This window comes from Haemaphysalis longicornis, unplaced genomic scaffold (assembly GCF_048455015.1).
Source record: "Haemaphysalis longicornis isolate Haplotype H1 unplaced genomic scaffold, Haemaphysalis longicornis Haplotype H1 scaffold_246, whole genome shotgun sequence".
In the NCBI taxonomy this organism is placed as follows: Eukaryota; Metazoa; Arthropoda; class Arachnida; order Ixodida; family Ixodidae; genus Haemaphysalis; species Haemaphysalis longicornis.
In genome coordinates, this window is record NW_027526312.1 from 1 (window position 1) to 142,125 (window position 142,125).

Here is a 142,125-nt window from a genome sequence, read left to right on the forward strand (position 1 = left end):
CTCAAAGCTGGCGAGCTCGATTCTGTTCCTTCATTCTGAGCCAGAGAGATTCGGTTTGATGCTATAATTCATAGAATTCTTGATTCACAGCTGGACAGGAAGGTCAACGGACGTTGAAACTGCTATTCTTTTTCTTCCAATAAACAAGCCGCTGATAGGAAAGAACAGCTGCATAGAGCCAACAACCGAGAGAGTCAAAATTTCCCACCTCAGAACACCCCTGCCCACACAGCAGCGGTTTCTGTCGCCGACGGGCCGCAGCCGACCGACAGCGTGCACCCACCTGCAGCGGTGTTCCAGTGAGCAGCAGGCGGTGGGGGGCGCTGTAGTGCGTGTTCAGGATCTGGGTGAGCTTGCAGTGGTGGTTCTTCATACGGTGGCCCTCGTCTATGATCATGTACTTCCAGCGGAGCTTGGCCAGCACTGCCTTGTCCTTGATGACGTACTCGTAGGTGGTGATGAGCACGTTGAACTTGCTGCTCCGCAGCTGCTGCGACAGCTGCCGCCGCAGGTTGGGCGAGCCCTTGTAGGCCACCTTGACCACCGAGGGCGCCCACCGGTCGAACTCCAGCATCCAGTTGGACAGCGTCGAGAGCGGCACGATGATCAGGTACGGCCCGTTGATGCGCTTCTTCTCCATCAGGTACGTGATCACCGCGATGGTCTGGATCGTCTTGCCCAGCCCCATCTCGTCCGCCAGGATGCCGTTCAGGTTGTTGTTGTACAGCGACACGAGCCACTCGAGGCCCTTCACCTGGTACTCCTTGAGCGAGCCGTTGACCATGAGCGACGACTGCTCGTGCACCTCCTCGCGGATGGCGTGCGCAATGTTGTAGTAGTTCTGGTAGCCGCCCGCCTTGTACTCGTCGTCCTCGGCCGCCGCCGCCTGGATCACCGTCTTGACGTGGTCGTCGGACGACCCGCCCGCCTTGGACGGCGAGGAGGAGGGCGGTGGCGGCTGCTGCGGCTGGGGCTCCGGCTGCTGCTGCTTCCGCTCCGAACTCTCGTCGCCTTCTTCCTCGGACTCCGTAGAGTCGTCAGTCTCGCCCTCTTCCTCGTCCTCGCTGGCTTCTCTCGGCGCCACCTCGTATCCCGGGTGCGTTTCGAGCCACGTCTCCAGCTGGCTCGCAAGCGGGGCGTCCTTGCCGTCGACGACCTTGCCGGTGGCCGTCTCGATGACGTTGACCCGGAGGTCGCTGTGCTGCGAGCTCTCGTCCACCATTGCGTCGAGGGGGGCGCCTCCCCCGCCCTCCCCTCCTGCTGCTCCCGCTTCTTGCTGCTGTGTGGAGGGGGGCGTGCCCGTCTTTTTCTTCTTCTTCTTCTTCTTTTCGCGGAGCTTGCGGCGCTGCTCGGCCTTGTGCTGGCGCACCATCTCGGTGAGGTTGTGGATGTACTCGTCCGTCTGGGAGAGCAGGAAGGCCAGGCGGCGATCCTTCTTCTGGTCGATGAGCTTGCGGTATCCCTCCTCGTCCTCGGCCATGAGGCGCCGCATGCGCTCCTTCTCGACCCGCTCCTGCTCCTTCTTCTGCTCCCGCTCCGTGTTGGCGTGGTACGTGGCCACCGCCTTGTTCGTCTTGGCCACCTTGGCCTGCACTCCCCGGTGGAACTCCCGGAAGTCCTTGCCGTGCTGGAGCACCGCCGCCAGGTACTCCTAAGCGCCGCAACAGAAGGGAAAAAAGCTTTCATCGGGCATGGACCACCACTATCCTACAGACAAGCCAAGCCAAGCCAAGCCTCGCCTCTTGGCAAGGCTTGCCACTTTTGAGAGACCTCAAACACTGACGACATTCCGCCAATAATGACATAGCCCGGTGTAGAAGCAGCAGGGAGCCCAGCGCACGCACCTGGTGCTTTTGTCGGCGCTTCCTCTCCTGCTCCAGCTTCTGCTGCTTCTCAAGCTTCTCGGTGAGGCGCGCCTCGCGGAGGCTCTGCCGCTTGGTGCGCTTGTACAGCTTGGGGTTCAGCGAGGTCTCCAGCGTCGTGTCCCGCCGCATGCACTGCACCACCTCTGCCCGCAGCTGCAAGGGGGGGGATCTCGAATACCCCTATCTTAGGTTTTCTGACGTTGGATCAACAAAATGTGACCTGGCAATTAAGTGGCTCTGAACCGAGCGGGCTACATGGTTCACAAATTAACTCGTCGCCTCAGACAACCAGTGAAGATGGTGTCTCGATTAGGTGGCTGACACGCTAGGGCTCAATTCTACACAAGCTGCTACACAGACATTGCACTCAAAGGTAAGAAAAACAGTTTTAGTAAATCTTGAAGTTCTCATACACAGACCATTGCAAGCATGGTATAGTGTTCACGTAGAACAAAACCATTTTTAAGGGGTCAGGAAGCAGGCACCATGGCCCAGAAGTTTTAGGGAAGAGGGGCAGACGTTTAAGAGATAGTTGTCTTTAGCCAAATGATGGGGCGGTATTACATACAGCATTGCTATTGGCGGTATTTTACTCAATAAAAATTTAGACGAGCTGCAAGCGATGCACGTGGATAAAGCTATCCTATAATATGAAACACCACATAAGAGGGGTTGCTGAATTCCTCAACAGCCCGCTTTCTTTCATGCAATTACAGAACGACAAGTTCAACGGGCTAGCGTCGTCTCTTAAAACACAGAAAGGTCAGTTTCATATAGGTGTGGCACAGATTACGCAACACGATATAGCAGGGAATGCCGTGCAGTTTGGTGTGTGCACTGCACATCCCCGTTACAGTGCAGTTCACACAAGGACGCAACAGCCCACAGAGGAACCCTGACCTGTCGCTGGAAGTTGAGCAGGCGCAGGGCGCGCAGCTCAATCATGGCCTTGATGCGCAGGTCCTCAGGCAGGTTGGCGGGCAACTTGGAGAGCTCCTCGATGCGGTGTGCGATGCGGCTGGTCAGCCGGTTCTCTTTCTCCTTTAGGATCTCGATGGGGTCGATGCCCTGCGGCTTGGCCACGGGCGTGATGCGGTTCTGCTTCTGCTGCTGCATCTGTTAGCAAAGGGGAAGCAGGCAGCGAAACGTAGGCTGTGAGAAAAGCATGAGATAACAAATGTGGCCAACAGGAGAAAGCCATGGGATAACCAAGCAAACAGCTTATCCGAGCTATCAAAAGTGCTAATGCTGGGGACAGTTCGCTGAGCACCTTGTTTTACACACCAAGGGATGGAACGAATGAAACCTGGGTGAAACTTGGGTGATGAAACAAACAGACAGAGATGCAGCATGAACGTGCAACTTTGTTTTTTGTGCCTCCCAGGCATGAAGTCGGTAAAGCGAAAAATGTGATTTCCCAATAAAACAAAAGAAGCAATGAAACAACTGGTAAAACTACTTAATTTTTTGCTTTAGCCAACAACCGGGAAGATTGCAACGACTGCTAATGATGACGCATACGTGCGGTGAAACTGCACTTAGGGGCAAAGTTTGCACATTGCCTGTACCACGCCGCTACTACTTGGAGACCAGGAAATTGTGACGAGTGACTCAGAGCGTTAGTTTTTTTAGGGAGCTGGTTTCAGCAGGCCACGTCGTGAATGACAGCCGAACAAATGAGCCCCAACTGCTCCCTGCACAATATGACTGGCACTGAACACCTCACAATTGCTTCACAATTCGGGGCACCACTTGGGAGCAGTTTTGGAGCACGATGATGCAGGAAAAGCGGATTGGCGCAGCATGGTGCCCTGCTTCCACCCTGAGTGTTCTATTTCTACTTTGCGTGGCCCAGCAACAAGCGCAGAAGTTGCCTGCTGACAAAACTGTAATTCTTGTTCTTAAAAGACCACTTCAACCTATGCTGTTATCATAAACGTACCACTAATAAATTTTTTTTTAAATCAGACATTTAAAAAGCTTCCTGCAGCTTAAACAATAAGAAAAAAATGTTGCTCCCTTGTCACCAGGAGTCACAAGTACGCACGTTGCAAGCGAGGCCAAGGAAGGAACGCATGCAGCTCCAACAATGGCTCCAATGACGGCATGTGACTGCAGCGGCAGATTTCCCTCTATACTCGGTGACAACTTAAGAACGGCACCGGAAGTTGCCGCTGTGCCTTATCACCGTAGCCGGATGTTTCTCCGCGCGGCGCAAGTAGGGCGTTACTGGGAATATTTTCAACATGGCGTGAGCCGTTCCCGTGATTTTTTGAACTTACCGTAAAAACCCGCGTATAATACGGACCCGCGTATAATACGAGGTGTAATTCAGGGACAGCAAAATCAGAAAAAAAAGTTTTCATCCGCATATAATACGAGGTAAAGAGCACAGAAAACATTTATTTGCACTGCAGTTATCCTTCAGTCATTGTCAGTTTTCACTGGCACTGTCTCCCGACGTCCGTTCAGTCATCGTCAGGTTCACTGCCGCCGTCTTCTGAAGTCGCCTTGTTGGAAATGTCTTCCCACAGAAAGTGGTCCTCAGTGCCATCAAGGGCGTTCGAGATGCCGCATTTCTTAAAAGAGCGACTGACGAGCTCCTCTGGGATGCTGGCCCACGCATCCGCGATCCAGACACAAAGCACTGCTGGAGAAGCCCGCATCAGCCATCCAGTAGCTGTCACTTACGGGTCTCCTGACCTCATCCACTCTTGGTAGCAGGACCTGATGCAGTCTTTGAAAGGCTTGTTGATGCAAACGTCTAGCGGTTGCAGCTGGGATGTCATTCCTACTGGAATGACAATGAGTTCGATGCGGGGTTCGCGCAACAACTTATTCACGGCATCGTCCAGGTGGCAGCGAAAGGCGTCCAACATGAGTGCTGACGGGAACCCCCAACAGTGCTCCAGGCCGCCGACACCACACAGACTTTATCCAGTCAAGCACCAGTTGCTTTCTCCACCCGCGAATGCTGCCTTCGGTGACGCCGAACTGCCGTCCTGCGGCGCAATTACTGATGGTCTCGGCACATAAAATAACTTTTCTTTTTATTGCCGTTGAATACTGCCTTCGTGCACCCGACATCGTGATAGAGTTGCGGGGAACGTGCCGATCCTTCGCGCGGTCAAAACAATCAAAATGGCGCCGGCTGACAGAAGCAGCAGCCAGCTAACGCCACCGCAAGAAGGCCCGCCCTCCGCTGAAACCGAATCCGAAAGTGCAAATTTTCGGCTGAAAACTTTGGGATCCACATATAATACGAGGCAAAAATTTTACATAGTAAAATTTGGAAAAAAAACCTCGTATTATACGCGGGTTTTTACGGTAATATGTTTATAAACGACTCCAGTGACGACAAACAAACTGCGCGAGACAAGGCAGACGATATCACGCATTCATAGCAAACCCCTTTCAAAACGCGCGCGCACTGACGTCACGGGTCCGGCACTTTGGCGGAGTGATACACTACAAGAGGTGGTGCCGTTCTTGAGTTGTAACCGAGTATAGCGTGCAGCACACTCACCTGCATCATAGCCGGCATGGAAGAGGCCGGGCCCGTGCCGGGGCTTCCCCGCGCGCCCTGCTGCTGCGGGGCCTGGCAGCCCGGCCGGGGCCCCTGCTGGGGAGGCACGCCCCCGCCGGGGGGTCCGCCCGCACCCTGCGGGGGCGGCGTGGGGGCCCCTCCCCCCTGCGAGCCCATCATGGGGTGCGGCTGCCCGTGGGGGGCAGCGGGGACGCCGGGCACCACCCCTCCCGAGGCCGGGGCCACGGGCCCGTACTGGGGGCCCATGGACGCTGCCCCGCCCTGGCCGGACGGCCCCCCGTACTGCTGCGGGGGACCCGCCCCCATGGGTGGCGCCGGCTGCGGCGACGGCCTCATCGACGGCGAGGGGGCCCCTGCACCACAGTGGGGGCACACACAGTGAGACAGGAGCGCTACCATATCTTCGCGCGTATAACCCGCAGCTGCACTTTTCGTCGACGAATAAAAAATGTATATCCTCGCCTATTGTCTGCATATTTTACACGTAGCTACTACTCAAGCAACATTACACATTTGTTTATGCAAAAGAACTTACCTAGCAGACTATGTAACTAATAACTTGCCGTATACATTTTTTTTTAGGTTGGTATACTGTTGAGCTGTGTGCAAAATAAGCACTGTCAATGGGATAACAGTGGCTTATCCGCTATTTCTGCTGTAGGGGCATCACGGCCCAACGGGCATTGTGGTGAAGCTGCACCAAAGGAAATCCCTGGCATATAATCCGCACCTCTACTTCACCCCTGAATTTTTTTCATTTTTGGTGCGGGTTATACGCGAGAAAATACGGTACTTTGACCATGCGACGGTGCTCCTGCACAACTGTGGCAATGAGCCCAAGCACGTAGACATTTCGCAGCCATCGCAGACTTGGCTCTCCTGCCCCATACACCCACTCCGCATTTTCAAACCAAAGAAGGCGGCTGCAGGCCTTCACTGCCAGAATGACTGCAGATGTGGATGCGCTGCAACTGAAAGGGTCATCTGCGACTGCATGCAGCATCCTTTTTGATACAGCCAAACCCGGATGTACTGAATTATTGCGTATATCGAACAGTCTGAATGTCCCTTTGGAAATCCCATGCAAAGGTATAGCGCTGCTGTATGCATGCATCGAACTCCCAATCACGAGCATATTCGATACATCAAACCCCGCGCCACAAGTGCGCTTCTCCTGATGGGAAGGAGGCGATATGATGACGACTGCTCTAGAGCGCTGCCACGCTTGGTGAGGAGGCGGTGGCGTCGTGTTGCTTCTATGGCCTTCAACACCTGCGTGCACACTAGGTGGGGGGCAGCCACATGGCAGCGAGAACAAGGAGACTGACTGCGTGCGAGAGGCAATAAAGGAGGAGGGGAAACCAACTGGAGGTGCTTGGTGCCTGTGCTCGAGCTGTTACCAGTGGTGGATCGTGGCTCACACAGGGGGACCAATGCAGCGTGGTGCATGTCTTTGTCCGCGGCACGCGTTTCAGAGTAACGAAGGCGGACATCATTCGGCAGGTACAGGCCGATGAAAAGATATCCGTCGCAGATGTATTCAAAATTCCTCGCAGTATTTTTGACCACGATTCTTCGCATCAAACCTGATGTAAAGGTGAAGGCAGCTCAGTCCAGCCTGGCCATTCCGGAGCGTGTCGTGTGCAAAGTGGCTTCGTTGCGCAGCTCCAGGTGGGAGGTGTTCGGATATTGAAGACAACGGTTCTGAGTGCCTCACGAGTGAATTGAGAGCACTGTCAGCATTCCCATGCGTCAAACCGAATGACACAACAGCACACGAGTTCGTTAAGTGCTGATGATGATGGCGGACATCACCGATGTTGAAGATGCAGACCCTACTAGTGGCCCTGACGACGTTCCGAACCGCCTACTGCAGCCGAGCTTGCGTCAGCGTTTTTTGCCACTGTTGCAGCACAGTGGACAGCGCTGGATTTCCTCATCTGTACTGTGTTGCCCATCTTAAAGACAGTTTGGTGAACTTTATGACGCAGAAAAAGAAGCAAACGAAGCTCCAAGACCCTTCCATGCTAAATAAAGTGCATGCAATGGTCGTTGCTCTGTGGTTCCAATTTCCCATGCTTTGAGGAACAAATTGGTAAGCTGCCCCTTGTCACTATCTCGGAAAGCTTTTAGTGATGTGCAATGGCCTATACACCTATCTTCAGATAGGTGTGTTTTATATTTCGAATTATCGATATATCGATCTATTTTGTGACAACCCTTGGAGTTTGATACGTATGGGTTCAACTGCATTATCTTGCCTCTGCTTTGCAGTGCCTTTTGTTCCCTTATAAATGTTTTCATTATTTTATGCAGTCACACTGATGCCAGTGCCACGGAATTCTTGGAACATCATGCTACCCTTCCCCTTGCACTGCCTGCTCATTTCTCCTAGCAGTTGCCAAGGATACAGCACGTCCCCGTCAATAATGAAAACAATGGCAGCAAGATGGGAAAGAGAAAAAAATTGGGCGAGACTCTTACAACCATTATAACGCAATTTCCGCTCTCTTTGAAGCACCCATGCTATCAACAGAGTTGCTGTGAATGCCCATCTTACTTCCCAATAAGAAGCTTTGCTCAATAAGAAGAAGAAGCTTTGCCCAATAAGAAGAAAAAGCTTTGTAGCAAAGCAACAAAAGATCAATTTGTGCGAAACTTCCATGTCCCATGAGACAAGCTACACCGCATCGTGGCAAAAACCACCAGCAACGGACGTTACACATAGATGCCCCTTCTAAAGGCGAAAACGTAGCCTGACGCTAAACTGCACAGCTCCCTTATAATAACGCCCCTCATGACCAAATATCTGTATCACTAATTTGGCCCCCCACAACAGTGAATTTGTGCTGGGTTCTTCACTAAAGCTTGCACCATGCTCTACATAAAAAAAAAGAGAGCAACTTTAGAACACCATTGACCTTTTCACACATTTCCCACAAACATTGACTTGACACTCCTTTCGAGTGCCTAGAGTATGCCATGTAACTTCATTGCGAGCTCACGAATAAAGCTGGAAAAGATGCAAGGCAACGATGATACGTGTCTAAATTTACTGCCACTTTGTTTTGTACGAGCAACGTGTGGCCACCCTTAAAACTAGGCAAGTGTTGTCTACCAATAAGAAGTACTTAACTGGCTTCCCAGTCACCAGTGTGGCTTTTCGGTCTACCGTACTCAGACCCACTGGAGACTACCCAAGAAGCAGTTCGGCATTCGTTTTTGCCCTGCATCCCTACGGTGTGCAGATTCCCAGACTCACTGCGGACTATCCGAAAGTGCAAATCGAAGAGCGCTAGTGCCTCCTGGAGGCGAGAGGAGCGAGGCTCACCGGGCGGCCTGTGCATGTAGGGCGGCCCCGGCTGTGGGGAGCCCTGCGGGGTGCCCTGCTGGGAGGAGGAGGAGGCCGAGGGGGAGGAGCCCGTGCCCTGGGCGGCCAGGCTGATGTGGTCCGGCACGGGCTGGTTGCGCGCCAGCAGCTTGTACGCCATGATCTGCGCTCGCAGCTGGGTCAGCTGCGGGGGGCTCAGCAGCGAGGGCTTCGACGAGGACGACGAGCCGCCGCCCTCGGACGAGGGGCCACCTCCCGGGGGAGCGGCGCTGCCTGCCCCCGAGCCGTTGGACGGCGGCGGTCCTCCGCCCGGCGGCCCCCCACTGCCGTACCCTGCGGGTAAAGACAAGAAGTCGAGGGTTTTTCGGAGGACGTGGCAAGATTGTAGAACACGACAGCAGGTCACGAACGCATTCACAACACCCTACATCTCGCTTTACTGCCTCCACATTCTCTACTCTTTCTCTATTCTATCCCTCGTGTTCCGCTCCTAACCAACTTTCAAACCAGAGGAGCACAACGAACTCCTGCTCACTCTCACAAGGAGTGGGAGTGCAATCCTACTCTAAGCAACGCCCCCCCCCCCCCCCCCACACACTAACACGATAAGTAGGTTACAGCAGTGACGACGTACTGAACCTCAAAACTGTTAATCTAAAAGTAATCCAGTTCCACGTGTGGGTATCGCAGAAGCGAGAGGGGAAGGTCCCTCTCTTCCTGCCAGCGGCTGAAGTGCCACGGCATCCGATGTTTCCAGGAAGATTGAGTTGTCAAACTGCATGTAGTCAACTCGTAATGCATGGCAAGGAAGTCGATGCGCAGCCCAGTTTATGGTTCGCGGGAAAAAAAAAAAAAAAAAAAAAAAACCCATAAGGTGGATACTGGATAGATCAAGACGCAATGAAATGGATAATCAAATAAACAATTTCAGTGACTCAATTAGAATCAGTCGATCGTCTTCAATCATTAATAACTTCAGCTCACAGCGAAAGTCATAATACTGCTGAACCCCTGCCCCCCAAAATATTTCAGTCTAGCATGCATTCATTGCCCTCTCAAAAAATTCCATCCTGCACTAGCAAAAAAAAAAAAAAAAAAAAAAGGATATAAATTGCAATTCAGACCGGGCAGCCAATGGTTCCAGTTAGGGGCATCCAGCCCCAAGACATCTGCGATAAAACAAAACAGCTTCAAACACAAAAGTGTGCTGTGCGGGGGGGAAAGCAATGGAGAGCGCAGGTCCCTTTTGCAATGAAAAAATTGTTTGGAGTGCAGGCGTTTCCCAGAGAGCTCCTGTGGCAGCCACCGCCACCTATACGTTTTTAAATCAAACTAAGCAGTTATTTGACAGGTTTTATAAAACTTTCTATCATGAAATAAAGAAATAAGACTATTTAGGGCAATATCTAAGGATTAATTTAACAAACAAACTTCTGAAACCAACTGGCAAGCAGTGGCCGCCAGGGGGGCCGCTCCCAACAGGAGTTCCTCAGCAGAAATTTTCATCCCGGATGACACACCTCTCTTCTAGTACACTCTACCCGCCGCAAGCCTTTAAAAAGAAAATATCCTCCGTCAACGCTGGTGGCTCACCTTGCGAGGGTCCGTCAGGTGGTTCCGACCCAGCGGGCGGGTGGTGCGGGTGTGGGCCAGACTGGTGAGGCGGGGGATTGCCCGCAGCTGCTCCCTGCTGCGGAGGGTACGGCTGTTGCTGGTAGGGGCTGGCACCCCCTCCGTAGCTGCCGGGCTGTTGTGGACCCATGCTGTACCCGTGGGGTCCCGACCCTGGAGCAACAAAGTCGGCATTTCAACTCCCCTTTAAAAATTTAAAAAGAAGAATAAGCACAGAACGCGACAACAGGTGGTGGATGAGTCCAAGCATCTACAAGCACACCACGCTCCCCCATCCAATTCCCCACTGACATTGCAAGCGGACACCATGTCTTTCTTGGAGAGGTGAATCAAAATTCCAATCCCCATTCCACTTGGTTACTAATTACCGTCCCTTCCCACTGTTCCCCTCATTAAAGCTAAAATGAATCATCACAGCCTTAAAGGAACAGGTTGTGATCCCAGTCATCATAAAAGAGTGGCTCACGATGAGGGTGTGCTTTATGTACATACGAACAGACAAATTACTGCTTGGTACTGGGCAGACATATTCTGAGGCAAAACACACGCGACAGCAATCGCCACAGAGGCAAAGAATGATTGTGTAACCAACACACGGCAGCAAATGCAGGGCCAGCATTGCAATGTTCACCCTTCCTGTTTGCAGCACAAACAACATAGGGGAGACAATTGTGCTCTGCCTTTAGTCCTTATCAAGCCCTCAGGTCCTATCCAATGAGACAGCAACCACCGGTTGCCAAATCAGCTCTGATAACCACAACTGGATTCAACTTATTCAATTGCAATCACTTACTTATCGCTGCCTTATAATAACCACGACAATGAAAATACTCCGCCAAGCTCCTCGCACTATTTTCATTTGTTGAACACTGGGGGAATATGGTGATGGAAAAATTCCAACGAGCTGTTCTGCATTATAATCGTTTACCGAAAATGAGGCCCTAGCTCCACTTGTAAAAAAATTTCCCACGAAAGAGACAAAATCGGCCACTGAACAGCGCATACACCGCCTTATACACAACCACCCAGGCACCGAGCAAGAATTAATTGACACCTTAGAAAAGAAATTCGCACGTGACCCGTCACAACCTTCTCCTCAATATCCGGTGTACTCGGGCAGCCACAATGCCGCCCTTGACACACCCTTCACCATGCAAGAACTCGAAGCCGAACTGAGTAAACTCATCCGCAACACTACGCCGGGACACGACCACATCCCCAATAAGCTCCTCCGCAATCTGAACGACTTGGCTCTTGAGAATCTCCTCCAATACATCAATGACCACTGGGCCCGTGGCACGCTCCCACCACAGTGGCGCCATGCCGACATCACACTTATTCCAAAACCTCAGAAATCCGTCTCCCTTTCAAACCTACGTCCTATTTCTCTTACCTCGTGCGTCGGTAAGCTCATGGAACATTTGGTTCACACTCGCTTGACTGACTATATAGAAGACAACGCATTACTACCAAATACCATGTACGGCTTTAGACCACATCTGTCCACTCAAGATATTCTACTTCAGCTAAAGGAAGACATCATCCTTCGCATTCCTAAAAATCACAAATACTGCATTCTTGCTTTGGATATCAAAGGAGCATTCGATAACGTCACTCACGACGCCATCCTACAAGGCCTCGCCACGCTCAACCCCGGTTCGAACACCTACAACTACGTTAAGGCGTTTCTAACAGAGCGCACGGCGACAGTGGGACTTGGACACCTACGCTCACCTAAGTTTACCGCTATTCCACGTGGTACCCCACAGGGGTCTGTCATTTCCCCACTCCTTTTCAACATCGCTATCAAAGATCTATCTGCGCAACTCTCTGCCATACCGGACCTGAAGCATGCTTTGTACGCAGATGATTTAACTTTATGGACTACCACAGGATCCATCGGAGACCAGCAAGAAGCCCTTCAAACAGCTGTTGATTATACATGCAGGTACTTACAGGAGCGCGGTCTTACATGCGCACCAGAGAAATCGGACCTCCTTACCCTTCAACAACGCACAAAGGACAGAAGAATCTCCCCAGTACCAGACCCTAAACTCCATATTCAAAACTTCCCCATTCCAACTGTTACCCACTTGCGCATACTGGGACTCACCATCCCAGAGGACGGATCGGGCTCCCATACAATCCTACAACTTCAACGCACCATGACTCATATAACCCAATTAATTCGCCGTATCACGCACAAACGGACCGGACTGAAAGAACCAGACCTCATCCGACTCATTCAAGCCGTGCTTATCAGCCGTGTTACGTACGGTACGCCTTACCTGTCCCTCAAGCCAGCCGAACGGCGAAAGCTAAATATTCTTATCCGACAAACATACAAGACGGCCCTCGGACTTCCTACATGCACATCGAACGCCAAGCTGTTGCAACTGGGCTTACACAACACCTGGGAAGAGCTCTGTGAGGCACAACGCACTTCACAACTCCAACGGCTCCAACTCACTAATGCTGGACGTGCGACCCTAGTGCGCCTTGGATATCCACCGCCTCCGGTCTCCAGATGCAGAGTACGTGTTCCATTGTCTATACGGAAGCACATCCGCGTTACCCCAATTCCTAGAAATATGCATCCTACTTATCACATTGGAAGACGAAGGGCCCACGCCAACTATCTTCAGGCACAATTTCAAAATCAAAAGGAGGTGTTGTACACAGATGCCTCTCCCTACATCACCAAAAACGCCTATGCGATTTCAGTTGTAAATAATACACTTCAGACCGTAGCCACAGCCACTGTCCTCACCACGGACACCGCCATTGCAGAGGAAGCAGCAATAGCCGTGGCAGCCACCACAACACAGAGCGACTACGTTACGATACTGACCGATTCTCAAGAGGCTTGCCGCAACTTTCTGCGAGGCACTCTCTCCCCAGCAACCCTCAGTATTCTCAAAACCAAAACTCACCTACCTGACCTCTGCATTATCTGGGCACCAAGTCATTCAGGCGTAGTCGGCAATGAAGCGGCGCATACCGCGGCTCGAGAAGCAGTACACCGGGCCATTGCGGACAGCCACAACCCTATGCCAACCACCCCCCCCTAACTATACGCCCCAACCCCTGCTAACATACAACGACATCCTCTCTCACTACCGACTATCCCGCCAACAGTTTCCTCCCCCGCATAAGCAACTGACCAAAGAGGAAGGAGTTATACTTCGTCAGCTTCAAACTAACACCTTTCCCCACAACACGCTCTGGCACAAAATATTCCCCACCCAATTCTCCCCTCAGTGCATCTTCTGCCCCACATCAGGAACACTATACCACATAGTGTGGGAATGCCCGAACATCCCAGACCTCCCTCCCAATCCCAACCCTACCCCTTCACAGTGGGCGGCGGCGCTGACCAGCTCCGACCCCTGCTCCCAGCTTCGGCTGGTGAATAGGGCCCGGAAGGCCGGCTACAACTAGGGAGTCCTGGACTGAGGACACCCCTCACTGCTCCGGAGTGACTGCACTCAACGGATGAGACAAATAAAGTTTTTTCCTCCTCCTCCTCCTCCCTCCTCTCTGTAGCACATTTATTGAGAGCAAAAACTGTACAACTTAAAAGACCCAAATTACAAACAAAGCCTTCCTTGTATGCACCTACGAACGGTGTTAATGCATACCAATACGTGGTTAATGAGATATTAAAGGTATACTTTGTACCCCTTCATGATCTATGTCTGTATTGTCTCATCTGGAAGAACCACCGCGGTAGCTCAGTGGATAAGGCGTTGTGCTGCTGAGCACGAAAGTGCGGGTTCGATTCCCAGCCGTGGCGGTCGCCTTTCTGATGAAGGTGAAAAGCAACAATGCCCATGCATTACAGATTTCTGCACACGTTAAAGATCCTCAGGTGGTCAAAAGTAATACGTAGCCCTCCACTATGGCGTGCCTCATCACCTGCGTTGTGTCGGCACGTTAAACCTTACAATCAATTAATCAGTCTCATACAGAAGCGTTCCTTTTTTTGCGATTTCAAGTAACCATTTTGACACAACGTAAGCCAGGTTTCAAGCCCGCGCTGAATGTCCAGAGATTTTATCGGAGCTTTTCGCTTGACCAACTGGTATATCGGGAAATGCATGTTTTTTGACAGGCTGCCATTGGTTCCACTGAGAAAGCTTTCTACGCTTTAATAAACAAATGAGTAAACACTTCCTTACCGGGCCCCATGTGTTGTGGTGGCGGTGGACCCTGTGGGGGCGGTGGCCCGTAGCCGTGGTGCGGTGGGGGTGGCCCCTCGTGGGTGGGTGGGCCGCCCATGGGCCCCGCCCCCTGTGGGGGCACGGGGGGAGGTCCCATGATGGGGCTGGGGGCACCCGACCCACTCCCGCTGCCCCCACCGCCCCCGGGCGGCTTGCCCCCTCGGCTGCCCGGCATGCCCAGCATCTGCGGGTAGCGGGGGTCGTCCGGAGCCAGCCCTTTCTCCGACTCCATGTTGTTGATGGCCTGCCTCGGGACAAAGCACAGAGGGAAACAGCGGCTGACATTGCCGAAGCTTTCCATCACCAGCAAACCACCAAACTGGAAGATTCACAAAGCTTCCTCCTTCGACATTGCCTTCTAAACTGCTTCCAACAGGAGTGCCTGTATTTCGTGACTGTACTCGATGCTTTACTGTCGTGTGTTGTGTAATTTGTGCTGTGAGTGGATGGGGTTGAGTGTAATGGCCCGCTTTTAACGTTACAAGCTTGCACTGACGTCGCTGTAGCTGCCATGTTGGAACCCTGCGTGCACGCTGGAAGGCTGTGACGTTTTCTGCTGTGCCCTTATCTCAAGTAGCGCTGGGGAAGCAGGGAGCAGTGCACCACAAAGGGTGGTGGTGAAGTCGTGCAAGGCTTGTCCAAGCGGCTGTAGCTACTTTTCACAAGCTGAACCTTCTTCGAGGCAGCAAAGTGCTACGTCATTTAATTACACTGCCCCTTCCCCTAGTGTATTCAAGAGACTCGATCATTCCATTATACTATTACAATGGTGGATAACTATTTAGCACTTTTTGCTTGAGGAGGTCTAAGCAGTCCTTCAGAGAAAATTGCTGCACTTGAAGGGTTAACAAAAAATAACTTCCACACTTTTCCTCAAAACGGTCGGTATTCAGGTGCATAAAAAATGGCAGCCTCTTGTTAATATCCCGATTTTGTCAAACAAAGGTTGCCCTTCCCTTACAAGTTCAAGTAGAAAGCAATTTAAGCAGCTAAGCTCGTGAAACAAGCCTTCAAGTACAAGTCTTAATGGTCACCTTCACAGAGGCCCTGCAGTGCTTTTTGAAGAGTTGGGGTCCAACACTTGAGCTGACGGTGTGTGGGTAGAACTTGTCTGCTGCGAGTCCTGTTGTGTCTCTCGTGGAAATAGACGCAAGACGAGCTAACGGAATTGGTTCGCACAAATGAGACAGTCACCGATCATAGAAAGTTCAAAACATGAGCAGGCAAACATGAAACTACATTATGTCCCAGCCTGAACTTGATACAGCCCTCACGCAGTGTGTTGTTAATTTCTGACACCTACTAACCACTGTGACAGTTAGTGCTCAAGTTGTGTCACTGCTATTATGAGGTTGCTCAGTTCGGGGTGTGAGACACTGTTGCCCAGAAAACACCCTCTCTGTAAAGCAGCATTGGGGCCATGCAATTGCAGAAAAATGCACAGGAATTAGTGTCTGTTGTCTAAATTGTATGCAACTGTTCTACCACACTGGTACACACATGAATCACGAATCCACCTTTGTTAATTACCCGCACCCCCACTGATCTTTTTGGGTTCATGTCAGTCCGCTTTCTGTCGTCGCAGCTCCAAGCTGTATGAATACTGGCAGAATGAATGACACAGGACAAGATCCTAATGTTCTGTTGAAAAAGAAAAGCTTGATAGGACGTGTAGCGGTAGCAAAATTCATAACTGAGCAACAAAGGACGTCATTCCAACTCCACTGGATTGCTCTTCAAAGCTGCATTATTTGCAACACACACGAGGCACAGACACAAGTTCAAGGGACATGAACTAGTTGTGTAATCGCTGCGCAAAGCGAAAGATCCTACCTTCCAAGTCTAATTTCCATCCTGTCGATACGTGTTCGCCAATGACAAGAACTGAACACCCAAGCGCCAAGGAGAACGAACACAAGACACGGCATGAACGCTTAGCTGACAGCCCGTAGCAACCGAAAACCGCAATGGCGGCCGCATATCCAATGCGCGAAGGTGCGCTGCTTTCTAGAATCAAACATTCGCTTCCAAACGAGACACTCACCCGCTGTAGCATGTGGATGTTATCGGACGGGTAGCCCTGCTGCATGTGGCTGTCGCTTGGGTGCGGGCCGCCGGGCTGGGGCGGCGGACCCCCTTGAGATTGCGGCCCCGGCGAAGCGGACATCATTTCTTCGCCTGACGCCATAGGCGAAGCCGCCGCTCCGCCTGACGTCGAAGAGCACCGCAGGGGGAGGGGATCGGTTAGACGCAGATCGACACTGCACCACTCTACGTAGAAAACACAAACGCACAAGAACTGCCGCGTCCGCGAACACGGTCAGAAACCACCTGCCTAAATGAGGCTCGTTAGGCGAAACCCAGCGACGCCAGCGGCGCCGCAGACAATGCCTGGGGCTTTTCCACAACTTGCTGCTTCGCCAGCGAAACTGAGACGGCTTCTAGTGCGAAGCTTTCTTCCGAGCTCGCATCACCGAGACGTATGGAACGCGCCACCGATCCCCATTCATAACAAGAGATTTGTATCCAAGCGAACAGTGAACGGTGCGAACGTAGGGTTCCCACTCTCTCTCTCTCTCCACCGTAGGTTATCCGGCTTTGGCACGCGACAAGCACAACATCGCGGGCGTCCTTACCAGAGCTTAGGTTGTCAGCAGGCTCTCAGATTATTCACCGAGAGGCGCGACGGCCATCCGGCGTGCTTAATTCCGCATTACAGCGGTTAAAGGGCTCGACGAACACCGCGTACAAAGGGAAGCCGACAATGGCGTATTCTTGTTGCGAAGTGAGAGGGGTATCGGACAGCACAATAGTGACAATAGCAAACAACTCAATAAAAACCTAAAAACAAAACGCACCAACCTTTTGTTGATAAAATGTGGTACAGAACTTTAATGGGAACTTCAATCGTTTATTCAACAAATATGAAAGCGCACCACAAAACTCACGAGCTCTCCGCACTGCGGATGGCAGCCCTTTCAGTCTATTTGAGTACTATCCATAGCCAATCCATAACGAACGCTCCGAAACGGTCTGCTGCAAGAGCTTTTCGGAGCGAAAGTGGCGCTAATAAACCTTTTTAGAACAAAAGAAATTATTAACAAAGGAGGAGTCTGAGCGGGAGTGATACCTCTGTTCTGTTGCAGCAGGCCGATTGAAAAATGTTCTCATTCAAACTGAGGTGCTGCTTTTTTACGCCTAGAAAATGCCAGCGCCGGTCTGCGTAAACTGCGCAAAGAGGAAAGCAGCTCCTAAAGGAAGAAACGCGGCACCTCGCTAATAATTCTGACGCGACGACTGGAGACGACGTGCAGGGAACATGAGCAGCGAAGTCTCAACTTCGACGAAAACGCTGAAGATTCTGATCGGCTGCACCGGTAGCGTAGCCTCCGTGAAGATACCCGTGCTGGTTCAACAGCTGATGCAGCAACGGTTCGCAGGCTATGTCGCCACGGAGCTAAAGATAGTTGCGACGGACAAGGCACTGCACTTCTTCGACCGCTCCCTCATTCCACGCTCGGTGCCGCTGCTCGTCGACGCGGACGAGTGGATGACTTGGCGAAAGATGTCCGACCCCGTGCTTCACATCGAGCTGCGGCGCTGGGCCGACATCATGGTGATCGCACCGTTGGACGCCAATACCATGGCGAAGATTGCCTGCGGTCTGTGCGACAACCTGCTCACCTGCGTGGTCAGGGCGTGGGATTTGCAGAAGCCGCTGCTGTTCTGCCCAGCCATGAACACCCACATGTGGTGTCACCCCATAACGGCCAAGCATGTTGTGACTCTGAAAGACCTCGGCTACATCGAGGTGCCGTGCGTTGATAAGAAGCTTGCGTGCGGAGACAGGGGCTACGGCGGCATGGCCGAGGTTCCGACCATTGTGAGCTACATCGTCGCTGCCGCACAAGAGGTCAAGAGCTAGCCGCACAGTGATTTGCTGCAATGCTGTTACTTTGTTACTCCTTTTGCAAACTAAAATGGTACACTGAGTGGGAATTCGAATGACGCTGTTGTGAAATTTCTTTACTCCGCCTATCAACGACATTCACAGGGTCCATTTTATGGCCACTGCTATCAGAAACGTATTGCATAACTTCACTCGTAGTACACAAATGACATGTCGTGGAAGCAAGCATCTTCTCTCGACCGCTTGGTCACACGATGATTTACGTGCTTCACGAATCTGAAGAGTCCTTCATCCCTGTAGACCAATGCGAGAGAGTTTCGAGTAGGGGTGAGGGTCAGCACCTATAAAACACAAAGAAGGCACGAAATGAATGACAATCTGTTCAGTCGTCACAAGGGGTCCAGATGCACACAAGCAACGCGCTGTTATTGGTTCACTACTGGTAGCACTGTTATCTCGTAGTGCAAGAACTCTATTTCAAATGCACGTTGTCTTCCCGCTGAGGTGAACCTTCGTGTCCGTCTATGAGTCAGAGCCCTATTCTCGACTCCGTGAATTCTTTGTGAATTTGCCCTGCTTTATGCACGCAAAATGTGAGCAATCGGTGAGGTGTGCAAATATAGCTCTGATGATATGCAGTGTAATTTGACGCACTGCTTACAAAGATCACTACCAAACCATCACACATTCCGGATAAAAGATGCAGAAACACTTGCTATGTATTCTAAAAATTAAGACTGCAGATAGGTCGGGCAAAAAGAAAAAAAAGAAACCTTAAAGTTAAAACGGACCTTTTTCCAGTAGCAATCTGCACATGCACACGCTGCCCGTCCACCATTTTGTCCGGTTGCTCCAGGCAAAATAAACACCTGGTGCATTCTCACCTCGCCGCTTGGAGATGGGCTACTACTTTCTAGGGCTGCACACTTTTATCCATGCCCGCTTTTTCGACTGTTCGTGGTGAGTTTGTACGTTCACACAAAGGAAGGAATAGCTTGAAAAGGAAAGAAAGGCTGCCCACGCAGCGAGTGCATGGCTACCAGTGTGGGAGTCAAAGAGAGAAAGAGAAGGAAAGCGGTACTTCCCCCACTGCAGGTTAGTCTTGGTAATGTGCACCTGCTTCTGTGGCTTTCATGTCAAACGGACAAAAGACGAGAGGGGGGAGAGATTGGGCGAGGAGGATGTTTTGTGCACAAGTTTTCTGACAGCGAGATCTTTCTTGCTCTGACTTTATTTCACCGTGTTGGCCGCTAGGAGGGCCAGTACTGGAAAAATGGTCCACTGGCAAGAACACCACAGGGTGATCAATTAATGTTGATCCCAGAGCGAGTGAAAGGTGTGTTAGGCTAAAGAAGATCACACAGTTTTTTTACCATATCTATCTATTCCTTTCAATTGCTTTTAGTAGCATAGCTGAGCTGTCTGCTTCAATGTTAACTTGCAAGCTTTTTGGCCTGTCACTGCCACCATGCCATCGTCTGCTGCTACGTTACAAGTTTATGGCGTGACCACAGAAAAAGATGGCTGTGACCATCGGTTGTATGACGTGGTAAGGACAGGGAAATGCTACACCTGATAATGGCAGAGCATACTGATGCCGCCGATTCACTCATTTGTCAAGCTCGATCTTGAATTCGATTATGTTGACTCACCAGCTTACTGGGAGGACTGTGGACAAATGCAATGCGTTGGGTTCTTTGTAATAGAGAAACTAGTACGGCCCTCTCGTGTTGCTGTTACGCCAAACAAACAACTGCTATGTTATTGCCAAAAGTAAAAAACAAAATACAAGACATTACATTTATGCTCCGTTATTGCTTACTTCGAAACAGTCAAAATTATTATTTTTTTCTGCTAGAAAACACTTAAAACTGCATGCGGTGTGAAACTACGCCCTTGCAAATTCATGGGGCTTTCACAGGGCCGAAAGTCGGGTGAAATTTTTTGCCCTATTTTACAGCAACGGCACCCGCCGTTCCCAAGCTGTTACGTAAACACGCGTGACATTTACGCAGGCTGAAGTTGCCATTGTATGTATACATTCCTGCCAACTGTTGATATTACGTCATGCCTTCTCAGCCAATCGTGGAGAGGGCGTGGCGTACGAGCCATACTGTTATTGAATAGCAAAAACAGGCCTACGTCGTCAAATCTGTTCAATGCTGGCCAAAAATTGTGCCCCTTCCGTAGCGAGAAAAAAAGCAAACTTTAGAAGTGGTGCCAGTAAACGCCATGAAGCGTCAAAAAGATGAATGCACACATAGCCACTTTGTCAGCTGGAAGCACGCGACCAAAACTGAAAGCCAATCAGACAAAGCTTCCCGCGAATTCACAGGGTTGAGAATAGGGCCCTCAGTTTTGTAAAAGCCTTAGTCATTCCACTGAGCATATGTGGCCACAAAACAAACAGGACAGTAGAAAACACCATTTATGCAGAATCGGAAGGGAAAAGGTTCGGGCGTGTGGGTTCAGAGCTTTGTTGTCTGCTTATTGCTGTTTATTACTGCGCTCATTTTCTGTGTGGCGATGTAGATACTGAGCATATGTGGCCACAAAACAAACAGGACAGTAGAAAACACCATTTATGTAGAATCGGAAGGGAAAAGGTTCGGGCGTGTGGGTTCAGAGCTTTGTTGTCTGCTTATTGCTGTTTATTACTGCGCTCATTTTCTGTGTGGCGATGTAGATATGGTAGGCTTCAAAAGCTAGTCATTAGTTCCAATGGTGGTGTACCCACTGTACGCCGAGTACATCACCTGAGTACACTGGGATGTATACTGGGTACATCACCCGGTACGAGCACACTACCCACAGGGCACATTGCCCAGGCCTAAGTGCGCACATAACCCTTTTGCACTCACTCACGTACCGGTACATTTTCGCATTTCCCCTCTACAGTGTTACTGACGTACCGGTATGTTCACCACTGCGCGTTCGAAAATCCACGCCATAGCGCAAAGTGGGCGCGCCTGGACTATTAGCGCCATCTGTCGAATCTTTCTAGTAGCTCATATTTTCACTCGCTAGCTCTTGGCTAGTGTACATTGAAGAGTACAGAGCGACTGCGTCCACCCTTCGTTGCTGGGGGGCTTGGTCGGTCACTCCGGGCACTGTACTCTGTCGGGATGAGTGACCATGCGGCAGCGTGAGATGACAGGTGCAAAGGTTGTTGTGCCATCCGCAACAGGTTTCTAGGTTTTTTTTTTTTATTATTCTGTTCCCACGTTTGCTACGGCGCGCCAGGTTATCCCAGTGCGCCGTTGCCTCTCCAATAGACCGACACTTGACTCAATCGCGGCTTTCACTCGCTCATTTCTGTGTGTTTTGCGGGTTGCTGAAAGTGCTCCCTCCATGCATGCGGTTACTTTCGGACGGCTGATTGTGCGGGGCCTTCGAGTGCGGACAGGAGCGATGGTTCTTCGATTCCGATTCGAATACGAGCTGAGCTCGGATTCTCCTTCTGAGAGTTTCTCATCCGAGGAAGGGGTGCGAGTTCCACAGTGTCAGATTCTGATGTTGAAACGGTGGGGTCGTCATCCCGGAAGCATGCATGGAAAACTGAAAGTATCTGGAAGAAATGCAACTTCCCACCCACGCTATTTCCTTTCGACGCGTTACGTTCCGGACGCTACCATAGTCAAATAAATCATTATGTTCCTTCCCTCATTATTCGGAAACCAAGCTGACACAGGGGTGCATCATGGCCAGAAACACCTGACAGTGAAAGAATAAAGTGTTGTTGTTCCTCTGTTAATGCTGCATACCCACATACCCAATCAGGGGATTGGCCAGCATCAGTGGTTGGAGAGAAGGAAAAAAAAAAAAAAGGAAGTGGAACTCACTTCCTCCTCAACACCCTTTGCGATGTATGTTGTGAAGCCTCCATATTCATCTTCCCAATCTGAAAGAAAAAAAAAAATAATGTAAAAGGAAAGGCATCACTGAACAGACAGGAAGGTAGCTGCACAATCAAGTACTCTATGCGACTGGTAGCTACAATTTCACCTTTCAAAAGCAACTGTCTGAAACTTGCTGTGTCTTTCCCCTTTAATTCTCACATGTTCCCTGCACAAAATAACTACCGCTGCAAGCTGGCAGAGAGCCAGCTTCATTCAGCACCTGTGTAGGATATCGAGCCCCAGTCTGATCGAGCCCGAGAAACAAAAAGCATGTAAAGCAGCGACCCTCATACGCTGCAAAAATTCAGCATACAAAATTTCCTCTCAAGCGAGACAAAGTTTTTTGCAAGAATGCTGACAAAAGCACTCTCCAATATTACTGTCACTGAATAAATCTTTCGGGCTAGAAGGATAAGCTTTTGCTTTGTATTTTTTGTGGCCCAGAAACTATTGGCGTCACCAAGAAACTTAGCCCAGTGTTTGACGGAATACTATCGGGTCAGGTAAGAGCATGTTTGCAATGGTGAAACAGAGGTCACTGACCAAGTCAAAAAAGCAGTTTGACATTTCGGTACCCCTACGGCTACCTTGTTCATGTAGGGTTGCCACCTGCCCGGTGTTGGACCAGCCCGACCGTTTTTTTTTTTTTTTTTAAACAACAGGCCGATTGCCGGTCCATACTTGAAACCAGCCGTCATTGGCCGGTTTTTTGGCCCTCGTGCCGTCATTATGTCCGTTTTGGCACTTTATAAGCGTCAATTCAACAACTAAGACGACAAATATGTGTCGACAAGCTGCACAAAGACATGCGAGCAGAGAAAATACATGGGCGAGCGCACTGCCTGAGATGGAGGGGGACCTAAGGGAGGAACAAAACAACAAAATGCTGCTGCCGCGGTCAGCAATTGCGATTACTTTGCACTGAAGCACATACAGAGCAATAACCAAGCTCTCAATCCCTTTCAGTACAAATGTTACGTTGATTTCTCTCTAAGAAAATGCTACAATAAATGGCACTGCATGTCCAAAAGATGACGTCTTTTTTTCAACACAAATTAAACATTCTATGTACCATGCCCCTCCCCCCTTCTTCCCGAAGGGCTGTTTTTTTTTTTTTTTTTTGTTTCGGGGAAAGGTGGCAACCCTATGTTCATGGGTGCCTTGTTCACAAGCTTTCATATAATTGAAATGTCAAACTGCATTTTTGATTTGGTCAGTGAGCTCCGGTTCATCGTTGCAAAACACCTCAAAACTTTTAAGAGTGCCTATACTTTACAGGTGGTAGGCACACAATGCTTGATGGCCAAATGCACAGGCCTTACCCTTGCAGTTGAGGTAGAGGACTGCTTCGAGTGCACACTCTTCCGACCGCAGGTCATGGTCGTAAGCCAGCGTGTACGTCCCGTGGCTCCATTTATGGACCGCCTGGGTGCAGCGGGGCCCGTCGGAGCTCTTTGCTGTGGGCCGGTCGGAAGCCTGGCTGCCGCCGGCCTCATCTTCCGAGCTCGAGCCCTCGGCCAGCTCGTGGAGCTTGAGCCCCGTCAGGTTGGACAACACCAGGAACATGGCCTCAGACCCAAACACCCGCAGGCATTCTTCCACTATGGGGGGCATCGGGGTCGGCTGTTCCAGCGTCCACCTGGCCGAGGGAAGCACGCCAGATGCGATAAGAGAGCGATATTCCGTTCCAAGAGAGGTACAGCCGTTGTCAAAATTTTGTCGGCCGCGGCCACCGTGGCCGCAGCAGGTGTGTGGCCAAGCGGGGGCGCTGCGGTTGCCGCTGTCGGCTGGTTGCGCGGCTAAAGAGAGCCAGCGGAACTTCGGGGGCGGTATTCTCGTATTTGTCCATTATGAAAGCATCCATTTAATTCTGACGTACTTTCAGTTGTAGGCGGGCTTTGGGTTGACTTTTACACAACTGTTCTTGTAAACACATTTTAAACGGAGAAATTTATTTTATTACAATTTTTTACTGTGTGTTTATTGCTCCGCCAGCGAAATCGTCTGCTCCTAATAATCTGCTCCGAGAAGCGGCCGCTCATGGCTCCGCCGTGCTTGCATGGTGTCACATCCGGTGTTCACTTTTAGCCACGGCTAGCTCAAAACGAACACTTTCGAAACGGACACAAAACGGACAAAACATGAGAATACCGCCCCTGTTCTTGCTTTCGTGGCTGGCGCAACAAATGCGGTGCGAAGTGCCTGTGCTAAAGCGAAGCGCCTGCTCTGAGAAAGTGGCCGTGCATTGCCCTTACCGTGTCAGCCATACTACGAAAGCAAGAGCAAAAGCTCCCCTCACTCTCTTTGGTAGCACAATAAGCCTACAGCTGCAACCGCATCACCCTTGCTTGGCCGCGCACTTGCTCCGGAAAGGGTAGCCACGACCTACAAAACTTTGACAAAGACTGTACCTTTGGTGAAATGCAGAACGTTAATAAACACGCTCATAAGCAGCGCCTCGCCCCTAAACTGACCAAGAAGATACCAAACGACCCTTCTTTATGAAAAGAATGTGTAGAATTGCACTAAGAGTACATTTTACAGTAAAATGAAACAAAAAAAGATCACGGGTCTTGGGAAAAAAAAAAAATTAACATTGCTGGGGCTCGAACCCAGGCCGTTTAATCTGAAAGCCACGATTCTACCCCTAGGCTACGAAGGCCAAACAGCGGAGTCCTTCTAGCAGTTATTCGAAAGACATGTTCCAGGAGAACCAGTAGACGGTGCTGGTTCACTTGTACCTATCTGAGATAGGAATGTTGCAATAAGAAAATCTGGGTCGAAAGAACGGATGCAGATGATGAAGGCGATGATGATAGTGATTAGAAGGAGAACGAAACAACGCATCTGGTTGGACAGCAACGTGCACGCACCTATGGTTGCGAGGACCACACTGGCTCCAAAGCACTTCAGGGCCCGTCAGTGCCTCCTCCAAGGCTTTGCACTTGTCTGGCTGAAAGTGGCAAGCAGTGAACATTTTATTCCCTAACAGCGCTTCAAAGCATAACTTAAAACGCGCAAAAGCCCTTGAATACAACATCGCGGTTACATTCATGAAACAGGTGCAGAGAATGAAATTCAGGAATGTCTTCTAACGAGGCTGCGAAAATGAAGCCAGGATTCTTCTCCACTGTGTTTATTGCCTATCAAGGCAGATGAGTCTGCAGGGCAATATGTTGAAACACACGTGCGCAAAGGGAGACTACCGTAGATGCTTACAAAAAAAGAAAAAACAACAACACCAAACAAATGTACCGTTGTACTCCTAGAAGCAATTTAATATTTCAACCAGTGACAGAATTGGAGGGGGGTGTTTCCGCTTCCCCTTCCCCTCGGCTGTTCTCTTGGGTGTCAGCACCCGCACCTCGAACGAATGTTTGGAGGAATCAATCTGGAGGTGCCTCTGGTTGAAATTCACCCAACTGAAAAACATGCCTGCTCACTTCTGTGTTGAAATACAAACGTTTCATATCTAACACCCAGGCCAGATGCATACAACCTGCTCTAATTCCACACTTTCGTTAATTTATCCAACTGCCACATTACTTGATTAGAGATTAATTATCACCACCTTTCTAAGTTCTCCCACAAAACATGCAGCTCAAACTACATGGTACCAAGATGAGAACTGTGATGTCCAGGCCAACCAGAAACTAGGGAAGGACCTCCTAGCTTCAGCTGACGATTCCGCAAGTAATGGGAACCTGACCTTTGTCCTTAAGCTAGTTCTAAAGATGATAAAATGGTTAAAAACAAGAACGTCTCTTCTTTTTCATTGACCTGGCCTCTAACGTGTACAAGGTCATTCTGCTGCGACTGCCAGTGCCACAAAGTGACAGAGCACAGGAAGATGGCCCTCGACTCTCTTCTCTACTAGTACGTTCAAGAAGCCGGCATAGAGGACCACACTTAGTCCAAACACTCACCCCTGCCCCCTTTTCCATCTCCCCTCCCCCACCTCCCCTTACAGCAGTGACTAAGTTCAATAAATGCATATCACAACAACACATTCTCCGTGTACGGCCAACATCCAATGCCGGGAGCGGAATTTAACGCACCCTGAGGAAGTCGTCGAGGTGGATCTCCGAATCATCCTGGAACTGACTCTGGATCTGAACGACGATGCTGTCCGCCAGGTAGGTGGGGTTGATCCAGGACCTGAACAGCTGCTCCTGTGGGCGAACCATCATCATCATAATCATCATCATCATCAACAACTGCTGGATAAACACTCCACCTAACTAGTGGAAACTTGAAAATACTAGTGTTGCGTCTGCAGAGCTGTGGATGGCTGCCGATGATTTATTAAAGCTCAAGAGAAAGGAACAGAGGCAGTAGCTCGGGCGTACGCTACGTGGAGACTCAGCACCAAGAAGCATTTGATCAACATAGGAAATTGCTTCTCAGGAACACCGTACTAGCCCACTACGACGAACAGAAGGAGCTTCTTGTCTCATGCGACGCTTCGCCATACGCCAAAGGAGCGGTACTGCCTCAACGTGATGGCCAAAATAGAGAGGCACCAATCATTTTTGCATGTAGAACACTAGGGCCGGCAGAACGAAATTATGCTCAGTTGGACAGAGAAGGCCTTGCTGTAGTGTTTGCAGCTCACAAGTTCCACAAATACATTGCAGGAAGAAAGGTAACTTTCGTCACGGATCATCAACCGCTGCTCCCATACTGGGACCAGGGAAACCAACGGCTTAAAGGGGTCCTGAAATACCTTCCACCGATGCGTAGATGTACATGTAACCAAATAAAGCAATGTATTAGCAATCTCCTCCCGCAAAAATTTTGTTGAAGCGATGAGTATTAGCTGAGAAATCGTAAATCAAAAACCACGCATTATCGTCGCGCCGCGTTTCCTCCTCCTTTCAACTTACTCTCCGCTGTTGACAGCGAGCGAGCCTTCCCTCCCATGATGCTGCGCTCCTCCGCGGTGACGTACTTCTGCTATTGCGCTGCTCACACAGCCGTCTGCTACGGGCAAGCTTTGTTGACACCATGAATCCCGCACTCCGTTCAAGGCTTGAAAAGCGAACGAAAAATCTGGTCCCATGTGTGCGGCGGCCTGGCCTTGCCCTTTCGCGGTGTATACGTTGCTGCAGAACTTTGCTATCGGCGGCACGCGACTTTTTATCGGCGGCGAACTCGCAGCCGCACGGGGAGGATCCTGCGCTCGCTCCCTTGGATGCACAGCGCACTGTTTATCCAAAAAGCGGCGTATCAGATGTGGCACTGCTGGTGCCGGGTCTTATTTTGTGGCGGTGGTAATTCCTGCCGGCGGCATGTGAAGAAGACATTTTAAACCGATACAGAACCCATGCACAAAACGCCAGTTCAGCTTGGGGCGACGCGTGGTGGAGAGCGGCAACGTTGGCAAAACATGCTCTGCCGCGGCTCTGAGCTTTCTAGCGCTGGAGTGAGCACCATTTCTTTGACAATATCAAACATCGGTTGCCCTGGCAACAAGGCACAAACCGCTCTGGAAGTCAGTTACGGTTCGTTATCCCGGTTCAGCTTGGGGCCCCACCTCGCGGCATATGGGCACTGCAGGCATACTACTCACTCCCATTTGGAAGTGCGAGATGCGTTTGGCATTACAGGAGGCGATGGTGTGTGTGTTGTGGACGCCTTTGTTTCGCGAAGATATGCGACGTTGTGCTTCTGCGGGTGGATAGTGCTTCCCATGGTCTGGATTATCTTTCTCAAGCGGCGTACAACTCAACCTCGCATGGGGTATGTGCAGTGTGCGTGGCTAGAAGCCATCTCAGCTTGTGCGCCAGAGTTAAGTGACTTGCTGTTCGTCCCCGCAAACCGCGCGCGAGGTGAGTGCCGAATTTACGAGGGGCAGGAGGAGGCAACCCATCGTCTGTCAATCGCGGTTCGGACTTGCAACGCATGTTGTGACGTTGTGTTCGTTCGAAACGCATCTCTGGATTGTTTGGAAGTTGAATAAAATGTATGCGTCAAACCCGGGCATTCGGCTCAGGGCGTTCTCTGCGATTGCAAGAAAGAAGTTCCACGGGGCTTCAACGCTTTCTTTATGGAACGTACTCAAGTAAGAGAATATCCATGTCGTGTTATGGCCCTGTTGCATTCAATACAAACGGTTAAGCGTTTGTTTACACTTGTTTCGTTTGTCGTAAAATGTCCAAGCACTCCGGCACTCCGCTGGCAGATCAGCCGGCGAGCCGACGCTGAGCAGACGACTCATCTCTTTGCCGGAAGTGCGGGAAAAAGCCGCCCAATAGCAGGATGTCTAGCTCATGACGAACATCTGGGAATTGATGACGTAGACATGTGAAGATGGCGGCGTCCAAAAACACGAAGGGAAGGGTGAGAAAAAAGCGACAAACTTTGCAACAAAAGTGTGAGCTTTCCGCTGCGCGTAAAAGAGTAATACTTGGCACAGATAATGTTGACGACCCAATCTAACGATTGCGCTAGTCAATTTAGTGTGCTCAAAACGCCTTTCAGGGCCCCTTTAAGTCCTCTCACCACGCATGGCCAGAAGGCGCATCAGGTTATCGGCATATGGCTGCGATATTGTGTACAGGCATGGCAAGAACAACCAGAACGCAGACGCGTTGAGCCGACTACCCCTGCCAGAACGCATCGACGAATCATGGCCACCAGGCGACCTGCTGTTGTTCGAAGCGGTGTTGCGACCTCCGTTTACTGCTACAGAGATAGGCCGTCTGATGCAGCAAGGCAACACCTCGTGAAAGCTGTACAAATCAGTGTCAGTGCAGGATGGCACAGTGGAAAAACTCATTAGAGATGAGTTCGTTCCTGACCAACGAAGAGTGGCCGCACTGGCATCTCATCGTGAGTGTCTCGGATCACAAGTGATCATACCAAGCTCGGCACGATCTCAGGTTCTGGCACTTCTGCATGCTGGTCATTGAGGCATGGTAGCCATGAAGGAGTGTGCAGGGAGCTTCGTATGGTGGCCCAGAATTGACAAGATGATTGAAGAAACGCTGAGACAATGCTCTGAATGCCAATCAACGCAGAAGAGCCCACCAAAAGCTCCCATTCCCGCGTAGGACCGTCTCCAGACACCATGGCACGCCCTGCATGTTGACTTCGTGGGAACACTACTTGGGCGCACCTACTTGGTTGTTGTGGACGCGTACACCAAGTGGGTGGAAGTCCGTCACCAAGACAACATCCGCAGTTGTCCCTGACGTACTCCGGAGTATCTTCACTACATTCGGCATTCCACGAAAAGTCGTCTTGAACAACGAAAAAGCCTTTATTTCAAGCAAGATAAAGCAGTTCAATGCATCGAATGGCGTACAGGCTACGACGTCACCAGCATATCACCCTGCAACAAGCGGGCAAGCAGAACGATACATGGCTGAACTGAAGTGAGCACTCTTCATGGATAAACACTGCTCCATACAGTGCCGACTTGCAAGATTCCCGTATCAACAGCACACGACGGTGCACACAGATACAGGAATGACACCTGTGAGCGCGATGTTTGGCCGTGAACTTTTATGTCCCCTCGATCTGTTCAAGTCAGAGAAGGAAACACAGACCTCTGATAACCAGCAGACACTTAAACAATTGCGTCGTTTCGCAGAAGAGGAAAGGGTGCTTATACGGCAGTTCTTGAGAAAGCCACAGTTGCATAGAAGGCAAACTTCTGCGCTGTGTCGGACCCCGATCCTGGCTGGTACAAAGCACCGTTGAAAAGGTTTGTAGCCATCTCAACCACATCAGGAAAGTGAGCCAGAGCAGGACACCAATGGGCTGGAACACAGCAGACGATTTCGCTGACATTACGCGAGAGATGGCGTCAAGTTCTGCTGTTCCGCTGCTTCCGGACTCGCTGCATACTAAGACACTTCCTTCCAACCATCGACCTCGATGTCTCAAGAAAAAACCACCCAACAAGTGCGACCACCTGAGTCTAGGCGGCCTCCAAACCGCTATGGATACTTCATTTCAAGTTGTTTCATCGAAAGGGGGAAAAATTAATATGTCGCCAAAAGACGACAATGATGATGTGCGCGTGAAAAAAGCACTGGCTGTGTGGCACGAGTGCGCCTCACGCGTCGAATGCTGGCCACTGCTCTCTCCGACACCCGAGCCACTGCCCATGTTCCTATCTCTTGAGCTTTAATAAATCATCGGCAGCCATCCACGGCTCTGCAGACGCAACAAATAGAAAGACGGGGCAGAGCGGGAGAATGAAGCTACAAACGCACTCTAGTCCCATTTAGGCTCAAAAACTCCCACCTCCCCTCGCGGGAACCCCTGTGTAGATGCGACGCATAGGCGGAGCGGCGAAGGGACCGCGTTTTAGAGCGCGCATAACGTTGAGGGGACTGCGTAAGCCGGTCCCAGTCGATGACGACGTTGGTGTACTTGTAAAGCGGCGTGAACTCTAGGTGTTTGAGACAAGCGTGGATGTTGCTTCGCCGGAGAACGGCACACCGGTTATATGCGCAGCGCGCCCGAAGGAGAGGAAACCGCGGAAGAGAGAGCACTGCACATGCGCCGGCCCCAGCGCGTCTGCCGCGGCTATGACGCAACATGCCGCGGCTATGACGCAACACAATCCAACACAATCCACTTTAATCCAATCCAAGCCAATCCAATCCAATGCCCCTCGCGAGAGAGTGTTCGCTATCGGAGAGGAGAGGGGGTGAGCGGCGGAGAGCGCAGCTGCCGCGGCGAGGAGAATGGGGGAGGGGTGGACAACGCCGACAACGACGACGACGCCAGAGGGACAAGGCGAGTGAATCAGATGCTCTGCATCTAAAAGGCACAATGGGCATGTTCCAACATTGGAACATTTGTTGATGAACACCCCCAACATCGCTACCCATGCACAACTGCCACAACTAGAAGAGTGGTGGTTGCAGTTCTATGCTGAAGCTGCCTTAGCAAAGCAAGCGTCAAGTAAAAGGAAAAGGCACGTTCTCCCTCCCATCAGCAAATTATGAACAAAATAAGAATTACCCATCACGAGGAGACCTAAGCACATCATAAAAACAAACTTTTCTGTGCAACCATAATGACAGCACCAGTTTTTTCTGGTCAGGGGCTAAGGAAGAGTGCACAAGGATATGTCATGCAACCACACGCCACGGTGGCTCAGTGGCTAAGGCTGCTGAGCACAAGGTTGCGGGTACGATTCCCGGCCGCAGCGGCCGCTTTCCTGATGGAGGCAAAAAGCAACAACGCCCATGTGTACGAGATTTTGGGGCACGAGATCCCCAGAGGGTCAAAATTAATCCGGAGCCCTCCACTACGGCGCACCTCATCGCCTGCATTGCGTCAGCATGTTAAAGGAGCCATGAAGAGAAAATGCAAGTTTGTTTTATTCCAAAGATTTCGTGTTTTATAGTGCCTCCGGCACTTGTGCGGATACAAACGATGCTTTATTCACTGAGAAATTATTTTTTAGGTAAAAATTTTGATTTTCCCGCTAAATCATGTTTTCTTGGTCTGCAATGACATCACGGGAACCGACCGCTCTGCAGCCTAGGATGCCTTTATTCACGCGTCCGCCGTATAGGGTGGAGACACGTATACGCTCTGCCATTTTGGGTCACTCGCTCGCCGCCGAAGCAAGTCATTGTGTCAAAACCGTGCTAAAATTATTGCCGCAACGCTGTTTACTGGCGAAGTTTGGATCATAATATCTGTTTCGCGTTGCTAGGTCTCGTAGGAAACGAAAAGAACAACGAGTTGAGCATGTTGGCCCAATTGCAGCGGCACGGGACCGTTTAAAGGGTGTCTCCACCCTGTACAGCGGTGCTGGTACGTTCCCACGTTTCTTTACGTTACCTGAACCTAGATGGCGCCACCATACCGTGGCAAGCCTTTGGTTTGTTTTTGACCGTATTTACACCTGGTTTGTTTTTGTTCTGGGACAAAATAATCGTTCCCTGAAACAGTGCTCGCTTGACAAATATGGTCACGTAAGACACTGCTGCTTGCGTCAATCGGTCAGTGTCGTCTGAGACAACCCCAAGCCCCGTAGTGCTGTGCAGCTAAACCAAGCATGTTGTGCGCAGTACGAACAGCAGTACGCATCAGTACTTCTATGTTTACATGTGATTTCGTAACTTCCACTGTTTGTCCCATCATTCTTATTGCTTTGTAAAGAATGCGCCCTAAATTTAAGCGCAAATCGCTCGTTCGGCTAGCTTCTAAGCTCTACCTAATTTGCGTCTGCTTGTGCCGGCCTCCCCCAATCGCAGAGCTGGCTCGAATGACATCATAGGTTCTGTTGCGGAAAATGAGCTGGTGGGTCGCATGGCCATTCCCTTTTTTTCTAATTATGTAGCTTATTTGAGCGAAGTTTACGTTAAAAGTGGTGTCAGTATAATTCTAACAAGGCAATCTTTTGAATGAACCAAACTTGTGTTTTCTCTTCATGGCTCCTTTAAACCCTACAATCAATCAATCACTATGTCATGCAGCCTGCCCATCTGTTAGAGATACCATATATTCCTAGATGGCCACTGCCTGCTTACTGTCGAGTTAGCTAGCTTAGCAGGACGCTTGGAAGAAACAGCTCGTGGTTGGCACTTGCCTCGACACTGCAGCAGGGCAGGCGTTCCGGCAGAGGCTCTATATACGGCTCCGGCCGCTTGATGGGTGGCCCATGGAACCACCCGCCCACAGAAAGCCGAACCTTGTCTTCCGACAGCACCTCTGCCACCTGGTGGAAGGACACCGGACTCACCTCGAAGAACGCAAAGCCGTTGCACCTGCATCGGGACAAAGCAAGGGGAAAAAATTTCAAGGGATGACCGCACTGAAACTGGCTATATGACTGGTTGAAACTATTGAATAACCACAAATGACTGAATGAAATTATTTATTATGCTAAGAGGTCTGTCTTGATGTTGTTTAAAAACAAATGAGTAACTTCAAATCATGCACTGGTTTTTAATGGATTGGATTGCACTGGATTTTACTGGATTGCATTGCACTGAATTAGATTTTGGCCCGCAGGCTAAAATAGAAAGATAAGGTGAAAAACAGAACAGGCAAAACGGACCACTGTGCAGGCAAGGCATTCCTAGAAATCCATGGAATGAGAGCAGTGGCTAGGAAAATACCTTTTGCACAACAATACCTTGGCTAACAATGTGTTTCACGACCCATATGCTTTTTCCTCAGCAGGCACTGGCCACAGCAGCACGAATGAGAGGAGAAAAGTGTAAGAAACTGTCCCGTATTCAACATACCTTGGCACTAAAGAATGAATGATGTCTCTCGGCTGACCATTGCTGTCCACGTCAAACAAGTCCAGCGTCCCACCGTCTTCAAGCATCCAACCATGTGTCAAGTACAGGATGAACGCTATCCGTCGCCCTTCCAGTTCGTCGTCGTGACACAGTAGCACGTCTGCAGGTGTGCAAAGTGAGGTGACGAAAAGGAGTAACGTACTAGAACCACCCAGCAAGAACAGTTTTAGGTGAAACTGCCATCGGTGCACTGTGGTTAGAAGGAGATCGTGTGTCGAGTTGACAGATGCAGACGGATCGGCAGAGCCATGTGACACGTGTAATGCAAGCTGTTCAGTCTCTTCGTGAAAACTAGAAAACGAAATGAACCATAAAAGTTTGCAAATGACACCACAAAACTAATGTAAGGGTTCTGCCAGGGATTACCAAAATATGCTTTGAGGAAAGACAAATTCTAAGCAAAAGATAAGGAATAGACAAAAAATGGGGGAAGCAAGTATGCATTTCAGAGCCCTAGTCAAATGTCACCCTTATAATCATTAATGTCCTTTCAACAACATGGCTCATACACACAGTGCATGCAGCAGCTTCTTAATTAGTTCAAACTGCTAAGGGCCATGCATTTCTGTCTCAATAATCAGATATTCATTCAAACAATGCACAGTAAAATTGGATAAGATCGTTTGGATTTAGCTTATTCTTCCCCATATCATTAGCCCTGCAGGCCATATAAGCACTAGGCCATGACATATAGATCAAAGCTATGATGGCTTTAAAGCCAGGCCATTATTCCCACCCAACTGAATTTCGTCAATAGCAGCCGGTTTATTTTTCCGTGCGGGGTATGTTTTGTAACTATCTTGCGGAGTTAAAGTTGAAAGGAACCATGGACGAACCAATCGACCTAGTTTGAGTAAATAGCGCGGCAGCTGATTGATTTGATTTGATTGATTGCAAGGTTAAACGTGCCGATGCAATTCAGGTGATGAGGCACGCCGTAGTGGAGGGTTCCGGATTAATTTTGACCACCTTGGGATCTTTAACGTGCGCTGAAATCTTGTACACAAGGGCGTTTTTGTCTTTCGCCTCCACCAGAAAAGCGGCCGCCGCGGCCAGAAATTGAACCCGCGACCTCATGCTCAGCAGCGCAACGCCTTAGCCACTGAGCCACCGCGGCGGGTGAATAGCACGGCAGCTACAGCATAGAATGTTGCCATCACAATTGAATGCAGCCCTTCGAGGCCATCAAACCAGCATTGTAGGCCCTTTTGGAACCCAAACGCCTTCGTTCTATGACCCCACTCTTTGTTGATCTGATGAGCTTTAGTGACTGTAAAATCCGTCCTTATCCAAAAACTGTCCTGCCACAAGTGGCATAGCCAGAAATATTGTTTGGGGGGTGTTATACCCCGCCAGTTAAAAAAAAAAAAAGATAGTCTGTGCTTAAACAACACCTTATTTTAGTTTTCTGATATCTTAATTTTATTTTTACATTTAAATTTATGGAAGATTTCTGTAAAAAGCATGTGCAGAAAAAAGGCCAATGGAAGGGGGGGATGCACCACTCAGAAACTTTTGGGGGGTGTTCTGACACCGAAACACCACCCCTGGCTACACCCTTGCCTGCCACCCCAAAAAAAGAAAATACGGATCGACTGACGTTCCTACACCATTACTTTTCCTTCGACATAACTTTGCACAACCATAAGCATCAAGTCAGCTTTAGACGCTTTTCTATTTAAATTCTACAGAGGGGATGTGTTGTTTAAAGGCTGTGTCTAGCGTTCCGTCCAGACGGAACGGCAGCTGTCACTAAAGTTCTGTCCAGAGGAAACACAACTCGCGTTGAGAGCAGTCTCTCTTGATTTTTACCCAACCGGCCGAACCGCTACCGCTCACTGACTAGCCAGAATCGCTGATAATTATTAATCATTATTAATAATTACAGATGGTCGGACTAACTCTAGATCTATCCGAGTGGGTCTCTAAGCCGCCACCCGACGCCCGCTTCACAATATTTAAGTGAGAGCAGTCGGTCTTGATTTTTACCTAACCGGCCAAACCGCTTCTGCTCACTGACTAGCCAGAGTCACTGTTAATTATTAATCACTGGTAATAATTACGGATCGGGCATAACTGGCGATGGCCACGTCGGCCTTGGTCCCAGTGAGCGGGAGCGGTTCGGCCGCTTGAGTAAAAAACCAAGACCGACTGCTCTCACCATGAGAATTGTAAAGCGGGCATGAAGTTTTGCTGTTACAAAATGCTAACCACGCGGCTTCACACACACACACACACACACACACACACGCACGCACGCACAAAAAAAAAAAACGCAGTGCGAGAATCGAACCACGGACTACAACGTCCGTAATCAGCGGCAGAACCACTACACCGAATCCCAGAATGAGAAACGGCGGCTAATCGGCTGGTTTTGATTTGGCGTTCCGTCTGGACGGAACGCTAGACACTTTCTTGTCTCAAACAAATAAACAATAAAACAACAATCATCGTAATCTCACAGATTTTGCTTTTTTTTTAGCGAGAGATGGTTAAAGAATCCATGTCCTTTGCTCACCTGTATAAACGTATTTGGAAGAGGTTAGGCTGATCGTGCCGTCCAAAGGTATCCTTGTGACTTCACGAAGCCATGGCACCATCGTCTCCTGGAGACACTTTCTGGGTTTGTTTGCAAACAAGAACTTTTTTAATGCTCACGCAGAGACGAAAAAAAAAGTGACCGTGTCGCAGGAAAACTAATTCGCAAACGGCAGGCGACAACTGAAGCTTACCTGAAACCACTTATATACGGTGAGTCAAACTTGCTCAAATCATCCGACTGTAAAATGAAGGGGCAGTTTTGTTTGGAAAATGGTCTGAGCTAGTAAAAAGTATGCGGCGGCATGAAAGGCTCACCTGTGAAAACTTGTAGAGGTCGTTGTTCTTGGCATTAAATGGGATGCCAAGTAGTTCGTCCCTCAATCCATTGATGGCGCCATCGTCCGCCAACAGGTTCTGAAGAACGCAGACATTGAAGGGTTCTGTGATCATCTCAGCCACAGTGCCTAGCGAATGAAGGAGAGACCACTGCTCAGTATAACGCAATGCAAAACAGTTGGTTTGGTTTAACAATCGATGCACAAACTTTATAGACATTCAAAAATGCTCTTGGTGAAGAAAATTCGCTCAGAATACAAACTCCCTCAACTGTGTAACAGCTAGAGACCATATTCCAGGAAAAGTTCACGGGGTAATCACATGCAGCAACAGCGACACGAAGAAAGTAACTCAATGTGTGCAGTGAACAGGTAGTGTGGGTGACAGTGACAGGTGAAAAAAATCAATACACAGGCAGCCGAAAGTGACAACAGTGACGCGCTGTCGCTCGCGTTTGGCCGGCCAGAAGCAGCCTACAGTGAGTGACAGCGACGGAGGTCCCCATGACAGTGAATAGATTTTTTTGCTCATTGCTGTCGCCCACACTGTTTGCTGTATGCACTGAGTTAAGTTTTTTAAATCGCTCGTTGCTGCATGTGGTTACCCCTTAACTGTCCGTTTCAACCTTAGTGAGTGCTTACTTGCTATACAAGCATAAATTATGGGCCCCAAACCAATTTAACCACACGTTTGCTGTGTCTACACATGCCTGTTTTGGTGCTCTGGCCCAGGTCAGGCATACCCGACCCATCTTCAAATTTTCAGGCGCCAAAAAAATTGCGAACGTCACAAATATATACTCGATTTCTTCCCCGTTGGATTCTATCGTGAGAGCAACATCAGAAGAGAAAAATCTGCATCTTTTAAGTCAAAATAAGTACACGTAAATTGTTCTCGAAGTATTTATCCAAACCTGCTACACTTCCTGAACGAGTAACGATCGACTGCGGTTAAAACAGCTAGACCAGAATGCGCGCCTTTCCTGAGCTTTTATCGCTTCCTTTTCTCCTGCCCTCTCTTTATCCCCCTGAACCCCCCCCCCCCCCGCCTTCCGTGAAGGGTAGCCGTCTGTCTCCTCCCCCTCCTGATTGAGTGAGCTCAACGCCACCTAGAGAGCGTTTCAACCTTCGTTGGTGAGCTTCGGCTTTTGACACGGGAGCAATACTACCGACATCTTTCTGTGCTGTTTATGGATTTCAAGAACAAGCTGACTTGCAGGTGTTCACAGATGCCGTTTAGGCAATCAATGTGTAGAAACATGTAGGAATATCTCGGGATTACAATCGCGGATCACGCCCATTCAAACGCGTGCACATGTCATAGAACTATATATATTGACTTTTTCAGGCGCCGCACAGTCCGGAACAAAACATGGCGAAAAGATGCCTTTGGGTTACCAATGTGCGCGTACTAATACGCTTTTGAACATTGTTTTCGCACGCTTTTTTGTGTGTATGGAAGTGTTTTCAATGGCAATCAGTGGCCCCCGGGGGAACCCATTTTATTCGAACGCTCTAAGCGCAGTTCACAAGGCAGCGCTCACACCCTCAACAAATTTGCTTAGCCTACGATTGAGTTTGGTTCAGCGCAACTTTTACTTACCAATGCGACCGGCTTTTTTCAAGGCAAACGCCGATTTGACGTCACCTTTAGTTGAGCCTGCAAGAATCTCGGGGTTCACTTGCAAGCTGACGGCGTCCTTAAAGCGTTTCGACGTACTTCGGCCGCCACCGCTTCCTTTACTGGAGCGCTTCACGGGAGGAGCCATTGTCGTGCACGTAATACTAAACCCGCATCACCTAACAGAACTGGAAAACTCGCATCACCGCATTCCCCCGAACACGTGTTTACTGTTGCCTCACTGACCACACAGAACTCGGACTAGAAAACCGGAAGCTGTAGTAGTTTCAGTTTCGCAATTGGTGACGTCACTTGCTAGTTTTTTTACATTTGTCTTACCGGGTTTTTTTTACAGTACCTTGGTTAGTTTAAAAAATGAAAAGTGTTTTGAAGCGCCTGAATACTTAGCATCCAGAAGTCAGGTAAATTGTTTTGTTTTTTTCTTCGAACCTGAAACCAAAACTGAAGCAACAGCTTGAGCTATGTTCTTTTATGTTAATTTTATTAATTTATTTCAAAGAGGTATTAATTCCCGTCTTTCTGTGCCATTTAGATTGCGTTTCTTTTTTAACAGCGGGCTTGAGTTCCATTTACACCTGGCGTCGCTCGAAACTCGGCGCAGCCAAGTGGAGAGAAGGAAACTGCTTGGCCATGAAGTGTGGGGGGAAGTGACAGGGAGGCGAGGAGCCGACGAGCACGTGTGGGGAGTGCGTTACGGCCAATGTTCGGGTGGGGGGGCCATGGCAGCCGTCGCTCAAAAATCGGCGCAGCAAGTGGATCCAGGAAATGATAGGCCAAGACGTGTGAGGGGAAGTGGCGAGGAGGCAAGGGGCCGACGAGCAGGTGTAAGGAGTGCGCGTCGTGGCGTCTGCAATGGCTACCTGCTCACGTCGGCATCAAGGGAAATGAGGAGGCTGATCGCCTGGCAAAAGAAGCGCATCATCCATCCACTTCGATGAGTGAAGCAATCAGGCCCCTGGACGTCGCGCGGTACCTTAGCCGAAGGGACCTGCAAGCCATACATCCTGACTCGCGAGTTGCATCCGGCAAGCCACCGCACGTGCTTCTTTCGAGGGGCCTGACCCGAGCTGACCCTGCTCTCCTCCTTCATCTGCGAATCGGCTGTCACCGCTGCGCGGAAAGAAGTCACAGGCTTGGCATCGCCAGTTCACCCGCCTGCCCACACTGTCCTGCAATAGAGACACTCGCACATGCACTGTGTGAGTGTCCACAACATTCGCAGGCTCGATCAGCGCTTAGAGCGTCGTATGCGAAACTGGGACTGCCTTCATGCACCTCAACAAACCTAGCGTCACTAAATAAAGGCTTATTTAGTGACGCTAAACAAACCTGTTGTTCCCGGATTGCCATAAATCAAATCGCGAAAAAGCGTTCCAAGCCCTGCTGGACTTTTTAAGAGACACGGGACTCTCGGACCGGCTATGATGCCGTCAGTACTGTCCATGCTGCGCAGCTTGTGAACCGTTGTCTTATTCTCCTTTTCTACCTTTTTCGGTCCACCCTCTTTCTTTTCTATCCCCCTCCTAGACTCAGTCTTGATTGAGGTGCCCTCAACCCACGAGGCAGTTATCGGCTGAGTCAACTTTCATTTCTCTTCTAATAAAGCAACTCTCTCTCTCTCTCTGACGCAGATTTTCGGGTGGGGAGGCGCGCGTCGGGGATTGACCGACGGCGTGTGCTCGGCAGGGTCTCTGTCCGATCTCGCTCGCGCGATCGCTTTCATGTGGCTGCCTCAGCGAGCAATTGGGACAAGCGATTGCGGATCCCTGTCGCATTGCTCGCAAAAATCGCTCCATGTGGTTACTGCTTAAGAAAAGCCAAGTTAAAGCTAGTGAAGACCACCAGTTTCACCGTTTCTTCAGTCTTCGCATCTGAGTTGTGAAGGTGGCCAAAATGTTTTTAGTGGTTTCACGTAGTGCTTAAAAGATGGCAAGACAGGTGCAAACACAGTGTGTAGCGTTGTGTCCGACGGAATCCAAAACTAAAATTAAAGCTTACGTCCGTGACATATCGTTGATGCCCGTGGCAACAATCGCATCGACCACAAAGCAAGGCCACACACCTGGGAGGCGATACTTGAAATGGCAACAGTGTGCACATTAACCTTGACACAATGGGCGTTACAGGTTGCTTCGGCTATCTGGGCTGAGGCCACCCCTCCCCCCTCCCCCAACCTGAACCTATATGGTATCTCTGTTTTTTTTCTCTCTCTCTCTCTCCTTTCTCTCTCTCCCTGGCTGCATTCCCTCGTGCAGTAAACAGTATGGAAGGAAAAGACCATCAGTGGTGAACCCTTCTCTCCACTTCAGGCAGTCTGAGCTTGACAAGCTTACAGTGAAGAAGTCTTTGTGTGCTAACTTGAATAAACTGCCGGCCACATATTATGGCTGTGCGAACACTACAGTCCGACGGAACATTAACTCAATGTTTTGATTTACGTCACACATAAAATTAGTTACGTCCAATGGAACCCAAAATGAAAATTAAAGGTACGTCTGATGGAACTTTACCCAAATGCTTTCAGTTACGTCCGATGAAACCTGGAAATGAAATTTAAGTTGCGTCCGGCTTATTCCAAAGGTGTACTACATTTGAGTGCCAAGAGTGCTGCATTTCAAAAGTGTATTGGCTATGTTGCATGGCATAACTACCAGCATACACCAAAGGCAGACAAAAAACCTCAGAGTGCTGCCATGCAAATACAAACTGCTTCTTGAATACCCGCAAATTGTGTGAACCTATTAGATACAACAATAAACAGAGTACAAATATCTCCTGTTGCAACCGTACTTCACTCATAACCCCAACATACTGGTTACTTTTGAACGGTTTGTTTCGGTACTTTGTTTCATGATGGTCATGCTTGTGAAGTGTCTGCAGCTTTTAAATTTTAAAAATCACATGTTCAGCTCGTCTGTTAACTATAAAAAAAGCAATGACTCCCCATCCATCGAGTTTCTGAGCCACATTTAAAAACGAGAAGTTTAGGCTGGAAGAAAAATTGCCAGCCGAGTGCCTATTACATTCAGCTACATATTGCAAATGTTACATGGTTGGCTATTCCTTGATCCACAATGCTGTTAATTGTTTGTTCGTTTGCCTGCGCATGTCTTATTTGTGGCCCTAATTAACTGAAAGCCCAATAATTGCCGTTTAGCACCCGACTGTCCGTGCTTTAAAACTACATGTTCTTTAATAGTCGTAGCACTGGTACGTGAACCAAGGTAGCTGCGGCGCTCAATCAAGCGAGAAGAATGGGGACGCGTCAATGGAGAATGGGAGCGACATACAATTGTCCTCCAGGCCACCATTTGCATAAGGTTATCGATACTATTGAGAATTTGCACCCAGAACTCACTGTTAGAGCGAGTCAACGAATAATTTACTATTCATGCAATGGCTGCAATTTTTTGTCCGGTGCTTTGATGTGCTGGAATCCAAACTAGTTCAAAATGATGTCATTAAAAGAAAAGTGAGCATAGCGCTGTGGTGTTAAATGGCAATTGTAGGACTTTCAGTTAATTAGGACCACAAATTAGACATATGCAGGCAAATGAACAACCAATTAACAGCATTGTGGACCAAAGAATAGCCAACCATGTAACATTTTCAATATGTAGCTGAATGCAATAGGTGCTCGGCTGGCAATTTTTTCTTCCAGCCTAAAATAAACAAATGTGGCTCAGAAACTATGGATGGGGAGTCATTACTTTTTTTTTTTTATATAGTTAACTTACCAAGGATTCCATACTCACGAGCCAGGGTGAATAAATTCTTGCAGTTGAACAACGACCGAGGTGATATACATACAATGCTTACAAATTGAGATTGAAGCAAAAAAAAACGCAATTTCTTTGGTGTGTAATAATGAATCCTACACTTACCTGGCCTACTGCCTATCACATCAATCAACCAAGCAGATCGGATTCGCCCATAAAAACATTTAATTAGCACAGATATTTCACAGGGAGAGATGGGACAATTAACGGCATGCTGACCTAAAATGTCTTTAGAGCTACACAGTTCACAGAATATAGTTCTTATAGATAGTAGTCTTGCACATTCGCGGTCGTAGTTGGATTCCTAGTCGTCTCAGTAGTGCCGATGTAGACATGAATCAGGCCATGTGGACATTTGGCATCGAGAGACCAGCCGTCGCCGCCAGAAGCCAGGGGTGCGTTTCGGAACTGCTGTCAGTGCAAAGCCCGAGCGTCTCAGCCCGGTATCCCAGCTGGTCTTTGTTCCATATTCTGGAGCCGTTGATGGTGCGTTGGCGTGGATTGTAGCCTTACTCCAAAGTTGTAGCATGGAACTGATGTCTTGAAGCGCCAGATTCCGCCCAGGGTCTGACAAAGCTGGGCCCCATTCCAGGAGTGTAGCCTTACTACACATCAATGTTCGCATACTTTAAAACTTGCTCCTTCAAAGGGGGGGGGGTTGCTTATCACACCATCACGCAGTTGCCGAATTCAACCGTTACCTAGCCAGCCCTTAAACCGTCAAGATAAAAAGAAGCATGCTTGCAGAATAAAAATGACAACCCTGGCTGTGAATTTAGAAAAGAAAAAAATTAGAATGATGTGGCCTAGGAAGAGGATCGTCAGGCAGGCTGCTGTGCTGAGTGGCAGTCAATGCACACTTTTGTTCTTTTTCACAAACACAATGTGCAAAGGTAGGTTGTGTGGGGGGTGTTCACTCAAGCGGCACAAATTCCAGGGGTCCCCCAATTGGCTTTTCCAAGCTCTCCAAGTACACATAGTCCTCTGGAAAAAGAATAAAAAAAGAATTTTTTTTTGTTGCACAACAAGGACTAGAAGAACTGAAAGTTGGGTGTGTTGGTGTACGTCCATGATTGAAAAAGCACTATTCAAAAATGAAGACAAAGCAAGAGACACAAGACGAAGGGCTCGTCTCTCTTGCTTAATCTTCATTTCTGAATAACATGCGCAATTTTTAATCATCAACAAGGACTACAAAGATACACGGTCTTGCATTCTGCAACAGGCATATGGACTACAGATTCGTTACGAGAACATGATGCAATGAATGGCTTCAATCTAAAAATTTCCAGAACTTACAGGAGTGCTGACACAAAATTACAGTTGAGATAACTATGTAAAAAGCTTCCTTTGCATATAAAGATATCTCCCAGGAAGTCAACACTAACCGTTCCGTATACCATATTTTAAATCAATTTTAATCTGCATGCACAAGGAAGCTCAGAATGGATAACCTGTTGGCATCAGCACCAGCATGACGTGTTCAGTGAATCGCAACCAAGTGCGCATGTCAAGGCTACCCTCGTGTAGCCAAGGTGCTGGCTGTTGTAAGCGCACACTGCTCCACCTTGTGTATCATGTCAGTTTTAGGGATGATGTCACGCTTCTCTTGTGTGTGCGACCACGCCCAGTCCGGCTGCGGTGCGACGAGGGCAGTGACGTCAATAGTGCTGTCCTGCCATGGCGGCCGCCTTGGTGTTTGTTCCTTGGAAGCCAAAACTGACTGAATAAACGAGGCTGTAAATGATTATGTACGCTGCAGTTGACCATCTAATGTGCCATTCTATGATTGCTGGACTGGTAAGCACCCATAGCAGCGGGGAAAAAAAAAAAAAAAAAGTAACATGAAATTTTGTGTCAGTACAGTCGAACCTGGTCATATTGAAGTAGCATTGGGACAGCAACTTCGTTTGTTATAACCGATACTCAATGTTACAGCAGAGGTAAAAATCGGCTATAACAAATAGACAATCTGGCTTGTGCAAAATACTTGGTCCAAAAAGGCATTTTTTAGGCTTCCAACCCACTATAAACAAGGTAACCCTTACTCCTTGTTGCATTTCAAGCTCAATCAACCAGGACATGAGTACGTGAAATTACAACAGAACAGAGTTCACTTGAGAAAACGGGACTGCGTCTGTTTATTTGATGAAGGATGCGATCTTCGTCTGGTGGCTACTCACAGCTCTGAACAGGATGAAATTTTCCACAATGTCCACAAACAAAAGGCCCTTTATACTACTGCAGTTTCGGATGCAGAGGGTTTTTCCAAGTAGCTGCTCAGCCTCCTGGTAAAATAGTTCTTCGTTATATCTGATATCACAGGCGGCCCTCACGGTTTTAGCTTCGTTATAAAAGAATAAGTGTCACTGAAATAAAGCGTGATCAACCAAAGATCGCATTTAGTTTTCTACAGCCGATAATTCGCTATATCAGTGTTCGTTATAACGCGGTTCAACTGTACTCCTTTAAGTCTGTCCGCTTGCTTTGAAAGCGAAAGCCTCTCAATTATCAAAGACTTGTGTACTCCTACATCATGTTTGCATTCCTTTGCTTTTGTTTCGTCGTACCACGCCAATTATTCCGCCAGGCAGACCAGCCACAACGCACACGGCAGCTTCGATCCCCACAGCCACAGCTCTCCTCTGCGCGCACCTGTTCTAGTCCTCTGCCACCGCGTTCACCTGTCAGGAGGCACGCACTTGGCACCTACTCTGGTGACCTGTGTTCACATCTCACATGAACCCAAATGCGATTTTATTAGATGCAAAGCATCTCATCAACCCTCTGTCATCCGGCGTCCGCACCTCTCCTCTCCACAACAGCTGTGATAACGCCGCTCTCTCTCCCCTCCTCTCCACACCACCAGTGCATTAGGGCGCGCTCCTCCTCCTCTCCCCTCTGCACACCAGCTGTCCAATCACGCGCGTGCGCGCTACTCCTCCTCCTCTCCACTCCCTCTGCTCTGCAAATAAACCCGTCCGCGCTCCGCTCAGTTGCTTCTTCGGTACTGCGCTGTCCGATGACTGCAAATGGACGCCAACGATTCCGTCAGCGAACTGGCTGGCACACCAACTAGCGCCAGCTGGCACACTGTCAGAACCGCGAGCACCTCCGAAGACAAGGCTGCACAGAGGAGAGCTCGCGACGCCGCAAAACGTTCCGCACTACTCGATAAATAAAGAAGACATTTAATACGCTACTACACGTGTCTTTAACAACCAATTAACACTACTACTCCACGGCTTTGCATCCCCTCAGGGTTCCCACGTGGGAAGATGGTGTAATTTTTTTTATTAAAGCAAAAGCTTTCTTGGTGTTCTGTCAGAAAACTAATGCTAAACACTAATTTCCCCATTGACCAGTTGGTCAGCTGAAAAGCTCCGATAAGGTCTCTGGACACACAATGTGTGCGTGGAACCGGGCTTCCGTTGTGTTAGAACGGTTACTTGCAAATCGCGAAAAAGGAATGATTCTAGATGAGACAGAGCGCGGATAGATCATGAAAGAGTGCAATTGTATGCCTTTATCTCATAGTTGCCACATATCGGCATACACATTTAGACGTGTTTACTTAGTGCACAAAAAAATGGCTGACAATTGCCATATTTTTGAGATTCTGAGCACCCCCTTTTTTTGCAAGATCGCAATGCCCAAAGTGCTTAGATTCGAAAAGCCTAAATTTGCATTTCGTGCTTCTCTCAACTTTCTTTGGGAAGGTACGATAGATTTTTTTTCTCTTCACAGCGACAGCTATTTCAGTGCCATTTATGTCGATGCTGATGATGGCACTTATTTTTCGCGTTTGAAGACACATCTAAGGCTTTTGACTGAAGTGCTGCGCGTGTTGAGAGGTAGAACAGGCAGTGCGGTGCAAAGTAGTGGCAATGCGGGTGTGAACAGGGGAGAACGAAAGGTTGTTGCATTTGTAGGGAACAGCGAACCCCAGTGGGGTCTGCGATGAAAAAGAGCCAACAGCGCCAGAAGAACGTCTGTGCTTGGCATGGTGCATCCCATTAGTTTGCACCCCCCTCAGGCACATGCAAACCACAGGCCCCGAAACAGGGACATGTCTGTGGTAAACTAAGTGCACGATAAGCATCGAGTAAGACCTATACCATCTGCAAGCTATGAATCCCGTGGAAAATCTTAGAAAGTCGCACTGACCTAACCAATAATGGGTCCTACTCACGGAGCAAAAATAAGACAGGAGGGGAAATGAGGCTTTCTAGCGCGGCCAGATAATGTCACAAGCGATCTTTTTAGGCTAAGCTAGCGGCATCTGCCGCGGGTGAAGAAACTGCAGGACCACCGCGATTGGCATTTCACTGCGCAGTTACAAAATGAATTGCGGCCGCTATCATTTGGTCCATCAGGTGCCGCTACCCTCTCCTTCGCCGCCGCAGCTATGAAGCTTTGCAGTCAGCCTTGGTTTCCGTTGTGAAATTATCTGGTTAGCTCACCCGCGCTTGCTGCAATGGACTGTTTCACCTCCTATATATTCTTGCTCCATGGTCCTACTCATCAAGTGCTACCCTATCTCTTGCACGGGCAAACAATAGTGCGCCGCGCACAAGCGGGGTCACTGGCGCACCCAGCTTTATTGAACAAGATGTTCCCGGCAGAACACGACCCCATCTGCCCGTTCTGCAAAAAAGACGCAAGGGACCCTGCCGCACATACTGGCGGAGTGTACTGAGCTCAAGAATCCCCTATCTTCCCTCCCCCTTCCCCCCCTACCCGAGCGATGGGAGATCTTGATGTCCAGCCCCGACCTGTCGACGCAGCAAGAGCTCGCGTCCAGGGGCCAGGAGCTATTGGACTCATATGGGACTCGTGAATAGGGTTCCACCCCGTACGACGCCTGCGAGCGTCACCTGAAATGGGCCCAGCGAAAGTTGTTTCTCTCTCTCCCCCCCTAGTTACTCATTGTCTGACACTGGATAACGATGTGTCCAGATGAAACATTTCTCATCTGCTTGCAGCCAATATTCTGAACATGCCTTTCAAAAAGGACGTCCTCACTTGTGGAGTTTCATTTATCCACGTTTAACGATTCTGCTTACAGAGCTAACCGAAACAACACTAAACATTGCTGGGCCTTGTTTTATTTCATGCTTCCAGATTTGCAGTAGCCAAAGAGCCCACTGCTTACTAAGCAATGCAAGTAGGAGGAGTGTAATGGATGAATGGTGACTGCTTACACGGCGAGGCCACCGTATTTTCAAAACGGAAGCTTACCCATCATAAGGCAGTCAGCAATGGTCGGGACGATGGGCAGCGCAAATTCTGGAGGCGTGGATGGGGTAGCGGGAGCTGCCTCGTGCTTCTGGTGCCAGGCGACACCACAAACGTCCCTTAGGATGGCCAGGTGCTTGTCGTCGAGCTTGAACTCGTCGGGGATGTCAAAGAGGTTCTCTGAACATGGCGGGGGGGAAATTGAAAGAAACGACAGCCAATGACCTAATGGAACAAGGCCAACTAAGGGGAAAGAGCACCAAAAGGTAAAAAGCAACCGCTCACAATATGGTGTGGAGTAGAAGTACACATAATATCCCTGCCACACTAACGCCCGAATGTCATTTGAACCAAATGTCATTTGACTCAAATGCCAAGTTGTGCTGCTCCACTGGGTTTTGAAATGCCATTCGGCTTTTCATATGGGGCTCTTTAATGCCATTTCTAGCACACTCGCACACAGCAATCCAAGTCAGCATAAACACATACATTACTGGTGTACTTAAAACCAACAAAATATTCTTAATTGTGGGACTTACTCCTTGTTCACTTAAATCATGATATCAAGGTGTAATGCTTCCATACTCTCAGCACAGTGCGAACAAGCGACAAACCAGTGTGGTCAGACAGCACAAAAAAAAACCTCAATTGCGATTCAGAAATAAGCAAAAACCATGTCAAAGCTTACCTTATTGATAATTTGACATCATTTTAATGCTAAAGACTGCCGATAAATTGGATTGTTGCATTATTGTGTAAAAACAGAACTCGACAGCAGTAGCGCCACACAGCACGGTGAGCGATTGTTAAAGGAGTACTGACACGAAATTTTTATGTTACGTTTTTTTCGCTGCTATGCGTGCCTACCAGCCCACTAATCATAGAATGACAGATTAGACGGTCGAGCGCAGCGTAAATATTCATTTACGGCGTCGTTTATTCGTGCCAGTTTCGGTTTCGACTGAAAAACGCCGAGCGGCCGCCATGACAGCATGTATAACATGACGTCACCATTCTTGCCGTATCGCTGCCTCCCTGGAAGCGCGCGCGAGCGGGCGCACGCGCGCGCCCAGACCGGCCGAGGTTTTCGCCGTCCCCACAGGCCCGGGCAGCATGACGTCAGTCCCAAAACCATGACGTGTACACACGCCCGAGCAGCGCGCGCCAACCACAGCCAGCGCGTCGGCTTCGTCACGGGAGCCCCGACGTCGGCAGTTTGGGGCACGTAGCAGATGATGTCACGTCGGCCCGCTCTGGGCTTTCTCGTGCGGGCGAAGATTAAAATGGATTTTAAATATGTTTCGCTGAACGGTTGATGTTGAAACTTGCTGGGAGATATCTCCTGATAAAAAGGAAGCGTTTTACATAGTTATCTCAGCTTTGAAATTTCGTGTCAGTACTCCTTTAAAGCTTTCAAATGCCATCGCAATTGTAGAGGATCACGGCGGATTCTGAATGGCATTCGAAGCACCACATTTGAGTCAAATGACATTTAGTTTAAATGACATTTGGACCCAAGTGTAGCTGGGGTACAAGACTGCTGGTGTGTTATAGGGCGAGGTCATGATTACGTGCGATAGGAAACATGAGCTGTAAAAAGTTGATCTATGCCAAAAGCTTAAAAACACGTTCAAACGGAATCCTGGGATTGTCAGCGAAAAGGAATGGTGGGTTTAGTGAAATACTGTTGGTAAAGTTCAAGAAAATGTTTGCATTGCATGTGTGCAGTGTAATTAGAGCATTAAGTACAGACAGGCCCTCTCCACACCTGCTCACGGGGGTCTTGGAAATCGTGATGACCAATGCAGCAGATGACAAATTGTAGGGACCTCTCATTTGCAATGCAAAAATGCAACGGGAGCAGCGACAGAGTTTATTAGCCGCATTTGCGATGTGGTTCAGGACCTTTTGCAGGCAAGACCTCACGAATGCAGAAGTGGTGAGTTGCAAGAGGGTAGCAGGGTACAAGAATTTTAAGCATGAAAACCCACCCAGACTGCGTCAGAAAGGGGGAAGCACTGAAATACTTTTGCATTTCAACTGCTTTTACAATGGTGAGAAGGAATAATTTTCATGAATTTTGGCCATGCAATGCCTAAAGCTTCAGGATTGCTGAGACAATGTTCATAACATCAACCTCAAATGAACATGAACACCAACATATCAGAAGGGTCAACACGTTCTTGGCTCGAGCAGAATATGCCCATTACAAAGAATGCGCTCACCATCGTCGTCGTGCGGGTGCATTTCCTCTATGTCCGACACGTCGGCAGCATCTTCCTCATCCTGTGAGAACAGAGAAGGTATCACTTGGCATCAATGTGACTGGTTGCGTCATAAGCACGAGGAGAAATGGCAGTTGTCAGCAGAAAAACATCCGGGGTCACAACTTCATTTTTTTTAAACAGGGTGAGCAAGGTGCGCATCGAGAGAAATGATCAACACTTTTAGCCTCTCACGATGGCAGAAAAAAAGAGTGGTTGTACGCACTGGACAGCCAGCAAACCGCACACTCATTTATGAAAGGAATGGAACCAGAGTTGTGTAGACAAAACAGAGCCAGGTACTTACCTAATCTAACTGCCTCAAATTTTACCCTAACCTCAGGTTGCCAAAATGAATGTTTAGAGCAAAAACAGCAATGTCACGAAAACCTTTTTCCTGGCTGCTTCCCAAACGACTGTATCGACATCAAGGGCACTCACGGTCAGCTCCAAGTCAGAGACGGCCGCTTCGGGGGTCAATTCACGCCACTCAGGGGTGCTTATCAGCTCAACCCTGTCCATGCCCGCTCCCGCCAAACCTGAAAACCAGCATAGGAAAAAAGAAAAAAGAAAGGTCTACTTGTGTGGGACAGGTAGTGTGAACAAAGTGTAGTCTCACTACATCCCTTGGTATCCTGTCCCTTTCCCCCCGTCCACAGCTGCTTTAAAGATTCCCTTGCAGCGCTTATGATGAGTACTGGACACCCATGGACAATGTGGCCAAACAGGCAAACAGTTTACGTTGAAGAAGAAAGGTGGCTTGCCTGGGCCGAAATCCTCCGCCCCAGGTGCACTCGGCGGAGACAAACTGTGGCTGGAGCAGTCATCAATGGCGCCCAAGCTGTCTTCCTCCGGAAGCACATACGAGTCCTCTGTTAAGGAGGAAAAAGAAAAGCCACAATTGAGCACACACAGAAGTGAGTGATTGGTGTGGTTGGTTGGTGTGCCTTGATAAGAACAGAGGGAGTTGCGATAAACTGGATGCAACCCACACGCACGTACGCACATCTAACTCACTGCTGCAGTGCTCAAAGGACTAGTGCTCGCTAACAGGCACCCGAGAGGTGCACACCCAGGTTTCACTTCAGTGAGCCGAAGCAGCAAAGGACTTGCTCCATTGAACGAGGCAGCAATTGTTACATTGAGAGAGGCAGGAATTCGTCTACGCACGCGAGATGTGTGCAGAAGGTGGTCCAACATAGTGCCAGTGCCCTTATTGAGTCCTCCCAGGCAAGAGATGGTGCTTACCTGAGCAGTCGAGTGGAAGACGCATGGCTTCGATTGACGTGTGCAGAAGAGCCTTTTCGTCGGGACTCTGCAACAAAGGGAACAGCTTGGAGCACAGCCCTCGCGCAGAAGTGGTGGCCTGGCTACAAAGATGCCGTTGCACGGAGTGTGCAGATAGGGTCATCACACTACATTTGCACACCAAGGATGATTTGTTGTCCGCGTGTGATTAAGAAAGGACAGGAGTTGGCAAATTTTACGCACATGCAGCGGTGCAGGTACAACCAACTAACAGCCACCCGTAATCCCAAATACGAACAGCTGTGTAGCATGTGCTCACAATTGTGACTGAGCAAGGCGGTAGATTCAGGTGCCCCTGTTTCGGCACAATTACGAGTACCGTCACACTCCTTCGGGTGTACTTTTGGTCTCACAAATGTTGAACAAACGTGCGAAATCAAGTACCGCTCAACACGCAGACAGTGCTCTTTCTGCCTATGCAACCTACTTCCAAAGAAAACTGGCAGCAAGATTACATTGCAAGTGTTCACGAAAAATTCGCGTGCCTTTAAGAGGACAGGAAGCTGGAACCTCTGTCACAAAGTATGAAGCCCGGAGTAGACTCTAGCACTGCTGAATGCAGCCCGCTCCCAACCACAGCCCACACAAGAAACTGCTGGGTTCATAAACAATTGGCATGCAACTAATTGACACCCACCTCAGTAACACTGCTCAGAACAGGCACGCCGCATTCTGGTGACGACTTGTGAAGGCAGGTGCTTGCGACAGCATTGTGCGCTGCCACGACTCCTCGCAGCTCCACCCCATCTGGGCACACAAGCAGGCACCGAGAGCGAGGTCAGTGATTCGCTACTGAACAATTAAGGGGGCACATGGCTCTTGAAACAATTTCTTTTAATTTTCAAGTAGTCTTTGTTAAACTTGTCAGTCTGGCTGCTTTTTACCCCACTGATTTCAAATACAGTAATCCCTCGTTATAACGAACTCGCTTTACTCGAAATTTCTTCTGGTCCCAATCCAAATGCATGCATTTTAGACTGCATTACTCGAAGCGCACGAAGAGCTGGACCCGTTTAGAGCGAAGTGTGGTGAGTGGAGGCGTCCCCGGCCGGCGGCGCCCCAGCGGTGAGTCATATGGTCAACATGGTGGGTTAACAAGCTGGTGTTTCCTGGGCAATTTTCTCAAGCCGGTCCCGCTCTATTTGCCACCCGACTTCAGAGAAATGGCCCAAAAGTGTGGTAGGGTGATGGAACTTTGTTCCTAGACATTGGTCAATAGCGTGGACGCGACAGTACGCGACCACTGACACTCGAAGCGCAGAATTAGCAGTGTCGTCGACAGCAGGGCGAGGAAAAACTTGTTTTGCAGACTTCAAAGCTGCACACCTCAAGAAAAAAATTGCCCAGTGATCATGGAAGGCCTCTGGTGCAAAACCGGTCAGTTTTCGTGATTGCGTTGTGTACCCACAATAAGCGGTTAATCGTTTTTTGAGCTCAACAAACACAACCTCTGACTCCAATTACGGCATTTGCGGCACTTTCCAGTGCGAAACTCTGGTAGCGTTCCGTGACGCCCGCACCTGCCCCCTACAAAAGTGGCCACTGTCCTCCCCTCCTGATGCGCTTAACAGTCTGGGAGGAGTTAGGATACCAGTCACTGCTTGGGCCAATTGGAACAGGGGTTCCTCGTGCCCGGCAAAAACGTGAAACAGCTAAAGCTCACTGCCTTTTTTGCACCTGAGTAAAGTTTTGCTTCACTGAATACATTGGGTTTTTATTCTGCGCACTTGTGGCGCAGTTGAATCTCCACTACTAAAGCTTTTCCAGAGTGGTCGCTTATATCGAAATACCGCTTATAACAAAATTTTTCGTGGTCCCCCCTGACTTGGTCCCCCCCCCCAGTAATCCCCCTGACGAGGGATTACTGAATGTCATTACTTTTTCAGCTGGCCAATTAGTTCCCAAGATAATCAGAGATAACTAGTCATTTTTGGAGGAACAACAGACAACAGTGTTAGCCATAAAACTAATCTTTATCAAGTTGAGGGTTTGACTGCATACCATCTGGTCAGGAAACACTTGAAATGGTTTACTGGTCACTGACCAAAGTCAAAATATACAAATGACTATTTTCCAATGCCAAGAACCCTGGTGAATGCAGTAAGAGAATCGGTTTTTTTGGTGCACTGCTTGGAACTAATTTTACAGCTCATTTGTTGTTTGAAATGGGCACTCGAAATGGTTCCTTGCCACTGGTGCCACCAAAGTTTACTAAGTTGTAAAATTAGTTCCAAGTGGCGCATCAAAAAACTTCTCCAGGGTTCGTACGGGCTTCAAAAGCTAAAATTCAAGGGTTTTCAAGGACTTTCAAGGACCAGAAAACACATTTTCAAGGTCCCCATCTTATGTTTTATCTGGGATTATTTATAACTTTTTCAACACAATGCAAAATTGTGTTATTGCCCAATACCCAAGAACATTACTGCACATTCAGGTAGGCGCTATAGGTTCATGAACGCTGTCCCAGCTTTATTTTTTATTTCATAGTTTGTATTTAGAGGTTTTTCTTTTTTCTTGGCGTTTTGCTTAGGCTGTTTGATTTCAAAACTTAGTTAATATTGCCTGCATCTCCTGCTTTGTCAGCAAGAGTACCAGCTGAAATTAACTCAGCAAGTGTTGCTGCAAGGTAGGATGAACTATGCACACGTCCTCCATTTGCACGTAAAAGCAAATGCAGATGGAGCGTATGAGGCACAGCAAACATGCAATGAAAGGCCGTCTACAGACTAGATGGAACATGCAAGATAGAGAACAGAAGCCGGCTTTCACGGGATTGTATCGTGACATGAATTCTATTGAGGAGTGCTGCTCCCAATGTTGCCTCGTAATAATGAGAATCCACAACTCGTAATTTCACGCAATACACTGAAACTTGATTGTTACAATGTTTCTTTACATTTTTAACACGTAAAACTGATAACAAACACTTTAAATTCTTGTGGAAAAAATGGGGCCATTGGTTCTCTCCAGAAAAATCAAGGGTTTTCAAGGACCCTTTAAAAATTCCAGGACTTTCCAGGCCTTGAAATTTACACGTCTAAATTAAAGGGTTTTCAAGGACCTGTGCGAACCCTGCTTCTCTTATTGCATTCACCAGGGTTCGTAGTATTGGAAAATTAAACATTGCAGTTTTATGACTAACACTGTTTCGTCTATTGTTCCTCCAAAAATAACAAATTATCTCTAATTATCTTGGGGACTGATTGGCTGACTCAAAGAATAATGGCCTATTTGAAATCAGTGGTAAAAAGCAGCAAGACTGACAAGTTTCACATAGTTTACTTGAAAATTAGAAGAAGCTGTTTTAAGAGCCCCTATGCATAGCATGCAAAATTCATTGCCTAGTTAGTGGCCTGTATAACTGGTGCCGATTGTGGGTCTTGATAATGCAAGGCCAGCCAAATGCAAACTGAGTTAAAGACTGAACGTGAAATACGAGTAGCGCGAGGTGCAACTAAAATAAATAAAATTAATACAGAATAATTCCATAAAAAACAGTAAGCACAAGTCTCGCTTGTAGCGCAAACGAGAGGCAAGTGCAAGATGAGGGGGATTTCACAAAATGCACGGCTGTCCCTAGCACCTGGAGGAGTTCTACAGCTTGCATGCAGGTTGTGCTGGATTTTAAAAAAATAATACGCCAGTGGGGCTAAGCAAACAGGTGGTAGAACATCAGCAGAAATTCGTACTAAGACATTATCCATTGTCCCATACCGCTGAAATGGAAGTCCCTTCTCAAGGGAAACTGCCTTCCCAGCATGCAACTCACCACTCGACACGGCCCGCTGCAGAGAGGACGCACAGGGCTCGGCCGACTGAAGCTTGCTGCCAAGGACCTGCAGATGGGGATTCACTAAGTGCCCTTCCATTGAACCATTGCTAAAAAAAATTTTACTTAACTGGGAAATTTGCACAGAGCACAAACAGAAGTGCTTGCACACAGGCAGCGTTTGAAAATTTTTCTTTGACACGTGGAAATGCCTCAACTTGAGCTAGTCACCAACTAGAGCAACAAGAGATATGTAGGCTCGTGCAGCACTACATCCCCCGTTCTCCCTTCTGTCTTTGGTGCTGTTTCTTCAGACCATCACAGCACTGGACACCAAAGGTTTTCAGCCCGCTTTGCATCCACACTCACAAAGAGCACTTCTGTCGGAGGTTTTAAATTCAGTATTGTGACCAGGGTGACGTCTACTCATGTATGTACGTTTGTTTCCTGGTGCAAGGGCAACACAGGCCAAAAAGCACCAACACAATGGTTTAGTCATTTCTGGTGCACTATTTTCAGAGAAAAAGTGTTATAGATGTGATGGGTTTTTAAAAACTGGTCAGTGTGGGGGGTTTATACAACCCTTCATTTAAAACACAAACGTGGAAGTTGAACAAACGATCATGAAGGTTCACTCAGAGCTCCCCTCCTCTCCGAGATCATGTGCAGTATCATCTGCGGTTTAAATATCCAATGTCTCAATATCCACTGTAAAGGAGTAGATGCAGGATCTGGCTCCTTTTGCCGTGCGTAAATATGTAAATATAGATGCGTAAATATAGATGCAGGGCCTTTCACTTCGCTGCTTACTGTGCCCACAGGTACGGGGGGGGGACAGTGCATCAGGAGTAGAAAGCAAGCTATCTCCAGCCACGGTGCTCGCCGACACCTCAGCTGCAGTGGAGTCCACAGACTGTGGGGCAACTTTCCAGGCAGCCGAAGTCAGCCTAGCAGAGGGTGGGAGTTGGACCAGGTCAGCATTGCTGCACTGGGTAGCCACCGAAACATGACTCCACCCCACCCCCCAGTGAGCAGCGTCAGCATAGCTTCCTGATAGAAGCATTTAATGTCTTCTTCAATCTTCTAGATAAGACAGGCTTGGGTTCTTTATAAATTCTCATCTTCGAATTTTTTGCAAGAACAGGAACAAACAGGGTGGGGTTCACCACAGTTGCAACACCTGAATTTTGTGGTACTGCACTCGTCTGCCTGGTGGTCATGCTTTGAGCACTTTGCACATGCCTTGCCCTCTACAGTTGTTTCTACTATGCCCACACCTTTAACATTTGAAGCCACGTCGCAGGTTTGGGATGTATGCTTATACCCGACAGTGAAAGAAGCCTGCTTTAACCGATCCTGGGGGTGTACTGCGATCAGATTTCAAGATATATGTTTGGTTTCAATTTCACTTCCATCATGCCACATAGTGATGCATCTAATGGCAGTTACTCCTTGCTCAAGCAAGCCTTTAACAATATCTGCCTCAGTTTCGTTTATAAGCTCAGTTTCCGAGATGGCGCCTTGGCAGCTCGGTGAGGTGTTAGTGATTTATAGGACTTAGTGTTAGTGATTTATAGAAGAGTCTACAGTGGACTGCAACTTGTGGCCTCCTGCCATAAGCAGAGAGGGTTTCGCGCACTCTTCCCAGTCCACACTGATGCCTCTGTACGGTACGGTACTCTGTACGGTACGCAAGCACAGCTCCACTGGCTGTGCTTGCAGTCCACTGGCAGTATTTCAGCATAAATTGCAGTCCACTGGCAGTATTTCAGCATTACATTGCGCTTATCCTCAACTGCAAATCTGTTAATCCATTTTTCAGAGCCCTGGGCCGTGGCACTGCAATTCATAACAAGAGGTTATATTAAAAGAAATGCGAACTCAGCTTCTGACGCATGACGCACCGTCTGGTTGCACTGTCAGTAAACTGCGCACATGCGCAGTTCTTTCAAAGCGTTTGAGAGTGTGGCCTTCATTTATGGGAAATGCTTGATTTTGAAGCGACGCCAATCATTTATTTTGGGGCGCCTCTTCACGCTGCATCGCCACTGAGCAGGATGATCCTCGAAGGGCATCATACTAGTTGCAATCAGCCTGCTGTGCGCTTGGCTCCCGAATGCAGTAGATAACAGGATGCTCAGTGTCGACAGAGCATAAAAAGACCCCGCTAAATAAACGACCGGCGTCGCTTCTTTTAACAGTAGGCCACACTCTCAGACGTTTTGCGAGAACTACGCATGTGCGCAGTTCACTTACGGTGCAGCCAGACGGAGCGGCATGCGTCGGAGGCTGTGTGCTCCGTTGTTCGTATTTCTTTTAAACCCCCTGTACAGTCGGCGTACCATTTGAGCAGGCCCGACTCCAAGCTTGCAGCAGTCAGTCACTGAACGAAGCTCGCACATGGCAACCTGCCCCTCGGAATGGATACTGAAATGGATGGACGTCGTCACTGACCCTGGCGCCAGGAAGCGGAGTGCTGTTCAGGTCCGACAGGGCCTGGCGTCCAACGTGACTGAGCACCGACTTGGGAATCGGATGCGGCATCTCCAGCCCTGCGCAGAAAAAGCATACTACAGGGGTAACTAGCTGCTCGCAGCAAGCTAGGCTATGAGCAGGTCTTTTGTCGACTGATTCACAATCACGTTCGCGTCTCGCACGAGCTGGTGTGGCAGCCCTACTCAATAGACTGGGACTGCATTTTGCGAAAGCTTCCCAAAGTGCGGGCACTGACTCTTAGCAAAACAAAAATTACAAGGTCGGGTCGAACTACAGGACTAGCGTCACTAAATAAAGGCTTATTTAGTGATACAAACCAGAACAATCCTGGTGGCGGGAAGTCACAAACATGGCCTCACCCAAGCAGCACAGGACAAAAGGAAATTACAAGCTTCGTTCGGAATAAAATTGCAACGAACACAGAAATGGTTTGAGACGCAGACTAAAGTTCCTACAGTCCGTAAAAGGCCAGGAGTCGGACGCCTGTCGCACGAAACCAGCGAAAACTTACCGGTGTTTGAAGAGTTGTCCGCGCGCGCCTTCGAGCGCACCGGGTTACCGAGGCTTGCTGTTCGCATCGGGGCATTCATGGCGCAAAGGTAGTGGGCCCTGGTTAGGGGCAGCCTCTGGGACAGCACAGTTCTGCAGGACCACTGACAATGCGTATTACAACGACGACTACGCCTGTCCGGTGGGCGTGAAAGCCGAGGCCACACACGAGCACGCTCCGACAGAATGGACCGAATCCACCGCCGCCACTCCAAGGTAAATATAAATGGTAGCGAAGGCTCGGGCAAAAAGCGGTTCAGAACCTATTGCCAGCGGCATCAGCATGGGGGCTTATGGGAGTGGCGATTGAAGCGCGACTAGGTGAGGAGGGAACAAACACTAGTAACAAAACACCAAGTTTTGTTCAACAATAAAACAACAATTATATTTTACGAACTATATTTATTTCTGAATCACATTTATTTAAGCACAGTGTATAAATAATTTATAAAAATGCCGTTCATTCTCAAAAACCTTTTTTGTAGCGCCCTCTGAAGAATGGCACATGTCATTGCTTTGTGATGCAGTCCTTGTAGTGATCGGAAAGGCGCTCCTAAAGTTCGTCTGCTAGGAAACGCCCCTCGCGTGTTTTGGTGGTGCACATTTGCATTCGTTTTTCCTTGTTAATTTGGTGTGAACTTAATTTTTGCCGTGCGTGGACTTGCGAGGTGCGTTGCATCGTCGGTGAACACGTTTAGTACAATGCCCGGCAGGCACGGTGAACTACGGGACGATGCTGCCAACGGTTGGAGCGGAGCGCTTTCGTCGGTACCTACAGAAACGATGTGCTGTACAAGTTGCAACAGCAACTCCCGTACAGCTGGCGTTTTACTGCACCATTTTCCTCTCATTTCCACAGGTAACGCGAAACTATTGTACTGTTAATATGTGTACGGGGGTTGTGTAAGGGGACGTGGTGGTGCTTCGAAAAAAATGGGTCTAAAGCTTTGTTATGTCACATTTATCTCTTGATTTCACCTCAGGCTGGCTCAGAGCAAGTTGTGTCAATTACTCTAGGACTTCTCGACGTAGTACCACTCGAATTTAAACGAGTCGCTTTAATTGTCTATCTCAGTGTCTTCTCTATTGCATTACAACGCTTGTAGTGCTCGTTGCTTCCCGCACTTGTATGCGCAAACATTATTTCCATCGCAGTACTGTGTTGCGCTGCTGCCAGATCTTTCCGGCTATGTGCTTTTACATACTGCCGTAGCTTTCGTTTGCATTGATCCATTTTTCCTCTTTTTACTTATCTGTTGCGACACTTGCCTAATAATGCAACCAGGAAATTGCAGGCGTGAATGCTGAGTGAACTTCTGTAGAAACCCTTGTCTACTTGATAAGACGCCGGGACAGCTGCAGTGTGCTCGCTGCACTTTCGTGAATCGGCATTCCTGCGGCCCGGTTTTCTACGTCAAGATGCAGTGCCTAGTTCTTTTCTCTTGTTTCGAAGTAGTTCTGCTGTTGACGCTTTCATTGCTCATAATGCTATGTGTTACGGGTAAAGTCAATTTTTCGGCGCGTAAGGAAAATCATAATGCATGTAGTGCCCACGAACATTTTGTACTTACTGTATACGTGCTCATTTCGTGCAGTGTGGTAAATTTGTTTTATGTTCATCCTGGAATAAAATTCAAATGTCTTGATTATAGCATGACTTCGCGTTATTTCTTCTCTTAGAACAGAAGTACACAAACTGAGCAAGCATTATATAACCTTGATCTGTACTTAAGGCACGCACGCCTACCTGCGTATGTGCGACGCAATTAAACTTAGCAGTGGCGTTGGTAGAAATTGGTATCGGGGTAAGGAGTGGGCACCTTTTTTATATAAAAGGGGGGCCGGGGAGAGTGGTCAAGTGTCATTTTGGGCTCTGTATCCCAAGGCAGAAAAAAAATTCCGGTCGGGGGGGGGGGGGGGGGTGTACGTTTGCCACCCGCTGCAATCAAAATAAACACCTGATTGCTTTTATACAGCAGTGGAAGGCATGAATGCAGAATAAAGGTTCAGAGAAGATGCAAGATGCTTTTATAAACACAGAGGCGAATCATACGACAGTATGCTAAAGTGCGTTTCTCTAGTCACGAGTATAAGCTGGCGTTGACTTGAAGCACACACGCCAAGGGGTCGCCAACTTGCGTCAGATGGCAATGAAATGAGCCCTCAGCTATCAGAGTCCTGCTAAGGGTGTTTTGAAGTCAAATTTTACCGCTAATGCCACCAAAATGACGTCACTTTCTGACCGGATCTTGCGTCACATCCTGTTTATTTTTTGTTCCGCCGGAAGTGTTCCCTCCTCACACAGATGGCGTTAAGCCCCATGAGCAGCTTAAGAGCCGCCATTTTCTGAACGTATGGGCTTCTATGGAAGCTTCGCTACCAGTTATATTTACCTTGGCCACTCTTTCAAACCGGCGTCGGCCACCGCCCTCTCAATAGTTGGGACAACAATTGAAAAAAAAAAAACGTTTGGTGCAATAAAATAAATAAAACTTAAAATAATTTGAAACGTCACAAAATAAAATTTTGTTTCTGAGGTAAAAAAACGGCAAGCGTTTTTGCTCGGCCCGGTGCTTGGCTGCTGCTTTGCGTCACGTCGTAACAATATTAGTTGTAATAATTGTGCGTAATATAGTGCAGAATAGAAATAATTCTTATTTTAACTAGAAAAGTATTTAAATACTAGAGGATTTTTTATTATCATGATCATCATCACAGCAGACGATCGCAGCGTTCACAGCAGTGCGTTCTGTGGTTCGAATCGTTCGTGAGCTCCGAGACGAGTCCCGTCGAACAAAAAATAGCACCGATCGCCTTCGGCGAAAACTTGTCGCTTGCCCTGATTTTGCGGCCGATCACAAATGACAAAGGAGCCGAAAAAAGATGGTATGCAGGAAGGGATTGACTGGGTGGCCTCGCTGATCGGCTGGTTATGTGCGATTGTGCTTTTGCAGAGATGGAGAAGGAGTACCCCAAGGTGTTTTTTCTGTTTATGTTCGTGCTGTTCCGGTTCGGAGGGACGTTCTTCGTGAGGACAGCGTTTGTCCCCGACGAGTACTGGCAGTCGCTCGAAGTGGCTCACAAGTTTGTTTTCGGGTAACTGCAACTTCCATTTCACATTTCACAGGAGGTTTAAAAAATAGGCTGTGGCTAGCGTTCCGTCCAGACGGAACAGAGCGCTGCGGGTTATCCTTCCGTCCAGACGGAATACAACTGACAGCTTAGCGTTCCGTCCGGACGGAGCCGGCGTGAAATTTGTACAGTTCCGTCCAGACGAAAGGAAAACTGGCTGATGAGACCCCCCAGGCTCTGTTTTCGGATTTGGAGTTGAGGTTGCGCCTCAGATAATTGCACTAATGTACCGGGTTCGATTCCCCCCAGACTCGAGTTTTTTTTTTTTTTTTTTTTTTTTACGTGGTTGTGCCACCGTTTTGTAACAGCTAACTTCGTGCCCAGTGTGCAGTTGACGCGGTGAGAGCAGTCGGTCTTGATTTTGCACTCAACCGGCCGCTCCGCTGACGCTCACTAGAGCCAAGGCCGACGTATCCATCGGCAGAGTTCCGATCATCTGTAGTTCGTAATGGTGATTACTAATTAACGGTTATTCTGGCTAGTCAATGAGCGGAAGCGGTTCGTTCGGCTGGGTAAATATCAAGAAAGACTGCTCTCGCTGCTTGTTGTGAAGGGGGGCGATTCGTTTGACGGCCGATCATCTCATTGAGTGATGATTAATCAAACGTGACTCTGGCTAGTCAATGAGCAGAAGTGGTTTGACTGGTTGGGTAAAAATCAACAAAACTCAAGAAAGGCGATCGGACTAACTCTAACTCCTTCAAACGGAACTCCAAGCCACTACCTCAACCACGCCTACTTCACAACAAGCAGCGAGAGCAGTCTTTCTTGATATTTACCCAGCCGAACGAACCACTTCCGTTCATTGACTAGCCAGAATAACCGTTAATTAGTAATCAACATTACGAACTACAGCTGATCAGAACTCTGGCGATGGATATGTAGGCCTTGGCTCTAGTGAGCATCAGCGGAGCGGCCGGTTGAGTGCAAAATCAAGACCGACTGCTCTCACCGCATCAACTGCACACTGGGCACGAAGTTAGCTGTTACAAAACGCTGGCACGACCACGCAATCTGGGGGGAATCGAACCCGGTACAATAGTGCAATTATCCGAGGCGCAACCTCTACACCAAATCCGAAGACAGAGCCTGTAGTGTCTAATCAGCCAGTTTTGCTTTCGTCTGGACGGAACTGTACAAATTTCACGCCGGCTCCGTCTGGACAGAACTTTAGCACTTGTATATCATTCTGTCTGGACGGAACGCTAGCCACAGCCTAAAAAATAAGGTTGCGTGTCACTCTAACTGGAACGGCGTAGCAGACGACGCTGCAAATTTGTTTACGGCGCTTGCGTGTACTGGCGCAAGTTTCGCCACCTTGACCAGGGTAGCACAGTGCTCTGTAATCAGTCGATGCTTGCCTGATATTGTTAGATTTTTAAGAGGCTGCGCCTGAATGGATACAAAAGGGGTTTTGTAGAAAAGATGTGGAATCGTGGAAAGTGACGGCGTAAGATAATTCTTTTCTCCACCAGCTTATGTCATGTCCAGGCCTGTTGAAATGTGCACTGTTCTTGCGCGCAGTGCCAGCGCACACGACCAAGGCTAATTTGTTCAAGTAACAATTCCAAGTTTTTTTTTGTTTACATAGATCGGAATATCGAGCTTACCTTTCTATTCTTGCACATTTTTCTCTCCAGCAAGGCAGACTGTTGCTTGAGATATTGGGACTTCCTGACAATGCAAAAAACATTTATTGCCACATTTTTTCTACGACATTGCATAAAGAACCGCGTGTTCCTTTCAGCTATGGCTACGAGACATGGGAGTGGAAACATGCCATCCGGAGCTCTGCGTACCCCTTGTTCATCTCGGCCCAGTATTACCTGCTCAAGGTGCTCAAAATCGACACCGTGTTCATGGTGGTGAGTCGCGCTGCTTTTGTAGCTGTTGTCAGCTGAGCAGGTGGACTGGGGTTTAACCACAAGCTTTCTTTTTATTCTTCAATCTCTTGACCGCAAATGGGACCAGAAGTACACCCAGTCGTCCTCCTAAGCTTTGAAACTGCTTTTTAAGCAGCCTGTGACATTGAACTGAGTGTAAAGTCACAACGGTGTTATGTATACAACGAAAGGCGAAGACCGAAAGAAATTTTACTTCTTTCAACCATTACGCTGCTTGCATAAATAAACCTATTTATGAAAACAAAACCAAAGTGAGTTTATTTTGCGGCATCATTGGCTAATACATGCAACAAGATTTGCCCTGGCTTGCAATGTATTACCCTCTGTTGTGCACCCGTAGTAGCTTGCACTTTTTGAAATACTACTATTAAGCAAATGTAATTCTCCCGAATCTTGGCTCCTTGCGAGATTTTGAGGCTGCTCGTCGTTCAAGGTGTAACCACAAGCAGCGATTTTGCTGAACAACGCAAGGGGTGTAACTCAATGGGTACAGTAAACAGATATTGTCGACAACAGCGATAAGTGAAAAAATTAATACACTGCCGCTGGGGGTGATGACAGGGACAGCAACGAGCCATCGCTGTTGCTCTCGACCAGCCGGCCACAAGCAGGCTACAAGTGAGCAACGGAGGCCTGCCTCCGGCAATTATAATTTTTTCTGCTCGCCGCTGTCGCCCACACTGCCTGTTCACAGCACCACATTGAGTTGAGTTTTTTGCAATGCTCACCAAAATCGCCACATGTGGTTAGTCCTTCAATGTCATTTGTAATTTCTTGCCATTGCAAAAGAGCTTACGTATGCTTGGCTGTGATGAAAATGGATGCCCATTGATGGTTGTTTTTTTTTTTCTCCCCGTTTTTGCAGACGATGGTCCCACGCCTAGTGCAGGCGCTGATGTCGGCCCTGGGCGACTACTGGACGGTCGAGCTGGGTCGGAAGCTGTTTGGCTACGAGGGGGCCTGCTGGACGTCCTTCTCGCTGCTCTGCTCGTGGTTCCTGCACTACACGGCCTCTCGGACGCTGACCAATGTGGCCGAGCAGGTGTTCACGGCTGGAGCACTCTGCCTGTACCCCTGGAGGGGACAGAAGCTGCCAAGGTTCGTTCTGAGGGCTGCGTCTGCTGGTGCACACGCTTTCTCATAAACGGGTGCACCAACAGAGACTATACGGAGTGTGTACACGCACATAGTATGCATAGGCTATACTATACATACCAAGGCAGTTGCTTTCAATCAGCTGATTTGAGGGCGCCGCTTTACGATGTGGGTGGAAACACCGTCACGTGGTATTTTTCATATTTCGCGGGGCTTCTTAATCAGTCAGAAAAAAATGAGTACGCAATTAGTACGTCGTAGAAAATACCGCAGTCATCGATGTACCTCGTGGGTGCCTGCAAGTGCCACATTGACACTTTAATGATTGGGACAGTACTTCTCGAGTTCAATAAATAATCAAAATGACCTAATTAAATCTCATTAATGAAAAAATGACTGGTCGCTACTCTGCTGTACTGGATACATTTGCACTAAGTTTTCTTTGAGTAACCTCATTGCACTGTTTTCAAAGTTTGGTGCATGATAGCTGGGCCACCCTGTATACGCATGCATATATACGCACATGTGTTACACACGTGTAATATGCATATGCACAGACACATACGTTACGTATAGTACATATGTGTACGTATGTAATAAATGTATAGTGTACGTGCATGTGTGTGTGTGTGTGTGTGTGTGTGGGGGGGGGTGGGATTGCAGCACTGACAAAGGGAGACAAAGGTGGGCACATAAGGGCCCATACAATCACCTTTTCTTTATCTTGTGGCGCTGCAAGTTTGAATCAACAAGTTCTGTCAAGCATCTGTTGTGAGGAGCAGGATTGTGATCATACCCCTAATTCCGCTGCTCACGTTGGGGTTTTAAGTGATTGTCCCCAGTTTAGCGAAAAGCCGTTCGGGATGATGGTGATTATGGCCATTTGAATGTCACGAAATGCACACACATGTACAGGCAAATTTTTAAGAAGAGCTTGCTGCTGGGCGAGTTGAAAGGAACTCTGCGACATGGTTGAGGCACTGAAAATGGACGGACACAAGAACGATGACAGGATAGCGCTTGTCCTGTCATCTTTCTTGTGTCTGTCCATTTTGCACGCTTCAACCATGTAGCAAAGATACATTTTTGCTTGCTGCCTGGGGATACTAGGTACTATTGTGATAAAAAGCATAGATTGCCCACAGTTCTTGCACAGGTGCTGCTGTTGCTGTTCATAGATTATCATAGGTCATTTCGCAGTGCTCTGGTGAAAAATTTGGCTTGATTCTGAACTCGGACACGTACAGGACGCAAAAAGAGAGGAGGCCGTAAAAGATGATCATTTGTGTTTTGCCAGCAAAAGTAATCTGTTTGCCAAATTTCTGTGTGCATACATTCTCGATAAACTTTCATATGATGTAGAATAAGGGCATTGTATAACGAGATGATTCAGTACTTTAACTCCTAAGCAAGCATGAGTCATCCAAGGATGTTGCCCTGCTGTATAAATTTTCGAAAAATAATTTTTTTACCGGCGCGGGCATTACGAAAGTTGCTAGTATCTGGATTTTTGGCAATTTATAATGAATGTTTCTGAATGACCTTAGACATTTAAATCTTTCATGAGAAGGCAGCTTGGTAGTACAAGCATTAATGGTTTATGTCAAGAACCTGTCCATTGGACGCAACACACAGAAAGGACCTGGTGTTGTTGGGGCAATTGCAGTCCAGTCCCTTGAGTAGGGTGCACATTAGTAGACATGCCTCACAATTTTGTGTGTTCGCAGGCACAGTGCAACGTCATTCACGTCCGTATAGGCACAGTAAAAGCTGGTTAATTCGAACTCGAAAGGGACCATAAAATTGTTCGAATTAAGCAGAGTTTGAATTAGCGGGCGGGCCCTAGAATGAATGGAAATCGCGGCACACTGTGCGGGCAAAACACAAAGAAGCCACCTCTGGACTCGTTATCGCGAATTAGGCGCGATTACACGTTTGTGGCAGGTGATTTCGTAAATAATGTATAGTAAATAATAATGACTTGCGCCGGTAGTGCGGCACCCTCTGTAGAACCGAAATAAGATGTTGCAGGAGCGAGCGCGCACGCCACGCTGTTGTTTTTCGGTTTCGTTGTTTTGCATCTCTAGAAAATTTGGTTTGGTTTGGATCTGCAACACATTGTAATCACGCTGGTCTGACATCTTCTGCGAGAAGCGATGGAAACCAGGGGATGTCATAGTTCGAACGAACCGCTCTGGATACCGACGCGTTCGAATTATCGGGAGTTTTCCCCCTTTGAAATATACAGGGCTGTGCTGGGGACCAGGGCGCCAGTTCGAATTAACCGAGTTCAAATTCACAAGCTTTTACTGTAGTATGCAGCTTTTGCACATTGACTGCTGCAAGATTGAATGTTGCTTATACTTGCTGCTTCTGTCAGACTTCTACGTGTTCTTCTCTTTCTCCCCCCTCCTTGCCGTTTCAGGACTTCCTGGAGCTACTTGTGGCTCGTCGGTCTGTCGTGCATGATCCGACCCACGGCTCTGGTTCTGTGGCTGCCCCTGGTTGTGCTGCACCTTGTCCGAGAATCGCACTCAAAGATGTTCCTCGTCAGGAGGCTCATCTTCACCAGGTGTGTTTGGTGCTTGCTCCATGCTCGCATTCCTCTGAGGCCAGTCCCGTCATGTTTTGTGGTGGCACGGGATCTTGCACTTGTATTACGTCAAGTACTGCTTACTTCAGGCGTGATAAAACAGTTCCATGGGTGTATATATCGCAACGTTTTCTGCTACAAGCTTGCTTGACTGCGTTAAGCGCAGTGTTGTAAAAAGCTCTTGCTTGTTTCTCGTGATTTATCGCACATATTTTAGTGCACAGGTCCCACAAAGAACAGTTCAAGGGATCTTCCTCTGCAAGAATTTTGTTCATCTAATTAGTATTCACGGAGTTATCAAAGTTATCTTTTTCTTCAAAGCTGCTTGTTGTGCTGTGAAAGGCAGTGGTGGCTCAGTGGCTAAGGCGTTGTGCTGCTGAGCCCCAGGACACGGGGTCCATCCCAGTCGTGGTGGCTGCTCTTCAGATAGAGGCGAAAGATGAAAACGGCTGTGATTCGAGATGTCAGCACATGGTAAGTGTAGTCATCGTTAATCTGGAGCCCTCCGCTACGATGTGTCTTAAGTCTTATTGCCCAGGTATGTGGAGCAAGATAATAGATAGGAGGCGAAACACCCATTACTACAAGAGAGCGACCAGGTAATGTCAAAATGAAAACTAACATGGACTGCGAATTTTCGCGATGACGAAAGGTATGATAGTGGCTTCTGATGGGTGAGATCATTGCAGCCACGCGGCGTCGGCACAGTTTCTCCTCCTCCAACAGATGCTGCTAGCTTGAGGGGGGATGTGGCAAGTAAAATGACTTTTTTTATTTGCGGACCAAATCTAATCAAATTAGGAGCATTTATGTAACGAACCATCCTAACAACAAAACTGAAATCAGATTAAGATACCTGCTATACTTTTTAGGTTACAAGACTAATTACCTGAAACCTGCATTAAGCATAATTAATTAATTAGGCAAGAACTCGACAAGATTTTTACGTCAGTGTGATCAGAAATGTCTGTTCTGTGCAAGGAAGCCATTAGATTATTGCATTATATCCTTTAGGCATAAAGAAATAACAAGAGAAGTTTCACCTTACTTTCGAAATCAGAAATATAGTTTCATGTCAAACAGAAAGTGAAACTTCTGTCTTTCGTTTTAGATACCTAAGGAAAATAAATCGCTAATCTAATAGCTTCCTTGCATAGAATAGATCTTCCTCACCATGCTGACATAAAGATCTTGCTAAGTTCTTGCCTAATTAGTTTTTTAATTTTGCGGTGACTTTGTGTAGGTAATTAGTCTTGTAACTGAAAAAGTATAGAAGATATTTTAAAGCTGATTTAAGTTTTGATATTAGGATAGTTAACTACATAAATGCTCCTAACTGAATTAGATTTGGTCCACAAATAGCAAAAATAGTTTTACTTGCCAAGTCCACCCCTAACCTGCACCAATTGCTTGTTACGTTATCCAAACGCTTTGGGATGCGAAGTTTCACGTCCTGTGTTCCTTACTCCAGCCCCAGGTATGGCTTCAGTGTTTTAAACTCCGAAAATATGATCTGTTCTTTTTTTTTTTTTTTTTTTTTTTTTTTTTGAAAGGTACCATCTTGGCTCGTGACGGTGACGAGACTAATTAGTGTTGTGAACATTAGCAGCCCATGAACATTATCATGTCAACATCATATCTGAGGGTAGTGAATGTCTTCTCTAATTACACTCCATCTGGGTGCGCACAGCCTGGTTGTGTGATTAATGTGCACAGGAACGAATGTATGCTATTCTGAGCACCACTTGGGCTGAACTTTGCTGTTCCCGTGTTTCGCGTCAGCACCGTCCGGTATGGCTGTAGCAATCATTGCATCCATCATCACGGTGAACACGAAGTTTGTGAAATGGATTGCGTGTGTACAAAGGTAAAACGGAGGCGGCTGCCAGTAGCTGCTACTTGCTTTTTTGTAAACCTAACAGTGTTCTTTTGCCGTCATGCTGAAAGCGGTAAAAACTTGGTTTCCCCAAAGGCTGCTATTGATGATTGACTGTGGGGTCTAATGTGTCAAAGCTACAATGAGGTGCGCCCTATTAAGGGCCCCGGATTAATTTTGACCCGCTGGGTATCTTTCTTGTGCGCCTAAATCTCGGCACACGGCGTTTTCACCTCCATCGGAAAAGCAGCCAAGACGTGGGTACCAAAGGCCTCAGTACACGCGTTGCTGCTCGATGAGATGCCTAACCATGTGCAGCTGCTTGCAAGCGAGATGATGTTGCTGTTTACCAGTGTACACAATGTCTTTCTACGAAGTACATGCATGGTCTTGTGACGAGGTATATGATAAGAAGCCTCATAAAATTATCAGCATAGGTGAACATAATAGCACTTAGGTGTGGAGCATACATCACTGATAACAGAAAGTGTTCGAGATAGATTGGTAGCAGATGATAGGAGGACTGTGCTTGTGCTTTATTGGAAGTGCACAACAAAATGTGATCAGGGATCTACAAAGCTGTCGTCAGTGAAAGTGCAGATCGTGACGGAGTTCGGAGCTTTTTACTAATACATATGAGGGGAAGGATGATAATTGCATTTGGAGACAGCCGGAAGGAAGATGAGGGTGGAACGTGATGCACGCAAGGATTTGCTTGGAAGTCTGGCATGCATCATGCACTAGTGCATGGCTTAGGGTTGGTTGAATGCAGGGTTTAACGCGCCGACACAACGCAGGCGATGAGGCGCGCCGTAGTGGAGGGCTCTGGATTAATTTTGACCACCCGGGGATCTTTAACGTGCGCCGAAGTCTCGTACACATGGGCGGGTTTGCTTTTCGCCTCCATGAGCATGGCTTAGGAGCCGGTTCAAAAGTGTTAAGAGAAGAATCGCACCTGCGTTAATGCGCCTCTTCTCGCCCCCCCGTTCAGCGTGTGCTGCTTCGGTGCCCTGATGCTGTGTGACCGGTGGTTCTACCGGCGCTGGGTGTGCACGCCGTGGAACTTCCTCAAGCTGAACCTGGTGGCGGACGTGGGCGCCCACTACGGCACGCACCCCTGGCACTGGTACTTCACCCAGGGCATGCCCGCCGTGCTCGCCGTGCAGCTGGTGCCCTTCGTGCTGGGCCTGCGGGTGGGGCGCTGCCGCCTGCTGGCCGCCATCGTCATCTGGCACATGCTCGTGCTCAGGTGGGGGAGGAAGTCCATTCGCTGGGGAGGTCTCTGGCAGACGTGCTCGACCAGGGTTGCCCAATCCTTGTCCGGTGAGGGGAGGCCTTCTTGGGAGTTCTGTGGGAGAGGCCTTCGTCCTGCAGTGGTGCAACCAGGCTTGTGTTTTGATGACAGGGGAGGGAGGGAGGGAGGGAGGGAGGTAGAGAGACGCTGTCTTCGGTTCTGAGACTTCGTCTTCGCAAAGATGCAGCAGGGCATCAGAAGATACTTCAAGCAGACAAGTCACTTTGCGTCATGTCACGAGCTGGTCGTGTGCCTTAAATTTGTGCTGGAGCAGGATTAAAGGCCCTTCCGGATCCGATTTCAGGAGACCATTAAAGTTGCCTTTGGACCCTTTAGAAGGCTTAATGCCTGAGCACCTGCTTAATTGAGAAAAAAAGACTTCTGGATGCTGCTGAAGCCTTCAGTAGCATCCACTGGGGGTTTGTCAAATTTCATGAGTGTTGTTTGAAACGGGAGAACTGAGACTGTAACTTTAAATCGTTACTACATTCACGAGATTTCATCTTTTACTTCTAAGTGAAATTGATTTGCTACATATCAGTTCAGTAGTTACTTGGATGTTATTGCTGAGCAATGTATTTTACACGGTATGTTGGAGTTAACTGTGCATAATGGCTTTCTGTTCTGGAATTTACTTTCTACAATTCCAGTAAGCCTTTGTATAAATTGTTTCAAGAGGTCAGTTGAAATTGGATTCACGTGTTCACAATTCCTTACCCTGTGGGCCGCAACTTGACGGTTTAAACCTACTTCTGGCACGTTTTAGCGCTTCACAAGAAATACTTTGATGAGGTTGGAGGTGTTGCCAATTACAGCTGGCACCGTGGGAGGACAGAGGCATCAAGCATTTTGTGCGTGGACTATGATGTGGTGTCACATGTAAATCACTTACGCAATGCAGCACTACGAAAGGCCAGGCTAAGGACAGGGGCTAAAAATGATACTTGGGGTATGGAGTAGTGCAACTAAGTACCGTTAAATAGTGCCATACACTTTCAGGGTTCGCACAAGTCCTCGCAAACCTTAGAAACCCTTGATTTTAGAAGTGTCATTTTCAAGGCTCTGAAAGTTTGGAATTTTGTAGTGGTCCTTTCACAATGACAATCAGTGGCTCCGTCTTCTCACAAGAAACTGAAATGTTCATCATGAATTTTAGGTTCTAAATAATGTAAGAAAAGTAGGTGCAGTGTAAGGGCATTGCCTAAAATTACAACACCTTTAGCAAATTTTTGTTAAGCATGAGGTAACACTGGGAGCAGGAACTTGCCATTCCAATCCGCGTCGTGATATAATCCAATGAAATCTGGCTATTGTTCATCATCTTGTGTTTTCCATCCATCGTAGCCTGTGGATGCTTGCATGTTGCTTGTTCGGTGCACCTTATTTTCTCTTTCTGCAATTGCTTTCGCACTGCAAATGGTGGACGTGAACATAGCTGAAGGTTGTCATGCCTGGTAAGGGCAACTTTGAGCAGTTGTGGCTGAGCAAGGGCTTCTGCAAAGACAGAGTTTTCCCAGACTCAGCAAGCACGAATTGCACAAAATGCCGATTATGTATGAAAACATTTTACATTTAATCAATGGTAGAGTCTGCACTAAAAAGCCATCAGCGGGGGGTGAAGCTTAACCCTTTTGCTGTTACTGGCGTACCGGTACGTTCTCCATTGTGCGTTCAAAAATTTGCGCCATAGCGCAAAGTGTTTGGACTGTTCGCGCCATCTGTCGAATCTTTCTAATAGCACGTATTTTCACTCGCTAGCTCTCCACGACAGTATATTGAGAGTATGGAGCGACCATACCCACCCTTCGTTGCTGGGGGGGCATGACCACTCCATGCACTTTACTCTGTCGGGATGAGTGACCACGCGGCACGCGTGCGATTACGTGTGCAAGGGTTGTTATGCCATCCGCAATGGGTTTCTAGGTTCTTTTTTATTCTGTTCCCGTGTCTGCTACGGCGTGCCAGGTTAGCCCAGCGCGCCGTTGCCTCTCCAATAGACCGAAACATGACTCAATCGCGGCTTTCGCTCACTCAAATCGGTGCATTGCGCGGGCTGCTGAAAATGCTCCCTCCATGGTTACTTTTGGATGGCTCACTGCGCAGTGCCTTCGACTGTGGACAGGAGCGATGGTTCTTCGATTCCGATCCGAATACGAGCCGAGCTCGGATTCGCATTCTGAGAGTTTCTGATCCGAGGAAGGGGTGCGAGTTCCACAGCGTCAGATTCCGATGCTGAAACGGTGGGGTCGTCATCCTGGAAGTGTGCACGGAAAACTGAAAGTATCTAGAAGAAAGGCAACTTTCCACCCACACTCTTTCCTTTCGACGCGTTACGTTCTGGACGTTATTATAGTCAAGTAAATCACTATGTTCCTTCCCTCATATTTTGGAAACCAAGCCAAGCCGACGCTAGGAGTGCGTCACGGCCAGAAACACCCGGCAGGGGAAGGGTTATTAACAACTGGGTGGTGGTAGAGTACCTGGTGCTGTGCATGAGTGCCCAACCCAGCTATGCTGTCCCTGTCATTATTTGACTTGAACTCTGCATGCAAGGCGCGTGAGTTGGTGAAAGATGCAGAGATTTTGTGAACGTTAAAGGTGGCAACATCTCGTCACTCCTATATTTCTGTGTGACTCAAATTGCTTCTTGAAAAGATGTTTTCAGATAGCGAATTTCCAAAGTCCTTCTCCTGTGGGGAGATGTGTGCTTGCATGGCACGGTCTCGCGCCATTTTTTCTTTTATCCACACTATGGGAGATAGAGAAATTTGGCTGTTACTTCGTCCAGTTTGATGAGACCGCTCATGATTTCATTTTGAATCTCATAAAAAGAGCAATTTTCAGGAGCAAGGCAGTCGAAAAGATGCTTTGTAGAGGAGGATTTTGACAACATGAGAAAAATGGAGGCGGAGCTTGCTCCAACAGTTGCTGATTTTATATTTTCAGCTGATACATCTGCTAACAAGGCAGAAGATACAAGTAAAATTAAACAGCCTGAGAAAAACAGCAAAAATGAAGACAGAGGATCTTCTAAACATCAAACAAGATATAAAGAAAAAAGCTGAGGGAGCTTTTACGAACTCGTTAGCAGCTATTTAAGCATTGTTCACTAATGTTCTTACGCATTGTGCAAAAACAAGTGACATTATTTTAAAAATGTTCTATTACACATATGAGATAAAACATTAGAAGGGGCCCTTGAAAATTCATTTTCTGATCCTTGAAAGTCTTTGAAAACCCTTGAATCATTGCCTTTGAAACCTATGGGAACCCTGACTTTCCACGGCGCATGTGGTTCTTAACCCTTTGAGGGTCAAATTTTTTCACCAAATGCAACCCCCCAGGGTTGATTTTTTTTTTATTGCTGATTTAAATTATTCGGATAAATCTATTTCGAGAAAAAAATGATCGTAATTCTTTTAGGGTGACCATAAACTTACAAAAAAATCGTTTGTGTTGTTACATACATGTGGTTTATTCATGAGTAACACAAGAAAAATTCTAAATAAAAACGAGTGAATAACAAGCCGGCACCTTCTGAGTGGATCAAAATCAGACAGACATCAGTTTCGTGGGCGCAAAAAGCGGGAAGCGCCCGGAGGGCGATACCAAAACCAGCCGCTGCGCGTGCACGGGCCCGCGCGGCCGGATGCGCGAGCGATAGATGGCACACCGCTCCTATAAAATACAAAAAAAGGAGAAAAGAGCCTCATCAGTTTCGCAGGCGACCTTTGTCTGTGGCGGGCGCAAGAAGCGAGAGGCGCCCGATGGGCGATACCCACTGCACCCCCTCGTTACGGATACGCAAGCGATAGCCGGCGCGCCGCTGAAGTAAATCATAAAAAATAAAAAGAAGAGACATTGGCGCAAGAAAATAATTTGACGTATTTCCGCAGTGTGGCAGCACATGCCAAGCAAGAGAAAGAGAAAGCAAGAGAAGTTGGCGAAAAAGGCGCGCTTTTTAAGCATACAAGCAATGTCGTACATATACGTCATTGACCATTTCGAAAGTGTTTGCCGATGCCGTACATGTACGGCCGTGACCCTCAAAGGGTTAATGGGGGACTTGCCTGTTGACATTCCTATGCGACTTGCAACTTCATAACCCATGGGCTTAAAAACCATTGTGTACCAATGTGCAAAGTGTTATGAATACATAAAAAGGTGCACGATGGCCTAGTTTGCTTATTTTACTAATATGCCACTTATGTACTGATATAAAAAATAAAACTCGCAAGTTAGACCGCTAGTGCCAATTTATTAAAACAAGATAAACTAAAATGCACTTCTTGTTTGTTTTTTATTTCAATAAAGATAGGCTATATCTCTAAAATTAAGGAGACTGGGCCATTGGGGACATTTTCATGGATTTTTAAAACCTTTTGTATCAGTGCACGATGCTTTTTAAGCCCATGTACTGCAAGTCCCGCAGGAATGTGATCGGGGGAGTCCCCCTTGACCCCTGCCCTGTCAGGTCTTTTGTAGCACTATATTTCTCAAAATGATATTGACGTAACTCACAGCCCCCGTCCTCTCCAAATCCCTCCTGCCCCTGCGTCGCAGCCTGGTGAGCCACAAGGAGTTCCGCTTCCTGCTGCCGGTGTTTCCGCTGGCCATGTGCATTTGCGGGGCGGGCATGACCCGGCTGCCGCGCAACAGGGCCCTGGTGCTGGCCGGCCTGCTGGCGCTGGCCTTCTTCCCGCCGGCCATGTACCTGGGCCTGTTCCACCAGAAGGGCACCCTGGAGGCCGTGGAGTACCTGGCGCGGGAGATCGAGCGCAGCCCGCAGCCCAAGAGTGTGGCCTTCCTCATGCCCTGCCACTCGGCGCCCTTCTACAGCCACATCCACCGCAAGGTCAAGATGAAGTTCCTCAAGTGCGAGCCCAACATCCGGGGCCGGAAGGGGCACGTGGACGAGGCGCGCGAGTTCTTCCAGGACCCCATCAACGGCCTCAAGCTGTTCGGCATCGGGGGCATGACCGACTACATCGTCATCTACAACAGCTTCTACAAGCACATGATGGACTTTGTCGTGGACAACGACCTGCAGTTTGTTAAGGGCTTCCTGCACACCCACTTTCCCAATGCCCAAGTGGGCCAGGAGGTGTGGATCTACAAGACTATCTGACACTGGCGGGGTCTCCGTTCGTGCGTTCTAGTCGTGCTCAGTGCTGTGTGGTTGTGCTGCGACCTGGAAAGACAGTGCGACTCTTCTGGAGTACTTTGCTGCAGCGGATGTCTGGTATGGGTTGAGAGGGAAATAAAGACATTGTGGGGGGTTGACATCGGGCCGTTCCCCTTCACTCTCTGCGGGATATTAAAGGAGTAGTGACACGAAATTTCAAAGCTGAGATAACTATCTAAAATGCTTCCTTTTTATCAGGAGATATCTCCCAGCAAGTTTCAACAGTAGCCGTTCAGTATAACATATTTTAAATCCATTTCAATCTTCCCCCACGAAAAAGCCCACAACGGGCCAGCATGACATCATCTGCTACTTGCCCCGAACTGCTGACGTCGGGGCTCCTGTGACGTAGCCACCGCGCTTGCTGCGGTTGGCGCGCACTGCTACACTGTGTGTACACGTCGTGGTTTTGGGACTGACGTCAGGCTGCCCGGGCGCGTGGGGATGACGAACACCTTGGCCGGTCTGGGCGAGCGCCTGCAGACCGGCAGCAGTGCGACAGGAATGGCGACGTCAGGTACTACCTCCTGTCATGGTGGCCGCTCGGCGTTTGTTTTGGCGAAACTGAAACTGGCACGAATAAATGAAGCCATAAATGATTGTTTACGCTGCGATCCAACGTTTAATGTGCCATTCTGTGATTAGTGGGCTGGTAGGAACCCATAGCAGTGAAAAAAACGTAATACGAAAATTTCGTGTGAGGACTCCTTTAAGCAAAAAAATAAACTGAATTTTTGCTCGATGAAAATAGGTTTTAGTCTTGGGAGGTCTGTTAATGGCATAGTTCACAGGAAATCAAAGTGGACTGGTAAGAGAGAGAGAGAACACACTTTATTGTCTCGGGACCTAAGTCCAGGCCCTAATTTCATTCAATTCACCGGGTCCACGAGATACTGCAGAATGTTTGTGTGACTGGAAAGAGGAAGAGGCCACCCAATCTCCATGCTATAAGCTGACAGTGCTATAAGTGAAGGCTGTCGTTGAATCCACTTGAATGTGGACACGGAGCAAGAGAGAGAGAGAAAAACCTTTATTTGCCCTTCTATAAAGGCTTCTGCGTTGCTGGGGTTACCAGTCGCCCCCAAGAACTGCTTCAATGTGTTGGAGGAGAGCCTCCCAGTGCTCCTCTTCTGTCAGTCGTAATGAAAAGGCGGTCAATTGTCGGACTGAGAGTGGGTACCGGCCGGCGCTTTTCGTGCGCTTGCGGAGAGCGAGTTTGAGCTGTTTTTGGGGATCCTCTAGGGGGTCCAGCCACACCGCCCAAGTGCCAGGAGAAGGGGAAAGGGAGTCTAATCTCTGAGCAGGCCCACATGTAGTGCTGGTTGTTAGGGTACCCGGAGCAAGAATAAGATACGAGGCGAAACTAGGCTCCCTAGCGCGGCCAGATAATGTCGCAAGCGCTCGTCATTCGTTAAGCTAGCGGCATCTGCCACGGTTGAGGAAACTGCACTACCACCGCGATTGGCATTTCACTGTGCAGCCACGGAATGAGTTGTGGCCGCTATCATTTCGTCCATCAGGTGCCGCCACCCTCTCCTTCGCCGTCGCAGCTATGAAGCTTTGCAGTCCGCCTTGCTTTTCACTGTGACATTATCTGGTCGCTCGCCCGCACTTCCCGCAATGGGCCGTTTCGCCTCCTATGTATTCTTGTTCCGTGAATGTGGATACAAGTGCAATTCAGTGTCGTGATCATACAGTGTGGAAGCTGGTACAAGGAAATGTTATAGCAATGCATAAGTTCATTGCTGTCTAGTACAGTGTGCCTGTGACAAAGATATGGACATTGAATATGAATATGCAGGAATGAGATACTGCTTTTGTAACGTCATTCCATGTTGCATAACCCTTGGTATCCTTACTGTTCAACATGGGACAGCTCTATACAATTATGAATAGATAACATCACTGGAAAAAGCTACAAGAACTTCACTGCATGCTGAGCACGAGATTACTGGCCGCGGCGACCGCTTCTCTGATGGAGGCGAAAAGCAAAAACGCCCGTGTGTACAAGATTTCGGCGCACGTTAAAGATCCCCAGGTGGTCAAAGTTAATCCAGAGCCCTTCACTACGACGCACCTCATCGCCTGCGTTGCGTCGGCGCGTTAAACCATACAATCAAATCGCTTCACCGCAGCCATGTTTTATCTTTTTAGTACTTAGTTTTGCCCCTCTCCATGCTTCAGTATAGCAAAGGCAACGTTGCAACACATGCCAGGCATATTGCTGTGTACAGGCCATCCATACTGCTGCATAGGTGTAGTGTAGTGGCAAGAGAAAGAGAGAGATAGATAGATACAACTTTATTTCAGCCTTGAAGTCACCCTTGAGGTGTCCCCCGACGGGTTGGCCCCTTATTCACAGGGCCCAATTTTAAAAGTGTATTGGGTGACCGGCAGTTGACCGTGACAGCTCGTTCCGTGAGACTCTTCCGAGTCTGCGAGTCCGAGCAGTCCCGCGCCTCCTCCCAGAGTTTGACTGAGGGCATGCCCATATAAGATGGACAATGGTGTTTTTTGTATTACATGCGGGGCTATTAGACGGCTCCACACTTGTATACTTTACAAATTTACCTTGGTCAGTTTGGTATGGGATTAAGGTACGGCAGGGAGTATGGGATACGGCTCACCACAAATTCTTGGATAAGTCTGATTCTTTCGGCTTCTTTAAGTCCGTTATTCCGGGCTGCTACACGTCCTATTAGCCCAATTGTTTGGTTCGCTTGAGACGTTAGTTGTGCCATAAAGTGGGTGTTCGCTTGAGTGCTTTGGATAGTTAATCCCAATATTTTTATGCTAGGTACAGTCGGTACATCTGTTTCGCCAATACGTATTATGTTTGAGGGTGGCTAGGAGACTTTCTTGGATATGGAAATATGAGAAATTCGGACTTAGCTGGGGGGCATTCTAAACCTGCCATACTGGCCTCATCAATGACAATTTTGGCTCGTCTCTGTAGGGTGCTTTCTATTTGAGCATTACTGCCTCTCGACGTCCAAGGCTGTGTTGCAGGTTTGGAACCTGATCCTGGTCCAATTTGTGTGGGATACTAAGCATTGCAAGGTTAAATAGTGGTGGGGAGAGGACTGCTCCCTGGGGGTTACCTCCGATGTGATGTCACCTATTTGATGTACGGCCGTATGGGAGGTTGCAAAGCTTCTCGCGTACTTATATGCATGTTGGCCAGGAGATATGGATTCCATATGGCCGTATGGTACACTCTATCGAATGCCTTCGTAAGTTCTGGTGCGAGAATAGCTGCCACGTCTACCTTTGAGGGTGGTGTAATGATATCACGGAATAACTGCAGGTAGATAGCCCTGCCTGGAAGCCTATCATGGTATGAAGGAGGGCACCTGTCTGGGCCAGATACTTGGTCAATTGTGCGTGGATGACATGCCCTAAGTACTTTCCCCATACACGAGGTAAGGATATGGGTCGGAGGTGGTCGTGGGTAACAAGCTTGCCTGGTTAACGAGAGAAATTTTCGCATGCTTCAACGATGGGTTACGTAAGGCTCCAGTAGTGCAAAAAGTCGAAATACGGAGCGACTGCGGAAATTGGTTTTGCCACCCATACCTGGTTCCGTCTGTGGGCGGAAATGAACAAGGGGCGCTCGAACCTCCGCTTCCATTATACCCTTCGCTATGTAAAACGTTTTGGTCCACTCGACTAGCTGTTGTTTCATTCTGGGCAGATCTACGTAAAACCTGCCTATTCCAATTTTGCGATAGTTGAGAACAAAATCTCACGGAAATCGTTTTGCAACACCACCTTGCGCGCCGGCGTACACATTGGGAAATTTAGATTTCTTATTTTGGTTTATCATTGACTTCCCCACCAAGGGGTCCAAAAATTGCACCAGCGTAGCAGAGCTACACGGCGCGTGCGTGTTGTTTCACGGTGTCAGCAAGGCCGGCCTCACTTTACGATCCTCGGCGCGACCAAGCTCCCCATGATAAAGACGGTTACCTGGAAAGGTTAGGACTAACCAAGGCTTGTTTTACGACCATGCAACAAGCGTTAGGTACCAGCCACACTTTTAACAGTGTTTTCAACTGTTATAAACGGAACACAAAGTTACACTAACCATTTCAAATCCAAACCTAAGTTTACAAATTGTTTTTAGTATATGTAAGGGAATTAAAAAGTATCACGCACGCATTTGCAAATAACTAACCGAAGCCTTAATTCAAAATGGCACTGGAGAGGCAAGCGTTATAGTGGCGGGCATTTTAAAGGAGGCTTTCCGCTTAAACAGTACCGTGCGGGAGCACAGAAGCACGATTCACCGCAAAAAATGAGTCGGGACTCGCGAATACGACCATGAGTTTGTCTTCGCTTCCTTCAGACTTTGTTTCTTCATAATTCAACTCGCCGAGCCCAGACTTCCAACCTTATTTTCGCTAGGGCAGTTCTCTTTTCCGTTGCACAGTTCATAACACACGTTGCGTCGCCGTTGCTCGGAGCTTTAAACTCCAAGCCAAACAAGCGGTCAAGTTCAAATGCTTGAATGACTGACCGAAAAGTAAATGCTCACATTGCAAAACAGACAAAACACAAGACAGATGCTCCACGGAGGCTTCGGCGTGGAAGCGGCTCATCGTATTCAGTAAGACAACACAGATGACGCCACATGTACTGTTCGTGGAACTCTAAAGCAAAGGCGCGAAGCTTGAATCACGACTCTTCCATTATCTTCTATAGTGCCGCTGTAGTCATCATCAGAAGGATACAAGATAGCGTATTTTGGTCATATGGAAAACAAAACCACGGTTCCAACGAGCCCTGGCAACGATGGATTGCGACTGCGTCGCATGCTGGTACAGGAGCACCGCGGAATTTGTACAATGGCTGAATGACTGCACGAGCACTGTTGAAGATCATAGAACAACTTTCAAGTAGTCGTCGCACGTGCAGGGGATCTGAAAGCTAGCTGTGGCTGGTAGTCAGTAAATTAGGCGTTAGGATAAATGGGTCACCAGCGTATTGTACAACCAGTAGTTGTCTCGTGAGATGTCATTGTGAGAAAAAAGTACGGCTCAGAACAGAGCCTTGGGGTATGTCAGATGGAATTCGCATGTATACGCCCAGGAAGTTGGAAGGCAGCCGAAGAGAGGACACTAAATGCCAGCCGCGTGCATCTTTTGTAAGGGAATGCTAATATTGAAGTTGGGTATAGCTGTTGTTGGTCCGTTTGAACGCGGCTGAGGTGATCACTAATGAAGTGAGTCAACAGACCGAACGCACTCAGTTGTGCTAAAAGCCGTGTTGCCATCTGGATAAGTATTTAACTAAGTATAATTTGCAAGGTAATAATCTACTATTAAGTTTAAAATATAGTCCAATCTCATCCACGATATCTTGCTTTACCTCCCACGCGGCTAGCTGCTGCTAGGCTGTGTAACAACGGAACTCTATGCAACGGAACGCCCCGGAACGAGCCCGCCACAGGTGGTCTTTCACACTCTTTATTGTCATGGTGGTAAGTAAAGTGGTAAGGTTTGAATGAAGAAGGATGGAAGTGCGTCGATGCTCCCTACATTCAACTCAAAGCAGGGACGGGGGAGAGATTTGGATAGGGTAGAGTAAAGGAAAGGGGGGGGGGGGTGATCAACTGGAGAAAAAGTAAAAGGCAGCGTCTGGAACCCCGCGCGGGGCACGAGATTTAGCCCCCTCGCAACGGCTCCTGCCCCGCGTGACGTCATAAATACGTCATAGTGACGTCATAGTAACAGCAATTCTTATTATTTTGCGTAGTAGAATACAAAAAGCACATTTTTTTTACATTTTAATACAAAATTAGGAAGCCACTCATTTGCTGGAAGTTTTATAAAATAATTTTTTTGTTCGTTCTTGCGGAAGCCGCCGATGCTGCCGCTGCTGGCGGTATGGCGTATCCGAAAGTGCCGAAAGCCCTGAATCCCTGAATCCCTGAATTTCTTGGGTCGACAACGTAGATGAAGCAGAGTTGATAGAGTTAGAAGCACTATCAGAATGTGCGAGAACGTTGCCGTATGCGGGGACCAAGCCAGCCTTTCCACACGGTAGCGAAATCCGCTCTCGAGTAATGCTGACCTGTGACCGCCTGCTGTATGCCGATGGTACCTGCGTTACATCTACGACATCGCGCAGCCGAGTGGCCCCGTTCGAACAACCCACGTCCCACGCAAGAAAAGACACCGTCCGAGCGTGATTATGTGAGCCTGCTGCGGCATGTCCGCGCGGCGGCATCTGCTATCAACAGTTTGCACCACGGCAAGTTCAGAATGCCTAAATGGGTGGCCTGAAATCGCGGTGTGTTTTCAAAATGAACTTACAGTGCTTACAGTGCTCACAGTGCTTACTTACGGAACTTACAGTGCTCAGGACGTAGGCTAGACGCGGCCACTGATATTTTACTGGCCGCATGTGCGCATTACAAGTGCAAACCACGGATAGCTAGAAAAGGTGATCATTGGTGTTTCCACACATGTACCGCGTACAACCCAGCACAGTAGTTTCCCCTTTAAGGAGATTAGCAAAAAAGACCCGAAAATCGGCAGTTTGTCGCGTTTTTTGTATATATTTTAGAGTGGATTGAATTGTGGCTTAAAATTGTTTACCCGAAATACGTTTTGTGCGCGGAAAAGTCTGGTGATCATGAGCTTCTTGCATCATAAATGCATGGTATTCAGCGCTTGAAAAGATTTTTCAGAAGAAATTATTGCAGCTGTAGTGGTGAGCCATTTCACTACAGTAAAATGTGGCAGAAATACATCTGCGATACAAAGGATGTGAAAGAGTGAGAACATTGGCAGTCTCGTATCCCGTGACCCAGATTGTGGCTGGGTAGTTTCCATCATGCATTCAGCTCCTCACATTGGCACACACATGATGCTACGACAAATTAGGAACTGGGTCCTCCAAAAGGTACACTAGCTAGGCGCTTTATGCCATAGCTGCTGCATTGGCATAACCTTCACGTCTCTGTATATGTGGCTATGTTGGCCAGATTTTACCGATTCCCCTCATGCAAAGGGACTTAATTCAGGACACCCAGCCGATAGGGTCAGAGAAGAAGCTGTACAAACGGTAACAGGAAGGGTATACACTTGGCCGACCATCATGTCTCCAGCATAGAAAAACCCATGGGTTCTACGCAGGCTCAATAGTCAACGTCAAAGAGAATCTGAAGATGTGCCTGGAACGTGAAAGCCTCAGCGGATGGTTTGTGTCCATGGGTATGAGCAGCGAGCACACTGCAAATGTAAATGATAGGCAAAGGTCAAGGCTGTAATGGTGCGAGTTTAACCAAAAGAAATGGTGAAAAACATCCCAATTTCAAACTGCATTGATGTAATATGGGCACGAGTGACGTCATATGGACATGCACTGCAAATGCAGTTATGTGTTAACTGTACGTTAGCACTCAAGTGATACGATCAAACGGAATGGAGGCCCCACTGAAATTGCCCAGTTATGCTTTTTTTGCGGTGGGTTAGGTTGGTGGCTGTCAATTGCACAAACAAGATTCTGTGATGTCATAGAGAAATAGCTGGAAAGTGTGTATCGAACTTCCATTGCTCTACACATTTTCTGTACTATCTTATTTGTTTGAAGTTTACAATAAAATTGATGTCATTTGTTTTTTGGGCAGAGGTCTTTTTAATAAACGAACCTTGTATTTTTTCTTCGTAGCCTCTGTAAGAGTCTGCCTACTGTGCCCCTAAACAGTAGTCGCTAAACAAATGCCCACTTGCCAGCCAGCTTCAGGGGCTTGTAACGATTTACTAGGATTTTTTATGGCCAACATAAATTCCAAGGAATCCACGGTGGTACACTCCAGGGCAGTGCAAGTCTCAAAAGAAGTTTGACAGCAGGACTGGACACTAACACAACCAACAGACTTCATAGGTGGAAACCAGAAGCCCACCCACACAATGCCATGCAATAACTTAGAAGCCAATGCAGTGAGTCTCTTGATTTTTATGCGAGGCATTCAACGTGTGGGTCGACTAGTGAGGTTAGCTGGCCAGTTTGGGCACAAAATACTCACTTTTGTGATTTCAGACAGCTCTCAAAGGCCTATGTCTTTGTTTTTTTTTCGCAAAAAAAAAAAAGTGCAAGCTCACAGTTGGGGATCTTGAAAACATTGTTTAGCCTCTCCAGCAATTGTGCAAGCCTGAGCTCCCACAGCAAGCACATGAATGTAGTGACTGAGAAAGATGGTGGCCAAAGGGAGAAAAGGGGGTGGTTCCTGAACAAACAGCCCTTGATCATCAAAACAGCAGAAAAGAGCGCTGATGACTCAGAGTCCTCGGCTGGGGTGTCGAAATACCTTCTGGCCTACGTGTACAGTGCATTCACAAACTTTTCTTTAAAAAATCTTGCGATTACACACACTCCCTCCATGGAAGGGGTTTGTTTCCGGCAAGGTGGTTGAGTTGAAATTTGTGATTAGTAACAACATCAACTCGCCATTTGTCCCTTTCACTTAGCATGCTTCCGAGCTTCACTTCAAAAACCCTACTTTTTCTGATTTACGTATAAATGGATTGATTATGGAATATTCTCTTATTTACCTCTGCTCAAATAAAACTGTGTTATACCTTAAACGTTGCTGTGTCCATGCAGGCGTAACATTCCTCAATGGTGTTGTGTGGGGTACATTAAGCTCAGTACTAATAAACTTACAACCAGGGCAAGTGAAGTTTCCCCTATTGTTTCAGGGTATCCGAACTATTTATAAATTTTTGTAAGCATTCTAACTGTCTACCAATACTTTGGGGGTAACTCAACTCAGCTCACCCTTTTTTCCCCATGTCTTTATTATTGTTGTGCTCTACAAACACATTCCCAGCTGGAACATGCCTGCTGAATTTAGGGCCCAAACCATTCTTTTGCTATTTCACACGATTGCAGCTGTATAAAACATTGCTTCTGTTTAGTTTTAGCCTATGATTTCCAGCAGGTCACTTAACTACTGTCAACACCATATTAAAACATTAATTGCTATTTATAACAAACAGTATTCTAACATTTTACATAAAACATTTGGTTGTTACCTCACTTGACGTTTTTGTTACACAGCCAGCCTGGTTCATATTTATCTATGTATGAAGGACATGTACACAACAAATGCCTTACTGCTATACATTCACATGCCCGTCTTACAGCAAATCAGCAGTGAAAGAAGCCACACGTTTGGGCTTTCCAGCAGAGCTTTGGTGTCAACAAAAAAGGAATCTTTCTTGGCTTCTCTGCAGAGCTTTGCACTCAAGCAAAAAGATCACTTGGTTGTTTGGCTTTCCTGCAGGACTGATGCTAGAAGGCATCACTTGCTTATTCGGCATTTTTTTCTGTGTATTGTGTCAAAAAACCCTTGCGTTTTGTTTGGAAAAGGAACTTCACACCACAGACTGTGCAGAGAAAGTAGAGCTACTCACTGACTTTTTTCACAGCCACGGAATTTTGGTAGAATCACTTGTCATTGACAAACACCATGTTTGCTTTCTGTCTGAAGGTGTGAATCTGGGAGAGTTGGTTTATATTTTGGGGGAAAATACAGCGACAATAACAGTACTGAAGTACAAGGAAAGGTGCTGTGATGAACAGTGTCTTTCCTTGTGTTTCTTTCCTGTGTTATTTCATGAAGACTTGCTACAGTGCCTGATCAAGCCTGTTTTTGTCTAACAAAAATGTCAACAGCGAAGCACTTATCAATGCTCACATGCTGCCCATTGACACCAAAGCAGAAGTACGTTCACTGGAGTCATTTTATTGTTGAAGCCTTCCAGGATACATACAGCTTTCAGCTGTACTGCAATATTCACAAACACCAATAAAGACATTCACGTCCACATAGGTGACCTCGGCTCCAGTTCCTGCACAAGGTATGAAGTACTCTCGGGAGAGGATAATGTCAAGCTGTACAAGAACCATTCCCTCGTAGATGTGCTTTATAACCTGTTTTTCAGGCTTGTTAGCTTAAAAAATAGTTTCAGTGCCCTGTTTTTTTCAAGCTAATTACCACCACCAGAGAATGTGCTTTCTAGCAGTTGGGCTCTGCTGGGCATGCATCGTTGCAAACAAAATATGGGACACTGCATTATGGCCCTTACGACTAAGCATAGTCACCTAAGCAATTAGCCGAAACAGTTTTTTACACAGCACAGAGTTAAAAAGCAAAAGAACATGAAATATCTCCTTGCAATTAGAAACTTTTACTGTTCACCCCCCTCCTCCAAACACAGAGCAGACAATTACCAGCTATGAACACAAGTATTAACGTCAAGTTGAATTCCACAGGGGGCTCCGGATGGGTACATTGATGTCACAGTCAATCAGAATTCGTGAATCCTCTGTAAGCCTTCGAGAGAAGCTCTCACCATTACTGGCCATCCAACTGAGTGGGCATGAAAGTATTGTTGTTGGTTATGTTGACTTCCAAGCCAAACACGAGTAAACAAAAAACTAGCGTACCACAATACATAATCAGAACAGATGCAGGATGAAGTTTGTTGACTAACCGGGTTGAAGGCAGAAGGGCAAAAGTTAGGGAAATAAAATCCATGCGGTAATTGTGAACGAAGTTATGAGACGCTGCCAGACGATCAGCTGGTGAGGAGGGAGGGCTATCCTATCTATGCCTTGCTACCTCTTTACTATAACTGAGCAGATAACAACCTTTCATTAAACTTGCTAGCTGGCAGTTCCACGTACCCTATGTAGAAAATTTCAAGGTAGACAAAACGTTGTTTCCTGTGCATTCAATAATGGCTGCCTACAGATTGCTTAGAATTCGCAGCTCATTTGAAGTCTTGCATATCATGAAAGCACAATAGTATTATTCGATGAACAACAAGAGCCACTTGTTTACCTTGAGCACACCAAACTTGAAAGCACTATTTAACACAAGTGTCAAGCTTGGCACAAACGGCGATCTTATCGGCTTGACTTCTCCCGAACTTGCACATTTGAAGCTTGAGCCTCCTTGCACAGGAAGCCAGCCAGTGAGCGGCTGGTTTCAGCGATAGCTTGGGTACCTATGCTGCCCACGGACGGGCAGCTGCTTGGCTCTCCCATTCACCAGGCCACCCACGAAAGTGGAGCTGCGCTCCCTGCATGCAGCGTGCACGGATCGTTTCGCGGGGTAGTAACGTTTCTTGCAGTGCCCCGCGAGAAAAATTGCAGAACAGGCTACATGCGAGGACGGATTGCGTTCGACGATGCCCTGCGCTACCTGACGATACTTGATTCGTGCACACTGACGCCGCTGACACTGCGTTGCTCGCGTTATCACGTCATCAAAGTCAGCTACCTCGTTAGCCACGGCGCAAAGCGCTGGAAAACTGATCCGCACGTAACACGTTTCACGCCAGAATCAAAATACAAGGCTTGGAATGCAAGTAGCGATCGGAACAAGTAGACAACGAATGCAGGAGCATAAAGCCGATGGCACGCGAACTGCAAGACAATATGAAGCTAGCAACATATTTAACGGCAACAAAAGGAGCACGGAAAAAAGCGGGGCGAAGCAGCTTGCCAAACTAGGATGCGTTAGGCTTACCAAGACTAGCAGCAGCAAGTTCACGAAAAATACTCAATAAATTATTGCAAACAATTCTCCCAACAAGAAAAAAGCGCCGCGAGTCAGCCGCTGTACAAGGCGATAAGGACGTAACGTTGCGCAGGCTTGCGGTTGGAGCCACGGCCGGAATCCCACATTGCGCGCACACGCTGTCAAACAACAACGACCTCGATGCCTCGACTGTGCAAAAAAAAAAAAAAAAAATGTGACGTCACAGGAAGTCACGTGACTAGTTTAGTTTGACGTCACTTCTGCGGGGCAGGAGCCACCGCGAGGGGGCTAGATCTCGTACCCCGCGCGGGGCACGAGACTTACCCTTATGGATTTCAAGAACAAGCTGACTTGCAGGTGTTCACAGATGCCGTTTAGGCAATCAATGTGTAGAAACATGTAGGAATATCTCGGGATTACAATCGCGGATCACGCCCATTCAAACGCGTGCACATGTCATAGAACTATATATATTGACTTTTTCAGGCGCCGCACAGTCCGGAACAAAACATGGCGAAAAGATGCCTTTGGGTTACCAATGTGCGCGTACTAATACGCTTTTGAACATTGTTTTCGCACGCTTTTTTGTGTGTATGGAAGTGTTTTCAATGGCAATCAGTGGCCCCCGGGGGAACCCATTTTATTCGAACGCTCTAAGCGCAGTTCACAAGGCAGCGCTCACACCCTCAACAAATTTGCTTAGCCTACGATTGAGTTTGGTTCAGCGCAACTTTTACTTACCAATGCGACCGGCTTTTTTCAAGGCAAACGCCGATTTGACGTCACCTTTAGTTGAGCCTGCAAGAATCTCGGGGTTCACTTGCAAGCTGACGGCGTCCTTAAAGCGTTTCGACGTACTTCGGCCGCCACCGCTTCCTTTACTGGAGCGCTTCACGGGAGGAGCCATTGTCGTGCACGTAATACTAAACCCGCATCACCTAACAGAACTGGAAAACTCGCATCACCGCATTCCCCCGAACACGTGTTTACTGTTGCCTCACTGACCACACAGAACTCGGACTAGAAAACCGGAAGCTGTAGTAGTTTCAGTTTCGCAATTGGTGACGTCACTTGCTAGTTTTTTTACATTTGTCTTACCGGGTTTTTTTTACAGTACCTTGGTTAGTTTAAAAAATGAAAAGTGTTTTGAAGCGCCTGAATACTTAGCATCCAGAAGTCAGGTAAATTGTTTTGTTTTTTTCTTCGAACCTGAAACCAAAACTGAAGCAACAGCTTGAGCTATGTTCTTTTATGTTAATTTTATTAATTTATTTCAAAGAGGTATTAATTCCCGTCTTTCTGTGCCATTTAGATTGCGTTTCTTTTTTAACAGCGGGCTTGAGTTCCATTTACACCTGGCGTCGCTCGAAACTCGGCGCAGCCAAGTGGAGAGAAGGAAACTGCTTGGCCATGAAGTGTGGGGGGAAGTGACAGGGAGGCGAGGAGCCGACGAGCACGTGTGGGGAGTGCGTTACGGCCAATGTTCGGGTGGGGGGGCCATGGCAGCCGTCGCTCAAAAATCGGCGCAGCAAGTGGATCCAGGAAATGATAGGCCAAGACGTGTGAGGGGAAGTGGCGAGGAGGCAAGGGGCCGACGAGCAGGTGTAAGGAGTGCGCGTCGTGGCGTCTGCAATGGCTACCTGCTCACGTCGGCATCAAGGGAAATGAGGAGGCTGATCGCCTGGCAAAAGAAGCGCATCATCCATCCACTTCGATGAGTGAAGCAATCAGGCCCCTGGACGTCGCGCGGTACCTTAGCCGAAGGGACCTGCAAGCCATACATCCTGACTCGCGAGTTGCATCCGGCAAGCCACCGCACGTGCTTCTTTCGAGGGGCCTGACCCGAGCTGACCCTGCTCTCCTCCTTCATCTGCGAATCGGCTGTCACCGCTGCGCGGAAAGAAGTCACAGGCTTGGCATCGCCAGTTCACCCGCCTGCCCACACTGTCCTGCAATAGAGACACTCGCACATGCACTGTGTGAGTGTCCACAACATTCGCAGGCTCGATCAGCGCTTAGAGCGTCGTATGCGAAACTGGGACTGCCTTCATGCACCTCAACAAACCTAGCGTCACTAAATAAAGGCTTATTTAGTGACGCTAAACAAACCTGTTGTTCCCGGATTGCCATAAATCAAATCGCGAAAAAGCGTTCCAAGCCCTGCTGGACTTTTTAAGAGACACGGGACTCTCGGACCGGCTATGATGCCGTCAGTACTGTCCATGCTGCGCAGCTTGTGAACCGTTGTCTTATTCTCCTTTTCTACCTTTTTCGGTCCACCCTCTTTCTTTTCTATCCCCCTCCTAGACTCAGTCTTGATTGAGGTGCCCTCAACCCACGAGGCAGTTATCGGCTGAGTCAACTTTCATTTCTCTTCTAATAAAGCAACTCTCTCTCTCTCTCTGACGCAGATTTTCGGGTGGGGAGGCGCGCGTCGGGGATTGACCGACGGCGTGTGCTCGGCAGGGTCTCTGTCCGATCTCGCTCGCGCGATCGCTTTCATGTGGCTGCCTCAGCGAGCAATTGGGACAAGCGATTGCGGATCCCTGTCGCATTGCTCGCAAAAATCGCTCCATGTGGTTACTGCTTAAGAAAAGCCAAGTTAAAGCTAGTGAAGACCACCAGTTTCACCGTTTCTTCAGTCTTCGCATCTGAGTTGTGAAGGTGGCCAAAATGTTTTTAGTGGTTTCACGTAGTGCTTAAAAGATGGCAAGACAGGTGCAAACACAGTGTGTAGCGTTGTGTCCGACGGAATCCAAAACTAAAATTAAAGCTTACGTCCGTGACATATCGTTGATGCCCGTGGCAACAATCGCATCGACCACAAAGCAAGGCCACACACCTGGGAGGCGATACTTGAAATGGCAACAGTGTGCACATTAACCTTGACACAATGGGCGTTACAGGTTGCTTCGGCTATCTGGGCTGAGGCCACCCCTCCCCCCTCCCCCAACCTGAACCTATATGGTATCTCTGTTTTTTTTCTCTCTCTCTCTCTCCTTTCTCTCTCTCCCTGGCTGCATTCCCTCGTGCAGTAAACAGTATGGAAGGAAAAGACCATCAGTGGTGAACCCTTCTCTCCACTTCAGGCAGTCTGAGCTTGACAAGCTTACAGTGAAGAAGTCTTTGTGTGCTAACTTGAATAAACTGCCGGCCACATATTATGGCTGTGCGAACACTACAGTCCGACGGAACATTAACTCAATGTTTTGATTTACGTCACACATAAAATTAGTTACGTCCAATGGAACCCAAAATGAAAATTAAAGGTACGTCTGATGGAACTTTACCCAAATGCTTTCAGTTACGTCCGATGAAACCTGGAAATGAAATTTAAGTTGCGTCCGGCTTATTCCAAAGGTGTACTACATTTGAGTGCCAAGAGTGCTGCATTTCAAAAGTGTATTGGCTATGTTGCATGGCATAACTACCAGCATACACCAAAGGCAGACAAAAAACCTCAGAGTGCTGCCATGCAAATACAAACTGCTTCTTGAATACCCGCAAATTGTGTGAACCTATTAGATACAACAATAAACAGAGTACAAATATCTCCTGTTGCAACCGTACTTCACTCATAACCCCAACATACTGGTTACTTTTGAACGGTTTGTTTCGGTACTTTGTTTCATGATGGTCATGCTTGTGAAGTGTCTGCAGCTTTTAAATTTTAAAAATCACATGTTCAGCTCGTCTGTTAACTATAAAAAAAGCAATGACTCCCCATCCATCGAGTTTCTGAGCCACATTTAAAAACGAGAAGTTTAGGCTGGAAGAAAAATTGCCAGCCGAGTGCCTATTACATTCAGCTACATATTGCAAATGTTACATGGTTGGCTATTCCTTGATCCACAATGCTGTTAATTGTTTGTTCGTTTGCCTGCGCATGTCTTATTTGTGGCCCTAATTAACTGAAAGCCCAATAATTGCCGTTTAGCACCCGACTGTCCGTGCTTTAAAACTACATGTTCTTTAATAGTCGTAGCACTGGTACGTGAACCAAGGTAGCTGCGGCGCTCAATCAAGCGAGAAGAATGGGGACGCGTCAATGGAGAATGGGAGCGACATACAATTGTCCTCCAGGCCACCATTTGCATAAGGTTATCGATACTATTGAGAATTTGCACCCAGAACTCAGTTAGAGCGAGTCAACGAATAATTTACTATTCATGCAATGGCTGCAATTTTTTGTCCGGTGCTTTGATGTGCTGGAATCCAAACTAGTTCAAAATGATGTCATTAAAAGAAAAGTGAGCATAGCGCTGTGGTGTTAAATGGCAATTGTAGGACTTTCAGTTAATTAGGACCACAAATTAGACATATGCAGGCAAATGAACAACCAATTAACAGCATTGTGGACCAAAGAATAGCCAACCATGTAACATTTTCAATATGTAGCTGAATGCAATAGGTGCTCGGCTGGCAATTTTTTCTTCCAGCCTAAAATAAACAAATGTGGCTCAGAAACTATGGATGGGGAGTCATTACTTTTTTTTTTTTATATAGTTAACTTACCAAGGATTCCATACTCACGAGCCAGGGTGAATAAATTCTTGCAGTTGAACAACGACCGAGGTGATATACATACAATGCTTACAAATTGAGATTGAAGCAAAAAAAAAAACGCAATTTCTTTGGTGTGTAATAATGAATCCTACACTTACCTGGCCTACTGCCTATCACATCAATCAACCAAGCAGATCGGATTCGCCCATAAAAACATTTAATTAGCACAGATATTTCACAGGGAGAGATGGGACAATTAACGGCATGCTGACCTAAAATGTCTTTAGAGCTACACAGTTCACAGAATATAGTTCTTATAGATAGTAGTCTTGCACATTCGCGGTCGTAGTTGGATTCCTAGTCGTCTCAGTAGTGCCGATGTAGACATGAATCAGGCCATGTGGACATTTGGCATCGAGAGACCAGCCGTCGCCGCCAGAAGCCAGGGGTGCGTTTCGGAACTGCTGTCAGTGCAAAGCCCGAGCGTCTCAGCCCGGTATCCCAGCTGGTCTTTGTTCCATATTCTGGAGCCGTTGATGGTGCGTTGGCGTGGATTGTAGCCTTACTCCAAAGTTGTAGCATGGAACTGATGTCTTGAAGCGCCAGATTCCGCCCAGGGTCTGACAAAGCTGGGCCCCATTCCAGGAGTGTAGCCTTACTACACATCAATGTTCGCATACTTTAAAACTTGCTCCTTCAAAGGGGGGGGGGTTGCTTATCACACCATCACGCAGTTGCCGAATTCAACCGTTACCTAGCCAGCCCTTAAACCGTCAAGATAAAAAGAAGCATGCTTGCAGAATAAAAATGACAACCCTGGCTGTGAATTTAGAAAAGAAAAAAATTAGAATGATGTGGCCTAGGAAGAGGATCGTCAGGCAGGCTGCTGTGCTGAGTGGCAGTCAATGCACACTTTTGTTCTTTTTCACAAACACAATGTGCAAAGGTAGGTTGTGTGGGGGGTGTTCACTCAAGCGGCACAAATTCCAGGGGTCCCCCAATTGGCTTTTCCAAGCTCTCCAAGTACACATAGTCCTCTGGAAAAAGAATAAAAAAAGAATTTTTTTTGTTGCACAACAAGGACTAGAAGAACTGAAAGTTGGGTGTGTTGGTGTACGTCCATGATTGAAAAAGCACTATTCAAAAATGAAGACAAAGCAAGAGACACAAGACGAAGGGCTCGTCTCTCTTGCTTAATCTTCATTTCTGAATAACATGCGCAATTTTTAATCATCAACAAGGACTACAAAGATACACGGTCTTGCATTCTGCAACAGGCATATGGACTACAGATTCGTTACGAGAACATGATGCAATGAATGGCTTCAATCTAAAAATTTCCAGAACTTACAGGAGTGCTGACACAAAATTACAGTTGAGATAACTATGTAAAAAGCTTCCTTTGCATATAAAGATATCTCCCAGGAAGTCAACACTAACCGTTCCGTATACCATATTTTAAATCAATTTTAATCTGCATGCACAAGGAAGCTCAGAATGGATAACCTGTTGGCATCAGCACCAGCATGACGTGTTCAGTGAATCGCAACCAAGTGCGCATGTCAAGGCTACCCTCGTGTAGCCAAGGTGCTGGCTGTTGTAAGCGCACACTGCTCCACCTTGTGTATCATGTCAGTTTTAGGGATGATGTCACGCTTCTCTTGTGTGTGCGACCACGCCCAGTCCGGCTGCGGTGCGACGAGGGCAGTGACGTCAATAGTGCTGTCCTGCCATGGCGGCCGCCTTGGTGTTTGTTCCTTGGAAGCCAAAACTGACTGAATAAACGAGGCTGTAAATGATTATGTACGCTGCAGTTGACCATCTAATGTGCCATTCTATGATTGCTGGACTGGTAAGCACCCATAGCAGCGGGGAAAAAAAAAAAAAAAAAGTAACATGAAATTTTGTGTCAGTACAGTCGAACCTGGTCATATTGAAGTAGCATTGGGACAGCAACTTCGTTTGTTATAACCGATACTCAATGTTACAGCAGAGGTAAAAATCGGCTATAACAAATAGACAATCTGGCTTGTGCAAAATACTTGGTCCAAAAAGGCATTTTTTAGGCTTCCAACCCACTATAAACAAGGTAACCCTTACTCCTTGTTGCATTTCAAGCTCAATCAACCAGGACATGAGTACGTGAAATTACAACAGAACAGAGTTCACTTGAGAAAACGGGACTGCGTCTGTTTATTTGATGAAGGATGCGATCTTCGTCTGGTGGCTACTCACAGCTCTGAACAGGATGAAATTTTCCACAATGTCCACAAACAAAAGGCCCTTTATACTACTGCAGTTTCGGATGCAGAGGGTTTTTCCAAGTAGCTGCTCAGCCTCCTGGTAAAATAGTTCTTCGTTATATCTGATATCACAGGCGGCCCTCACGGTTTTAGCTTCGTTATAAAAGAATAAGTGTCACTGAAATAAAGCGTGATCAACCAAAGATCGCATTTAGTTTTCTACAGCCGATAATTCGCTATATCAGTGTTCGTTATAACGCGGTTCAACTGTACTCCTTTAAGTCTGTCCGCTTGCTTTGAAAGCGAAAGCCTCTCAATTATCAAAGACTTGTGTACTCCTACATCATGTTTGCATTCCTTTGCTTTTGTTTCGTCGTACCACGCCAATTATTCCGCCAGGCAGACCAGCCACAACGCACACGGCAGCTTCGATCCCCACAGCCACAGCTCTCCTCTGCGCGCACCTGTTCTAGTCCTCTGCCACCGCGTTCACCTGTCAGGAGGCACGCACTTGGCACCTACTCTGGTGACCTGTGTTCACATCTCACATGAACCCAAATGCGATTTTATTAGATGCAAAGCATCTCATCAACCCTCTGTCATCCGGCGTCCGCACCTCTCCTCTCCACAACAGCTGTGATAACGCCGCTCTCTCTCCCCTCCTCTCCACACCACCAGTGCATTAGGGCGCGCTCCTCCTCCTCTCCCCTCTGCACACCAGCTGTCCAATCACGCGCGTGCGCGCTACTCCTCCTCCTCTCCACTCCCTCTGCTCTGCAAATAAACCCGTCCGCGCTCCGCTCAGTTGCTTCTTCGGTACTGCGCTGTCCGATGACTGCAAATGGACGCCAACGATTCCGTCAGCGAACTGGCTGGCACACCAACTAGCGCCAGCTGGCACACTGTCAGAACCGCGAGCACCTCCGAAGACAAGGCTGCACAGAGGAGAGCTCGCGACGCCGCAAAACGTTCCGCACTACTCGATAAATAAAGAAGACATTTAATACGCTACTACACGTGTCTTTAACAACCAATTAACACTACTACTCCACGGCTTTGCATCCCCTCAGGGTTCCCACGTGGGAAGATGGTGTAATTTTTTTTATTAAAGCAAAAGCTTTCTTGGTGTTCTGTCAGAAAACTAATGCTAAACACTAATTTCCCCATTGACCAGTTGGTCAGCTGAAAAGCTCCGATAAGGTCTCTGGACACACAATGTGTGCGTGGAACCGGGCTTCCGTTGTGTTAGAACGGTTACTTGCAAATCGCGAAAAAGGAATGATTCTAGATGAGACAGAGCGCGGATAGATCATGAAAGAGTGCAATTGTATGCCTTTATCTCATAGTTGCCACATATCGGCATACACATTTAGACGTGTTTACTTAGTGCACAAAAAAATGGCTGACAATTGCCATATTTTTGAGATTCTGAGCACCCCCTTTTTTGCAAGATCGCAATGCCCAAAGTGCTTAGATTCGAAAAGCCTAAATTTGCATTTCGTGCTTCTCTCAACTTTCTTTGGGAAGGTACGATAGATTTTTTTTCTCTTCACAGCGACAGCTATTTCAGTGCCATTTATGTCGATGCTGATGATGGCACTTATTTTTCGCGTTTGAAGACACATCTAAGGCTTTTGACTGAAGTGCTGCGCGTGTTGAGAGGTAGAACAGGCAGTGCGGTGCAAAGTAGTGGCAATGCGGGTGTGAACAGGGGAGAACGAAAGGTTGTTGCATTTGTAGGGAACAGCGAACCCCAGTGGGGTCTGCGATGAAAAAGAGCCAACAGCGCCAGAAGAACGTCTGTGCTTGGCATGGTGCATCCCATTAGTTTGCACCCCCCTCAGGCACATGCAAACCACAGGCCCCGAAACAGGGACATGTCTGTGGTAAACTAAGTGCACGATAAGCATCGAGTAAGACCTATACCATCTGCAAGCTATGAATCCCGTGGAAAATCTTAGAAAGTCGCACTGACCTAACCAATAATGGGTCCTACTCACGGAGCAAAAATAAGACAGGAGGGGAAATGAGGCTTTCTAGCGCGGCCAGATAATGTCACAAGCGATCTTTTTAGGCTAAGCTAGCGGCATCTGCCGCGGGTGAAGAAACTGCAGGACCACCGCGATTGGCATTTCACTGCGCAGTTACAAAATGAATTGCGGCCGCTATCATTTGGTCCATCAGGTGCCGCTACCCTCTCCTTCGCCGCCGCAGCTATGAAGCTTTGCAGTCAGCCTTGGTTTCCGTTGTGAAATTATCTGGTTAGCTCACCCGCGCTTGCTGCAATGGACTGTTTCACCTCCTATATATTCTTGCTCCATGGTCCTACTCATCAAGTGCTACCCTATCTCTTGCACGGGCAAACAATAGTGCGCCGCGCACAAGCGGGGTCACTGGCGCACCCAGCTTTATTGAACAAGATGTTCCCGGCAGAACACGACCCCATCTGCCCGTTCTGCAAAAAAGACGCAAGGGACCCTGCCGCACATACTGGCGGAGTGTACTGAGCTCAAGAATCCCCTATCTTCCCTCCCCCTTCCCCCCCTACCCGAGCGATGGGAGATCTTGATGTCCAGCCCCGACCTGTCGACGCAGCAAGAGCTCGCGTCCAGGGGCCAGGAGCTATTGGACTCATATGGGACTCGTGAATAGGGTTCCACCCCGTACGACGCCTGCGAGCGTCACCTGAAATGGGCCCAGCGAAAGTTGTTTCTCTCTCTCCCCCCCTAGTTACTCATTGTCTGACACTGGATAACGATGTGTCCAGATGAAACATTTCTCATCTGCTTGCAGCCAATATTCTGAACATGCCTTTCAAAAAGGACGTCCTCACTTGTGGAGTTTCATTTATCCACGTTTAACGATTCTGCTTACAGAGCTAACCGAAACAACACTAAACATTGCTGGGCCTTGTTTTATTTCATGCTTCCAGATTTGCAGTAGCCAAAGAGCCCACTGCTTACTAAGCAATGCAAGTAGGAGGAGTGTAATGGATGAATGGTGACTGCTTACACGGCGAGGCCACCGTATTTTCAAAACGGAAGCTTACCCATCATAAGGCAGTCAGCAATGGTCGGGACGATGGGCAGCGCAAATTCTGGAGGCGTGGATGGGGTAGCGGGAGCTGCCTCGTGCTTCTGGTGCCAGGCGACACCACAAACGTCCCTTAGGATGGCCAGGTGCTTGTCGTCGAGCTTGAACTCGTCGGGGATGTCAAAGAGGTTCTCTGAACATGGCGGGGGGGAAATTGAAAGAAACGACAGCCAATGACCTAATGGAACAAGGCCAACTAAGGGGAAAGAGCACCAAAAGGTAAAAAGCAACCGCTCACAATATGGTGTGGAGTAGAAGTACACATAATATCCCTGCCACACTAACGCCCGAATGTCATTTGAACCAAATGTCATTTGACTCAAATGCCAAGTTGTGCTGCTCCACTGGGTTTTGAAATGCCATTCGGCTTTTCATATGGGGCTCTTTAATGCCATTTCTAGCACTCTCGCACACAGCAATCCAAGTCAGCATAAACACATACATTACTGGTGTACTTAAAACCAACAAAATATTCTTAATTGTGGGACTTACTCCTTGTTCACTTAAATCATGATATCAAGGTGTAATGCTTCCATACTCTCAGCACAGTGCGAACAAGCGACAAACCAGTGTGGTCAGACAGCACAAAAAAAAACCTCAATTGCGATTCAGAAATAAGCAAAAACCATGTCAAAGCTTACCTTATTGATAATTTGACATCATTTTAATGCTAAAGACTGCCGATAAATTGGATTGTTGCATTATTGTGTAAAAACAGAACTCGACAGCAGTAGCGCCACACAGCACGGTGAGCGATTGTTAAAGGAGTACTGACACGAAATTTTTATGTTACGTTTTTTTCGCTGCTATGCGTGCCTACCAGCCCACTAATCATAGAATGACAGATTAGACGGTCGAGCGCAGCGTAAATATTCATTTACGGCGTCGTTTATTCGTGCCAGTTTCGGTTTCGACTGAAAAACGCCGAGCGGCCGCCATGACAGCATGTATAACATGACGTCACCATTCTTGCCGTATCGCTGCCTCCCTGGAAGCGCGCGCGAGCGGGCGCACGCGCGCGCCCAGACCGGCCGAGGTTTTCGCCGTCCCCACAGGCCCGGGCAGCATGACGTCAGTCCCAAAACCATGACGTGTACACACGCCCGAGCAGCGCGCGCCAACCACAGCCAGCGCGTCGGCTTCGTCACGGGAGCCCCGACGTCGGCAGTTTGGGGCACGTAGCAGATGATGTCACGTCGGCCCGCTCTGGGCTTTCTCGTGCGGGCGAAGATTAAAATGGATTTTAAATATGTTTCGCTGAACGGTTGATGTTGAAACTTGCTGGGAGATATCTCCTGATAAAAAGGAAGCGTTTTACATAGTTATCTCAGCTTTGAAATTTCGTGTCAGTACTCCTTTAAAGCTTTCAAATGCCATCGCAATTGTAGAGGATCACGGCGGATTCTGAATGGCATTCGAAGCACCACATTTGAGTCAAATGACATTTAGTTTAAATGACATTTGGACCCAAGTGTAGCTGGGGTACAAGACTGCTGGTGTGTTATAGGGCGAGGTCATGATTACGTGCGATAGGAAACATGAGCTGTAAAAAGTTGATCTATGCCAAAAGCTTAAAAACACGTTCAAACGGAATCCTGGGATTGTCAGCGAAAAGGAATGGTGGGTTTAGTGAAATACTGTTGGTAAAGTTCAAGAAAATGTTTGCATTGCATGTGTGCAGTGTAATTAGAGCATTAAGTACAGACAGGCCCTCTCCACACCTGCTCACGGGGGTCTTGGAAATCGTGATGACCAATGCAGCAGATGACAAATTGTAGGGACCTCTCATTTGCAATGCAAAAATGCAACGGGAGCAGCGACAGAGTTTATTAGCCGCATTTGCGATGTGGTTCAGGACCTTTTGCAGGCAAGACCTCACGAATGCAGAAGTGGTGAGTTGCAAGAGGGTAGCAGGGTACAAGAATTTTAAGCATGAAAACCCACCCAGACTGCGTCAGAAAGGGGGAAGCACTGAAATACTTTTGCATTTCAACTGCTTTTACAATGGTGAGAAGGAATAATTTTCATGAATTTTGGCCATGCAATGCCTAAAGCTTCAGGATTGCTGAGACAATGTTCATAACATCAACCTCAAATGAACATGAACACCAACATATCAGAAGGGTCAACACGTTCTTGGCTCGAGCAGAATATGCCCATTACAAAGAATGCGCTCACCATCGTCGTCGTGCGGGTGCATTTCCTCTATGTCCGACACGTCGGCAGCATCTTCCTCATCCTGTGAGAACAGAGAAGGTATCACTTGGCATCAATGTGACTGGTTGCGTCATAAGCACGAGGAGAAATGGCAGTTGTCAGCAGAAAAACATCCGGGGTCACAACTTCATTTTTTTTAAACAGGGTGAGCAAGGTGCGCATCGAGAGAAATGATCAACACTTTTAGCCTCTCACGATGGCAGAAAAAAAGAGTGGTTGTACGCACTGGACAGCCAGCAAACCGCACACTCATTTATGAAAGGAATGGAACCAGAGTTGTGTAGACAAAACAGAGCCAGGTACTTACCTAATCTAACTGCCTCAAATTTTACCCTAACCTCAGGTTGCCAAAATGAATGTTTAGAGCAAAAACAGCAATGTCACGAAAACCTTTTTCCTGGCTGCTTCCCAAACGACTGTATCGACATCAAGGGCACTCACGGTCAGCTCCAAGTCAGAGACGGCCGCTTCGGGGGTCAATTCACGCCACTCAGGGGTGCTTATCAGCTCAACCCTGTCCATGCCCGCTCCCGCCAAACCTGAAAACCAGCATAGGAAAAAAGAAAAAAGAAAGGTCTACTTGTGTGGGACAGGTAGTGTGAACAAAGTGTAGTCTCACTACATCCCTTGGTATCCTGTCCCTTTCCCCCCGTCCACAGCTGCTTTAAAGATTCCCTTGCAGCGCTTATGATGAGTACTGGACACCCATGGACAATGTGGCCAAACAGGCAAACAGTTTACGTTGAAGAAGAAAGGTGGCTTGCCTGGGCCGAAATCCTCCGCCCCAGGTGCACTCGGCGGAGACAAACTGTGGCTGGAGCAGTCATCAATGGCGCCCAAGCTGTCTTCCTCCGGAAGCACATACGAGTCCTCTGTTAAGGAGGAAAAAGAAAAGCCACAATTGAGCACACACAGAAGTGAGTGATTGGTGTGGTTGGTTGGTGTGCCTTGATAAGAACAGAGGGAGTTGCGATAAACTGGATGCAACCCACACGCACGTACGCACATCTAACTCACTGCTGCAGTGCTCAAAGGACTAGTGCTCGCTAACAGGCACCCGAGAGGTGCACACCCAGGTTTCACTTCAGTGAGCCGAAGCAGCAAAGGACTTGCTCCATTGAACGAGGCAGCAATTGTTACATTGAGAGAGGCAGGAATTCGTCTACGCACGCGAGATGTGTGCAGAAGGTGGTCCAACATAGTGCCAGTGCCCTTATTGAGTCCTCCCAGGCAAGAGATGGTGCTTACCTGAGCAGTCGAGTGGAAGACGCATGGCTTCGATTGACGTGTGCAGAAGAGCCTTTTCGTCGGGACTCTGCAACAAAGGGAACAGCTTGGAGCACAGCCCTCGCGCAGAAGTGGTGGCCTGGCTACAAAGATGCCGTTGCACGGAGTGTGCAGATAGGGTCATCACACTACATTTGCACACCAAGGATGATTTGTTGTCCGCGTGTGATTAAGAAAGGACAGGAGTTGGCAAATTTTACGCACATGCAGCGGTGCAGGTACAACCAACTAACAGCCACCCGTAATCCCAAATACGAACAGCTGTGTAGCATGTGCTCACAATTGTGACTGAGCAAGGCGGTAGATTCAGGTGCCCCTGTTTCGGCACAATTACGAGTACCGTCACACTCCTTCGGGTGTACTTTTGGTCTCACAAATGTTGAACAAACGTGCGAAATCAAGTACCGCTCAACACGCAGACAGTGCTCTTTCTGCCTATGCAACCTACTCCAAAGAAAACTGGCAGCAAGATTACATTGCAAGTGTTCACGAAAAATTCGCGTGCCTTTAAGAGGACAGGAAGCTGGAACCTCTGTCACAAAGTATGAAGCCCGGAGTAGACTCTAGCACTGCTGAATGCAGCCCGCTCCCAACCACAGCCCACACAAGAAACTGCTGGGTTCATAAACAATTGGCATGCAACTAATTGACACCCACCTCAGTAACACTGCTCAGAACAGGCACGCCGCATTCTGGTGACGACTTGTGAAGGCAGGTGCTTGCGACAGCATTGTGCGCTGCCACGACTCCTCGCAGCTCCACCCCATCTGGGCACACAAGCAGGCACCGAGAGCGAGGTCAGTGATTCGCTACTGAACAATTAAGGGGGCACATGGCTCTTGAAACAATTTCTTTTAATTTTCAAGTAGTCTTTGTTAAACTTGTCAGTCTGGCTGCTTTTTACCCCACTGATTTCAAATACAGTAATCCCTCGTTATAACGAACTCGCTTTACTCGAAATTTCTTCTGGTCCCAATCCAAATGCATGCATTTTAGACTGCATTACTCGAAGCGCACGAAGAGCTGGACCCGTTTAGAGCGAAGTGTGGTGAGTGGAGGCGTCCCCGGCCGGCGGCGCCCCAGCGGTGAGTCATATGGTCAACATGGTGGGTTAACAAGCTGGTGTTTCCTGGGCAATTTTCTCAAGCCGGTCCCGCTCTATTTGCCACCCGACTTCAGAGAAATGGCCCAAAAGTGTGGTAGGGTGATGGAACTTTGTTCCTAGACATTGGTCAATAGCGTGGACGCGACAGTACGCGACCACTGACACTCGAAGCGCAGAATTAGCAGTGTCGTCGACAGCAGGGCGAGGAAAAACTTGTTTTGCAGACTTCAAAGCTGCACACCTCAAGAAAAAAATTGCCCAGTGATCATGGAAGGCCTCTGGTGCAAAACCGGTCAGTTTTCGTGATTGCGTTGTGTACCCACAATAAGCGGTTAATCGTTTTTTGAGCTCAACAAACACAACCTCTGACTCCAATTACGGCATTTGCGGCACTTTCCAGTGCGAAACTCTGGTAGCGTTCCGTGACGCCCGCACCTGCCCCCTACAAAAGTGGCCACTGTCCTCCCCTCCTGATGCGCTTAACAGTCTGGGAGGAGTTAGGATACCAGTCACTGCTTGGGCCAATTGGAACAGGGGTTCCTCGTGCCCGGCAAAAACGTGAAACAGCTAAAGCTCACTGCCTTTTTTGCACCTGAGTAAAGTTTTGCTTCACTGAATACATTGGGTTTTTATTCTGCGCACTTGTGGCGCAGTTGAATCTCCACTACTAAAGCTTTTCCAGAGTGGTCGCTTATATCGAAATACCGCTTATAACAAAATTTTTCGTGGTCCCCCCTGACTTGGTCCCCCCCCCCAGTAATCCCCCTGACGAGGGATTACTGAATGTCATTACTTTTTCAGCTGGCCAATTAGTTCCCAAGATAATCAGAGATAACTAGTCATTTTTGGAGGAACAACAGACAACAGTGTTAGCCATAAAACTAATCTTTATCAAGTTGAGGGTTTGACTGCATACCATCTGGTCAGGAAACACTTGAAATGGTTTACTGGTCACTGACCAAAGTCAAAATATACAAATGACTATTTTCCAATGCCAAGAACCCTGGTGAATGCAGTAAGAGAATCGGTTTTTTTGGTGCACTGCTTGGAACTAATTTTACAGCTCATTTGTTGTTTGAAATGGGCACTCGAAATGGTTCCTTGCCACTGGTGCCACCAAAGTTTACTAAGTTGTAAAATTAGTTCCAAGTGGCGCATCAAAAAACTTCTCCAGGGTTCGTACGGGCTTCAAAAGCTAAAATTCAAGGGTTTTCAAGGACTTTCAAGGACCAGAAAACACATTTTCAAGGTCCCCATCTTATGTTTTATCTGGGATTATTTATAACTTTTTCAACACAATGCAAAATTGTGTTATTGCCCAATACCCAAGAACATTACTGCACATTCAGGTAGGCGCTATAGGTTCATGAACGCTGTCCCAGCTTTATTTTTTATTTCATAGTTTGTATTTAGAGGTTTTTCTTTTTTCTTGGCGTTTTGCTTAGGCTGTTTGATTTCAAAACTTAGTTAATATTGCCTGCATCTCCTGCTTTGTCAGCAAGAGTACCAGCTGAAATTAACTCAGCAAGTGTTGCTGCAAGGTAGGATGAACTATGCACACGTCCTCCATTTGCACGTAAAAGCAAATGCAGATGGAGCGTATGAGGCACAGCAAACATGCAATGAAAGGCCGTCTACAGACTAGATGGAACATGCAAGATAGAGAACAGAAGCCGGCTTTCACGGGATTGTATCGTGACATGAATTCTATTGAGGAGTGCTGCTCCCAATGTTGCCTCGTAATAATGAGAATCCACAACTCGTAATTTCACGCAATACACTGAAACTTGATTGTTACAATGTTTCTTTACATTTTTAACACGTAAAACTGATAACAAACACTTTAAATTCTTGTGGAAAAAATGGGGCCATTGGTTCTCTCCAGAAAAATCAAGGGTTTTCAAGGACCCTTTAAAAATTCCAGGACTTTCCAGGCCTTGAAATTTACACGTCTAAATTAAAGGGTTTTCAAGGACCTGTGCGAACCCTGCTTCTCTTATTGCATTCACCAGGGTTCGTAGTATTGGAAAATTAAACATTGCAGTTTTATGACTAACACTGTTTCGTCTATTGTTCCTCCAAAAATAACAAATTATCTCTAATTATCTTGGGGACTGATTGGCTGACTCAAAGAATAATGGCCTATTTGAAATCAGTGGTAAAAAGCAGCAAGACTGACAAGTTTCACATAGTTTACTTGAAAATTAGAAGAAGCTGTTTTAAGAGCCCCTATGCATAGCATGCAAAATTCATTGCCTAGTTAGTGGCCTGTATAACTGGTGCCGATTGTGGGTCTTGATAATGCAAGGCCAGCCAAATGCAAACTGAGTTAAAGACTGAACGTGAAATACGAGTAGCGCGAGGTGCAACTAAAATAAATAAAATTAATACAGAATAATTCCATAAAAAACAGTAAGCACAAGTCTCGCTTGTAGCGCAAACGAGAGGCAAGTGCAAGATGAGGGGGATTTCACAAAATGCACGGCTGTCCCTAGCACCTGGAGGAGTTCTACAGCTTGCATGCAGGTTGTGCTGGATTTTAAAAAAATAATACGCCAGTGGGGCTAAGCAAACAGGTGGTAGAACATCAGCAGAAATTCGTACTAAGACATTATCCATTGTCCCATACCGCTGAAATGGAAGTCCCTTCTCAAGGGAAACTGCCTTCCCAGCATGCAACTCACCACTCGACACGGCCCGCTGCAGAGAGGACGCACAGGGCTCGGCCGACTGAAGCTTGCTGCCAAGGACCTGCAGATGGGGATTCACTAAGTGCCCTTCCATTGAACCATTGCTAAAAAAAATTTTACTTAACTGGGAAATTTGCACAGAGCACAAACAGAAGTGCTTGCACACAGGCAGCGTTTGAAAATTTTTCTTTGACACGTGGAAATGCCTCAACTTGAGCTAGTCACCAACTAGAGCAACAAGAGATATGTAGGCTCGTGCAGCACTACATCCCCCGTTCTCCCTTCTGTCTTTGGTGCTGTTTCTTCAGACCATCACAGCACTGGACACCAAAGGTTTTCAGCCCGCTTTGCATCCACACTCACAAAGAGCACTTCTGTCGGAGGTTTTAAATTCAGTATTGTGACCAGGGTGACGTCTACTCATGTATGTACGTTTGTTTCCTGGTGCAAGGGCAACACAGGCCAAAAAGCACCAACACAATGGTTTAGTCATTTCTGGTGCACTATTTTCAGAGAAAAAGTGTTATAGATGTGATGGGTTTTTAAAAACTGGTCAGTGTGGGGGGTTTATACAACCCTTCATTTAAAACACAAACGTGGAAGTTGAACAAACGATCATGAAGGTTCACTCAGAGCTCCCCTCCTCTCCGAGATCATGTGCAGTATCATCTGCGGTTTAAATATCCAATGTCTCAATATCCACTGTAAAGGAGTAGATGCAGGATCTGGCTCCTTTTGCCGTGCGTAAATATGTAAATATAGATGCGTAAATATAGATGCAGGGCCTTTCACTTCGCTGCTTACTGTGCCCACAGGTACGGGGGGGGGACAGTGCATCAGGAGTAGAAAGCAAGCTATCTCCAGCCACGGTGCTCGCCGACACCTCAGCTGCAGTGGAGTCCACAGACTGTGGGGCAACTTTCCAGGCAGCCGAAGTCAGCCTAGCAGAGGGTGGGAGTTGGACCAGGTCAGCATTGCTGCACTGGGTAGCCACCGAAACATGACTCCACCCCACCCCCCAGTGAGCAGCGTCAGCATAGCTTCCTGATAGAAGCATTTAATGTCTTCTTCAATCTTCTAGATAAGACAGGCTTGGGTTCTTTATAAATTCTCATCTTCGAATTTTTTGCAAGAACAGGAACAAACAGGGTGGGGTTCACCACAGTTGCAACACCTGAATTTTGTGGTACTGCACTCGTCTGCCTGGTGGTCATGCTTTGAGCACTTTGCACATGCCTTGCCCTCTACAGTTGTTTCTACTATGCCCACACCTTTAACATTTGAAGCCACGTCGCAGGTTTGGGATGTATGCTTATACCCGACAGTGAAAGAAGCCTGCTTTAACCGATCCTGGGGGTGTACTGCGATCAGATTTCAAGATATATGTTTGGTTTCAATTTCACTTCCATCATGCCACATAGTGATGCATCTAATGGCAGTTACTCCTTGCTCAAGCAAGCCTTTAACAATATCTGCCTCAGTTTCGTTTATAAGCTCAGTTTCCGAGATGGCGCCTTGGCAGCTCGGTGAGGTGTTAGTGATTTATAGGACTTAGTGTTAGTGATTTATAGAAGAGTCTACAGTGGACTGCAACTTGTGGCCTCCTGCCATAAGCAGAGAGGGTTTCGCGCACTCTTCCCAGTCCACACTGATGCCTCTGTACGGTACGGTACTCTGTACGGTACGCAAGCACAGCTCCACTGGCTGTGCTTGCAGTCCACTGGCAGTATTTCAGCATAAATTGCAGTCCACTGGCAGTATTTCAGCATTACATTGCGCTTATCCTCAACTGCAAATCTGTTAATCCATTTTTCAGAGCCCTGGGCCGTGGCACTGCAATTCATAACAAGAGGTTATATTAAAAGAAATGCGAACTCAGCTTCTGACGCATGACGCACCGTCTGGTTGCACTGTCAGTAAACTGCGCACATGCGCAGTTCTTTCAAAGCGTTTGAGAGTGTGGCCTTCATTTATGGGAAATGCTTGATTTTGAAGCGACGCCAATCATTTATTTTGGGGCGCCTCTTCACGCTGCATCGCCACTGAGCAGGATGATCCTCGAAGGGCATCATACTAGTTGCAATCAGCCTGCTGTGCGCTTGGCTCCCGAATGCAGTAGATAACAGGATGCTCAGTGTCGACAGAGCATAAAAAGACCCCGCTAAATAAACGACCGGCGTCGCTTCTTTTAACAGTAGGCCACACTCTCAGACGTTTTGCGAGAACTACGCATGTGCGCAGTTCACTTACGGTGCAGCCAGACGGAGCGGCATGCGTCGGAGGCTGTGTGCTCCGTTGTTCGTATTTCTTTTAAACCCCCTGTACAGTCGGCGTACCATTTGAGCAGGCCCGACTCCAAGCTTGCAGCAGTCAGTCACTGAACGAAGCTCGCACATGGCAACCTGCCCCTCGGAATGGATACTGAAATGGATGGACGTCGTCACTGACCCTGGCGCCAGGAAGCGGAGTGCTGTTCAGGTCCGACAGGGCCTGGCGTCCAACGTGACTGAGCACCGACTTGGGAATCGGATGCGGCATCTCCAGCCCTGCGCAGAAAAAGCATACTACAGGGGTAACTAGCTGCTCGCAGCAAGCTAGGCTATGAGCAGGTCTTTTGTCGACTGATTCACAATCACGTTCGCGTCTCGCACGAGCTGGTGTGGCAGCCCTACTCAATAGACTGGGACTGCATTTTGCGAAAGCTTCCCAAAGTGCGGGCACTGACTCTTAGCAAAACAAAAATTACAAGGTCGGGTCGAACTACAGGACTAGCGTCACTAAATAAAGGCTTATTTAGTGATACAAACCAGAACAATCCTGGTGGCGGGAAGTCACAAACATGGCCTCACCCAAGCAGCACAGGACAAAAGGAAATTACAAGCTTCGTTCGGAATAAAATTGCAACGAACACAGAAATGGTTTGAGACGCAGACTAAAGTTCCTACAGTCCGTAAAAGGCCAGGAGTCGGACGCCTGTCGCACGAAACCAGCGAAAACTTACCGGTGTTTGAAGAGTTGTCCGCGCGCGCCTTCGAGCGCACCGGGTTACCGAGGCTTGCTGTTCGCATCGGGGCATTCATGGCGCAAAGGTAGTGGGCCCTGGTTAGGGGCAGCCTCTGGGACAGCACAGTTCTGCAGGACCACTGACAATGCGTATTACAACGACGACTACGCCTGTCCGGTGGGCGTGAAAGCCGAGGCCACACACGAGCACGCTCCGACAGAATGGACCGAATCCACCGCCGCCACTCCAAGGTAAATATAAAGGCAGCGTCTCCTGCCACGCGCGTGGCACCAGCCACGCCCCCCTGGCAACGGCTGCTGCCACGCGTGACGTCATAATGACGTCATAACAATAATAATTGTCATTATTTTGTGTAGTGTAGTCCGAAATACACATTTTTTTTATTTGCAGTACAAAATAACGCACCATTGAACTGCTAAAACTTTTCTAAATGAACAATTTTTTTTCTTGCGGGAGCAGCCGGCGATGCTGCTGCCAGCTGCCGTATCGCGTATCCGAAAGCGTGACGAAGCTCCGATTTTCTCGGGCCGACAACGTAGCTAAACCGGAGTTCATATTGTTAGAAGCACTATCTGAAAACGTGAGAAAGTTGCTTGTGATTATGTATTGCATGGGGACCCAGCCAGCCTTTCCAGACCGCAGCAAAATAGCCGCTCTCGAGTAATGTTGACCTGTGACCGCTTGGTTATGGTTGGTGTACGCCGATGGTACCTGCGTACAACTAGTTTCAGCGTACGTGAGACGACATCGCACAGCCGACTGGCCCCGTTCGAGCAAGCTACGTTCCACACAAGAAAAGACACCGTCCGAGCGTAATTCTGTGAACCTTCCGACGCATGTCGGCGCGGCGGCATCTGCTATCAACAGTTTGCACCACGGCAAGTCCAGAATGCTTAAATGGACGACCTGAAATCGCGGTGTGTGTTCTCGAAATGAAGACAACTTGGCAGCGCCAAAAGATAATCAGAATGTACAGTGCCGAGGACGAAGGGTAGTGGCGGCAACCGTTTTTTTACTAGGCACATGTGCGCATTACAATTACAATTGCGCCAAGAATAGGAAAGGTAATCTTTGGTGTCCCCACACATGTACCACGTACGTACCACTACAGTAGATCTCCTCTTCTGAAATATTAGCAAGGAAAACTTCCGAAAATCGGGAAGTTCTTATTTTCTAGTGGGCGAAATTGTAGCTTAAAATTTGTTTTACACCCACGATACGTTTTATGAGCAGAAAAGTCTTGTGAGCATGCGCCACAAGGATCATAATTGCGTGATATTCAGCGCTTAAAAAGATTTCCTAGTGGAAACCAAAGATTTCGTAGTAGAATACATGATTCTACGACAGTTTAGGACCTGCGACCTTCAAAAGGTAGACTAGCTAGACGCTTCATCTCATAGCTACTGCACTGGTATAACTTTCACGTCTCACTGTACCGTGGTGTACGCTATGTTGGCCAGACTTGACTGAGTCCCTCATGCAAAGGAAGTTAATTCAGGACGCACACCCAGACGATAGGGTCAAAGAAGAGGCTGTACAGACGGTAATAGGAAGGGTGTACGCTTGGCCGGCCATCATGTCTAATACACCTACATGCACTCCAGCATATGAAAACCTATGGGTTCTGCACAGGCTCAATAAGCAACGTCAAAGAGAATCTTAAGATGTGCCTGGAACGTGAAAGCATCTACGGATTGTTTGTGTAAACAGGTATCAGCAGCGAGCATGCTGCAAATGTAATTGATACGCAAATGTCAAGGCTTTCATGGGGCGAATTTAACAAAAAGAAATGGTGAAAAAGATCCCAATATCAAACTACATTGATGTTATATGTGCATGCACTATAAACACAGTCATCAGTATGTTAACTGTACGTAAACACTCAAGTGATATGATCAAACAGAACTAAAGGCCCCACTACAATCGCCCAGTTATGTTTCTTTGCAGTGGAATAGGTCGGTATCTGTTAGTCGCACAAACAAGATTCTCTGATGGCATGGAGAAATAGCTGGAAAGTGGCTATGGAGCTCCAGCTGCTTTACACATTTTCTGTAATACCAGTTATTTGTTTGAAGTTTGCAATAAAATTGATGTCATTTGTTAGTCTTTTTAATTAATGAACGAAACTTTTCGTGGCCACAAAACAGTGCTCACTTTCTTTGGTGGCTTGTAACGATTCACTAGAATTTCACATGGCCAACCCAAGGAATTCATGGCTCGTACACTGCAGGGTAGTGCTAGTCTCCAAAAACATTTGACAGGATGACTGGAAACTAGCGCAGCCCACACGCTCCATAGGTGGAAACCAGTAGCCCACCCACAGTGCCATAAAACAGCTAATGAATGGAGTGAGTCTCTGCTAAATATTAAGCAGGTTCAAAAGGTAGGTTCGCATTGGTAGATTTTATGCCATCGTTCACTGTGTGTAGATTAAATATTTAACGGGCACAATAGTCATTTTTGTTATTTCGGACAGTTCTTGAAGGGTTGCCTAAATGTTCTTTAACAAAACAAAAAGTGAAAGCTCTCGGTTAGGGATTTTAAAAACATTGTTTAGCCTCTCCAGCAATTGTCCCTGCCTGAAGGAACTCGGCTGATAGTTGGTGCCGACTGTCGTCCTCACTTGCTAGCTCCCTGACCAAGCACATGAATGCAGTGACTAAGAAAGATGGTGACCAAAGTGAGAAGAGAAGGTGGATCCCGTACAACAGCCCTTGATCATCTAAACACCATAAAAAAGCGCCGATGACTCACAGGCCACGACTAGGGCGTTAAAATACCTTTTTGACATACATTTACAGGGCATTTACAACCTTTTATAAAAAAAAATCTTATGATTACACACAGTCCCTCCATAGAAGGGGTTTGTTTCAGACAAGGTCGTTGAAATTTGTTATTAGTAACAACATAAACTCATCATTGGTCCCTTTCATTCAGCACACTTACGGGCTTCGTTTTAAAAACCCTGCTGTTTCTATTTCACGTATAAATAAACTGCTTATGCAATATTCTCTTATTTACCTGTGTTCGAAGTAAACTGTGTTATACCGTAAAATGTGATGTGCCGAGTGCATGCAGGTGTAACATTCTTCAATGGGACATGCAGAACATGAAGCTCAGTGCTGATAAACTTAAATCAGGGAAAATAAAGCTTCCCATGTTGCTTCTTTATTTTTGTAACTATTCTCTCTACCAAATACCTTGGTGGTAACTCAACTAAGCTCACCTTTACCCTAGGCCTTTATAATTATTTTGCTCTGCAATTATACATTCTCAGCTGGAGCATGCCTGCTGAATTCAGGCCCCAACCACGCTTTGCTATTTCACATTTGCAGCTGTATGAAATGTTGCTCTTTAGGTTTTGCCAATGATTTCCAACAGGCCACTTAACTAGTGTCAAAACCATTTTATACCTTTAATTGCTATTTATAGCAAACAGTATTATATCATTTTTCATAACACCTTTTGTTGTAACCTCATTCAATGATTTTGTTACACCGCCAGCCTGGTTCATAAATCTTTGCGTGAACATGCTCGTCTTGCAGCTGCAGTAACAGACACCACACATTTTGGCTTTCCAGCGTAGCTTTGGTGTCCGCAAAAAGGAATCTTTTTCTTGGCTCGTCTGCAGCGCTTTGTAGAAAAAGATCACTTGCTGGTTTGGCTTTCCCACAGGACTCTAGTGTAGTGCAAGAAAGTATCGCTTGCTTATTCCTTTTTTGTTGAGGTTTTAATGCTGTGCATCTTCCAGGAGAACCCTGACATTTTGTTTAGAAATGGAGCTTCACACCACAAACAGCGCACAGAAAGTAGAGCTACTCACTTTCTGCATAGACACAGAAGTTTGGCAGATCACTTGTCATTGACAAGCAAGTGTTTGATTTCTGGCTTAAGGTGCAACGCTGGGATAGTTTACTAGTTGGGGGGAAAAAACGCAGTGCTGATAAACTGTACTGAAGTACTAGGAAAGGTGCCATGATCAACATGGTTTCCATGTGTTGGCAGCTTTTTGGTCCAGTTTTTCATGAATATTTGCCAGGGGGCCTTAACATGGCCTGCTTTTGTGTAACAAAAATGTCAACAGTGAAGCACTTATCAATGCTCACTTGCTGCTCATTGATACCAGAGCAAAAGTACGTTCAGCAGTCATTTTATTGTTAAAGCCACCCATGATCCATACACCTTCCAGCTGTACTGCAACTTTCACAACCACCGACAGGCATTCACATCCACACACGTGGCCTTGGCTCCAGTTCTTGCACAAGGTATTAAGTACTCTCGGTAGTGGGCAATGTGACGCTCGACACCAACCATTACGCCGAAGTTGTACTTGAACTATTTTTTAAGCCTGTTGGCTTAAAGGATTGTTTAAGTGCCCGTTTTGTGGAAGAAAAAGAAACAGCTAATGGGCACACAACACACAACCCGTGAATGTGTTTTCTAGCAGCTGGCTTCTGACGAGACTTGCATCATTGTGAACGAAATGTGGGACATTTTATAATGCCCCTTACCACTAAGTAAATTCACTTGAGCAATTTTACAAAACAGTTTACACAGTGCGGAGTTAAAAAGCAATAGAATGTGAAACGTCCCCTCACAATTGGAAACTCTTCCTGTTCACTACCCCAAAGGCTTGGACAGTAGACGCTTAAGCACGCTTCACCAGTTGCGAATACAAGCATTAGTGTCAAGTTGAACTCAGCAGAGTGCTTGGGATGGGCATATAGATGTCACAGCCACTTGGAATTTGTGCATAGACTGCAAGCCTCCGAGATAAGCTCTCATCATCATTAGCCCACCCTGCTGAGAGTGAATGAAAGTATTGTGGCTGGTTATGTTCAATTCCAACCAAGCCAAACACAAGAGTAAAGACGGAACGAGCCTATCAAAATACATACTCAAAGCAGATGCAGGAGGAAGTTCTGTTGCCTAACCACGTTAAAGGAGGTGAAAGGTACTGGAGCGAAGGAAAGGGAAATAAAAGCCAAGCAGTAATTTTAAGCCTTGCCTATCATTTCATTAAGACTTCCTAAGTTGAAAGCACAATGGTACTCTAAGCAACAAATCTGAGCATAGATGAACAATAACTGAATTGTCACTTGTTAATCTTATGCACACCAGACTTTTAAAGGACTATTAGCAGAAGTTCCAAACTTGGCTCACACGGCGATCTTATCGGCTGCATTTCTCCCATGCTTGCACAGTTGGAGCTTGAGCCTCCTTGCACAAGAAGCCAGCCAGTCAGCGAATGGTTTCAGTGGTATCTTGAATAGATATATCTTTGGACGGGCAGTTGGGCTCCACCCACGGAAGTGAAACTGCGCTCCCTGCACGGATTCTGCAGCGCCACGTGCACAGATCGTTTCTGCGGAATAGTCAGGATACATTTCTCGGCGACAGTACTACTGGGGCCCGGGGGAAAAATTGCAGAAGCTACATGCGAGGTCGGATTGCGTTCGATGGCGCCGTGCGCTACCTGACGACACTCGATTCGTGCACACGCTGACACTACGTCGCTCGCCACGGCGGGACGCGATAGAAAATACTGATCCTCACGTTTTATAATTGAGCCACCACTCCAGAATCAGAACACAAGGCTTGGCATGGAAGAAGCCAGGCGAAGTAGACAACAAATGCAGGCGCGTAAAGCCGATAGCACGCGAACTGCATAACAAAGTGAAGCTTACAAAATATTAAACGACAACAGTACAGTTCTAGGAGCATGTAAAAAGCGGGGCGAAGCAGCGTGCAGAAAACAATGCGTTAGGCTTACCAAGACGTGCAACAGCAAGTTCACAAAAAATACCCAAATATCCAATCTAAATAATTACAAGCACACCTCCCAACAAGAAAAAAGCGCCGCGAGGCAGCCGCTGTACAGGGAGATAAGGACGTAACGATGCGTCAGGCCCGCCATTCGAACCACGGGCGGAGAACATCGGGACACATGGTGCGAACACCCGGCTGCCGTCGTCGTTAACACAAAAAACTGGCATGATCAAATGACGTAAATATGACGTTTGTTTTGTGACGTCACAGGAAGTCATGTGATTACTTTAGCTTGACGTCACTTCTGCGTGGCAGCAGCTGTTGCCAGGGGGGCGCAGCTCGTGCCACGCGCGTGGCAGGAGACTCAACCTATATATATATATATATATATATATATATATATATATATATATATATATATATATATATATATATATATATATATATATATATATATATATATATATTGTAGAACAGAGACGTACGGGACGAGGGATTCCGTAAGGACACATATCAAAGTTGCAGTCCTTATTGCCAGTGCTGTTTGGCGTTTTAACAGTGTTTTATAGTGCCGAATGAGGTATGATTGCCTTTTTTTTATGCAGGAATAAATAATTGAAAATTCAAGTCGAGAAAAAATGCGCCGTTTTTTCCGGAAGCGGGAGGTTGTGGGTTCGATTCCCGCTTCCGGAAAAAACGGCGCATTTTTTCTCGACTTGAATTTTCAATTATTTATTCCTGCATAAAAAAAAAAGGCAATCATACCTCATTCGTCACTATAAAACACTGTTAAAACGCCAAACAGCACTGGCAATAAGGACTGCAACTTTGATATATATATATAGGGTGTCCCAGCTATCATGCACCAAGATTTAAAAAAAGAGAAATTGCGTAACTCGAAGAAAATCTAGTGCATAATGTTTGCAGTACTTTTTCGCGGGTTTCCTTTATCAGTCAGAATAAATGTGCACGCAATTAGTTCATCGCTGAAAATATCGCAGTTAGATGCCCCTCGTGGTTACCTTCAAGTGCCTCATTGACACTTCAGTGATTAGGAGAGTATTTCTCGAGTTAGACAATTAATTACAATTAGCTAATTAAGTCTCATTAAAGAAAAAAATACTGTCCGCTTCTTCACAGTACTGCAAACATTATGCACCTGGTTTCTTTCGAGTTACGCCTTTACGCTTTTTTAAAATCTTGGTGCATGATAGCTGGGACACCCTGTATATTATTAAGCAGAGGCTGATGTGTGGGCCTCGCCCCGTGGTCCCTAGTCCGGGATGCCTTGACTCTGGCTGGCCGTCCGTGCTCGGGTCATCAGTTTGAGCTGGATATCCGGGTCTGGGCTGGGCAGGGAAGCCCTCCACTGCTCAAAGGTGGGAATGGGAAGTGGGGGCAAGTCTGGAGTACGTTGGAACTCCCATATTATATGAAAGGGGGTGCCAGGCTGGGGACAGTAAGCACAGAGGGAAGGTTGTTGGGTGGGGAAGATGAGGTGAAGCGGGTGGGATGTGGTTAGGTATTCAGTCTGAGAGGGAAAATTTATCTGTAGCTGTTATTTTACGATAGCCAGAGTTAGTGGTCTCATCCATATCCACCTCGATCCCCCACTCCCCCTAGGCCGATTCCCCCGAGGTGCATGGACGAAGACCATGAGGCAGTTATAACCTCACCAGCTAACCTTGCCAGGCTGACCTCACCAGTACCATTAAAGACACTGATCTCCACTAGAGTTGCTGGATGGCGCTTCGAGCTCTCCGGCGCACGGCCGCCGGAAGTTCGAGCGCTCGTCCCGGAAGTCGGGCCGTTCCAGCATAGCGCATGCTACGCATGGGCTGGTTTCGCACGCATTCCGCCAAAAATGCCTGCTTGTTGCGCCGTCAACTGCACAAGCAGACCATAGAAGTCGTCTGGGAAGTCGTTCTACTTGGAAGTATTACAATATTCTGCACGACGTGCGTGATACGCAGCGAAACGCAAATGTCATATCAGTGTCGCTTTTAAGCTGTGGCTCTCGTTACGCAGATTCCCTCGCTCTAAGCCGGATTTATACCGGCGTTGGGTGGCAAACTTATAGCCTAGTTACACGGCGAAAGTAACCGCAGTTAAGTTTAACCGTGGTTACTGAACTTTGACCGCGGTTATCGCCAACTGCGGTTTTGGATGTTACACGCGAAATTGCAAGTTTGATAACCGCAGTCACTTAAGTGACTGCGGTTACCAAACTGATTATGAGCGCAACAAAAATAAATTACCACACTTTTAACTTCACGATAAAAAACAAAAGACAAGCAGTGTAGACAAAAAGAAATATCGTTAAAGCATAATAAGCATTCGCTTCTGACACAAACGCAACGCACTCGTGCGCGGCGAGAAGAGGGGCTTCCCCAATAGCTCGCAACCGGCTTGGTTTGCTTAGGTCTGTTCGGTGTTGGGAACTTTCAGCTTAGCATCGCGGTAGATATTTGACCACCGCTATCTCTACAACTGCGAATTGCAATCCATAGCACAATTTTTCACCGCACTAACATCCATTTTCTCGAATGCGGAAGTTCTTTTCCGCGATCAGATTGATTTCGAAGAGCGGCGATGCGATAAGCTGTTGCTGCCGTGGTCTGGGCCGGTTCGGGCCGCGCCGTGCGGGCAGGCGCGCCGGCGTGTTTACAGGCACGGCCGACGCGCGCGCCGATTGTTTCCGAGTGCTGAAAACGCTTCAAGATTGCCTGCTATATCCATTTTTGGCGGACGACGCGCGGAATTTACAAATTTAGCCCGGCTTTTGTCGTAGTTGATCGGGCGGATCGGGAAACGAGCCGCTGCTGACGGGCATTCGCGCTGATTGCGAGAGCGATGCAAAGAACGCAAGCGCGTCTTGGGGACAGCTTTTGGGCGCCCGCTATTTGAGAACCTTTGCCTCTTCCGAACGCCAGGTGATTTTTTTTTTTCGCCTCCGCTGATGCGCCGCCACTTGCGTCCGAACTGAATTGTGCGATTTTGAGCACTGCGGCTGCGGAAACTGCGGTTGGCGTGACCGAACTTAGGTGGCCAAGCTCAGTTTGCGCTAACCATGGTTAGCGACGTAACCGCAGTTTCGTCTGTAGTGTAATGCAACAAACTGCGGTTTTGTCTAACCGCGGTTCGCTTAAGCGCACGTGGTTAACTGTGCCCGTGTAACCAGGGTACTAGGAAGGGACAAATGGGCTCCATCCCCAGGCAGCAGGCTCTGCAGTGACCACTTTACTGACAACTGTGTTTGACAGAACGGGCGCACGAACTCGGCTACAGCCTGACGCCGTGCCCACGTTGTTTTCTTTCTAGCATAAATTTCTAACATAAATCCCGTTAGAGCTGCGTCGTCTCTCAAACCAAGACCCAAGTGATATTTTTGTTCTCCTTTGCAATTAAATTCTGCTTCATATTAACGTCGCATATTTCGGTATAGCATAAGTTGCGATCTGAACGCAATGTGTATAGCCAAAATGCAATAAAGTGAGAACAAAATGCCAAAATGCGCCAATGGGGACGCTTATCAGCGGTTGAGAAGCGTAGCAGACGCCTGACTTCCGGGACGAGCCGTCGAACTTCCGGTGGCCGTGCGCGCGCCCGGCCGCGACAGCGGCGAAGCGCCATCCAGCAACTAAGTGGAGATCAGTGATTAAAGACTATTCTGTCGCTCTCACCGCGAGCCTCTCTCTCCACCCCTTCTTCAGCATAATCCCGATGGTGGTGGTGGTGGTGGTTGTGGTGGTGATGATGATGATGATGATGATGATTCCCTCGATGTGTTTGGCACGTACCCACAAGCGGTATTGGTCAGGCTAGAGCGTGGAGAGCTTAAAGGTATAATTTATTTTCCGGAGAAGAAATTAGTGGGGTCGACTTGTAAGCGGATTTGCTTATTTTACACACTCAAAGGGCTCCAGAGAACACATGATAAGTTAAACGACAGACGGATAGTGAATAAAAAAAGCAAAAAATTACATGCTACGTTTTCATAGCTAGTGTTTTGATAATAATATCTTTTCTGTAAGAATTTTCGCCGTGTTTTTTTTTTTTTTTTTGATAGCGGTACTCTTACACTTTTGCCTTCGTTACTCTCAGCAGTTTCCTCACCCTACTGGCGGCACATTTCTTTTAGTACGTCAGTTTTGTTTGTGTCAGGATATGTTAATTTTCCTCATAACTGTTATCCTTCCAATGTATCATTGATATTTTTTATTCAGTCCATGCTATAGCGTTTGCGGTGCAATGTGTGAGAAGCGCATACTGCCTAGTCAGTCTTACCTTCCAGCCCCTCACCACGGTTTCCTTTTTACGATATAGTTTCACTTTCAAGCTGTTGATGATGATGATACGCATTGCATTGTGAGAACAAGCGATCCGTACATCAAGCACCGGTCAATCCCTCGCATGCATGCGCCAAATGCTGCTCGCGACAAAAAGGAAAACGAAGGCTCTTCTGGAGGGTGCGAGACGCAGGCGCAGCGGGGTTGAAGACCCCCCACCTTGATCCGTAAGTGCACGTATACGACCCGCTGCATGCTGTTGTTTTTGTTCAAGCAGTCCTTGTCCTCCGTCGCGCACTCCAAGGGCTAGAAGGGCTCCACAAACCCTCTAGCAGACACATATACAAGGAGCTGAGTTTGGAACCCAACGTAAAGAAAAGAGTCCTCCCGGCTGGTAAACGAATTGGTCGCACTCGTCCCACAGATTGCCTCAGAATCTTAATCGTCCTCAGCGTCTATGTGTAGTGCGGAACAGGTATTCTTCAAGAACTCAAAAATACCGGCCGTCAGCGCTGGTGACAAACGTTGGCAACAACGCACAATGCAATAGTTCCAAGGCATGTCGTCTGGTTCCTGCCAGTGAGGGCGTGCAGACGGCGCGCTGATGTCGCGGAGAAACATGATTGCTGGTGCATAAAATCCCCTCTGCGTCGGTTCCCTTCATTGGCCGAAGTTCGTTCACGGAAGTACCGGAGAGGTCGTGGCTGAGGGGGGATCTGGAAATTGTTACATGTTTGAGGAGTCCGCTTCGAAAAATAACAATCTGTTTCCCGCATCACCCATTTTGATGCAGTGTTCCTTAGCGTCGGCAGCGGTTGTTTTGACTCCCCTTCGAGGATACGGCGAGCGCAGTCATGTCTGTCGAAGAACAGGATGCCATCAGTAAGTATGCCAGAAGTGCTGGTTTGGATAGAATGCCGACGTTCTCCCAAGAACTGGATGCTTTACACTTGAAGTTCTAGTTAAGACCGTCAGTTTTCACATCATGCTGTCGGCTCACAGTGTCTTTATACCCGTGGCGATGGCTTGGCGCCTGTAATAATGCCACCCTTGAAATTAGCGACGGCTAACGGAGAACAGCTTCAATGAAACGTACAGTCTTTGTAAAACTTCTGTGGGCCAAGCCGGAAACGTGCAGGCTGCAAAAAAATCAATGTACAAGTTCATACGTCACGAGCGAGGCTGAAACTTTCAATGCAGCAAAGCTAGAAAAAAGATTTTTTTTTCTTGCTGCGACAAAATATTTTTGTCACATTTAAAGGCAAAGCCGATTCTTTGAATTCTTTGTGGTCGAGAAAGCTTAGGATTGGCCTACAAAATTTTGACAAAGGAATTATGAAGCGAGGCAGGTTAGGTACGTGCCTTAGCTATGTATGGATACTTACCTTAGTACTATGTCTTAGTAATAGGTTAGATCCTTAATACTTTGAATATGTCTTAGTACTAGGTTAGGTACTTAATACTTTGAATACCTGAATGTTTTTGTTCGTACGGCTGCTCCTCTGAGGATGCTCTAGTTTCCGCGTGGACGTCTTTTACAACTGATTGCAAGGCTTGGGCGGGTTGATGCATCTTGCCAACGAGCATGAGACAACGTTTAACGAAACAAGTCGATGTTCTGGAACTTGAACTAACCTTTAAACAGTGCTTTTCCTGCGCAGCGTCTGACTTATCGAAGTCAGGACCAATTTGATGGCGATCGCGGGAGCGTCGTCTAATGGTGGGCCTATGAAGCGGCCTATTTCAGAACTTCCGATGTGAAGATAGCGCTGCATTCTTCCCCTCGTAGTCTCTTACATGATACAAGCATGATAGACGACGCTGCTGCTTGTTTTTTCGCCACTCGAGCGATCACCTTCAAATTGATCGCGACTACCTTACGTAGAAAACAGGCTGCCGTGTGACAGCCCTCTGCTGCAGTTATATGCATTTCGCTTCTGGCTTTGTTTTCGCCCGTTGCCCGGTACAGCTTTCAGGGGACGATTTCGCGCAACCCCCCAAAAAACCACATTTCCATAGAACCTTCTATATAGTTGAGGCGTTGCATGGGGTCCTCACGGTGTCGTGTTCTTCTCTTTGGGAAACTAAACTAAGCCACCGCTAGGCGCTAAATTTGGGATCTTCTGTGCAGTATCGTTTGACTCTGGATTGAAGTTACAGCTCTACAGGAACCGCCTAAATTTTCAACTTTACCTCCTGCTTCGACGGTTTCTAATGGAGTCAAACCCTTTTTTATTGGTCAGTTCGAACTGCACAGAACTGCTCCGAAACAGCTCCGCATTTTGTTGGCCCACAGAACTGCTCAAGACTGCGCTGGGCAGGCAAGTAAAAAAGACCGCATATGTACGAATGTAGCGACGGGGAGTATGTTACGTCGCTTCTACAAGACGGGGCCCTTGCTCACATGTGAATGCGCCGTGATGGTGAAACCCTATAGCTTGTGCCGTCAGTATATATATATCCTTTCAATATATCGTTCTTCTGTTCATTATTTTCCCTGAAGAGGTGGCGATGGACGCCGCCGCTCTGCCCGTAGACATGCCCTGGGACAAGAGCGCAGGCAACTTCAAGATGCCGCCGAAGCTTCGGCGGCGGCATCTGCGAGAAATTCGCCAGGTGAATCCGCAGAAAGTCTACTGGTGCCTCCACTGTGACTTCGTCACATTCAAGTGGTAAGCACAGTCGCTTCTCTTGTCACGTTGGGGTTAAGAACGTACGGTCCTGGCAGCTTGCTAGATTATTTCTAGTGCCAGTCATTCACGCGCACAGAAGTATGCAAAGGTACAAAGTTATGAACGATATTTTTAGTGGGCAACAGGCGTTGTTGTTAGGGCATCCACCCGTTGGTAGGGATCCATATATTCCGGGATCCTCAAGCTGTGCATGTGCACGGCCATCTTCACGAGCTCAAGCTGGGTCGTAGGGTCCTTGTTGGTCAACCGCGCCGTCTACTGTTGCATGGAGGGGCTGGGCATGCGGGTCGCAGATCAGGTGTTTGTTGTCGTTGCCATAGCCCATGAAATATAACGTGCTTAATATATTGACTTGGACAGGTAGCATGGAGGGCGATATATGGTGCGGTACAGACATCTGAAGTTGTCTGAGGGCGAGGGACAGAAAGGAGGATGCCTGGATGAAGATGCGACATCCGATTTGTGTAACGAATAAATCTGAAATATTCGTTGATTCTGAAGGCTATGACACAGTTACGCAGAAAAGTCCCCCAAATTAAAAAAAAAAATGGCAGCATACTTTGTTTCCATTAGAGGGAGATCCAGAAGCTGTGATTGGGCCGCACTGAAGCGCGCTTTTTTATACTCTAATTTCTGATGTCTATCTCCAATATTCATTTCATGGCTGGCATAAACAGAAAAAAAAATATTATTCCTGTTCCCTATTTACCATTCTTTGCTGATGACGTTATTAGTCTGACCCGTAACGTAATAACACAGACGGCGCCAAAATCAAGCGTACAGTATTTGCCAAAAGTTTGCAGGCCACAAAGCCTTCAACATACGAGCCCACGTCACGTGCGAGACTGCAATGTTTTATGCATGCCAGCAACCTGGCCAAAGCATGTTCCTTTCATACTTTCACAAAATAATTCAGTCGCAAACGAGCGCTAAGCTCTTGCTGGGTATTATATTTGTAATCCAGAAACTTTCGTCGTGCCTAGAAACTTTTGACAAAGACTGCTCATCATTAATGATCACAAAAAATGAGACGCAAAAGGGAGTGACGGAGGAGGAGGAGGAAAAAACGTTTTTATTTGAGCCGACAAAAAAAAAAAAAGAAGGTGGGTGGCCTCTTCTCAGTTCAGAAAGCCGCGAGCGACTGCTGCTGCTCTAGCCCGGGAGGTCAGGCGTTCCTGAGTCCCGAGCTGAGAGCTGGTCAGCCCGCACTCCCACTGCTCCGGGGTGGGGGAAGGGAGGGGGTTCGGGTGGTCGGCGCATTCCCATACAAGATGGTACGTCGTATTGGGAGTGTAGCAGGTAGGGCAGTTGTAAGGGTAGGTAGTGGGGGATATATGGTGAAGAATACGAGTGTTAAAATAAGTTTCCGTCTGGAGTCTGCGCCATATTCGGGCGTCGCAAGTGCTGAGGGAGGGATGAGGGGGTGGGTAATGGAGACGGCTCTGACGGTAGTGGTGCAGTATATCAGTGTAGCGACTGGGAACGGGAAGGTTGGAGGACGATGCAGCCGAGTTGCCCGCCCCTGATGGGAATGCCCGGAGTAAGATATCGCGGGCAGCGGCATGTGCCGCCTCATTCCCTGGGAGTGAGGCATGACCTGGGGTCCATACAACTTGGATGTAGGGCAGGGTCTTTATTGTCTGGAGAAGCTTGAGGGCGGGAGGTGGAAAAGGGGGAAACGAGGTAGTGGGTCGCATGGCCATTCCCTTTTTTGCTAATTATATAGCTTGTTTGAGCAAAGTTTATGTCAAAAGTGGTGTCAGTATGATTCTAACGAGGAAATCTTTTGAATGAACCAAACTTGCATTTTGTCTGCATGGCCCCTTTAAAGCTTCAATACAAGCCCACCTCTTGACTTCAATAAATGTTAATTCTCACTCTCTCTTCCGACTGCCCGTAATGTGTCACAGGACAAGGCCTTTGGGCAATACTGTGCCCTTTAATTATATATCTGCAGCTTTGCAAATGTGCCGTCTGCGCTGGCTTTTGCGCATGCGTTCCCTGCATGCTGGTCTATCATTACCTGGAATGGTCCCTTTGATGTTTGCTGTTTTTTACCCAACTGTGTTGAAACAAACAAAACAAAAAACATTTCCGGGGGTCATGTAGTTCGAACATGAAGAACAGATGCACAAGAGCCGGTGAATTGGTCTGTCTGGATGGAGACTGGTCTTCATGGCGAAAGGGCTGCTACAAAAGCGCCACCCCTGGTACCTTACTGACAATCTGAGCGCGGTGGCCAAAAGGGACAAAACTTGCATGCATGCAAGTAAACAAAGACGCGCATATGTGCCACATTGGTCTCGACAGCAGGCGCCATGCCTCCAGAGTGCGCAGCTGAAGCTTTCCCCACGTGCTCGCGTTGTCTGAAATATGATGTCCCCGACTGTACTTCACTTGCCTGCTGTGTAAACATGCATTCCATCTGTCTTTTAGCTTAGCACCAGTAACGTGTGTACAGGCTAGTAAGTTATGAAGCTTCAATAAAAGCCTTGTATGTCACTCATCTGAGTGTCTCTGTGCAGTTTGCTCCGATCCCACAATTGTAAATCGACGATTTCTGCTAGTGCCAGCTCCAGTATCTCATGTGACAGCATAAATGCATGCGTGCATCGAGGAGGGAGGCAGGTAGTAGTTCTTGAGCATGAAGGTTGCAAAAACGGCAAGGCATGCTACAAAGCAATATCACCAGTTACTTCGCTGCTAAATCATCTCACCATCAGTGCATGTGCATCCCAACTTTTGTCAGACCTTCTTTTCGACAACTGGCACTACTTACGTTTGCAAAACTAGACCATTATATGGGACCCCAAAGCACTACAACGTCATCTGGGCTTTTTGTGTTCTAGCTAAAGTGCGGTGTCTGCTGCAACTTGCACTTTTTTAAACTGTGACATCTTTATCGTTATACCTTTAGTCACTGTGCTCAGCCAGCAGCACTTCCCAATTACGTAGCCACAAGACAGTGCTGTCTTTCTCTTTTTCCTTGTAATGAACTTCACATCCGTTAATAGTTTGTGATTCTCCATACCTTAGACTGACAAAAGCTGGTCACCGCTGCTCCCGACATGACAGACGCTTCTTGTAGTCGTCTTTGCTGTTCCTGCTCTTTCCACTTGATTTCTGACAGGTGCCTGGTCAGACCTGAAAGGCGAATGCGAGCATTTTGCGAAAAACTTGCTGCATACAGCACATTTTACAGTGGCAACTTATGGGCTGCTGACGAAAACAGCAGAGAGGAGTTTTGGGTCACTCTTCTTCGTACGTTTCTAATTTTATGAAACACCACAAAATGGTTCACAATGTTGCAACATTGAAGGCCTAGTTTCCTGTGTACTCAACTTGTGAAAAGGGGACAGCACTTTTAGTTGTACCTCCAGCCCACAAATTTGCAGGGACTGCTTACATAATATGTGCAGATGTCACAACTGTAATTGAAGAGTTAGACAATGCAGACGAAAGACCGGAACCCAGAGGACACGTCGATCAAGCGTTTTTTTACCTTCCAAGAATTCGATTCAACACGCTGTTTTATTTAACCATACTCAAGTCAGGCCGCCTGGTTCAAAAGACCGGCGCTTCTGAACGCCAGTGCGTAAGGATATTTCTGAGTAAATTAATCAGCATTTGGTGAAGATAGAAATGTATCCCTTAACTGAGGTGACGTTGCGAGAATACAGCGTCACACTAGCTTTGTGGTGTAAGAAGCGGGGAAATAAGCAATGTAATGTCAAAAATATTTCTTAGCGAGATATCCAAAACAACCTGGCAAAAAAACAAAAACAAGCAAACGTACTTATCAGGTGCCTCTTGCCCTTTCTGTGCAATGCGAGCATTTCAATGGTGTCGAGTACGGGTCGATGCGAACACACCGTGCACGAGTATCTGAAACGAAGAACATCAATCGTGACGCCTCGACGGTCTTCCTCTGTGAAGACGCATCGACGCGTTTATACTCACTTTCCATTCTTCAGCAACAATGCTTCGTCCTCCGGTATATGGCTGACAAGAATCTCACTTACTCTTCGTTTCTACAAAACATGAAAAAGCGAGGAAACAGCGTTAAAACAGAGCCCGATGTTAGTGTCACTGAAGGAAACGAGTTTCGCTTTTGGATGGTTTTTCGTGCACTCTTCAAAGCCGCCAGAAAAACAACAGATCACCAGAATGGCCAAACAGAAAGTACTAAACCTTGAAACGTTAAATTCAGTAGTAATGTGACCGAATATTGACTTACTTGAAGATCTTGTAGCAAACCAGTATCTGTCCCTTCCCTTTTAAACGCCATGTTGTGTTGATGCCGCGTCCAGTATGGATTTGCTACGGATTGGATCGCGCTGACTACGTATTTTGACGAGCGGTAGCAGACGACTTATTGGCAGCACGGATGAAAGGATGTTTGCAGTTTTCAAATGGACACTGAAGTATAGGAACTTGGCCTCTGTTGGCGGGTGGCAGCGTACAGTGCCGTGAGCACAAATATACCGATCTTCATAGCAGCAGTTGCTGTTAACGCAAAGAATCCTAAACGCGCGAAAATGGGTATCGCCCGCCCTGTATGTACTTTTCCGCAAAACGCGGAAATATCTTCTACGCACAGGCTGTTCATGTAGGCAAAAAATTTTGCTTTCAAGAATAATTAAGCAAGGCATTTCATTTAAATTACTAGCAAGGTTTGTATCAGTTTTGTTTTCGGCTCTATACGCCTCGAGCTTCGCGATCGCTGCGCCGCCTGCCGCCGCTTCTCCGCGGCGTTGACGGGATTTGCGCTGTGTGACTGATAGGGGCTCGTGCGGTGTTTTGGTTCTATTTCGCTTCTTTTCGCCTTTCCGCGCCCTAAAAAAACTTGTTATGGTGACGACTATAGGCAAAGAGTACGTTTAGGTCACTTAAAAAGCAGCTGCGTCTTCGCAGAGTACGCGATCGCCTGCAAGCATAGAGATAATATACTCCTGCAAGAGCTATCCGGGGACGCGGTTCTGCGCGCTTCGTCGCCGCTCTTCCGGGCGTCGGCGACGGCAGCAACATATCACCCATGTCACCTCCAAAACATCAGGCACAAATGAATTCTACTGACGCCTCGTTTAGACCTGATACTGGCACAATGAGAGGTTGGCTTTATTTTGCAGCGTGGACAACGAATGCGGCTTCGTTTCGCATATATACGCCGCAGAAAGATATGTTTCGGGGATGTGATTACCCAACCCCGGACAATAACTTATGTCTTTTATAAGAATATAAACCATGCGAAAATGTAAAGTATATTCCAAGCCTGTGCGTCGTTAAATATGTGCCCACACACGCCATACAGCAAGAACCAAGGAAATGAAACTACAGAAAAATAAATGATGTGCCAATGCGGAATTTAGAAACATACTCTAACGGAAACGAAAAAAAAAAAAACAGTGCAGCTTCTGGCATGCTAAAGACGTTCGTCTAAACTTAAGCCAGGTAGGTTATACGCGAAATGCTATTTCGCGAGAAATCGGTGGGAGGGGGGGGGGGCGGGGAGGGGGACGCCGTGTACAAATGCGGAGCGCAATCAAGCAATGAACGTTTTAGTAATCCCACACATAAATCTCGCGTTCACTTTCCTTTTGTTTTTCTACTTCAACGAAGAGCTGATCGTACGGCGGACGAATTTTTGGAAGTATACAGGGTAGGCTGTTCAATAAGCGATGAAATGTGTCGTTGGAAGAGTGTGGTATGTGATAAGGCCCCCTGATTTCAGTTTCTGGTTTATTCTGGAGGCTCCCTCTGCCATATGACGATATTTCGAAGAAGCATTTAGTCGCGGACGCGGATTATATTGTAAGCCCGTCTCCGCGCTGCTCGCAGAGGATATATGTAGCAGATGAAGGTCTGCGGGCGCGCACCTCATGACAAGACGACTCTGTCGTGTGCTGATCCCCGAGTATAATTATGCATTGTCCATGGTACTTTTGTTGAATATTCCCGAATTTAACACAGACTGGCTTGTAAATGGTGGTGATCAATATCTGAGGTATAATATTGGCAAACGTAACTGGTGTGCTGTCAGGTATGAGTGCTCCGCTGATTATGTAAGCGCACAAAACCGATTTAAATCGTAGTGTATAGCCGTAGCATGAACATCTGAGGAACCGGTGGTTACGGAGACACGGCTAGTAAATTCAGGTCAGTGTAACTACAGTCGGCTCCATCATACGCCGGTTCCGCGACGCTGGCCTGTGACACACACTTGGCGCTTATACAGACCGAAAATACAACACTAAGATCTCGTCGGAAACATTTGCACTCTCGTAAACACACCCCATTTGCGAACAGAGTGACTGCTTCACACAAACACGAATTTCAAACGCCCACAAACGGTAAATCTCAGTTGTGAACGTGCCGCAAAAGCAGCGGCGGCACTGAGGAGCGGGGTGCGGACTCCCGCGCCTGCTTTCGAAACGGGCCGCTAGGGGGATTTCAGTGGCGCCCCTACAGGCCGCGCTCGAGGCGTATAGTAGACCACATGGAGGAAGAAAAAGTTGTAGACCATTAGCCTATCTTAGTAGTTTGAATTTAAATTTAGTCTCTCAACTCGGATTTCTTTTTAATTCTGCCCTGCCGCTACCCCTGGCTGGGCTGTTATTTTATCGACTTCCCTGCTTTTTTTCCACCAATACTCTAGCCGCTGCTTAGTAATACCTACTGCTGACCAGTTAATGTTTCCATCTATTGCGAAGCCCAGTGCCTCAGGAAGTAGGACTTTCCCCCCAATTCTATCCGGCTGAATCTTTTGGCATCCTATTACTATGTGGTCGATCGTTTCTTTATCCCTGCCACATACAACACATGTCTCATCCTGGGACGAATATTTGCCCCCCTTGTTTAGTTTTTGAAGGTCTTCCGCATTATCTGCCAGCAACACTATATCGTCCGCGTACATCAATCCCGGAATCCGTTGCTCCACCAACTCTCCATTGCTTCGGTACGACAAGTCAAAGCCTAATCCACTCTCCTCCAATCGTCTTTCCATTCCTCTAATCTACAGTGTGAACAGCAATGGCGAAAGGGGGCACCCCTGCTTTAAACCTCTTCGAATGTATACGGGCTCTGTGCCTGTACGCCCTTCCCATGTAATATGCGCCCTGTTATCCTCATATATTGCCCTTAGCAGCCCCACAAAATCTGACCCAATCCCCTCTTCTTCCAGTATATGCCACAGCAATCCCCTATCCACGTTGTCATAAGCTCCCTTTATGTCCAGAAACAGTAGCCATGTTGGTCTGCCCAGCGCTGCCGAAATTTCGATGGTCTGGGTTATTACGAAAATATTATCTTCTAGGCGTCGACCCGGCCTAAATCCGTTTTGCAGTTCCCCTAAAATACTGTTACTTTCCACCCACTTCAACAACTCGGCTTTGACGGCTTGTATAGCTAATCTATAGAGCACTGACGTGACTGTAATCGGCCTGTAAGAGCTTTATAAATCAAACTCATTCTGCTTTCGCGCCATTGCGTGGGAATCCTCTCGGATTTTATAGCGCGCTCGATGGCTCTATACAAGTGCGTCTTTCCCGCTGGTCCCAAATGGTTGATAATCTCTATTGGGATACCATCCGGTCCTGTTGCCGTACTTTTGGGAACACTGTGTTCTGCCTTTTTCCAGTCCAAAAAAATTTCCCGCATTTCCCCGAGGGGAAGAATGTGAAAGTGCGAATGCACGAGTTGAATTTGCGCGGTTCGGTAATGTTCGCGAAAGAGAGATCACACACACACACACAACTACAAAGAAAGAAAGATGCATTTATTCACAGACACCTATTTGTGTTGTCGTTGTACTTGATTGCTAGAGCGGATCTCAGCTTTGAAATTTCGTGTCAGTACTCCTTTAAGCAGGTGCATTAGCCCTTCTCACGCCCGATTCTTGGCCAATCCCCCACGTGGGTATGTGCCATGTCAGCGGCCAGGCAGCGCGCGCCCATCTCCCCCCGTTGCCAAGGAAGACGAGGAGATTCCTGGCCAATCCCCCACGTGGGTATGTGCCATGTCAGCGGCCAGGCTGCGCGCGCCCATCTCCACGTGCGCGGACATCGCCGGTATTCGATATTAAATTCTTTATCTGTCGCTCTTCTATTGGCCACATGTGTCCGGGTAGCCGATATCTCGCGTGTTTGGCCGAAAGTATTTGCTATGACTCCATGTAGGTATTTTAATGCGCTGTCCCCCAGAAGAACGTTACCGTCCCCGTCCTGTATGAGTCTGCACCTCTTTAGTCGTTGTTCCCAATGCTTTTAAATGATTCCAGAATTTTTGGGGGGCGCTCTTATCCTTCTTACGTATACCTGATACCCATTTCTCACTCGCAGTTTTAATCTTCGCAGTGTCTAGAGTTACGTCCGACGGAACCCAAAATTGAAAACTAGGGTTACGTCCGACAGAACTTTAAGCCAGTTTCTAGAGTTACGTCCGACGGAACCCAGAATTGAAAACTAGGGTTACGTCCGACGTAACTTTAAGCCAGTTTCTAGAGTTACGTCCAACGGAACTTTAGGCCAATGTTTTGAGTTACGTCCGGCGAACGTAAAGCATTAAAAAAACGCAGTGTCTAGAGTTACGTCTGACGGAACCCAAAATCGAAAACTAGAGTTACGTCCGACAGAACTTTAAGCCCGTTTCTAGAGTTACGTCCGACGGAACTTTAAGCTGGTTTCTAGAGTTACGTCTGACGGAACCCCAAATTGAAAACTAATGTTGCGTCCGACGGAACTTTAAGCCCGTTTCTAGAGTTACGTCCGACGGAACTTTAAGCTGGTTTCTAGAGTTACGTCTGACGGAACCCCAAATTGAAAACTAAAGTTACGTCCAACGGAACTTTAGGCCAATGTTTTGAGTTACGTCCGGCATAACATAAAGCACAAAAAATTTACAGCTCTTGAACACTCTTGAACCAATTTACATGGTTCAAGAGTAATTAATAGGGTTGGGTGTCAGTTAATATTTCAACTCGATTAATTGGCATCGATTAATTTGATTATGCATGGATTATTTTGTTGTGTGGTTTTTTTAGGAAAAAATGACCAAAAATAATTATGTAGTAGTACATATCAGATCAATATGCTCATACACTTGTTCAGACACATTCCGTATGAGGTAAGTACGTCATCATCACGGCGCATGATACGGACGCGACGCTTATCAGCTCGTTCGTCACTCACATTTTTTTCTCACGCCGCGCTTTGTCTTCGGCACGAACAGAGGCAAGGGGCATCTGAACAGGCGAAAAGCATCTAATAGTCGGATTTCCGGATTACAATGTTCTCAGTTTCTTTTACTTGTATTTCCTTATATATTATCTGCGGATGAATCGTGACCGCCGCACGCAAATGGCGGCAGTTCTCGACCACACTCGGCAAGCATGATGCCAACTCCCATTTGGGCGGGCGAGAAAGTTCAATGAAAACTACTCCCCTTGCCTCTGTTCGTGCCGAAGAAAAAGCCCGGCGTGCGCGTGACGTGTACAGCTCTGAGTGCCATGAGCGCGTGGCCGTGGCTTTGCGGCGCTCAGCTCCCGCACGGAGCCCGCTGTGCGCATCTGGAGAGCTGAGGTTCTGAGCGCTGTGGCTCTGCACGCAATTACAATTTCAAAAATCTAATTATCGATATCGGATGGACTCATGATCTTTTACAATTTCCCTATTACAACCAAGCACCTAACTAGAATAAATAGAAAGTTAATTAATAACTTCTAGTTAAGTATGCCATGGCACTTGAAACCGTTTTATAGCTCCCGCCACGGTTCCTGTTCACTTGGCGCAATTAAAACAATTTTAGCTCCGAAAGCCTATTTTTAAAAATTACTTCGTCTTCCCGGAAACACCCAGTATATATATCCGCCGCTGAAAATCGTTCGTCTCCGTCCACGGGGACGACCTGCTGTATCCTAGCGATATACAGTTTCGATGTAAAAAACAAACGCACGGGGAATAAGATGAATACTTGACGTGTTGAACCCTCGATTTGCTACAATAAAGGCAAGAAAAAAATGCTGGTCATACACGACATGTTAAAGCGAAGCTTTTTATGGACACGCGAAAGGAACATCCGGCGCTGCTGTGTACACAGAAAACTCCGCCGGCGCAAGAGGAGTTAGAAGTAAGGGGAGAAAGATTGGCTGAGTTTGTAGATGACGTAGCTATACTATCGCTTCTACCGACCCTAAGTGGGAACGGCGCATCGGACGGAGCGGAAACGAGTCTTTCTGGAAGCAGAGCGCGAGCGCAGCGCGCTATCTACGTGAAGCGCAGCTCAAGCGACAACGGCGGGTAGGTTGTAATAAATAAAAAAAATGAATTATTTAATTGAAAAATCCATCAACCCAGTTGGGATTCGAACCCACAGCACTGCATCGTACATCGTACGTCGTGTATCGTACAAGTGACAGATTACACCTATGGAGCGGGGAGGTTTCCGTTTGAACCCATTCCCATTTCACCCTTCCCGCTTGTTCCGTCCCGTTTCAACCCGGCGCAAAACGACCTTCCCGTTTCCCTTTCCCACTTGGCCCGTTCCCGTTTGAACCCGTTCCCATTTTAACCTTCCCGTTTGTTCCTTCCCATTTCAACCCGGGGCGAAAGAACCTTCCCGTTTCACATTTTCCCGTTTAGCTCCTTCCCGGAATAACGTACCCAGTTTATGAAACGTTATAAAAACATTTTCATATTGTTTTTCATTTATTTCCGTTTGTTCACAGCCGCTGCGATAGCATGCTCAGTACATCCAGAGTCCTCAATTGACTGCTTTTCAAACGTGGGCTTCACTTTTTGAATCTAGAGACGACGACATTTGGTTACAATTCGTCATACCAATTAACAAATCTTTTAAATTAACAAAGCCTAACAAACAAAGTAACAATTAACAAATTAATAAACAAATCTTTTAAATTAACAAACAAGTCTTTTAAACTAACAAACCAAAAAATGATAAAATAAAAAAGGCCAGAAAAGCGCCGCGGAAGTACAAATAAAAATCGCAAAAACACCCTCACTTTGAATGAAATCGTATTTGGCGGACTAACACATGTAATCGTTATAATAGCGCAAGTGTACATCAATGTCGAAAAGAAACAGATGAAAACTATAAAAGATAAAAAGATGTATAAAAATAAAGTAACCCTATGTATCTGGATACATATGCCACATCTGGCTATAAAAAATCGCACTCATGAGAAGCGGCGAAAAATATAAACTTAGCTTTGCGTTGTATTGATTCTGTTTATTCCCGTCACTCTGGCGTACTCAGTTTGCATAGTAGGGCAAACCTTCAAAAACTTAAGCAGCGCAGGGTCGTCTCTAGCCTAAATATTCTTTACTAGAGAAACTTAAAATTGTCGCGGGAATACTACCTCTAAGGGCCTTTCAGACGTTTAGCGAGAAGACATCATAGTAAGACTATTAGGCAGCCAACCAGCTGAACGGGAAGGTCGTTTCGGGAACTGGCGCACACGGGACGGGTCAAGCGGGAAGGGCCCCATTGGACCACAGATATCCGTGGGACGTCCGTTTTACAGCCGAACGTCCAAGTCTCGCGCTCGACGTCTGGTGGACGTACTTCGGATGTATTTTTCTGGGAAACGTGAACGTCCGTTCAATTTGGTCCGACGGACGTCCGAGCTACGTTTGTGCATGGACGTTTACTATGGTCCCATCAATAACATCCACTGGACGCCCATCGTACGTCTGTATGGTTGAAGCAATATTCCTCGATCATGTATGTAACTTATCGTAATTAGCATCGCGTTAATTATGTTATCTATATTCTTGCTGCCTGCAGCGGGGGGCAAACAATTCGTAAGCTGAGAAACAATTGCAGTAGCTGTAACCCTCGTGCCTTTCTGGCTCGCGAACAAGTAACTCGTTGCGGGCTGAACGAATTCAAAAAAAGAACGACAGCAGATCTCGTAAGTTTTATAAAAACGGTTGGGTTGATATACAATGTTGTATTGTTTGATTTGCTGCTAATTAGGCTAAAAAGTATTTTTTCTGCGACGTTTTTTTTTTCCTTTTTTGCGATGCAAAGCCAACACTGGTCAAGACACGTCAAGCCGTACAGCGGTACAGCCATAGCCATTCGCTTTTGTCATGGCTTTTGTGCGTCAATCCATCGTGTGCGAGTTGTGAAGCGCCAACGAACTTCGGTTATCTTAGAGAAAGAAACCCTGCTGCTTTCTTCTAGGCATCTTTTTCCGTCCTCAACGAAAAGTAAGACATTTTTATAAATGCCGGTGAGTGGGGAGTGGGCGAGGAAATCGTGTTTATCTTTCCGTGTACTGCAAACGCCGTACCAGCCGTACGTTGTGCCGAAGTTAGGCATGACTGGATTAGAGCGTTTTGAATGACAGTGTAAAAACGCGCTCAGGGAATCACCTTTTCTTCGCAAACATATAAGCTATCAGCAGTCCGTGCACGTACTCTCGTTGAAAGAAAGTCGTTGAGCATGCCCGCGTTCGCATTCAGCCCGGCGCTACCTACGGCGGGGTGTGCGCAGTGGCTACTTCTACGTTCACTCAGGTTTACGGAAAGGGTTGTAACAATTTTTACTGTGTGAGCTCGTTGCGGAGATGCGTTATGCATTGGCCTTGAGGTAAAATGTAGGCACGTGTCACGAAACGTGTGGGAAGCCGTACGTGAGTTCTAGGTATGGGGGTGATTTCACGACCCCAGAGGGGACGCGGCCGTATAGTGTTTACGCCGAGGTGCCCTTTAGTGTGGCTCATGCCGGCAAACGCGGTGAAGTAAACGCATTTTGCCGACGCGAGCATGGAGCGTGTACTAATATATATGCCGTGCTTGCTTATGCACTTGTAGACGCACGTATCAATACCCGCCGCGGTGTCTCAGTGGCTAAGCCGTAGCGCTGCCGCGCCCAAGGACAAGGGGGTTCAATTTTGGGCCGCGGCGGCCGCTTTTCTGATGGAGGCGAAAAGAGAAAACGCCCGTATGTACGACATTTAGCCGCACGTTAAAGATAACCAGGTGGTCAAAATTCATCCGGCGCCTTCCACTACGGCGCGCACACCTCATATTGATAGACGCCGTCAAAGCGCGTAGGTGAAAAGCATGCATCGTATCGAAACGCACCTCACTGACTCTGCGAAGCTTGGAGTCGGGCTACTTGGTGATTAAAAATATTGAAATGAGGGGTGGGAGGAGGGGGGAGGCATTTAGCCTGGCCAATCAGGCTTTCGGTGCGCAAAGTTACGTCCCTCCGCAGCTGCCAGTCACCGTGTGAATGTATTGTGTATAAGGGCCATTCACACTTGCGACAGGGCAACAAAAGTGGTGCTGATTTCTTTTCTTGTTGGTGTGACGAAAATTGCTCGAATCTGCATTAGCTGTAGATTCGCGCCAACCAAAATAGTTCAAAAGCAGGCTAAAATTCTTTTCGTGTGTCTAATTATGTAGGCATATATAGGACTAAATAAACAATGAAGTTTTAATTTATATGTACTTGACTTCTTCTGTCGGGTGGCTCCAAAAAGAAACCTGTATGTTGCTTTTGGTTTTGCAGGTGCTGACCGAAGAGTTGGGGAAAGTTTGAGCCGAGATGTTCCTGGCATGAAGCGTGATGGGCACATGAAAGGTTGTACTTACATTGGAGGTTATAAAGCGTTAAATAAAAAATTTTCAAGCTTTGCGACAATGTCTCATCTGTTTTGCATGCCATATTTTGCAACATGTAATCTATTTCATTCAGTATATTAGTTTTCAGCAGCCTGCTTAACTGTTCAATACTTCACTTTTTCAAGCTAACGTGTTGTTCTTTAGCGTGCATTGCTGGAAGTTGTCTTTAGCAGTTTAATGGAAATATCCCAAACATACTCAGTATAGATTCATAAAGCTTAATAGTGTAGGTTTCAGTTTTCTAGTAAACTTGAGAACCTGTACTTGCTGTAAATTTCAGTGCTTTATTGATAACATGCCCTGAAGTACTACTCCAGCTTTAAGAATACTCAATTCAAAAGCCCCTTCTGTAGCTTGTTATGGCAAAACCCTTATTATAAATGCTTGTACCACACAATGTGTAGACTCTCAACTCCACACCCTATTCATATTTTTCTTGGCAAGAGTGGGAGCAGTGATGCTTGCAGTAGCATAATACCGTGGAAAGTTGCGAGCTTATTATCGTAACCGCTTTTCAATACGGAACCATGTGTACACTGCGGGCTGACCACAGAGTGCATGGGGCAAGCATTTATAATTAGGGCTGTGCCAAAACAAGCTACAGAAGAGGCTTTTGTATCAAGTATTCGTAAAGCTGGAGTGGTGCTTCAAGGCATGTTATCAACAAAGCACTGAGGTTTACAGCCAGTACAGGTTCTCCCCGATTCGAAAAAATTTGGACTAGAAGCGGACGTCCGGTGGACATCCAATATCCGCATTTTGTTATCCCCTGGACGTCCCCTGTACATTTCGGTTTGGAAATGTCCAATTTTGAACATCCGCCGGATGTCGGAAAATCCGGCTGGGACGTCTGTCGGACGTTTGTAGGATGACCAATTCCTTTGCATCGGACCATCCCACGGACGTCTGTAAAACGTCCGCTGGCTTTCTGCGGATGTCTGATGGACGTCCAAATGTCCGACACCGGATGTCCAACGGATGTTCGATCAGGGTTCGCACAGGTCCTTGAAAACCTTGAAAACCCTTGAATTTAGAAGTGTCAATTTCAAGGCCTGGAAAGTCCTGGAATTTTTAAACGGTCCTTGAAAACCCTTGATTTTTCTGGAGAGAAGCAATGGCCCTATCTTTTCACAAGAATTTAAAGTGTTTGTCGTGGATTTTAGGTGTTAAAAATGTAAAGAAACATTGTAACAATCAAGTTTCAGTGTATTGCATGAAATTACGAGTTTGGTGGATTGTCATTATTACGAGGCAACACTGGGAACAGCATTCCTCAATAGAATCCATGTCATGATACAATCCAGTGAAGGCCGGCTTCTCTTCTCTATCTTGCATGTTCTATTTAGTCTGTGGACGGCCGCTTATTGCATGTTTGCTGTGCCTCATACGCTCCATCTGCGTTTGCTTTTACGTGCAAATGCTGGACGTGTACATAGTTATTCCTGCCTTGCAGCAACACTTGCTGATTTAATTTCAGCTCATATTCTTGCTGACAAAGCAGAAGATGCATGCAACATTATGAAGTTTTGAAATCAAACAGCCTCAGCAAAACACCAAGAAAAAAGAAAGACCTCTAAATGCCAACTGTCAAATAAAAAATAAAACTGGGGGAGCATTCACGAACCCGTTAGCGCCTATCTAAATGTGCAATAATGTGCTTGGGTATTGGGCAATATCGAAATTTCGCACTGTGTTGAAAAAGTTGTAAATAATCGCAGATAAAACATTAGACGGCGTCCTTGAAAATGTGTTTTCTGGTCCTTGAAAACCCTTGAATTTTTGCTTTTGAAGCTCGTACGAACCCTGTCGATGGACGTCTGTGGTCCACTGGGGCGTTTCGGGAATGGGTTCAAACGGGAAGGGGTCAAACGGGAATGGGTTCTTTCGGGCTACACCCATTGATTGTGGCTTGCTTAGGATTTCTGCCTCAGTCTTAAGGCGAGCTGCAACCAGTTTTGTGAAGCCCATATCGCCACTTTGGATGCAGATAAGCCCGGACTGAGCACTTCTGCAGTGCAGCCTCAGAAGTGCTTCACCTCGTATACGTTCATATGCCTTTGTAGATATATGGGGCTGAGAACAACACAGCGACAAGTCGTTTCCTCGGACCATGTCGGCCTTACTTTCTTAAAATTCCTTACTTGTTCAAGCAAGAATAATGCGGAAGACACGTTTTCAGCGGCCTTTGGCCGTATGTACGAAAGGTCCGCACTGAAGGAATCCTCTCTCAGCTGTTGCAGCGGTTTAGTCGCACAATTTGACTCATGAGGTCGCTTTCCTTCCTCTTCCACTTAACTTTTTCTGTAGTCAACAAGGTTGACGCCGATCTGCTGTCAACATAAACACCTCCATCATGCTTGTCTTCAAGGATCACCGCTCCAGGCTGTCCCGAATATCCATCTGGTAGCGTGCCCACGGGGGCGTCGTCAGGCAGGGTTTCTGTTGTGGCAGCACACGGAAGCGGGATAGAGCGAGATGTAACAGCTGACGAAGCGTCAGCGCACCCTGCGTCCCCAAAACGAGCCCTTTTATTCGAGCGCTCTTGATGTTCCGGCGAGCTCCAGTCCGGTGCTCTGGCTGCAGAAAATTGCATGCAGATGACAACGAACGCGAAAAAACGATGAGAATCAGAGCTCTTCGCCTTTCCCATTTCCCCTGTTCCCATTTGAACCCGTTCCCATTTGAACATCAGAGCTCTTCGCCTTTCCCATTTCCCCTGTTCCCATTTGAACCCGTTCCCATTTGAACCTTCTCGTTTGTTCCCTGCTTCCAGTGTCAATCACTGTCAGTGCCTCAGTGCTGGGCATACGTGTCTGGTCCAACTTTTCCTCTTTTTCTCCTCTCTCTTTTTTGCCCATTTCCCCTTTCCCACGTGCAGGATAGCAAACTAGGCTCTAGCCAGGTTAACTTTCCTGCCTTTCTTCTACATTCTTCCTTCCTTCCTTCCTTCCCTGCCGCTTCAACCCGGTACAAAACGCCCTTCCCGTTTCGTATTTTCCCATTTAGCCCCTTCCCGGAATAACGCACCCAGTTTCGACTCAGGTGACTCGAACCGTGCGATTTTTAAAATTAAAGTTGCGTCCGACTGTATTTTAACCTCATGTTTTGAGTTACGTTCGACGTAACCGAAAGTCAGAAACTTGCGCCCGCCGTAACCTGAAAATTAAATTGAAGTTACGTCAAACGTATTTCACCGTAAAAAAACGTTACGGCTGGCGGAGCCAAAGTATGAAGACGCCCTATGAACCTGCAACCTTTTTGCAATGGTCCGTTTTACGATACGCGGCGCCAATTAAAAAACAACACGTAGGTTGCTGCGTTACGTCCGACCCGGTACAGCACACCTTCCGTCTGCTTCTGCGTTGGTCGAGCGCGGTCTGGAACGTGTTACTCGCATGCGTACGCCGCGGCCGCGGTGATGGTGCCAGTCCATACGGTTGCATAAACGAATGCACTTATATGCAACGCACACAAAAAAAGAAAGAGCGAGAATTAACAAAATAGAACCTTTCCGCGGTCGCAGTGCCAGTCTATAGCGCCCGCAGCTCTTCTCAAGAATGAAGTTGGGGTTTTAACAAATGCAACCATTAATTTATTAGGGGTAGTACAGGTATACTGTTTTATTTGCAGGAAAAAGATATCGCGAAATATTACCAAATCTTAACTAACTACAGAAAAAACTTATTTTATGAAAGCGAGAAAGGGCCAAGCCATGGTGGTACGATCCATTTTAATGTGTACGTCGCTAACGGTCACTTTATATGCAAATGTCTGTAGAAGAATGGCCATTGAAGTCTAAAGCTGAAATTTTTCCTCGGAGGAAACGGTTCGCACATATTTTTCATCCAGGCATTAAGAACACGTACCCCAAGCCGTTTTCTCTTGCGTGTACTTTTTACGGGTAATACATAAGCGGGCACGCAGTGCGTTGAAAAGCAAAACCACACATTTAGGTAGTTATCTATCTGTAATAGCGTTTTAGCATATCGTTACCGTGTTTGCGTCACCGTTTACCGTGTTACCGGGAGCGGGAGTTTCCGTTTGCCGCTGAAAACGGCATGTATTAGGCAGTTTTAGCATATCGTTACCGTGTGTGCGTTACCGTTTACCGTGTTACCGGAAGCCTCTGGCGACGGTGAAGCCTGTGCCGGTAAGTTACCGTTCGCGGTAACTCTCGCGCTGCGCAGTCGACTCCCGCAAACACGGTAAACGGTAACGTAAACACGGTAACGCTATGCTAAAACTCTCTTTTATTTAGCACACCGTTTGCGGTTTGCGTATTTCGGCCGCCGCGGCGCAAGTAGCGACATCTGATGAATTAGTGTCAAAGCAAATCACGCATAATTTTTTTTTGCTGATATCTATTTGCTTTTGTTTAAAGTAGCTGGAATATTTCACTTTTCGGGTGAAGCGTTCACAATAACTGTAGTTGCTTTGACAATATAGCCATCACCTGTAGAGCTTAAAAAGAAAACGTGTCGGAAGGACCCTTTAAACCTAGTAGAGTTAGAGTCAATAGGCAGTTTTAGCCTATCGTTACCGTGTTTGCGTTACCGTTTACTGTGTTACCGGAAGCCGCTGGCGACGGTGTAGCCTGTGCCGGTAAGTTACCGTTCGCGGTAACTCTCGCGCTGCGCAGTGGACTCCCGCAAACACGATAAACGGTAACGTAAACGCGGTAACGATATGCTAAAACTGCCTATTGACTCTAACTCTACTAGGTTTAAAGGGCCCTTCCGACACGTTTTCTTTACCGTTTACCGTGTTACCGGAAGCCGCTGGTGACGGTGAAGCCTGTGCCGGTAAGTTACCGTTCGCGGTAACTCTCGCGCTGTGCACCAACACGGTAAACGGTAACGCAAACACCGTATCGATATGCTAAAACTGCCTATTGCAAAATAGAATTTGCCCACGCGCTAAATATTTAGGCAAGAAATAAGTAAAATATGTTGTAGTAACTACTCAGTAACTTAATTACCCTAGCAAAAATTCCAATAGAAATTTGTATTGGTCCAATAGAAATAATGTATTGGTCCTATAGGTCAGGCTATTGGTTCTATTTGAGTATCTATAGGACCAATACAAAATCTATTGGTCCAATAGAGTGACATGTATTGGTCCAATAGACCAATTCGTATTGGTTCTATTGGTCCCAATGGGACCAAAAGCTATTGGGATAGTGGGACCAATAGCTATTGGTTGTATCAGCCTAATAGACCAATAGGGGATATCTATTGGTCAAATACATTGTTCGGGGCTATTGATTTACAGGCACTAATAAAAAGTAGAGCTGTTAGCTTTTTTTAGGCGGTGTGCTGCTAAGCCCAAGGTCGGGGGTGCGATCCCGGCCGCAGCGGTTGTTTTCCAGATCGAGGAGAAAGGTAAAACTGCCCGTGTGTCGATCTCGCGCTGCGGCGCTCAATCGGTACACACTGCCGGTGGTCAAAATTAATCTGCAGCCCTGCAAGCAATGTTTCTGCCCGAAGACATTCGATTCACGTTAGCTGCAAGCATTTTCCATTTAGCACGCCTCAAAAATAACGTCCCTGTAGCGCTCAAAAATTTCCTGGTAGCAACGAGTTGCAGCCGCCGGCTCATGGTGGTTGCCCGCAATGCTTGCGACAAGCAAAAAACCCCGCGCGTGCGATTCTGTGCCTACAGTAGTTATAGATTTTTTTGGCGAGCGTCAGCGCTCGCCTTCATAATCATCGCCTCTCTAAACTCGCTGAGCCGCGGAGCGGCCATATTTGTTTTGGGTGCCGATTCAACGGCCGGTTCTTAGGATATGTGTCGTACTTCATTATGTTTGCAGAAAGTAAAGCCTACAAAATCAAAATTAACACCAAAATAATTAACCCCGCATTTTAAAATTGCCTCATAATTTTAAAGTGAAATACATTAATTAAAACTGCTCAATAATGCTTCTCTGAAAGTATGAACCTGGCGGAGGTTTCGTATGCAAGAAAAAGCAAAATGGCTTCTTCCATGTCCGGCGTTTCGGCACGATCCCCGGCGTGGGCATTGATTCCAGCGGCCAGCCACCGTGCTTGTGAATTTTAGTGCCTCACATTTTATTTGTTAGTTTTAATGTTACGAGGACATCATCTGTGGAGCCACTAGAATGTAAAGACACCTTCGACGTCGCTCGTATTCAAGGATTATTGTCTTCACGCACGGCGAGGTGACGAACGTGCACGCATTACGCAGCCCGGATTTTTGCATTTGAAGGTATGTATACATTCCTTTTCACCGCGAAGCTGTAGAAGCTTCTTATTTCCTGATAAATTTTTTATTAAAAATAGCAGAGCAGGTCGACAAGCGGCGCTTTCATTTTTGGAAAAGCCACTATCGATGCGACCACGTGTGAACTGAGTACAAATGCATGGTAAGACTTTGTGTTCCGATTAACGAAATTAAGTGCCGCGGGCAACGTTTCATCCAGATGGAATCGAAACGGAATGTCTAACTTTAGAAGCGTTGCGACCACATTGGCGTATTCACGCACCGTAGTTCGTTGGGGTTGAGCGGCGTGCTGCCGTAGAGTGGTATGCTTCGCCTGGACGAAATGCTAGACTCACTTATAAAAATGTGCAGTTATTGCAGAAGTTCCTAATTATTTCCATACTGTTTTTGCAGGTCTTGCAGCTCTGACTCGAGGAATATATTCACCGGAAATTCGACAGCCTGTTGTGCAATAAAACTGCAGTCAAGCAGCACTTACGGCTTCGTGGTATTTGAAGGGTAGTGGGACCACGTTGTGTTTAGAAACTCGCTGAAGCAAGTGTAGCATGGCCAAATGAATGCAGTGAACTAAAGGCCTTGGCATGCATTTGGCCATATTTCAATTGGTGCTCCAGTGGGCCCATGATACCAATACACCTATAGGTACCAATAGACCTGTAGGACTAGACCAAACCAATAGGTACCAATACACCTATAGGACTATACCAATACACCAATAGGTACCAATACACCTATAGACTGATACACCAATAGCTATTGGTGTCAATAACCCAATAGGCTATTGGTTTTGTCTATTGGTAATTTTTGCTAGGGTACACTACCTTGCCCAGCACAATTTTGGAGGCCTAAAAGCCCACTGAACACAAAACGTCTTATAGATGTCCACCATGGTATTGCAAGGTCTTAGACATCTTGCACTATGCGAGTTAGCTATAAGACGTCTATTTTTTATGTCTCAAAGATGTCTTAAGAGAGATATCTACAGTACAATTGTGCAAGATCTCCGACGTCTTGAGCTCCGTGAGATGTTGATAAGTCATCTTAACTAAGATGACTAGAAGACGTACGAACCTCAATGTGTACAAGACGTTCCCAAGCAGCAGAAATTGCCAAGCCCGAGCACGGCAAATCATCAGTGGCCAATGCAGGGCCGTACCCAGAGGGGGGGTTTGGGGGTTCGAACCCTTCCCGAAATCTTTTCCAGGCAGCACGTAAACAATACTTACTGTTGCTTTCAGCCAAATTACCCCTTTCACAAAATTCATAACACCCCCTGAAAAAAATTTCTGGGTACGGCCCTGGCCAATGTGTCCGAGCTTGGCAATACTTCGGCCGCCATTATTGGCTGGCGCTTGGGAAAGTTGACAAGCCAACAAATGGCCAAGCTCTGGAAGGCCAATATTGAACAATTCTTGGCAAAGTATGTTGCCATGATAATGCCTATGGGTGCACCCCGTGAATTCTCATGCACATTTTTGGCTTTGTGGCCAGTCTTTATGACCAATGCCTATTTTATGGGATGCCTCGCTGCCCGATTTCTGCTTTATACATGCCCTTTAACAGGAATTTATTTAACGTAACTCATTTATTTAATGCGCACTCGTTAAATAATTTCCTGTACAATGCATCTATAAAACAAAAATGGGACCGCGAGGCACAATAAACAAAATGCATCAAATTTGCGAAGCAATTACGGGACTTGCAAAACAATTCAGAAACAAATCACCAGGTCCCTCTGTGTAGTTGTGTTTATTATGTACATCAAATTTACAACGGGAAACCTGGCTTAACAGTGGCAAGAATAGGAACACAAACACGAAAGCAAATAGAAACACAATAGTCGAGAAAAAAAGCGCAGCTCATGAAGCGCGAACCGATTATGCTTCGGAAGACAGCTACGCCGCAGTGCCAGCCGCAGGATGGCACGAAGGCGGCAGCTGTCTTTCAACAAGCCCACAGTAAGACAGCTACGCCGCAGTGCCAGCCGCAGGATGGCACGAAGGCGGCAGCTGTCTTTCAACAAGCCCACAGTAAGACAGCTACGCCGCAGTGCCAGCCGCAGGATGGCACGAAGGCGGCAGCTGTCTTTCAACAAGCCCACAGTAAGACAGCTACGCCGCAGTGCCAGCCGCAGGATGGCACGAAGGCGGCAGCTGTCTTTCAACAAGCCCACAGTAAGACAGCTACGCCGCAGTGCCAGCCGCAGGATGGCACGAAGGCGGCAGCTGTCTTTCAACAAGCCCACAGTAAGACAGCTACGCCGCAGTGCCAGCCGCAGGATGGCACGAAGGCGGCAGCTGTCTTTCAACAAGCCCACAGTAAGACAGCTACGCCGCAGTGCCAGCCGCAGGATGGCACGAAGGCGGCAGCTGTCTTTCAACAAGCCCACAGTAAGACAGCTACGCCGCAGTGCCAGCCGCAGGATGGCACTGTAGTTGTAGTTGTAGTTGTAGTTGTACCAGGAACGCCACCGTCCCCCGTCGGTCATCAGCTGCGTTGGCGACGAGGTCCTTCCGCAGCATCCCCAGGGCACGGCTCAGCAGCTCGACGACATGAATGTGAGGAGCACCATTCACCGTTCTTCGCTCTCCCGGTTGCAATCAAGACGTCTGGCGGAGCAGCAGCCGCATGTGGTGGCGCTCACACCTACCCCGCCCAGAGAACGAAGTGAGGACGGGTCCTACCACTTTTCAGACATCACGACGCCCACATCCTTGAACAAAGATAACGTGAGCCTTGGAATGGAGCCCTGCAAGAACTCCAAGGTGCCGGTGAAAGACCACATTCCGCTTACCACGATGGGTAACATGAACTACCCCAGGAAGAGAATCTTGTGCCGACCAGAAGGCAAAAAGACGACCGATACCAACATCTTGGGAAACTCATCCACAAACGTTTATGAAGAATCCATTGAGGATCAGGACATCGTTTCAGCTAAAAATGATGAGGCCGAAGCCAGCGGCGAGGTAGCATCAAACGCCCGAACGAAAGATGAAAAGCACGAAGAACATAAGGATACACCTGCTACAGACAAGGATGCTTTTGCGACAATTACCGATACCGA

At 47.5% G+C, this 142,125-nt stretch overlaps 7 protein-coding genes, 1 long non-coding RNA gene and 1 other non-coding gene across 10 annotated transcripts; 2 read left to right on the forward strand and 7 right to left on the reverse strand.

Moving 5' to 3' along the window:
- Window positions 1–283: 283 nt before the first annotated feature.
- Window positions 284–17,399, reverse strand: LOC144172608 (SWI/SNF-related matrix-associated actin-dependent regulator of chromatin subfamily A member 4-like; the record flags this gene model as incomplete). The annotated part of the gene is made up of 9 exons (XM_077701258.1): window positions 17,235–17,399; window positions 16,643–16,806; window positions 14,557–14,842; window positions 10,337–10,528; window positions 8,744–9,076; window positions 5,392–5,765; window positions 2,766–2,981; window positions 1,845–2,018; window positions 284–1,651 (listed from the first exon to the last, which is right to left on the reverse strand). Coding segments are annotated over exons 2-9 (3,087 nt in total), but the record flags the coding sequence as incomplete, so codon positions are not given.
- Window positions 17,400–17,486: 87 nt separating this feature from the next.
- On the forward strand, window positions 17,487–18,603 carry LOC144172610 (phosphopantothenoylcysteine decarboxylase-like). Its single transcript, XM_077701260.1, has one exon. It carries the CDS (start codon window positions 17,918–17,920, stop codon window positions 18,521–18,523), a length of 606 nt encoding a protein of 201 aa, XP_077557386.1. The 5' UTR covers window positions 17,487–17,917; the 3' UTR covers window positions 18,524–18,603.
- Window positions 18,604–18,609: 6 nt separating this feature from the next.
- On the reverse strand, window positions 18,610–38,458 carry LOC144172609 (prolyl 3-hydroxylase OGFOD1-like). Its single transcript, XM_077701259.1, has 11 exons — window positions 38,172–38,458; window positions 36,549–36,697; window positions 36,425–36,471; window positions 36,211–36,311; window positions 33,633–33,792; window positions 32,972–33,149; window positions 26,466–26,579; window positions 25,281–25,360; window positions 23,730–24,046; window positions 22,351–22,409; window positions 18,610–18,849 (listed from the first exon to the last, which is right to left on the reverse strand). Exons 1-11 carry the CDS (start codon window positions 38,335–38,337, stop codon window positions 18,697–18,699), a joined length of 1,524 nt encoding a protein of 507 aa, XP_077557385.1. The 5' UTR covers window positions 38,338–38,458; the 3' UTR covers window positions 18,610–18,696.
- Window positions 38,459–42,131: 3,673 nt separating this feature from the next.
- LOC144172611 (uncharacterized) lies at window positions 42,132–60,051 on the reverse strand. 2 transcript variants are annotated; one of them, XM_077701262.1, is made up of 11 exons: window positions 60,011–60,051; window positions 57,576–57,818; window positions 57,023–57,120; window positions 54,569–54,635; window positions 51,437–51,546; window positions 50,740–50,806; window positions 50,256–50,363; window positions 49,933–50,030; window positions 49,453–49,513; window positions 47,231–47,407; window positions 42,132–42,973 (listed from the first exon to the last, which is right to left on the reverse strand). In XM_077701262.1, exons 2-11 carry the CDS (start codon window positions 57,652–57,654, stop codon window positions 42,903–42,905), a joined length of 936 nt encoding a protein of 311 aa, XP_077557388.1. In that variant the 5' UTR covers window positions 57,655–57,818; window positions 60,011–60,051; the 3' UTR covers window positions 42,132–42,902. The 2 variants fall into 2 exon arrangements, with proteins under 2 accessions (XP_077557388.1, XP_077557387.1); XM_077701261.1 differs by lacking the exon at window positions 60,011–60,051 and having other exon boundaries at window positions 57,576–57,839.
- Window positions 60,052–60,335: 284 nt separating this feature from the next.
- On the forward strand, window positions 60,336–74,790 carry LOC144172612 (GPI alpha-1,2-mannosyltransferase 3-like). Its single transcript, XM_077701263.1, has 7 exons — window positions 60,336–60,499; window positions 60,568–60,709; window positions 62,493–62,610; window positions 63,515–63,747; window positions 66,170–66,316; window positions 69,205–69,462; window positions 74,071–74,790. The coding sequence occupies exons 1-7, from the start codon at window positions 60,475–60,477 to the stop codon at window positions 74,633–74,635; spliced, it is 1,488 nt and encodes a 495-aa protein (XP_077557389.1). The 5' UTR covers window positions 60,336–60,474; the 3' UTR covers window positions 74,636–74,790.
- A 3,744-nt stretch (window positions 74,791–78,534) lies between these two features.
- Window positions 78,535–78,658, reverse strand: LOC144172617 (U4atac minor spliceosomal RNA). Its single transcript, XR_013323062.1, has one exon. It is a non-coding gene; the product is annotated as a U4atac minor spliceosomal RNA (small nuclear RNA).
- A 5,775-nt stretch (window positions 78,659–84,433) lies between these two features.
- LOC144172613 (uncharacterized) lies at window positions 84,434–87,335 on the reverse strand. The gene is made up of 2 exons (XR_013323059.1): window positions 86,994–87,335; window positions 84,434–85,791 (listed from the first exon to the last, which is right to left on the reverse strand). It is a non-coding gene; the product is annotated as an uncharacterized LOC144172613 (long non-coding RNA).
- Window positions 87,336–90,953: 3,618 nt separating this feature from the next.
- LOC144172614 (uncharacterized) lies at window positions 90,954–106,648 on the reverse strand. Its single transcript, XM_077701265.1, has 10 exons — window positions 106,395–106,648; window positions 105,842–105,939; window positions 103,388–103,454; window positions 100,256–100,365; window positions 99,560–99,626; window positions 99,076–99,183; window positions 98,753–98,850; window positions 98,273–98,333; window positions 96,051–96,227; window positions 90,954–91,795 (listed from the first exon to the last, which is right to left on the reverse strand). Exons 1-10 carry the CDS (start codon window positions 106,471–106,473, stop codon window positions 91,725–91,727), a joined length of 936 nt encoding a protein of 311 aa, XP_077557391.1. The 5' UTR covers window positions 106,474–106,648; the 3' UTR covers window positions 90,954–91,724.
- Window positions 106,649–121,732: 15,084 nt separating this feature from the next.
- Window positions 121,733–123,565, reverse strand: LOC144172606 (sodium channel modifier 1-like). Its single transcript, XM_077701257.1, has 4 exons — window positions 123,407–123,565; window positions 123,130–123,200; window positions 122,966–123,054; window positions 121,733–122,313 (listed from the first exon to the last, which is right to left on the reverse strand). The coding sequence occupies exons 1-4, from the start codon at window positions 123,455–123,457 to the stop codon at window positions 122,177–122,179; spliced, it is 348 nt and encodes a 115-aa protein (XP_077557383.1). The 5' UTR covers window positions 123,458–123,565; the 3' UTR covers window positions 121,733–122,176.
- Window positions 123,566–142,125: the final 18,560 nt, after the last annotated feature.

Excerpts from the sequence above, each read along its gene's own strand:
- LOC144172606 (XM_077701257.1), bottom strand. The coding sequence starts at position 123,457 with ATGGCGTTTAAAAGGGAAGGGACAGATACTGGTTTGCTACAAGATCTT. Across the intron at positions 123,201-123,406 it reads GTTTGCTACAAGATCTTCAA|AAACGAAGAGTAAGTGAGAT; the intron begins GTAAGTCAATAT and ends CATGTTTTGTAG. Across the intron at positions 123,055-123,129 it reads TTGTTGCTGAAGAATGGAAA|ATACTCGTGCACGGTGTGTT; the intron begins GTGAGTATAAAC and ends TCTTCGTTTCAG.
- LOC144172612 (XM_077701263.1), top strand. The coding sequence starts at position 60,475 with ATGACAAAGGAGCCGAAAAAAGATG. Across the intron at positions 60,500-60,567 it reads AAAGGAGCCGAAAAAAGATG|AGATGGAGAAGGAGTACCCC; the intron begins GTATGCAGGAAG and ends GTGCTTTTGCAG. Across the intron at positions 63,748-66,169 it reads AGGGGACAGAAGCTGCCAAG|GACTTCCTGGAGCTACTTGT; the intron begins GTTCGTTCTGAG and ends TTGCCGTTTCAG.
- LOC144172614 (XM_077701265.1), bottom strand. The coding sequence starts at position 106,473 with ATGAATGCCCCGATGCGAACAGCAAGCCTCGGTAACCCGGTGCGCTCG. Across the intron at positions 100,366-103,387 it reads GCAGCGGGCCGTGTCGAGTG|ATGGGGTGGAGCTGCGAGGA; the intron begins GTGAGTTGCATG and ends TTGTGTGCCCAG. Across the intron at positions 99,184-99,559 it reads TCTTCCACTCGACTGCTCAG|AGGACTCGTATGTGCTTCCG; the intron begins GTAAGCACCATC and ends CCTCCTTAACAG.
- LOC144172609 (XM_077701259.1), bottom strand. The coding sequence starts at position 38,337 with ATGGCTCCTCCCGTGAAGCGCTCCAGTAAAGGAAGCGGTGGCGGCCGA. Across the intron at positions 33,793-36,210 it reads TTCCAAATACGTTTATACAG|ACGTGCTACTGTGTCACGAC; the intron begins GTGAGCAAAGGA and ends GCACACCTGCAG. Across the intron at positions 25,361-26,465 it reads ACCTCGACGACTTCCTCAGG|CCAGACAAGTGCAAAGCCTT; the intron begins GTGCGTTAAATT and ends TGCCACTTTCAG.
- LOC144172611 (XM_077701262.1), bottom strand. The coding sequence starts at position 57,654 with ATGAATGCCCCGATGCGAACAGCAAGCCTCGGTAACCCGGTGCGCTCG. Across the intron at positions 57,121-57,575 it reads GGACAACTCTTCAAACACCG|GGCTGGAGATGCCGCATCCG; the intron begins GTAAGTTTTCGC and ends TTTTCTGCGCAG. Across the intron at positions 50,807-51,436 it reads TTCTGAGCAGTGTTACTGAG|AGTCCCGACGAAAAGGCTCT; the intron begins GTGGGTGTCAAT and ends CCTTTGTTGCAG.
- LOC144172610 (XM_077701260.1), top strand. The coding sequence starts at position 17,918 with ATGAGCAGCGAAGTCTCAACTTCGACGAAAACGCTGAAGATTCTGATC.